Source organism: Cydia fagiglandana, chromosome 1 (assembly GCF_963556715.1).
Source record: "Cydia fagiglandana chromosome 1, ilCydFagi1.1, whole genome shotgun sequence".
Taxonomy (NCBI): Eukaryota; Metazoa; Arthropoda; class Insecta; order Lepidoptera; family Tortricidae; genus Cydia; species Cydia fagiglandana.
Window position 1 is genome coordinate 12,354,174 of NC_085932.1, and position 138,327 is coordinate 12,492,500.

General features: G+C 38.0%; 2 protein-coding genes and 1 long non-coding RNA gene across 4 annotated transcripts in view; all 3 read left to right on the top strand.

Moving 5' to 3' along the window:
* Positions 1-14,268: 14,268 nt before the first annotated feature.
* LOC134664598 (protein argonaute-2-like) lies at positions 14,269-40,182 on the top strand. Its single transcript, XM_063521332.1, has 23 exons — positions 14,269-14,431; positions 17,937-17,962; positions 22,726-23,374; positions 23,698-24,172; positions 25,053-25,229; positions 26,045-26,133; positions 26,742-26,841; positions 27,155-27,275; positions 28,222-28,361; positions 28,857-29,026; positions 30,323-30,416; positions 31,395-31,499; positions 31,959-32,086; positions 33,712-33,829; positions 34,162-34,329; positions 35,994-36,101; positions 36,615-36,734; positions 37,016-37,105; positions 37,190-37,318; positions 37,487-37,596; positions 38,156-38,249; positions 38,537-38,739; positions 39,441-40,182. Exons 2-23 carry the CDS (start codon positions 17,953-17,955, stop codon positions 39,535-39,537), a joined length of 3,495 nt encoding a protein of 1,164 aa, XP_063377402.1. The 5' UTR covers positions 14,269-14,431; positions 17,937-17,952; the 3' UTR covers positions 39,538-40,182.
* A 12,956-nt stretch (positions 40,183-53,138) lies between these two features.
* Positions 53,139-91,659, top strand: LOC134664419 (uncharacterized). Of its 2 annotated transcripts, XM_063521053.1 has the most exons (5): positions 53,139-53,264; positions 53,456-53,590; positions 73,135-73,291; positions 82,930-83,031; positions 91,503-91,659. In XM_063521053.1, exons 2-5 carry the CDS (start codon positions 53,570-53,572, stop codon positions 91,550-91,552), a joined length of 330 nt encoding a protein of 109 aa, XP_063377123.1. In that variant the 5' UTR covers positions 53,139-53,264; positions 53,456-53,569; the 3' UTR covers positions 91,553-91,659. The 2 variants fall into 2 exon arrangements, with proteins under 2 accessions (XP_063377123.1, XP_063377132.1); XM_063521062.1 differs by lacking the exon at positions 53,139-53,264 and having other exon boundaries at positions 53,283-53,590.
* A 30,585-nt stretch (positions 91,660-122,244) lies between these two features.
* Positions 122,245-138,327, top strand: part of LOC134664744 (uncharacterized) — a 384,916-nt gene continuing 368,833 nt past the window's right edge. The window contains exon 1 of the long non-coding RNA XR_010098278.1: positions 122,245-122,370. This is a non-coding gene — a long non-coding RNA (uncharacterized LOC134664744). The remainder of the gene's footprint in view (positions 122,371-138,327) is intronic.

The window sequence follows — 138,327 nt, forward strand, 5'->3', positions numbered from 1 at the left end:
AGGCACTCGTAAATTAAACGTTATGTTCCTGCTACAATATGGGACGCGTATCTGTTTACAGGCTTTGTATAATTTGTTTTGGAATAAATTTACCTGTTTTAATCTATGCTGTTGTAATGTAACATGGTTCATTAACAGGAAATATGGGCGGCGGTGTTATGTGCTTACCTATATTTATTTGTACTTTTTTTGTTTATATTTATATTTTATCCACATATGAGTGGCAAAGTAATCAAGTGCAATTTTTGAGTGATTTCCTTATGTTGGCTGGTAGAATAGACTTTGAAAATGATGATTTTGAACGATAAATATTTAATAACATTTTGGTGTAATTTTGTTTGAAATTTTAGTCAGTATTTTAATTTTGGTGTGATGAAAAATGTTGTGTGTCACTCGGTTGAAGTTGAAACCTTGCAACGCTCAAAATGGTTACGCTGGTTAAATTTTAAAATCTTTCGCTTGCTCGGGTATCAATATTAGCACGAGTAGTTAAACATCAACTTTGCTCCCTTGTAAAACAATAATTATATTAATTGTAGTCATAGTAATTAAGTTTTTTTTTTTAATTGAAAAGGAACTAGTCTATTAGAGTGCAGAGGAACTAGGCATGTAAAACGGTAAATCAATAATCATTTTATCTAATTTAATGCATTAAAAACTTATCTAATTTATTGGAATACACTGAGAGAAAAGTACAACAAAAACACACTTAGAATTACAAAAATAAACTTAATCCGGGGAGAGTTAACTAATAGGAACAAATTGTCTTTTGCAATTTCTATTATTTCTTGCAATTTCTATTATCTGTTTGTTGAAATTATATTTGGGATTACTGAGCTGTTTGTAGAAATAAATAAACTTTACAGAAATAGTGAAACGTCCATAATTATTACTAAAACTTCATTTTTTCTCCCAGTACAGAACTGTTTTTTAATTCCTGGTGATGATTTTTCTCTCAGTGTACATTACGAAATATAAACTACCTACGTAAAATTTACTAGCATTTATTAGTTTAGCAAGATCATCAACTGTTTCTTTCATGAGTAATGATTGGGTAGGGTTGGTATAAGTGTTACTCGTTTCAAGGCGTAGTTCTCTACATAGTCTAATAAAACATGGTCTTCTCTTCCCAGAGTGACACAAGCCTACGTCACAATGACATGGCCGCTATATATAGCGCTATCGCATATTATCATATAGCGCTGTCGCATGATGACGTAGGCTTGTGTCAGCCAGGTGACCTAGAAAAGACGGGAAGAGAGTACCAGGCGGAGTATATTATTATACCATGGTTTTCTATAAGTACTTATGATTTGTGAATTTTCTTTTATTATAGGTATTGTACAATTAGGTGACAGAATGTGACTGGTGTTACTGAAAAATGGAACGTAAATGATCTCAATCGGCATGTACAGTATAGTTTTGCTGACTATACATAAGAAAAATCAAATTTCGTATATATACCACTTTTGTAAAGTATTGGATAGATAATTAAATACATTTTCTTCGAGACAATGACTTTTGTGTAAGTTCTGCATCCTTAAATACCCAAATCTTAACGACTCCAACTCCATTCTAATTACCTACTTATGAAATCACCCTCTTTATAATTATCTATCAATACTTATGATTTATCCATCAATCTTTTATAACTAACTTATAGGAAACCGAACTAATCCCAATAATGCCTAGTAGTTCCCCTCTAGATGACCTTCTGTCAGATGGCAGTCGCTTTCGTAAAAACTAGTGCCTACGTCAATTATTGGGATTAGTTGTCAAGCGGACCCCAGGCTTCCATAGCCGTGGCAAAATGCCGGGATAACGCGAGGAAAAAGACATAGCTTATAACTTTACTGGGGCCTTCTCTCAGAGTGCAAGATTATTGCAACAAGAGGGTCCGAGTCTGTCTATACGACTACGTACCATTTTCCCGGTAGACATAACCAAATTTCAAAGCTTTAAAGACTATGCACATTAAAAATTCATTGACATGAGCCGGATTCATTTCAACTTTTTTTTTCCTTTCGCTAACTTAAAAAAAAGGTGTAGGTACCTAGAATATTGTACACGAGTAGGTATGTATTTCTAATAATGTTAGTTGAAAGTATAAGTTGTGCTAACACCTACCGATTTCATTAGAAAACGGATACAATAGGACTGAAAATGTTGAATTGAATAAGATCGATATCACGAGAAGGAAAGACGTCTGCAGCGAATTTTGTATGGGCTCAGAAAGTCATAAGGGCAACGCGTCTGGCAACCGGTGAATTTAGATGAGCCCGAGTCTGGAGTTCGAGCAATTTACATACATACCTATATACCCAGGTAGGTACGAAGTAGGTATATATATACATATATATATATATGTACTTCGTACTGAATTGGTAATGGGCATAGTCGACAGCGTCATATGACCTCCAATTTAATTCAAATTGAGCCACGTTTTCATAAACGACAACGAACAACTAATTTATGGAATTTGCGTTTTTAACTACTCATATTTACTCATTTAAAAACAAAAAGAGGGTTAGAAAAATATTAAACAACCTGTCTGTTGCAGGTAGAATGGGATTCCTGCTTGTGGGCTATCTCATCAATAAGTTACCTTTTAAATAAATAGGTATGGTAACAAAATTTAAATCAGTATTTTTCATCCATGATTCAATTGTAGAACAATAATGGTAATGTCAAGAAGAAATACATTGAATAAGTTGAGTTATTAACAGAACCTTAAGTAGTAGCGGTGTATTACAGTGAAACCTGGATAAGTGGGACCTCGAGGGGCAATCAAATTATCTCATTTAAAGAGGTCACAGAAAACCGTCTAGGGGTTGGTTTGTGAAAGAGGTATTCCACTTACCCCAGGGTCTCAGTTAGCTTCTTCTTCTTCCTCGCATTATCCCGGCATTTTACCACGGCTCATGGGAGTCTGGGGTCCGCTTGACAACTAATCCCATGATTTGACGTAGGCACTAGTTTTTACGAAAGCGATTGCCATCTGACCTTCCAACCCAGAGGGGAAACTAATAGGCCTTATTGGGATTAGTCCGGTTTCCTCACGATGTTTTCCTTCACCGAAAAGCGAGTGACAAATATCAAATGATATTTCGTACATAAATTCCGAAAAACTCATTGGTACGAGCCGAGGTTTGAACCCGCGACCTCCGGATTGAAAGTCGCACGTTCTTACCGCTAAGCCACCAGCGCTTCTAGCTTCCAGGGTCTCAGTTAGCAAGGTATAAATAAAAATCTGTCTCACAGAGGGTTCCATAAATTACTACTACTACTACTATTATTAGGTACTTATAATAACTAACGTTTTCATCTTTGGAGTAGGTAGTATATATTTGTCATAATCCAACTAAATATTCAAATGCAATACAAGTGTAGACAATGAATGTAAGAAGTAAGATTACTTATTTAATTTTATCCTCCATTAAACCAGAAAAAACAAAAGATATCAATCCAAAAATACTTACACTCAAGATGAGTAAAGTCGGGGTCACTCAAACACGCAATCCAAGCGCACAGATAAAATCTCCACCACTTACACGAACTACCGAACTTGCACGTAAAGCACAGATTTGTATACAAAAAACACTAATCACCCGAAACTTTGCACAAAAACACTTAGCTACTCGCCGAATCAACGACACCCACAGAAAGTATTTATTAACTAGAAGCACTAGAAATCTTAGCAGTTGCCAAGTGCGGAGACGATCCTAACATCCATACGCTGCTAATTACTCTACAGCACTGACTATTTCAGGCGCTCAACACGTGAATTGCCTACACACTCTAGTTCACATCTACCAGGTTGGCTCAATATGTTTTGTTCTTTCGACACCTTACGATTTATGAAGGTTACGCAGACTCCTGCATCGGAAAATAGCAGATTAAAAAATCCCTCAATTGAGAATGTTCAGCTTTTTCCCAAAATTTGGATTTAACATCCTAATTTATTCAGTTCCTTTAAGAGAATGAAGTAATATTATGCCAATAGATAAATAAAAAATCAATTGAATGCCAATCAATCTTCCCTATGTCTATTTATTTTAAAAATTGTGGTGAGTACAGGTCTACACTAAGCCTAGACTGGGGAGAGTAATGTGGTCTAACATCAAAGCCAGTAATTAATGCAATTAAGCTCCATATTTTATTGCATTTGGACCCGTATACAAAGCAACATTGCGTTCGCGCCTATTTTATTTAAAAATAACGTTGCGCCATAAGCCATATTCATCACGATCAAAAAGGTCGACCATGAATCACTCTGTGCATTAGGAAAGAGTATATTAACAATGGTACATATTATAAGCGCTAAAAGATATTTCCAAGCTGTTCTCATAAGTATTAACACCGCCCAGCTGTGTTGATTACGTTCCGTATCGGAAAATTTAAAGAAAAAGTGAAGACTAATGGTAACATTCCATTTCTAACCGCAGCTGCATTAAGCTGTCACTTTTACTATGGAAATTGACAATGACAGCGACGCGTTCAGTTCCGGTAGTGCAGCTGCGGTTAGAAATGGAATGTTACCATAATAGATACATGTATATCTACATGGCTTCTTTGACGTTCGAAGTAAAATTGCTTTAGCTGAATAAGGTGACGCCCTATTTAAGAGCATATCCCTTTTCTCCGCCAATTTCTTTTATGGCTTTGTTACTCAAACCGACCTAAATACAAGTATGTATATGTTAAGAGAAAATGTTTTATAGGGCTCTTCTCTTTTTAACTTCCTCGCAACCAGAGACACGTAATTATGACATTTTTCGGTTCGGTTCATTCGGTTCTTAAACAATTTCGACTATGCAAGCGCATAGAGATTGTCTTTAGGGCCGTTGCATAATAGTGCAAGTGGGTAAACGGCTAATTATCTAAATTAATGAAGGCCATTCTTCTACGCCCGCGTCCCACGTTCACATACATATCATCCGTTGACTTCGAAAACACTGAGCAGGTAGGCAGTCACAACCCACTTTCTGTATTGTTCTTCAGATTAAAAGCATTTGTTTCGTACAAATCCATGAGTGGGAGTTATTCAACTACGTTGGGTTATCGCCGACTCTAAAATATTTACGAGATAGTCGCAAATACAAGCGCACGTTTTAGAATATTTCTGTGGTAGGCGCCAGTTTTAATCATAATCACCCACCTAAGCGATTTTACCTACGACTATATTACTGGCCGAAAGCCAGAAAAGCCCTATTTATTACGGAATTATGAAGAGATAGGCAAAATGCGTTATCAACACGAGCGAGTAAACAAGGGCAAAAACATACTAATAAAAATTATGTAAAATAATGTCAAAAAAAACCGGCCAAGTGCGAGTAGGACTCGCGTTTCTAGGGTTCCGTACATAAGTCCGACTCACGCTTGACTGCACATTTCTAATAGGTTTTCCTATCATCTATAGGTAAAGAACTATTTTGAGTATTTTTTCAAAATTTTAGACCCAGTAGTTTCGGAGATAAAGGGGGGGGGGATGGTAATTTTTCGGCTATTTTCTTATATAACTTCGAACCGATGTATTTTAAAATTATAAAAAAAAATATGTCCATCTTTGGGTCACTAATTTACATATGTGCACCAAATTTCAACTTAATTGGTCCAGTAGTTTCCGAGAAAATAGGCCGTGACAGACGGACAGACAGACGCGCGAGTGATCCTATAAGGGTTCCGTTTTTTCCTCTTGAGCTACGGAACCCTAAAAATTAAGCAGATTCATCTGATGAAGACCAGAATGTAACTCCCCAAAGACAAGTATTCGTACTAATATAATTTATATTATTAATACTAGGTTACTATTAGGAGGTATTATTTTATTGTGTCCTGACCGGAATGTAAGATTTTCTACCGGTGTTAGTTTCGTGTATGACATATACGTATTTGTTTCAATAAGACATTAATATGTTCGTTCCTTGAACAAGGCCAAGTGGATAATTACTGTTGACAGTGATTCAACTCTTCAATTGAGGGATTCGTATTGTAACGAGTGAAGTAGAATATTTGTGTCAATAGGTTGATTGCACGCGGGAAACAGCTCGTTTGCGAGGCGCCAATCAATTAGGGTAATGTTCTTTATCCGCGCAGTATTAGTATGGCGTTTTTTTCTATATAGCTATTATCATATACATATACCTATCTATAAATAAGGGAAACTATTCCTGGCGTCCCGTATAGATATTCCTTTCGATATAAGTAAAGCCAGTATAGGTAGTTTATTGAACATGTATAGGCAATGTGTTTTTTTTATTGACACCTTATTTTTGGTTTGACATGTCGAATTATATTGCAAATATTTAATTTAAACTACCACTATTTTCAATACTTTTCAAGTCTATTTCCAATTACATAAGGACTGGCACCGTGTGAAATGGAACGGAAGTACGGAAATGGGAACCAGCGAGTGATCATTTCCTGCAAAGCGGAACCCTTGCCCAACGGTAGTTTGATCTCAAATAGGGCAGCTATTAATGACATAGCAAAAGCTGAGCTAGGTACAAATCTTCAAAATATGGGTTAAAAAGGTGTTTCATACCTTAGGAATTACGATAATGTTTTTGTTTATATCCATCGGCTCAGACTTGATTTGAAAGTAAGTATGTCAAGCTAAGGGAGACACCTACCTAATAATCAAATCTGGGGCAAACCATGGCGGCGGTGGCGCAATGTCATCGCCAAAGATTTAAACGCCTATGGGTGAAATGAAGACGGATAGCGATAGAGAGAAGTAGAAGGAGAAAAGTAGAAAAGCGGACCCCGTCCCAGTTACGGGACAAACGCTAGGCTAGGAGGATGATGATGTTGATGAACATCCTAAAACCTATAAATTTACTGGAAATTAGCAAATTTAAACGCGACGCTTTTGTGGACAGACTTCAGAATCATGAATACGTGACTAATAATTTTACCAACGCAGCCCTGACGCAGCCTTCGGCTCTCGTCTCGCCGAGTTGCCGCCTCCGATACGCTTCGCGTCCGTTACTTACAATCTTTTAACTTCTACAAGTTTCTCGGCTAAAGAATATAAACTCTTAATAAATTGGCTTAAGGTCTTAAATATAGGTTTCGTACATACGGCTTAGCAACAAACGCAGTCTACTGTTAATAGTGAAATGAATAAGACCTATCACGAGGTCGAGACGGAAAATTGCGTAATCGGTAGAATTTCGTATTTAAAATGTTGGTTAATTGTTTTTGTTGGCATGGTTAAGGTGTCTCACTACTCAGCAAACTGCCCTTTTTTCAGTATTCGGCCTGTCGATTGCACACCTAGGTACCTACCTACCTACTACATTCTCCCGCCATATTTGGTGTCTACTTTTGACTACCGTTCGGATGTATTTGGCAGACTTGACCAACCTTCATGAGCTCTTCCTCAAAATTAACTGTGTTAAGCATTAGCTCGTGATGGGTTGTGGTGTGGAAAAGTCAGGTTTGTAGCATTTATTGCTCACGACTTCCAAAAGCCGCCAACTTTTATAGATAAGGACTGTATCGTTTATTATAAATACAACTTTACTTAGCCGTTTTTTCTGGTATTATGTTTTTATTAAAAAAATACACATATAGTTTAATTAGTGCTTTAATAATAAGTAACATTTCGTCCTGGGAGATCACGTAAAGCATATGGTTTGGACAATATTTACCCAATCCTCCCGAGTAACTACAACGATTTCGGACAAATACTACAAGAAAATTTACGGTTTGCGAACAAGATAAGTATTACACAAAAAAAATCGTACTATGTAAACAGCAATTACATATGATTCGTAAAGCGAAACATCTGGGCATAGTCTAATCATTTCTTTTAGTTGGAAAAAAAGTTTTGGATCTGTGCTTGGTGGCCTTTTTGAAAATATGGCATGTTACTTACGACAACCCCGACTTTGGTATACAATATAACCATCATGGAGCGTTTCTATCGACCTGTTCTAGCCATGGTTCAACGCCATGAATGTCCGTTAGGCTTTGGATTTCGGTAGATTCTTTTAGCTGTTTCCGTCATTTCCCTTGCGTCAGAAATTGACGGGAATCCAAAATGTTGCATAAAAAGTCGTTTTCATGTAAAGATAAAATACACCACATTTATTCTGTGGATGTTCAATTGAGCAATCATGAAAAGGACACTTAGATGGCATATTTTGGCAGCATATTAACCTTTTGTTTCTTTAAATCGTACTAAGGAATCGGTGAAATAGTCTCAAATTAAGCTCGATAGGCTTGTCCGAATTACATTTGCTAGAAGGTATTAAAATCATCATAAAGTCCCTAAAATAAAATAAATGTAAAACATTCTTATATCAGATATGTCTTAAAAATACCCCCAGATTATACCTTAAGAACATAGTAATACAAAATAATACACACGTCAACAGTTAGACCAGGTTTTATCTGTATCTAGACACGCGGCAGCGTGTCAAGCCAAGTTCAAGCAAAGGAACTGGCTAGCCAGCGCCGAGTGTAATATTACACGAACCACTTGGTGCCACTTTTGACCCTTCTATAACTCAAAACATCTTTAACGTAAACACATAAAACTACGTGTGTTTAATTATATCCATAAGGATATCTAGAAGCCCAAATTTCATGAAGCTAGCTCAAACGGTTATAAAGGTATGAAGGTCAAAAAGTCGTAAATTTTAAGACTGACTTATGACTTATAGTACCTAAACCTAACCTACTTCCAGATGACCTAGAAGGATGAAATTTGGAATCCAGCTCGGTTATTGTGTGTAACCGTAGGAAAAAATCTAAAATTAAAATAAAGTTTAAAAATAGGGGGGGTCCCCATACAAAAAAAACATTTTTTATTGGGACTGACATATAAGTACCTAAACCTAACCTACTTCCAGATGACCTAGAAGTATGAACTTTGGAATCCAGCTCGGTTATTGTGTGTAAGCGTAGGAAAAAATCTAAAAATAAAAAAAAGTTAAAAAATAGGGGGGGTCCCCATACAAAAATATATTTTTTAATACAGTTGCTCAAAAAGTGCTACTTTACGTAGCTGTTTAGCGTGCGGAAAGTTGGTTATCTCGAACTAGTGCTATTTACTTTTCCAATTTTTTTAAATTTATACTTGTTCCAATTCACGACTACTTATTGATGAGTGTTAATATTAGTTTCCTTTAAACGTCGTAATCAGCATAAAAACCTACCGTTAATGTAAGAATACGAAAAATATTACATATTTCATATTTAATTACTTACCTCTTCATCATTATAACACGTTTATTTTTTAATATTCAATATTGAAAATTCCGTTCTTAATAAGTTGACTGAATGGAACGGAATAGCTGCCAAACGCCCATAGATATAATATACTTAAAGACGACGTCTAACCGAGCTGTCACTGTTACCACTTTTGTTTAGTGTACGATTAACAATGTTTTTCTTATTTTTTCGCAACTGTATTAAAAAACGTCGTTCGATACACGTGCGGAAATGTCATTCTTCACTCGTCCCGAGTCTTGCCTCGGTACTCGATACTTGATATCTCGGTACTCGTGAAGTAATGACATACCTTCCGCACTAGCATCGAAATGTACTATTTTTATTGTAGCGTTGGAACCGTTACAAGCAGATATTTGAAACTACCCCAATATATGTATTATTATATTTGCTATATTAAAATAAAGTTTAGTCAAAAAATAAGTGGTGTCCCCATACAAAAAACTTGTAATACGCTCTAAACAACCGGCCAACGGTGTGTCGTCGGCGGCGCGCGGCACCACATAATTATACAAAGAACAGAAGTAAAAACCATACAGCGGAAACACAAGAAAAAACATTAAATCTCAATACCTGCCTAGTTTTCTTTACAAAAAGTATTGATATCCCACCAAAAACATAAATGTAAAAAAGGAGAGCCAAGTTCAATACAAAAATTATGCTTGGCTGTGGGGCTCGCCGCAAAAAGAATGGAGATCTAAATGAGTGCCACTGCCAAGTTCTATGCAAAATCCAAATATGTATTTATAGGAACAAAATAACATTATAAACAAGTATTAAACTCTATTTCTTTGCTTTATTGGATACCTATAACAATTGCTGTTATTTAAAAAAATGAGAGATCTTAAAGTAGGTTAGATTTGGCTTGGCCAGGTTTTATCAGAATTACAATATATATAAAATGATTGATATAATGAAAACTGGCCAAGTCAAATCTAACCTACTTTAAGATCTCACATTTTTTTAAATAACAGCAATTGTTATAGGTATCCAATAAAGCAAAGAAATAGAGTTTAATACTTGTTTATAATGTTATTTTGTTCCTATAAATACATATTTGGATTTTGCATAGAACTTGGCAGTGGCACTCATTTAGATCTCCATTCTTTTTGCGGCGAGCCCCACAGCCAAGCATAATTTTTGTATTGAACTTGGCTCTCCTTTTTTACATTTATGTTTTTGGTGGGATTTATAATAAACGATACAGTCCTTATATTAACCACCTAAGGACTGTATCGTTTATTGTAAATACAAATAAAACCTGGTCTAACTGTTGACGTGTGTATTATTTTGTATTACTATGTTCTTAAGGTATACTCTGGGGGTATTTTTAAGCCATATCTGATATAAGAAGGTTTTACATTTATTTTATTTTAGGGACTTTATGATGATTTTAATACCGTCGAGCAATTGTAATTTGGACAAGCCTATCGAGCTTAATTTGAGACTATTTCACCGATTCCTTGGTACGATTTAAAGAAACAAAAGGTTAATATGCTGCCAAAATATGCCATCTAAGTGTCCTTTTCATGATTGCTCAATTGAACATCCACAGAATAAATGTGGTGAATTTTTATCTTTACATGAAAACGACTTTTTATGCAACATTTTGGATTCCCGTCAATTTCTGACGCCAGCGAAATGAGGGAAACAGCTAAAAGAATCTACCGAAATCCAAAGCCTAACGGACATTCATGGCGTTGAACCATGGCTAGAACAGGTCGATAGAAACGCTCCATGATGGTTATATTGTATACCAAAGTCGGGGTTGTCGTAAGTAACATGCCATATTCTCTAAAAGGCCACCAAGCACAGATCCAAAACTTTTTTTCCAACTAAAAGAAATGATTAGACTATGCCCAGATGTTTCGCTTTACGAATCATATGTAATTGCTGTTTACATAGTACGATTTTTTTTGTGTAATATCTCGTCTTGTTCGCAAACCGTAAATTTTCTTGTAGTATTTGTCCAAAATCGTTGTAGTTACTCGGGAGGATTGGGTAAATATTGTCCAAACCATATGCTTTACGTGATCTCCCAGGACGAAATGTTACTTATTATTAAAGCACTAATTAAACTATATGTGTAATTTTTTAATAAAAATATAATACCAGAAAAAACGGCTAAGTAAAGTTGTATTTATAATAAACGATACAGTCCTTACTACCCACACCCACAGTTTGTTATAAAACCCAGACACTTATGGTAAGTATCCTTACAAACAATCTTATTGATTGAAATTAAAATAATGTTATAAGGGTCTATTTTGGTCCTCAGAGGTTAACAACTACGTACTAATAAACCTGTCTATGCAGTCTATGATCATTATACCTACTAATAATAGAACTACAACTTAGTTTAGCTATTTATTGCCCATGATTAAAATGACTGAATAATTTTTATAATGGGCAGATTCATGACTCAATTATTTTACATACCTACGTAGAAGATTTAATATAATTTGTAAAGTTCTTAATCAAAGGATAACTATCATTGACATGTCGATAAGGGCGACTTCTAATCATTATGGCTGAACCTAGAAGAAGAACAGTTGGCAAGCACCTTACGAAAACAAACAAATTAAGTAAACAACTGTCAATGGTGCAGTGCAGAGGCTTAGACATTTAATATTTGAATACTCAGTTATCTAAATACCTTATCTTAAGTTATTATATAGGTAATCCCCCATATACGGTGTAAAATATGGTCCAAGTTAAAACAGTTGTGGTATCTGGTAGTGTTTGCAACTATTAGCACAGTTGTGCTACTTTGTTGTATTGCCAAATAAATGCATTTTACATGAAGCGCCAAAAACCTTACGTTTGTCCACTGTCATATCATCTCGTTTTGAGAGCACTTCCCTAATTGCCACAGCCATTGCCGGAATTACCGGAATCCTTGGCGTCGACATGAAGTCCAGTTCGGCAGCCATTCTGAGGGTAAGTTAAATTAGCCTCGAAAAGCCTCAGTGTGCTCAACAGATCGAGAGTATCGAGACAGCATTTCACACCGGCCCTCAGCCTACACCTTTACAAGGCGCAGGTTCGCTCACATAAGCACATATGGAATACTGTTTTGATCTCTGGGCAGGGGCACCCCGGTACCAGCATCTCTCTTTGGACTACCAGCATATTTCAGATCAGCTTGACTCCTTGGCGCCGCGAGAGAGCACCCCGCATTTGCTATCGCATGTATAACAGAGAGTGCTCCGAGGAATTGTTCGAAATAAATAAATAATCCTGCCGCTTCTTTCGGCGATCGCTCTACGCGATAACATTTCCATCTTCACCAATATACAGTGTGTAGGTATGTCGCCCTCGGTATTTCCGGACCGACACGACCTTGAAACCTTCAAGGTGTTGCAGATTTCCATGGGCGATGGTAAATGCTTACCTCCTTATTCATAAACGTTTACTAAAGTTGACAAGCCGATAATAATCGTTTGTCCCTTTCCGACGTATCGGTATAATGGAAAGGGACAAACGATTATTATTAACTTATATTATGTCAACTTTAGTAAACGTTTATGAATAAGAGGGTTAATATCTGGCGATTCGTCTGCTCATTTGCCGTTTATATGAAAAAGCGATACATGGGCAGTCGCGCCCAAAAGGTAAACGCACATGCGGGTGAAATGTTGAAAACATAACACCTTGGGCTACAGATGAACCTCTGAGGTTCAAATCCAAGCGCGTGCGAACTATTTCCATCTTTAAATTTTTTATCATTTAGATTTTTATAATCTTGTTGAGGGCATGGCAATAAAAAAAAATAGTGGCACTTGAACTGGTAACAGCCGATAAAGCAGTCACGTATTACACTGTCTCTGGTGATAAAGGAATTTAGAATGTAATGGAAAAAAAAAAAAAAAATAAATTTTTTTATGTTATATTGAAATCTGTTGTTATTACATGTTATTAAATTCTGGACATCAGTGGCATAAAAGTGTGAAATAAAAGTGCCAATATATCTCCGAAAGGGGTAAGTGCCATGTATAAGAATCTTAGTATAGAGTTTGTCAATCTCATTAATGGGTGGCTAAGTTTAATGATACCTATTTTATTTTAGCCTACTGAAACACCCTTGTAGTACGGGAAGCTACTATAAGTCATAATCGAACCTAGACTGCGCTAGCAAGTGTGGCAGGGATTAGAGCATTCCCCGTCGAACAACCAATGAAATTTCTCCTGGCGCCCACTATAATTTAAATTCTTTACTTTTGTTTAGGTTTTGTTATTTAATTTTAGTCAATAAAACAATCATTTTGTTTAGAGCTTTAGTGACAGTTGTTTTAATTATCTTATTGACACGTAAGAATGTGTGTGATGGTAATAATTTGTGGGAACTATGTATGGTTGGTGCCCCAACTTAAGTACCCACATCACCATACTAATTGTATAGAAAAGTGGATACTTATATTAGGGTACTGACTGTACACATGTTACATTAAAATATTTATACATACTTAAATTTAATAGGAAATGTCTCAAGATAATATGTTACTTCATTATTTGCCTCTGGGAGTGAACATAGACTTCATAGAGATAAATGATTAGTGTAATATTGTACTCAATATTTTTTTATTAATAACTAAGCAATATGCCCCAGCTTCGCACAGATTAACAAATTATACACAGACTTTCCTCAAGAATCTCTCTATAGATAGGTGAAAACCGCATGGAAATCCGTTCGGTAGTTTTTGAGTTTATCGCGAGACAGATGCGGTGGGGGGACTTTGTTTTATAAGGTGGAGTAATTTAAAATTTATTAATTCATCCTTTTTAATACATTAAAGTATCACATTACTTAAAATATCCTTTAGAACTGTAATATTATAAAGTGTAAAAGCTATAGTGATAAACTAAATAGATTCCAATAAGAAATAAAAACTTACAATAACAAACCTATTAATAATAAAACAGATGTTGTTGTCAATAAATCTGAAGAATCAAGGTTGTTAATGACTTACCTCCGGTTTGTAATAATAGTCTTGTTAAAGATACGCTTAGATAGTGTACTTACCTATCATAAAATATTGAAGAGCGTTGCTATGTATATTATAACTTGCACATTATGTAAGATTTCTCGTGTATTTCACTTTCCAGAACTTCTCAAACCCGAGTTTTATCCAGTTAGTTTAAATTAAAAGTTCTTATCTCTAAAAATCGACCCAGGTAAAACAGGAGAGAAGTAAGATCTAGGTTTCGGTAACACCCACGGTCGTCGCACAAGTTTTCTTCACCGCAAACTTGTTTTGGTTTCACCTTCGAAAATCGCGATACCGTTTGTAAGATAATAAGTATACGTTAGGTGTTTTGTACTAGTTTATATATTAACACAAATAAAATACAAGCCCCCCGATCTAAAATTAATTTTCAATCTCGGTAGCAGGGACTGAAAGAATGAAAAAACCTTCAAAAGAGTGAGGGAGAGGACGGAGCGATGTCAAAGCTGAAGCAAATGTCAAATTGACAGTGACAAACGTTAGGCTCGGTGTTGCTGCTATATTATAGGCCAGTAAGGCCCATAGATTTATAATATATAGAGATACCTTCTCAGCGAGCTGTCACTGTTGCCACTTTTGTTTAGTGTACGATTAACAATGTGGCCCACCTTGCTTTAGACATGTCGATAAAGTCATATCGATAAACTATCGACATTTCTTGCAATTTTAATTTTACTTCAAAGGTTTAACGATACCTAAAATGAACAAAAACGCTTTTATTCTTTATTATGGTTATAGATCACAATTTTATCGTCACGCCCCAGAAGGGAACCAAGGGAAAGTTCAGATATTTAATTAAAATACATAAATACCTACTAAAATATGTGTTCCGCAATAATTGAATTATTTTATTATATTCTAATATATTTATTATTCATTAGCATTTCATTTATGTTTATGTTTAACGAAGATATAGAAGCATCAATTAATAGCTATTTCGTTCCGCTGTGTAGCGTTTATCGATATATAACACGATTAAAATCGACTTTTCACATCTCTAAAAGAGCAAACATACACGTTTTTACGCACACATACACAGCCTGGGCGCATCAAAAAAAGGCAACACTTGATTTGAAGTTCACCTTGTCAACAGTATGGTTGTCCTTTTTTGACAAATGGCATTTTTAAAAGAGCGAGGAGAGGGAAGTGATACTAGTTGCTGCGCCGTCAAAGTGACCAGAAAACGTTTGGGCCTTGGTAAGGCCCCAACGCTGTGTTGTGCATGTGTGCGTTTAACGTATATTGTGTGCTCTTTTAGGGATGTGAAAAGTCGATTTTAATCATGTGTGCTCTTTTAGGGATGTGAAAAGTCGATTTTAATCATGTTATAAATCGATAAACGCTACACAGCGGAACGAAATAGCGATTAATTGAAGCTTCAATATCTTCGTTATACATAAACATAATTGAAATGCTAATGGATAATGAATATATTATACTATAATAAAATAATTCAATTATTGCGGAACACCTATTTTAGTAGGTATTTATGTATTTTAATTAAATATCTGAACTTTCCCTTGGTTCCTTGTTGGGGCGTGACCAGTGGCGGATTTGCAGTCTTTGCCGTCCTAGGCCCCAGGCCCTGTAGCCGCCCCTTTCAAGGCTGCACCCATAATATTGACTACATTTTGAGTTATTTCTTGTTACCATCAGCGAATTTTTTGTAACAATTTCATCATCATCATCATCTCAGCCATAAGACGTCCACTGTTGAACATAGGACCTCCATACGTACCGGATGGGGGGTGAATGCCATAATCGCCACGCTTGGCAGGCGGGTTGGCGATCGCAGTCGAGTACACCGAATTTGAAGGACGCTGCTGCCCGTCCACTGGTGGTCTTGGACGTAGTTTAAGGACATACCCGGGTCCTACAATTTGCCGCCCCTAAATATCTTGCCGCCCTAGGCCCGAGCCTACTGTGCCTTAGGGCAAATCCGCCACTGGGCGTGACGATAAAATTGTGATCTGATAACCACAATAAAGAATAAAAGGATTTTTGTTCATTTTAGGTATCGTTAATCCTTTGAAGTAAAATTATTAATATTGCAAGAAATGTTGATAGTTTATCGATATGATTTTATCGACATGGCTATAGCAAGGTGTTTCCACATTGTTAATCGTACTCTAAACAAAAGTGGGTCCCAGTGACAGCTCGTTTGGACGTCATCTCTGTATATTATATATCTATGGATTGTGGAGAGATGGTGGAGAGGTGGATTCCGTGGATTATTGTTGAACCATTGTTGAACCGATAATATTGTAATCGTCGCATAACTCATTAAAATCGTCATTATTGTTTTGGAATTTGTCTCTTGCATATCTTGTACACAGTGTAATAAATAACTATTGAACCAAGGTATGTATGTACAGCTGAGGATAAAACGCAGAAAGAATAGAAATTACAAAACTATTGCGTCAGTCAGTATTAAACAAGTATCGGTCAGAGTAAAACTTTCGTTCTGTTATTATTATGGTAAAGTTATGCCATACATTTATTTTTTATTTGTAGGCACGGCTTAAAATAATCCACATGAGCTTAAGCTATATTAGCTCTGTCTCAATTTTTACTTTAATTTCATTTGATTTCCGTGTGAATTGTCAAGTTATTTTTGACAAAATGTCTGCTGCAAATTATCTCCGTGGTATTTTATTCTACTATGATGCTATTTATTATGTAAATAATCCACACAATGGCTGGTCAACAAATATTTCTTATTGTTTGTAAACATTACATTTAATTTGGCAATGTAGGGCTCCTTAGCTCAATTATAAAAATTTAAATACCAAATTTAATAAGAATGGATATTTTTATAATTAGCTACAGGTCTTCTTACATGTATCACCAAAAATATTCAATATTTTACATGTTTTATTTATATATTTTGCTAATGGTGCCCTGATAATTATTATTTGGAATAGAAAATTGCTGTTAAGGGTAACATTCGTTTCCTGACTTTTCTACAAAGAGTCTTCGGAGACCAAATATATTTAATAAGCCTTTAGTACGTCGTGTCCTAGTTTGTGCTATACTTAGCAGTTGCGGCGCGTCCATAAAAGCCGATTCCCACCGGCTTGCCTGTTTTTGGACGTTTGAGTGGAGTTGTAAAGGAAATATGTAAGCCAAATTAGCCCCGGCTTGCCTATGGATATGTTTGACGCGCCGCCACTGATACTTAGCCCGTTTTTTGGCATAGAAGGCCAAGTTGTTGGAATAAATCCTTTTCAATTGAGAATACTGTAATATTTCCCAGCAAGTTTTATTGATTTCTCGTAAGTGCATCTTGTAGTGATGCAATCCTATGTTTATACAGTTGCATGATATGAGTATGAACATAAAACAGGCATTTTATTAGAACCAATTCTGCTATCAATGTTGCACTTTATTGTGTGCAGTGCAATTTTTTTAATTGTTTTTATACAGCTCTTTTTAAGGTGAATTCAATTAATCAGTATTTTTTGATAAAATTATTATTTATTTATTTTACTAGGCCAAAGTTTAGCCCGCGCGGCGAAACTAGGGTTCCTTACAGTAGATATTTTTTTTTATATACTTTTTCCAACACTTATATCAATGATTTGTAATATTGATAGTGCGGTTTGATTGGAACTTTATGTAGTACTTAATCCTTAGATAGTTTTATGTAAGAATATAATCATACTACTTATTACCTTTTCTCATTTTCAGAAATAAGGCCTAAACAATGGCTAAAGGTGAGTAGAAACTATCAATTTAAATTATTTCACTTTAAAATAAAAGTATTGGCAATCTTGGTGGTTATAATGGGGATTCCGGCTAAATCATATAGGTAGATTTATCTATTTTTAGGATTCTGTACCTCAAAAGGAAAAACCGGAATTCTTATAGGATCACTTTGTTGTCTGTGTGTTCTTTAGTTGACTTTGCAGTCATTTTATCTTTCTTTAAATGGCCAGCTTATCGCAATGTAGCCTAATATGGGTTCAATCTAATGTCAATTGTTTAAATAAATAGTTGGGTTGTTATTTAGTACAAAATCAGTGGAAACTCTAAAAGGGACTCGGAAACAGTGGTAGCACCCGGGAGACTTTTGTTCAGGACTCTGAAATCTATAACATATAAAAAATTTAAGATATTTAACTGTACCCACATTTTCCATACTTAAGGTCCGGGGTCCTTTGATAAGTAATATATTGTCTTACACTACAAGTACAGGGGCCCGATTTTTGAAATTCGACCACTCGATTTCGTGTATTTCGTTAAATGATATCTCCACTACTAGGCGTTTAAATGCTACTAATAGAATTGAAATCGAGTAGTCAATACCACTAGATTCCAATTTTCAATCGCTTGTATTTCAAAAATTAGCATTTCGCCGTTTTCCACCGATTTTCGAGTGACGAAATCGAGTGATCGAATTTCAAAAATCGGCCCCCTGGAACAAATATGCAATCTACCTATAAATTAAAAAAATTAAAATAAGTTAAATTTGTACGGAACCCTCGGTGGGCGAACCCTCTTATTGTTACAACGAAAATGTATAAATAGGGATATTCATATTTGAGTCTTTTTAGGGTTCCGTACCTCAAAAGGAAAAAACGGAACCCTTATAGGATCACTCGTGCGTCTGTCTGTCTGTCTGTCCGTCTGTCACAGCCGATTTTCTCCGGAACTACTGGACCAATCAAGTTGGAATTTGGTACACATATGTAAGTTTGTGACCCGAATACGGACATGTAACGTAAACAAATTAATTTTAAACATGGGGCCACTTTTGGGGGGTAAATGAAAAAAATAAAAATTAAATTTATCAAACTATATCATGTTACATATCAAATGAAAGAGCTTATTGTAAGGATCTCAAATATATTTTTATAATTTTCGAATAAACAGTTTAGAAGTTATTCAAGAAAATAGGCAAAAAATGACCATTCCCCCCCCCCCCCTTATCTCCGAAACTACTAGGTCTAACATTTTGAAAAAAATACATAAAAAAGGTCTATACCTATAGCTAGATGACAGGAAAACCTATTAGAAATGTACAGTCAAGTGTGAGTCGGACTTAATTACAGTTTTTGATCCGACCCCTACGGATTTTTTAAAGAGATTTCACTCACGTTTCACATAAAAAATACATTTAGGCCAGTCATCTTAAGCCTAAAAAGGGGGTCAACCTCGGAATGAGAGATAATAAGCTGGAAACTCGGATACACCTTCGTTATGACATTTTAAAGGTTCTCTTAAAAGTCGACGCATATATCGTGTGCGCGTCACAAGTTATTCAAGGTCAAAGGTCATGAAAATCGGTTTTTCGCCAATATCAAGATTTCTATAGCTCCACCGCTGTTTACATGTATGGAAGAATTGTGGAACATAAAATTTGTGACACGTTAAGTATCGAACATTTTTTCATGAGATTAGCCGTTTTCAAGATATACCACAGAAAGCGCAGTGATCAGACATACGTAGTATAAGTTGGTTTGATAGTGAATTACACCTTGCATTTTGGTGACTATGCGCTGAAACTTTGCACAGTTGATTTTTAGCTGGTCTTGAGTAGATTCTGACCGGGAGCTATCGAGAGCCACGGCACATTTAGTGGGGGGAGGGGGGGTTAAGTTCGACGCTGCCGCGCTTCAATTGAAGCATCATTTCTCTAAAGCTATACATATTAGATTAGGGCATGTCATATATCATTTCCGGATAAATTATGGATGGGGAATCTATTTATGGAACAAAAACAATGTACTTTCTAACAAAGAAAATGAATAAAAATGAACTGAAAACTACTTCAACTCGCTATTATAACTACAGATAGAGATTTCGGGAGTTGAATAAAAGCATGTGAAAACATGCATTTTCTTGTATTATTAGTACTTAAAATCTACCTCTTTCCTGTAGAACTACCTTAAGTTAAAGGCTATAAAGCTTAATTTTCTGATTAAACCTCAATAAAGGGGTACCCTTTTTTTGACCGAAGCGAAGCGAAGGTCTACGTTTTGACTGGGGCGTTTTGCTTTTGTATGTCCGGATGTTCTCCTCTACAGATCGCAATTCTTAACCGATTCTCGTGAAATTTTGTAACCGAATTCTATGAACCGATAAAATTTTATTGTCGAGCCATTTTTTGAAAATTTTTCAAAATGAAAAAGTTGTGATAGGTCGCGCTTATACAAATAGTCGTATCGGTATCATAAGAGTGTATTATTTTTGAGACATGTTTACAGATTAAATGGCCAAAAATTCAGAAATTTTACTTCGCTGGTTTTGGAGGTATTAAGATATTTAGTTTTGTATATCCGGATGTTCTCCTGTACAGGTCGCAATTCTTAACCGATTCTCGTGAAATTTTGTAACCGAATTCTATAAACCGATAAAAAAAATTTGTCGAGCCATTTTTTGAAAATTTTTCAAATTGGAAAAGTTGTGATAGCTCGCGCTTATACAAATAGTCGTATCGGTATCATAAGAGTGTATTCTTTTTTAAACATGTTTACAGATTAAATGGACAAAAATTCAGAAATTTTATTTCGCTGGTTTTGGAGGTATTAAGATATTTAGTTTTTACTTGAGAATGAGTAGCTAAATCGTCACCTCATGTAAGAACTATCATGGTGTATTTTGCAAACGTTCGCTATTTTTGTTTGCACGGAAGGTCTGGGTTCGATCCCCAGTAATTAAATATATGCTGGGATATAACTTTTTGTATTTTTTTACACTTAAATTTCATATCAATTGTTGTTTTTTATTTTATTTTTTTATTTAATTTACTTAGTTTTAAGCTCTGCTCGCGAGGTCTACAGCTCACAGAGCCACTAGTATTAAACTATGTCATAAAATCATTACATACATACACACAAGCTGTTAGCTATTGTCCACAGGAGGGGCCACTTTTGTTTTAAAATCTATATATGATCCATAAGTGTCATTTTAACGATTAAAAAACATTATAGAACGTATTATTCACACAGATTACCAGCTTGCCTTGCGTCATAGTGCGTTTCCCGTGCCGCTGCGCCTTCTATGCCGTATATCTTGAAAATGGCTAATGGCATGAAAAAACGTTTTATATTTAACTCGTCGCAAATTTTATGCCCTACAATTCTTACCTACATGTAAACAATATTGGAGCTATAGAAAACTTGATATCCGCGAATAACCAATTTTTATGACCTTTGACCTGGAATAACTTCCGACGCGCACACGATATATGCGTCGACTTTTAAGAGAACCTTTAAAATGTCATAACGAAGGTGTATACGAGTTTTCAGCTTATTATCTCTCATTCCGAGGTGAAACCGTTAATTTAACTGGGCCAATTGTTAACAGTGCCGGATTACTTAGAGTAGTAGTTTTCTTAGAGTAATTGGTGATAATTTTCTGATAAGATAATCATTTTAAATATTTAACGGTCTTACCTACTTACGAGTAATTGTAAGGTCAAATTAAAATAATGTTTAAAAAAAAATTACAAATTGAGAGCTAGCTTAAAGTTTAGCTGTCCAAAAGCTAATTTGCAAAAATAATGGCGCGTAATTCTTTGGGAAACAATCGGTAGCAGTAGAAGAGTCGATTTGGTTTCAACCCACTCTTTTGCGGTTCGGCGTTAGGTCTTATGCGAGGCCTTCTGCCCTTACGGCAAAGTTGATCTTCTGCCTTAATTACACTTGGGCGTGGATCCAAATCCAAGCTTTCCTCTTTCGCAGCTGGGCCTACTGCCTTTCTCACACTTCGCCAATTCAATTCCAAGCTCTGCTTTCTTGCATATTTTATGCATGAAAACAACCTCGCTGAGACCCTTAAATATCGAGCCCTATGCGAAGCTAGGCTGATAGAAAACTGTCCCATCCCTTCTCTGTATGAAATCCTGGATTCGCGCCTGGTTGGGACTAAAAGTAAAATTGCGTTTTTATATCGAAAAATTTTCGCGCTCGCTTTGCTCGCGTTTTCAATAATTTTATAAGGTATGATAAAGGTAACATTCGGGTGGCGACTGCAGCAACATTACTCTGTTGGAACGTTACTGCTGCAGTACTGTCAACTTCCGTGATAAAATGATGTGACTGATTTCCATACTAAAAGTAAATATGTACCTACAACTATCTATCATATTGCGTTTTTATATCGAAAAATTTCCGCGCTCGCTTCGCTCGCGTTTCTAAGCTATGATAAAGGTGACATTCGGGTGGCGACTGCAACAGCATTAGGTACTCTGTTGCAACATTACTGCTGCGGCACTGTCAATTTTCGTGATAACGTGTGACTGATTTCCATTCTCAGCTGTAATGCGGCAATGAACTTCTCTCAATTTACCAAAAAAATCAATGTAATCTTGATGACCCTAGGGAGAGGGGGCACCTAGAAATGCTTAGGGCATCAAAATATCTTAATCCGGCACTGATTGTTAAAAATTGTATAATATACGGAACCCTTGGAACGCGAGTCCGACTCGCACTTGGCCGGTTTTTTTTGATTTAGTGAGTTTTTATTTTTATAGGGAAAAAGAAAGGAGGCAAAGGTAAAGATGAAGAGCCAGAGGTGCCCTCTATGAGTTCTTTGTCTCTTAGTGATGCACCTTCTACATCACAGTCTGAGGCTCAGGTGGAAGAGGAGGCCACTGGTTTGACATCTGCTGCTGCCAAGAGAAAGGCAAAGAAGGCTGCTAAAGCAGCACCCCTGGAGGGGTCTAAACCTCGCTCTGTGCCTGTGACATCCCCTAAATCAGAGCCAGAACCTGAGGCGCCTAAGCCAGTACCAGAGCCAGTAAAGCCAGTTGAGGAAGAGAAAGCAAAGAGTGAGGAGAAGGAAGAGGAAGGTGGACTTGGATTGGGCATGGAAAGCAAGAGCAAGAAAAAACCTAGAAAGAAGAAGCCGTCATTAGCCTCACAGGAGGCAGCTGTACCAGCAGGAGCAGTTGCTGCTGGTACACCGGCGCCAGCTGCGCAAGCTGCTGCTGTAGCACCTGCATTGCCAAAACAAGCTGCTGCGTTTGGTCCTGCAGCAGTAGGGCAAGCTCCTGTGTTCGGGGCTGCACCACCAGGGCAAGCTGCGGCACTTGGACCTGCACCACCAAGGCAAGCTGCTGCTGGTGCACCAAGTCAGCCATGGCCCCCAGCACAAGCACAGGCACAAGCACCATGGGCTGGGTGAGAATTTAATTTTTGACAGTATTAGGCCCCCCCCCCCCACATCTGGCGTCTTTCGAGCGTCGGCGTCTACAATTCTATGGCCTACGTCGACGCAACGTCGACGCGGCGTCGACGCAACTGCGCAGCGACGTCATTTTCCATAGCGCTGGACCGATGCCGACATACGCCGACGCTCGAAAGACGCCAGATGTGGGGGGGCCCTTAGTCTATTTCAAATTCTCTTTGGTTTTGCTTAGGTTGTGTGGAGATTGTTTAGAAGTCCCCATACTTGATTGCTGTTTGTAGTAATTGTTTGTATTAAGTATGTTAAATGTTTATAGGCGCGGAGGAGGCCGCGGGATGCCTTCTGGTCCACCTAGAGGTTTACCACAAGCCGGCCCACCGGCTGGCTGGCCTGGCGCGCCGGGCGTCCCACCAGGCTACGCTCGCCAACCTGGGCCTCCGGGGCCGCCAGGGCTGGCGCAGCCTGGGCCACCCGGATATGTGCAACAACCGGGCCCGCCAGGATATGTACAACAACCGGGCCCACCAGGATATGTACAACAACCAGGCCCACCAGGCTTTGGTCAGGCCAGACCGCCGTCGCAACAGCAGGTGCCGCCTCAGCAACCGCAGGCGGCGCGTCAGACCTCGCCCCCTGCGGCGCCTGGCCCACAAGGAGATAGGCCCGGATCGGCCTCTAAAACCGTGTGCCGATACAAAATACCTTTGAGGATCGAAGGAAACTCCGTTCCCTGCAGGCCTGTTAGGGTGTTGACTAATTATTTGGAAATGAAGATATCGCCGCTTAAAATAGTAAGTTTTCGGTAATATGTTAAGAACAAACTTTTTTTTTGTATTTTCTCACGTTTATACTAAAGGTGGTATCCCACCTGTCTAATTTCTTTGTTCAATGTGTATTTGCGTCTCACATTTTGCTTAGTGACAGAGTGAGACGCGATGCACATTAGACCAAAAATTGGACAGGTGGAATATCAATACTAACCTAATGAAAACTTCAGGTAATTTTGCATAAACTAATTTTTCAACTAGTTAAATTACTTTCTTTTTTCGAATTGTCATATTGAGTGAACCACTATGAAATTTATATGAAAACTGCAAAGTGAGTTCGTAGTCAAGTCACTTTTTAGGGTTCCGTACCCAAAGGGTAAAACGGGACCCTATTACTAAGACTTCGCTGTCCGTCCGTCCGTCCGTCCGTACGTCCGTCCGTCTGTCTGTCACCAGGCTGTATCTCACGAACCGTGATAGCTAGCTAGTTGAAATTTTCACAGATGATGTATTTCTGTTGCCGCTATAACAACAAATACTAAAAACAGAATAAAATAAATATTTAAGTGGGGCTCCCATACAGTAAACGTGATTTTTGACCAAAGTTAAGCAACGTCGGGCGTGGTCAGTACTTGGATGGGTGACCGTTTTCTTTTTGCATTTTTTTCCGTTTTTTTTTGCTTTATGGTACGGAACCTTTCGTGCGCGAGTCCGACTCGCACTTGCCCGGTTTTTAGTTCTATCCGATTTATTACTTAGAAAATGTGTAAAAAAATAACTGCTGTCCACGTTTTTGAAATAATTATCTGGTGCTTTATTTCGTGCATGATGTGAAATAATTTATAATTATTAAATACAGGCAATATCCCTATTGTTTTTGGTGACATTTTATTTTATATTTCAGCATCGCTACGACGTTACTTACAAACCGGACAAACCCAAGAAAATGATTTCTCCCGTATTTGTAGCGATAAAGAAAAAATATTTCCCCAGGGAACTGATTGCATTTGATCAGATGAAAAATTGCTATTGCCTGAAGCCCTTGCCGAATGTATCCGACACAGACCGTTATGCTATAAACGTGAGTGAAACTAAACATTATGAGTTATTTTAAAAACAAGTGCTTCATTGATTAATAACAAACAATTCCGTTCAACATTCAACAATTTCATCATCATCTTCCTCGCTTGTCCCGGCTTTTGCCACGGCTCAAGGGAGCCTGGGGTCCGCTTGGTAACTAATCCCGATAATTGGCGTAGGCACTAGTTTTTACGAAAGCGACTGACCTTCCAACCCAGAGGGTAAACTAGACCTTATTGGGATTAGTCCGGTTTCCTCACGATGTTTTCCTTCACCGAAAAGCGGCTAGTAAATATCAAATGATATTTCGTACAATAAGTTCCGAAAAACTCATTGGTACGAGCCAGGGTTTCCAACCCGCGACCTCCGGAATGAAAGTCGCCCGCTCCTACCGCTATGCCACCAGCGCATTTCGCAACATTCAACAACATATTGTAGGTATTATTTTCAAGTCAACTACTCTATCTATTGAAAAAATGTGGCTTGTAACCCATTTGTTTTAAGGTAACAAGATGCAAAAAGATGTGTATTTGAACTTGTTGGACTTGGTCTATATTGAATATGATGAAACTTTTAATTTAACCGATTCTGGGCTCTGATGTCACGCCTGCCGTGTCATCAATGTTTTTTACGTGTGGTGTATGACACGGGAGGAGTGTCATCATTTTCAATGGCGCATGGCATGGCTGCCGTGTCATGAAGTTATTGTTCCGCGCCACAGTCAAAAGTTTTCGACAATGGAACACTCAACGAATCGGTTAACTAAGCTTAGCTGGATCTAATTTTAGTCAATGTAACATCACATTATGCTTTCAGGAGGAATATATCGATGGAAACGGAAAGAAGATGGCTGTTGAAGTATCTTTCAAATTTACTGGAATTGTGGATCTCAGTACTATAATAACGTAAGTCTTCGTCGAATAAGTACCACTTCAAAATTATTAATCTTTCATTGTTTTTTGTATCCAACAAGACTTATGTGGCCCATTTAAAAAAAATATTTTGTCTTTAACAACCATTAGATTATTCCAATAGCTTGATTTGATCTTAAATAGGTGCGTCGACAGATTATCTTAATGCCTAATCAGCAGGCCTAGCCAAGGTTACAGTCGCTATCGCCTCGACATCGAAAAGCATTATGTCTCTCTATCAATCTTCCATATTAGCGCGACAGTGACAGTTGCTTTTCGATCGCTACGGAGCGTAAGCGATTGGCATCTTGGCTACGGGGCCAGTTAACCTCCGAAGGCCCAAGGTCCTAAATATAGTACTTAATCATTTCGATGAAAATTAAACCATATTAAAATAGGAATAGAGTTGCAATTGTTTTGTTTCGTTCAATTTTCAAACAAAACAAAATCAACTCTATTCCCTGCGTTATACGTTTAAATTTCAGTGGCAAATTTTGGATTTTTCATTTGTAGGAGGTTTAGGTACTACCTACTAACACTTTGTTTAAAATGTGTTGTATAGGTATATGTGAAAAACACAGTTATATTTTATTTTCTATCAGGTACATGAAGAGCGGGGGCAGCTCATTGAACCCGCCCACTGAAGCTATTCAGTGTATCGACGTAATATTACGACAGGGCACATTGGAGTCTTACATAAAGGTAATTGTGAAACTAACATTCTAATTTTCGATGGGGTTGGCAACTGTTTAAGGTTTGCATAGATGGCGCCATTATAACTTGCCCCTTTTTCTATGAGATTTGGCTTAAACGGCTGGCATTCAGGGCATTAAAAAAACAAAATTTTGACACAATTCTAGGGAGTGAAGGAAGCTATATATTTGTGGCAGAGGGGGTAGCGCTACTATGCTCAGTCTGGAGCATGTCTTGTCTGTGCCATGCATATACCAAAGGTTAAAATGAATGTATTCTACATATATGAGAAATATTTTCTTTTACTTAGTGTTATGTTTAGGCGGGTCGGCAGTTCTTCAAGCGGCCGGCGCGTCCGATCGACCTCGGGGACGGCCTGGAGATGTGGACGGGAATGTTTCAGTCTGCAATCTTCACTACGCGCCCCTTCATCAATGTCGATGGTGCGTTATAACACATCTCTTCTACCATTTGTTATATTTCTGACCTGGTTCGCCGCACTCGCTGACAAGAGGCAAAAACAACGACAAGGTGTCTCAGTACCGGTTTGCGCATACAAACTTGTCAGACTTGTGGTAGACCATATCGGTCTCGTATCGGTCTATTCAGCCACAAAAATCGGCATTTCTCCGTTGTTACATCATAAATCCTCTGCAATAGACGAAAAGGCCTATGATGATGATGATGATGATTATACCTGAACATTTTTAATATTGGACGGACCAATACATTATCTAATTATCGGACTTTTCCATGGAACTACTCTATTAAATGCGGGACACTATCACAAATCAAGTTCTTATGGGTTTAACAGTGTTGCTTCCTTCGCCGCTTATAGCCGGATACTCATTAGCGAGCCGTAACCGTAACCGTTGCATGTACTGTAACCAAAAAACCGGGCAAGTGCGAGTCGGACTCGCGCACGAAGGGTTCCGTACCATAATGCAAAAAAAAAAAGCAAAAAAAAAACGGTCACCCATCCAAGTACTGACCACTCCCGACGTTGCTTAACTTTGGTCAAAAATCACGTTTGTTGTATGGGAGCCCCATTTAAATCTTTATTTTATTCTGTTTTTAGTATTTGTTGTTATAGCGGCAACAGAAATACATCATCTGTGAAAATTTCAACCGTCTAGCTATCACGGTTCGTGAGATACAGCCAGGTGACAGACGGACGGACGGACAGCGAAGTCTTAGTAATAGGGTCCCTCCCGGTTTTACCCTTTGGGTACGGAACCCTAAAAACATAGTGTGTACGTGGAGCAATGAGATCCTATTACCGGCCACACCCGATATAATATACAAAATACTTAAATATATAGAAAATTAATTATGGTTCGCAAACCTGCGAACGACGTTTCGGAGTTAAATCCCCATTTTTGTTGACAGTGGCTCACAAAGGCTTCCCTCGAGCGCAGCCCCTTGTGCAGGCGCTGACCAACGATTTCAGGCTGAGCACTAACGAAAAAGTGGAAAACCAGCGAAGCAGAAGCGTGGACTCCTTCCAGGCCTTTGTTAAAGGACTCAAGGTTAACATTCAAGGATTTTAAAGCTACTCCATCTTGTATATGCATATACATAGTAGGTATTAGTTTATTTATCTTTTGTATATTATATAAGTAGTAGTAGTATTGAACCATATATTTGTAGGTTTATTTTATTATGTTTACGTATAATATTATTAATATTTGACTTCACGATTAAATTTGTCCTTGTAAGTTATGAATTTTCCCTGCACCAATGATAGCTGGCAAAAAAACTGTCGGCAATGGTAATGCGGGTCGAATTTTTCTATAATATAATTACATTAATTACCTACCTTCATCGTACGTACCGTAGCGTACCTTCATCCAGTATTGTTACCCGTACTATGTATGTATAGTTTATTAAAGAACTGTCTCATTTCAATCATAGACAGAGAGAATTTTAATATCTTTGTCTTACACTAGTACTAGCACCCAAAAGAAAAGGATGAGTATAGTTTTCCTGGTTCTTACTGACTGATAAATTGACAATTGATGCAGGTGGTGGCGTACATCGGCGGGGACACGTCGGCCGGCGGGCAGAAGCGCGAGTTCATCGCCAACGGGCTGACGGACTCGCCCAACAAGCTGACCTTCCCCATGGACATCGGTGGCGGCAAGACCAAGAACGTCACCGTCGCCGAGTACTTCGCCAACGTGAAGGGATACAGGTCACTCGGTTAACCCTTCAATGCATAAAGCCTGACCTGATATATGATCACGCGCCATGTTGCGGAATTTCACTGGAACTCATTTTAAGGATTCCATACCTCAAAAGGAAAAAACGGAACCCTTCTAGCAGCGGTTCTCAAACTTTTTTGGTGACGAAACCCTTTCGGCAAGCGAAATATTTGACGGGACCCCAAATAATAAATTTCGTTCTTCACTGTGGACCAGATATACTCGTACCTATAGAAGAGCTGTTTTTTTTCTTATTATTACAAATATATTTTCGCGGAACCCCCAACAGAGGCTTTGTGGAACCCTAGGGTTCCGCGGAACACACTTTGAAAATGGCTGCCTTATAGGATCACTCGTGCGTCTGTCTGTCTGTCCGTCTGTCACACAGCCTATTTCCGCGGAAACTACGGGACCAATTAAGTTAAAATTTGGTACTTATATGTAAATTAGTGACCCAAAGATTTTTTTTTGTAATTTTAAAATACATAGGATCGAAGTTATTTAAGAAAATAGCCAAAAAATTACCATTCCCATTCTCTTTATCTCCGAAACTACTGGGTCTAAAATTAAAAAAAAAATACACAATATAGTTCTTTACCTATAGATGACAGGAAAACCTATTAGAAATGTGCAGTCAAGCGTGAGTCGGACTTATTTACGGAACCATAGAAACGCGAGTCCAACTCGCACTTGGCCGCTTTTTTCATACTATACTGAATTGTCACCCTATACAAGAGAATAACAGCGCCCTCGTGGCAACGATCATATATTACTGGTCAGGCTTTACCTTCTTTGGGAGGCAACAACAACAAAACGAACATAAAATTTTATAGGAAATAATTTAAACAAAACAAAAAAAAAAAGAAGAAAAAAAGTTTAAAGTAGTAGTAGTAAAGTTTATTACATATTTATTTTAAACGTAATTGCACAATATAACAAATAAAATACAAATGGCGGACTTCATGCCTAAAGGTCTTTGTTCAATTTTTAATAAATTTGTAGTTTTATATTTTAAAAAAAAACAAGGCCGAAGTGATCCCATAAGTGTTCCGTGAACAAAGTTTTGTACGGAGCACTAAAAACTACTTGTTTTTAGACGAAATGGCGGAAAATTTGGAAGAAGCCATACTATTAAATTGATGGTTGTAGTATGTTTTTTATAGGTGGTAATGTTAGGTAAGGTGTACCGTATTATGGTATTTAGACAAGTTTAGAAGGAAATGTTAAATGTGTGCTATAAGAACTCTTTTGATATTGAAGATTAACCTTTATGCGTATCCCTTCAGGTTGCGCTATCCCAATTTAAACTGCGTTTGGGTTGGCCCGAGGGATAAAAATATAAACTACCCCATGGAGCTCTTGGAAGTTGCGTATGGACAGGTAAGTAATGTTTATTTTTAGGAATAAAATTTTGGGTGACATGCGAAATAGCATCAGACATCCTAGAGTTGATCCCGTAGATGTCAACTACACGCATGAGTAAAACACTTACGTTCCTATGCGCCACTTGCACCATCACACTACGCCGGGGTTAACCGGTTAAACCTGGAGTTACCATGGTTACCAGTACAATATGTCACTTGGCAATGGTAATGGGTTAATGGTTTAACGGGTTAACCCCGGGTTAGTAGGTTGGTGCAAGTGGCCCTTAATGTTTGAACGCTACACTTCCGAAGCGCTTCTGATGTTTATTACTTCTTCTTCCAGTGGTCACAGTCACAGGTCAGCTATCGTGAGCTTGTACTGTGTTTATGTATATCATACATTAAGCCTTCAATTATGTTTTTCTGCCATGGGTCTGGTCTGTGTTTGGCATAATTTTAAATATACAGGGTGTTTGGTACATCGTTTGCCAAATTAAAACGGCAGATATGTTGAGTCATTTGCTATCTTTCAGGCCTACAATTTTTTTATTTGTTGCAAACAATTGTTTTCACTTCTATGACAGTTTTTCGTAAATTTCAAATTTTTACTTGCGTAGTAGTAAAAAAAAACCATGGCCAATTTTATTTTTCTAGGCATGAGAAGATAGCAAATGACTCAAGCTATCTGCCGTTTTAATTTGGCAAACGATGTACCAAACACTATAAAACTGAGAGTTATTAAAATTAGATATTATAAATACCGTACTGTTTTTACCTGTGTGGAATAATCCGTTCAATTTTAAGACCATTATGACCAGATCATTGCAAAGTTGACATAAAAATATACCCCCCTATTTATAAAACCTTACCGACCTGATTTAGTTAAATTATGTTTTATTCCTTTCTTACAATTACATAAGTCAAAATGAAAGATAAAGACAAACGATTATAAGTAAGTTGTCAGATGCGTGTGATATTAAACTTGTTGGTACAGGCCCGCAACAGGCAGCTGAACGAGATCCAGCTGTCGACGATGGTGCGCCAGGCCGCCACGCCCCCTGACGAGCGCAAGCGGAAGATCGAGGAGGTCATCAAAGATGTGAGTATTTAGACAATTAGGACCATTGATACTAGTGTAACCAACCAATACTATAAAAATAACTACATATTAGGATAAGAGCGGCGCGATAGTATTTCGTGCGAGAGATAGACTACCCGACCCTTTCTCATTAATACAGTTAGAAAAAGACGAGTAGTCTACGGGCGTGATATTGTGGCGGCGCTCTCGTGCTAAGTCTAAGGTTATGTTATAATCCTACTAATGATAGTATCGATGTGAAACTTTGGGTGTTTTTGCTCAATCACGATTTTTATTCTTAAACTGCTTAAAGGATTGGAATGAATACGATCTGACAATAGACATTTACTATTACTTATTTCATACAAATTATTGCAGTTGTAGGGCATGTGCGACATGTTATGTCTTCTGCGTTTATCGTTATTAAAATAATATCGAATACAAAAAGACCTATGTGCATGTAAAGTTTTTATTTTTCAGATGGACTATTCGCGCAACAAGGATTTCAAACAGTTTGGTTTGGAGATTTCCGATAAGTTTTTCCCGGTTGACGCGAAAGTCCTGGCTCCGCCGAGGCTGGAGATAGGCGGTGGCAGCGTCGAGCCTAGGTACTTATGCTTATTTATTACTAGAGATGCAACGGATAGTTGTCTGGCCGGATACCGGATACCGGATATTTGGCCTGACCATCGGCCGAATATCCGGTATCCGGCCGCCGAATATTCGGCCAGCGGAACTATACCTACATTTCGGTTTTTCAGGTGTGCATTCTGCAGGTTTGACCTGTTTCCTAATAAACGTTCGCGCGTTTCTAGGTTCGAAATGAGTGTGCGTGCAAGTCAGTGGAATGATTAAATTGTTTTAAATTAATAAACAAGTACGATTATGACCGTGTCTGTTTCTTAAATCCAATTTGTTTACTCCGAAATCAAGCAAAGTTACTATCCGGTATCCGGCCGGATAGTAGGTAGGTCACTATCCGGTATCCGGCCGGATAGTAAAATAATGGCCGGATAGGCCGGATACCGGTAAGTAACCGGATATCCGCTGCATCTCTATTTATTACTACAAGTTTAGTAAAGTACACTTTTAGTAGGCCTTCGTTGGTTTGTTAAGGCAGAAGGCTGGATTTTAATTTTAATTTAATTTAATTAAAAGACAGATTTTTTGCGAAATCATTGCAAAATATGTTGTTTAACACATTCAGTGCTGAAAACCCGACCATCGGATATTTTATGATTTCGTTCCCAGGCCGGACGACCCGATAGTCAGGATCGTGGTACTAGAGCTTTATGTGACGAAATTGTTGTGGCCTGGCGCGGATGTCTCGTTTGCCTGGTTGGAAATGAATGTGTTAATTAACAATATAACATATCAAAAAAAAAAAACTGGTCTTACGACGGAAAGGGTCACGACGACAATATAACGTTAATTGAGATAAGGGGATTTCAATCCGTTAAAATAATTAAATATACGTACGTCTTTTATAAAACTAATTTTACTCAATATATATTGTGTTGTGTTTATAAAGTGGGTCAAGCAAATCTTGTCAGTAGCAATGTAAAGCAAACTAAAGTAGGGCAACACTCAAAGAGTAGTATTGCGCTAAGAAAAGCAGCAATGTACAATGTACATCGAACCAAAACTTTTTTTTCCGCTGAGCGCGCCCTGTTACGTACGTCAATTCAAATTGTCACTCGTGGATTCTCTATTGAAAATGTTTGAAATTGTTATTAAATGGCATTTAAATGGTATGGACGGACAATTTAAAAGCGGTGTGTGGTGAATTTAAAGATCTCAAAATAAAATTAGAAGTGGAATATGCCGTTAAACAAGAATGTAATGAATAAAATCATTGCTTCAGCAGGTAGATGTCCTATTGGATTTTAATATTTTATTAGATTTATATCTTGGAACTGTAGGCATTGTAGGCACCTCATCGTTGATTAAGCACAATTTTATTTAATATATTGGTATTTAATGGCGACACAGCAGAAATATCTCTGGAAATAGAATCGATTCAGAATGTAAACAAAGATGATGGCTGTCATTCACGTTCCACATTCCACAGATAAAACACAGATGACACGCGATTTTCGAATTATTCGAACACAGTGTTGCTAACCCGCGATTTTTCAAATTTGCCGCCGTTTGCTACAGACAAGATTTGCTTGACGCAGTATACATATATCCGTCGTTTGAATACCAATTTTCACGGAATATTGTTTTCTAGGAATGGTTCGTGGCAAGCCAACCGGCTGCTGAAGCCTGAGGCTCTACAAAACTGGGGCTTCATAATGATAGAGCCTGACCAAAGGTCCCAGTTAGACCCCGCCAATATCATCTCCTTGGTATGTACATAATTATAAGTTTTTACATTCTTTGGTTGAAAGTTTTTGAGTAGTCAATTCGAACCGAAAAGTTATTAATAATAGACGTGTAAACCTAAGAAAAATTCGTAGAGTCAGACCATAAATCCTATACAGAGAGATTTTAATATGAATCCCCTTATCGTTGTTTTACTCGTTTTCTCATAACGCTTACATGGTGACCCTGTCAATAATTTAGATGATATTTAAATAAATAAATAAATTCCAAGATAAACTATATTGAACTAATCTATACGAAATTACATTAATTTAATTTAATGGAATGTGCATCATGTATGTTATACATATTTCAGATGATGAATTGCGGGCGTCAGATGGGCATGGCCGTGACGGAACCGTCGGTCAAGTGCTTCAATCTGAGAATGCAAGAGCTACGCAATACGTTATTCAAGTGCTTGGAAGAGCATGTCAAGTTCCTGTTCATTATTGTGCCCACCAGGGGACGCGACTACTACCATAGGGTATGTGGATTATGCTTAATACTTGACTCCTTGATTATCATAAAACATGATTTTATAAATAATACATAAAAGATTCCACAGTTTAGTAAAGGATATTCGTTATAATTTGTGGTTATTTTGTGGTAGTAAAGGCTCCCGCTTTATTTTTTGTTTTGTATTAACTTTTCTTTATGCCCCAATGTAGAAAAAAATGTGTCTTGTCTAGTGTCTGTCAGGCGAGCCTTTGTTTGCCTGTAATGAATTCTTGTAAAAAATCTTTTCTGGTATATGATTGATCTGAAAATTTAAATAAAAAAGTTTGATGTTAATGCTATGTGGAAACAAAAATGTGTAATAATAATAACGTTTTTGCTGTGGTATCAGCGGCTCAAACACATTATTGACATTCATAAAATTAAATAAATATAAAGCATTGATGGTACAAATCCATAAAGGCAATCTACAGTTTGCCGCTCCTCACACTTCGGATACACCTGTGCCCTATCCCACAAAACTTTACAAGTGTACAATTCGACAAAATTGTTGAATTGTAAACAAAAAAATGTACCACAATAATTACAAATATGTATTTATTACAAGTCTGCAGTATACAAATATGTAATTTTTGCTAAAGCGTATCACAAAGAATAAAGGTATGTCACGACAGCTACATAATTGTAGAATTGTTGATTTGTAAATATACGAGCGAAAAATTGTAATGTTACAACTACAAATAATTATGTAATAATTTATTTTGCTTCTTTAATGTTGAAGGTAGTTTCACTTTATACGCAATACGCAAGAATTACATCAATTATATTTATATAGTGATCTTGATATATCTACGAGCATTTACATACTAACTGACATTATAATGGATTTGCAAGCTAAACTGACCATTATATTATAAACCTCATAAATGAAAACAAAAACTTTAGTAAATTTAGTGATAAATTGACGCACACTATGTAAAACAAATGGAAGGAAAAAGCGCAAAATTTAAATGATTTAGGAATAATGGAGAAAGATTGGAAATACTTAAGGGACACTATGTGGCAAAATTGGAAAAGGCGTACGAAGATAAGCTCAATTTGAGTATATGCATTTTTTTGTCCAGTATATATGAGTATGTCGTAAATTAAATTTAAAGCTAAGTAAAATTGGGATTATATATGTATGTAGGTATATATGAAATTCATGACACCTAGGATCACTATCACTGCTACTTGAACTAAATATTTCGTGGTAGGTATATATAAAAAGGGTTGGAATAGCTAAAAATGATAAAGATACTACTGCAATTACTAGTATTCGTATAGTAGCAATTGTAGCAAGAGGGTGCGACACACGCTTAGAGAATTGTTAAATTGTAGGTACAATTCTACATATATGTATAATTATTACTACAATTTAATGTAGCACAAAACAATTGTCAGCTACAAATTTGTACATTTTCCGGAAAAGCTATGTAGCGTATGTAAAGTTTTGTGATACAACAAATTGTAGACTTGTGATACAATTTACATATTTGTAAGAATTTTCCACTACAAATTTGTTATTGTGGTACGCACATTTGTATTATTACAAACTTGTAACTTGACACTTGTAAAATTGTAATTGTAAGTTTTGTGGGATAGGCCACTGCTATTGGCGCCCAAAAGGTTATTTTGCTATGTACTCCATAGGTGAAGCAAATGGCGGAGCGCGACGTTGGCATCCTGACCCAGTGCATAAAGGAGCAGACGGCCTCCAAACGCATGAATCCACAGACCGCGCGCAATATCCTGCTAAAGGTAAGCTGTCTAATGAAAGCTTAAACTCAAACTTGGCTAAGAGCTAGACTAGCTAGAGGCCTCGTTAGTTGACATTATGCCAGTTAAGTGCGTCAGTCACAGTTACATTCTCCAAATAAAAATTAGATCAAAAGTTTATGTCAAGGCCCGCCGTCATCGCTTATTGTTCCCCTGTTTCCCGCAACATAATAATATCCGGTAGATTAATTAATCTATTGGAAGCAGATTTGCTTCCAAATCAGAAGCGTTATTTGTGTATTTTGCAGCTGTTATAAACTGATCAGATTGTCTATCGTGAATCGAACTTGAATGAACCTAGCCACGCGATGTAAGAAAATTTTCCGGTTCATACCTCAGATAATAATACCTAGTTAATAAATAAATATTTTGCTTAATGAGATAACATTCGGTTATTTACGGAGGAGGAGGAGGTTATTGTTGAAATCAAGGTTTTTATACAGATACTTTCCCACATATTTTAAGTTGGTTAATAATATATGCCTGTATGTTTAGGTTAATTCCAAGTTGATGGGTATAAACCAAGCCCTGGACAACAGAAGCCTGCCCAACTGCCTCAGAGACGGCAAGGTGATGGTGGTGGGCGCTGACGTTACACATCCATCTCCGGACCAGGTTTGTAGACTTTTCATTACTAGGGCGTCAACTTAGTTAAAATAAGCTCTATATCCATGTCGTAAGAGCGAAAAAATAATATTTGTCAGGGGCCCAGTAACGAAAAAAGTGCGTGAACTGTAAAATGTACCACTTTGGCGTTTGTCAATAATTACGGTACGGGGTGCCTCCAGACTGGGTTAGTAGCTGCGATTAATTAGAACAAGGCACTACCCACCACTTCAACTCAAAATTTTGCCGTAGCTTAAAAAAAGTACTAATAACGTTTTTTTAATTCTCAGACGTCGGTGCCAAGCATTGCTGCGGTTACAGCGTCCATCGATCCAAAGTGTTTCATGTATAATATCGGATTGAGTATTCAAACTCCTAAGGTAATTTAATTATATTTTATAACTTTTAAAGTATAATTAATAATTTGAATGTTTTACCATACCCCACATATTTTTCTTTTATAGAAAGAAATGATCATCGAGTTCGAGGATATGATGGTCGAACATCTGACTATTTACAAGCAGCGCAACGGATTCTTGCCGACAAAAATATATGTATTCCGTGACGGCGTGTCCGAGGGACAATTTGCTCAGGTAAACTTATGAAGACTTGCAAAACTTTCTAGTTGGGACATACATATAATCCAATACTTTCCTTAGACTGTGGAACAGGTCCTTAAACTAATTAAAAATAGCAATATAAAATATACTTGAATTGTTTGCTGTCGCAAAATGTTGAAACATGACTTTGTTGTGGTTCAGGTGATGAACAGCGAGCTGCTGGCTGTACACAAGGCGTACCAGCGTATGGCCGGCCCCGCGGCCAAGCCAGAGGTGTTGTTCCTGCTGGTGCAGAAGCGGCACCATACCAGGTCAGAAATGGAAGTTTCCATATCTGCCTAGCTATATTAGAGCGATAGAGAGGCAAACAGACGGACCAACGAAGTGTTTCGTTGTTAGGTATAGCCCAGGCATTGTCCACTGTTCAACGCAAATATTCTAGACGTGATGAGCTTTAATTCTCGTGCCGATGAATTGGCAACCTACAATTCGACTTAGCTACAGTTAAATGTGGATTGGCTTGGGGCGAAATCTAGTAAAAGCACTTAATTTTTAATTGCGCATAACACGAATCAATAGACAGTATACATACCATGGTCAACCATAAAAAAATCTTACCAACCGCGCACAGCGCTCCAAGTTACGCGATGGCGTATTGTTGAAACATGGACTTTGGGATTGGCCTCGAATCGACATTTGAAACTGACGGTCATGGCGGACTGTTTGGTTTTGGCATTAGGCTGTCTCTAATTCACAAACATATGCTTTTGTTTCATCATTATGAATCACACATACCTATTAGTAATCATAAATATTTACGCAGCTAAGTAATTAAATTGTTTCTTGGTTTCATAAAGATATATTTTTCAGATTGTTTACGGGTGAAAATAATCCGAAAAATGTGGAGCCTGGAACCGTGGTGGACAAACACATTGTCCACGCCACTGAACTGGACTTTTACTTGGTAAGTTATTTATTACTTCAAGGACATACTACTGTTTCTATATTTTGCACTACCAAACGGTATCGAGATATTTTTTTTATGTATATATACATTAGGCACATACAAAAATGTTAAATATCCTCGCTTTTATGTATTATTTACTAAGTCGGATACGAGATAGATTGTAAATTGAATTGTATTTAAGACCTTGTATTTAAGAAATTTCTAACCTAATATTTCTTGAATCAATGTCAACTTTTTCCATTTAACAGAAGATCAATGCTATAACTATTCGTGTCTTGCTTCAGGTATCACACCAAGCCATCAAGGGCACCGCGCGTCCCACGCGCTACCACGCCGTGTGCAACGACGGCAACTTGAAGCACGACGAGGTGGAACAGCTCACGTACTACCTGTGCCACCTCTACTCGCGCTGCATGCGCTCCGTGTCCTACCCCACGCCCACCTACTACGCGCACCTCGCCTGCCTGCGAGCCCGCTCGCTCACCTTGTGAGTACTCACAACTCTCACACCCTATCAGTATTTTTGACTTCGGAAAACGCGTAGATACAGAATCTGCGTTTGTTCTCTACCTATACAGTAAGTAAATACAGTGAATACTCGAAAACACAGTTGCGACACTTCTGATCATTGCAACTAGTACGCTTGTTACATTCACACGTCTATTGTAAAGCCTGATTACTACCACCAAATAGTGATTGTAAGGCCCCCCCCCCACATCTGGCTTCTTTCGAGCGTCGGCGTCTACAATTCTATGGCCGCTGCTCGACGCAACGTCGACGCAACTGCGCACCGACGTCATTTTCCATAGCGCTGACCAGACGCCGACAGACGCCGACGCTCGAAAGACGCTAGATGTGGGGGGGGGGGGGGGGCTAAGAATAGGGCATATATACAGCTCACAGAGGCACTAGGATATCACTAGTGCCTCTGTGAGCTGTATACCTCAAGAGCATATGCATAATGCATAATCATCGAACCTGCTCACAAAATTTCACAAGAATCGGTAGAGAATTAAGACCTGTACAGACATCCGGACATACTAAAGTATTTTTTCCCAAGCTGAAACGGAGACTTTCGCTGACGCTCGATCAAAAATCTAGGAAAAAATAGTGCTTCTTGTTTGATACCGATGCCAGAGCGCATGAATGTGGTAAACACGTTATTAATTGTTTTGTATTTAATTACAGCGACGAGAGGTTCGACAACGCCCGCCTGGAGCGCGAGCCGCGCCGGCTGCGTGTGCTGGACAAGATGCTCTCATACAGTCGCATGTTCTTTGTGTAGTCTAAACAAGAACATGTGACTGTAGGACTTAAGTTCGACCTTATTCGGTCTAAACTTTAGACCGAATAAGGTCGAACTTCTCAACACTGCGGCGCATGGTACGCACCAATTTGAGTCACGTTAGAATTCACCAACATTGTTATAATAAAGATCATATGTGGATTGGAGAGGAGAGAAGAACGTGTGTTGTGCAGCCGTGCGCCGCAGTGGATCCGCCTTTACAGGGAAAACTGAATATATAATAAAATTAAACTGGTTTGCCGAAATGTAATCAATATATTTAAGTGTCTTTTAAAGAGCCTTAGAAAATGCATACAATATTCTACAGTAATATTTTCATATTATAATACCGAGTAATTAACCCTTGCGATTTGGCATCTAATATCGAAAGTGTTAGGATCGAGTCAAGAATCTCGTCCTTAACGATTATTTTATGAAAGTGAATATATTTTATCAAGTAAGTTTTGTTTATTATAATAATACTGAGTAAAACACATTCTGGCATTACTGTTTTACTTTTATCATTTTTAACTGTTTCTAAAAGTAAAAGAAAAAATTGGGAAATTATAATGTCATTGATCTAATTAGGTCGAAAAACAATTGTGTTTTAAGCTAAAATTGAATATTAAATTATATTATGAAATACGTCAGTTTTTTTATTTATTATTTTATTGTCTATCTATAGATAGTATACTATATACTATATCAAGGATCGTAGTGGAAGCGACAATCATTGATCGAAATTTAAATGAATAAAAATAATTTTATTAATTATTAGAATGGTTTACTGAGTGGGAACCACTTAATACCATAGAATCTATGGCATAGATGGTGCAGGCCGAGGGGCAGGCAAACCGAAAAGAAAATGATCAGTTGAACCACGTCCCTTGGTACTTTTTGTTCACATCCGCACAGAATAAATAATAGTACTAGGTACAGAAGACTCACTCTCTAACAAAACGCGTCTGTCGCGATCAGCACAGATATGGCCGCTAGGTGGCGACAGCGCCACGCGCCGCTTATGGCAAACCCCAAAATTGGGGCCGAACGGATGCACTTTTAGCTACCTGTAGCAAACCGACGAAAACGCGGAGTGAGCCACGCCTGACATCCGTGACATCGACATCCGTTATTCCTATTCATTTTACAGTGGGATTAGCACGTACAGGAGCGCCGGGACAGTATCTCGCGCGCGAGATTAATCCCCGTCATGTTCTAACTGTATTATGAATGAAAGAGGGACGGGTAGTCTACTTATCTTACGGGCGAGATACGGGCGCGGCGCTCGGATGCTAAGCCTACAGGCGAAAATGACCCAGGTTGTCAGTCTTATATATTTACCAGCCTCTTGTATTATGTAAGTCTAGAGGAAGAGCCTCAGAAAAATCGTAAGATCTTAGTCATATTGCCTCCAGTAAAAACCCGCAATTTTAATGCACGATCGAGCTAGAAAATTATAAGCTTCCTAACACATTTAAGATTCCCCTTGACCGTACACTAAGCCGACTAATTAGGTGCTAATTTTCTCCCACAATATCTCTGATCACGAATAGCTTTGCATGTGTCGTGCGGGTAATCAGACGTCGCTTGCATGCAAACCGAGCAACCAAACCACCCATCTTGATTGAGTATTTATGAACAATTAGCCATTATTACCTTATATTACGTCCGTTTGACCTGGTTAGTTCGTAAGGTCTTACAGTGCATCGATGGAGATCCGATTTAGTTATTAATTATTATAATATGCATAGTTAGAAGAATGTCGGTCATTGTCAGCAACAGCATCCACGCGGTACCGATTGTCTAGTAGAATATAGATAGGAATTTTGAAAACTAGTGACATTTTAGTTCGGTATAACTAGGACAATAAAATATCTTAGTTTCTGATATTAGGGCTCTTAGGTACTTACTTAGTTACTTTTTTTGTTACTTATTGTCATTTCCCAAGAAATCTGTCACCATATTACCTTTTAAAATATGATTAAAAAAAACATAAATACCCCACCATAAGTCCCTATTTGCTGATTCGTGGTAAAAAATAAATGGTTTATATTCATATCACACAAACCGAAATGATTTCATTATTCTTAAGATCTCTTATCTCTTAAAGTTGCTGGGTAGGTACGAAACACTGAAAATAAGCAAAAATTAACTCTTTTTAATTTCTTGAAGTTATTTGAATACTCCTGCTGCAACTATGAAGCTTGTCCTGCGAAAACAACTTTCTGAGATGCCATTGAACGTGTTCGCGGTCACGTAAGCATTTTGGTCGAATGTACTATCATAATTAAGTAGGTACCTAGTTCTTTATAGTTCTTTATAGTACCTACTTTAAAACGGAATTCACAATAAATCCGTTACAGTTATGGCATATTATAGGCACTAGAAGCGCATCTTAATGATCCTAATCCAAAATTAGCCCTGTTCCGTTTGGTCACGGTAAATTGCGCGACTGCCTTTGCAACCGCGAACAAGAGCTAGGCAATTTTGGGATACAATATTTACAATTTGATCTAATCCATAACTAATTCATAACCTGTTATTAAAATTAGAATACGTCAGTAGGTACATACTTAATAGGTACCTATGTGAAGCTTTTAAGTCGACCCATCCGAAGGTCTAGCGTGTTGGCGTGGCCCTAATTGCTCTATAATGTCGTAGGTAGGCCGATATTCATTCATTACGTTTCCATAATATTTCGTGGGAGCCTGCAAGGGCTATCTTTCAGGAGGGAATAAAAGTACGAAATTATAACTCGTTCTAAAAAAATGATGTGAATTTTCGCTTACGATAATTCCATAGACGTTTTCGTAACTCAGGGGAAGATTTTTTGGATTTATGATGAAATTTCGCTTATATTGTACGAAATGGAATACGAAATTCGACGAAACAAATAAATAAATACTTAATGAGAAAATTACACATGTAATCTATAAAATAACTACTCACCGCAAAAAAATATCAGGAATAATATGTAAATGAAATAGCTTGACGTACCTATGTACATGTAAAGAGTAGGTATTAGGACTATAGGTACCTATGTGTCTTGTTGAAAAATGATCTTTAAAGGAGTGAGTGATTACGCGGAACAGGCGGCCTATACTTCGTTTTTTTTAGCATTAGAAAGAACTCCACAGAAGCAAGCGTACAGTTTTTATCAGGCTCTTTAATTGTTAATAATTATTGAATTATCTAATGTACCACGGTCAATACATATAATTTACTTCAAATTATTACCGCTAAAAGTGCCGGATTTGGAACCACAAGCTTACTTCTGCGAAGTTCTTTCTAATGCTAAAAAAAACGAACTATAGCCAAGGTCACAATCGCTATCGCTTCGACAACGAAAACCATTATGTCTCTCTATCACACTTCCATATTAGTGCGACAGTGACAGTTGCGTTTCGATCGCTACGGAGCGTAAGCGATCGGCATCTTGGCTACGCAGCCAGTAGTACAGTATCAATTAACTAAATCCTTACAGAGGTCCGCCGTTAGTCACGACGCGTAGAAACATACAGGTTAACATCAAGCTGCACCCATTAATAATGCAGGCAAAACGCAATCTTAAAACAATTAGTATACAGTTTAATTTGGAGATTGAAAAGCTTTCGAACTTAAAGTGTGAACGTTCATGTATGTACCTACATCAATCAATAATTAAAACGATTACCATACGCATTAGCTTATCACATAACTGCGATCTATCTTTTTATAAGCAGGTATATCATGTGTGGATGTATAATACGTTGACCTTTATGTGTAGGTTGCCTATATTATTGAATCAATGCAGATTTTGGTGTCAGGCTAACCGCCTAATTATTCGTAGGTAAGTGAAATAAATACATTGATCTCCAGTGTAGAATCTACTAAGTTCGTACCTACCTATTTTTAAGGTTCCGTACCTTAAAAGGAAAAAACGGAACCCTCATAAGATCACTCGTGCGTCTGTCTGTCTGTCTATCTGTCTGTCTGTCCAACCATTCCTGGCCCTGGGTCTATAGATGGCAGGAAAACCTATTAGAAATGCGCAGTCAAGCGTGAATCGGACTTAGTTTTTGATCCGACCTCTACGGGTTTTTTTAAAGAGTATATATATTATGTATTTCCAATCTTGTGCATCAAATTACATATGAAAGTATAGGTATGTTATTTTATGAGAAAAGTTAAAATACTTGTATGTTATGCCTTGTTATATTTGTTTATTATTCGATTTTTTAATTACACTCGTCTTCACATCTAGCAAAATCGATAAGTTGAGCTCATTAACCGCAGAAGGAGGTCAACGGGTCCCAACGCTGACCGCTACGGAAGTGACAGCAAGGTTCCTTCCTTCCTTCCGGTCCCACAATTGTCTCAAAATGTACGCCACTTTACTTTTACTTATCATAATTAACTTTTGGGCAATTAGGTTCGTGACAAGGTGCTCTATATTGGTTACGCCGAGGTCGGTTGATAACCCGACTTATCGATAAAAATTAATGTGGGAATGTTATTATTCACGGACAATTTTCTACCATGATATTTTAAGAAGTACCTAAGTTCCACATACAATCATGTAATTACATTACCTATACAATTAATTTGTTTACAAATAAATATTATTTTAATTTTACTATGAAAATTCATACAAATAGGTAATTCGATTTCTAATCGCGGCACAAATGTAGCTGGGGTGCCGACCTTTTCCCTCCGTCCCTTTTTTTGGGGGATAGTCATGACACGATCTCGCGGCTACCGGGCTAAATCAGCTTTTATTCACTGGTCATAAGAAACAACCGTGCCAACTGCCACTGCACTTATTTATCCCAGTATGGTTTTATTTACCTATAGTTGTAGGAATATGTCGATAACTCATTAGGTAGGTATTTTAATTAAATGTCAATACTATAAATAATTATGAAGGTAAGGCGAATTTAATAAGAGGTATAGGTAGTGCTCTCAAAACCTGTTTTCGTAATTTCCTTGAAAACAAATAAAAACTTAACTAATTCACTGTATAATCCTATATTCCTAGACTAGACGATAAGGTGGTAGTTAAGGAACTTTTCAAAAGAGATCCAAAAATTAAGGGTATCAATGCTGTCTAACAGCCAGGAATATTTTTTTTTCGTCAGAGCATTTAATGAACTTTCCGTTTCACCCGTTTTTGGATTCATTTTGGCTTATTATATGTATTAAAATATTTTTTGAAGCCAAAATGACCAAATCTTCTATTACCGTGGCAAGGGACAGGCTGTGATTCTATTATCGCGAATTGAGCTTTCATTACCGAGGGTACAATTGGCATGATTTTCCTGCACTCGTTAATAGAAACCAAACTCAAAATTCGAAACCTAATACCGAGGGTTAAATCAATAATAATGACGTGGGTTCTGTATATTATGTTTGTGCCATTAAGTTTAATAATGACACAAAAATAAAAAATAAAACTATAGGAGTATGTTTAAAAATACCAAAAATACAATACTAAATAGTCACTCGGTAATAGATAACTCTTTAAGAGCCTATTAGCGACCCATTCGATATTTCTCTGGGTCGGTAATAGATTTCTATACATTCTATCACCGAGGGTAATCTGATCATACCATCGGTAATAGGCTTAATTTGGAGTTTGATTAAACCTAATTCCGACCCATAAAAAGAATAAAACACAGATGGTTCTTCAAATAAAATCAAACACGTATATTACAAGCTTCTTGGAAAGACAAAATCACATAACCGGCAAGTAAATTTTAGGTTTTATCTCAAAATAAAAAAAAGTTGACAGATTAAGGGTTCCCATAGAAACAAGGAAATAAGTGCTGAAGTTTTTGTTAAAAATTAAGGGTTAGTTGAATACTTTCCATACCACGGAAATAGCTCTTTAATAGCGTGAATAGATCAAGATTGGAATAAATAAAAGAAATTATAAAACTGATAATTTGTACCAAAACTAAAGAGTAAATAACAAAACTACCACTTTTTCTATTACCGTGGCATACCACGGAATTACTTACCACAGAAGTAATTGGCGCCTATCACCGCTGTATTTTATTTTCCATTTTAAACGTATTTCCCGGTCAAAAACTAAGTTAAAAGTAATTCAAAATCGTGTAGAAAACAATACACAACCTCTTAAAAGGCATTGCACTAGTTTATTTGCCATAACTATTACGTAAAACACTAAGTAAGATTGGAGTGCACTTAACTGTGGCGTCACGCGTCTGTATGGAATAACCGGCTCTTGCGCCGCCGTCGCACAAACTGACGAATCGCGAGTTTTTTGTCACCCTCACACAAATGCACACTAATGGGCATGATAGACCAATGAATGAGCTTGTTTTGTGTATGCTTTATTTCTTAGGGAATAGATCTGTTTATTTGAAAAATGCGTATTTGTAAACACCGCGGTGTTAGACGTCGATTTTGATACCCGCGTTAATAGCCGCCGTTACCTTAGCATTTTATCAGCAAAAGCCTTGCTTACTATCTGCTTCCGTAATTAGGATACGTTAGCAGAGTAATACGTGTGCGTGAATGAATGTTTTATTTATGTACTTACCTATGTTTATCTTTCCGGCTTCCGATCAAACATTATTGCCGTACTTACCTATAAAGCGCGATATCTAGTACTTTTTAATTTACCTACGAACAGTGGCGTAGCTAGGGGGGGGGGGGGGGGGCGGAGGGGGCGGTCCGCCCCGGGTGTCAGCCATTTAGGGGTGACACCCGACCGTGGACATCAGTGCCACCTATAAAAATTCGTAAAATCATGTTAAATGAAAGCGATGGAGTAAATCCTGAGCTATTTAATATAAATTAGAATTACTCTTTTTAAATATATTTTACAATTTTGATTGAATTTTGGGGTGACACCCACAATTTCCGCACCGGGTGCCACCCATGCTAGCTACGCCACTGCCTACGAACCAATTCATTTCATTCGTACAAGAAGAGAGGGAAGCCTGGGAAGAATAATGCGACGCAATGTCTCGATGACGTCACCAAGTTATTAGGCATTACCTATGACATACATAAATAACCTGTCAATACAGTCTGAAAAACAATGTACCTACATAACACTTAAATTCTGCTCGTAAGTGATTACCAGACATAGTACATTTTATAGCATTTTCTTTGCAGCGGAGTGGTGTCAACGGAATTGGTATAAACAATTTCAACCCTAATGATTAATTAGCGTTAATTACATTAATATTAACTTTAATTTAGTTGGTATTATCTAGACCAATTCCGTTAACACCACACCGCTGCACCAAAAATGCTATTAAATTTACGATGTCTGGTGATTAAGTATCTATCAAATGTTTCGGCGTCGCAAAATAACGGGTAAGTGTTCGCGATTAAACACTTGTAAAGGCAAAACCCATAGTTTTATTGTCATTGTCTCTTTAAACAAAGAAACCCACGAACGAAGTTCATGCCTCATCGATGAACTCATTGAACTTGGCCCAAATACTCAAATTATGAAGTGATTTAGTAAATATCTTGAGTTTTTGTGCGTCTCGGTTGAGCGCGAGGCAAGGTGAAGGCTGCGTGGGTTAGTTTACCGTCTGACATAACTAGCGACAGATTATTTTTAACCGTTCTTTCTAGGAGTTATTTACTTGTGAATGTTTGGTACGTATTCAAGTAATTGTGTATTCAAGCAACAAGTAAGTATTTTATTTTTTCTAGCAGCTTAGATCACGTGTTGTCCATGCAACAACATGTCAAGGAACCAAGGATGTGCCAGGATAAGCTAAGCGAGTTTGCCCCCACCGAGTTTGGGCTTGTAATTTTTATGGGTGTGGTGGTTCTGAATTAGTAATTAAAACACAAAATTTCAGCTCCCTAAACTAATTAGTTTTTATGAAAAAAAAAAAACGAAATACGCATTTCGTCAATATTTTTTTCTAGCCAATCAATTTTAACGTGCGTCACATCTATTGTACATGTACTAAAGATAAGAGTAAAAAATGATAAACATGCATTTTTACACGACATTTTTTTTGATCTTCCACGTTAGAGACCGCTCTAATGGCATTTTTTTTATTTATAATGTTAATTCTAGTTTGTGTATGTAGTAGGTAGCAATATGTTTGTATTTTAAAGACGCAGGTACCTGTAGTTAGCGACGTTATAGCGTGGGTGTTCTACACAACCATCGAGAAGGTCGGCATTTTCTTAGTGGTTTTCCAATGCGTCACCTCAGTAAAAACGGCGCGAAACGCGTAGAAACTGTACAAAGCGAAGAGAAGGTTGGATAACAGCGGTTCATTGATTGATACAATTCAAAACTCAGGTCAATGTTGCATTGTCTCAAGTTCAAGATCAGTAGCAAATTCAAACTTTTCTGGGATTTTTTTGTTATTATATAACTACTGATACTGTCCTTGTCTGACTCTGCGAGCTTCCGGTAAGGTTGCAAGGAAACATTTTCAATCTCTTTGTCTATTTTTCTATTTTTCGAAGTAGATTTTTTTTTACCTAGAGCAAATGAGTGTTATGGTACTTCTAAGAAAAGGTGTCTAAAGCTGTAACTTAAATAGGTACAAATAGAAGCCTAATATCTAGTGAGCAAATTCAGCATAAACAATAAGTCTCGTACGTACGTCTCGTTCGCCTGTACTTATATTTATACATTCATTAAACCAATCCAAAACACTTATCCCTTATTCATAAAACTATACAATTAGTGATTTATGTATTAAGTATGCCTTTCTTACACATACATACAGTACCTATACTCGTATCTAAGCCAAAATGACAAATAAGACGAAATATAAATATGTGGCGTATGAATGACGCCATTAGTCTCTATGCATAAAACAACCTTAACATTGAAGATGTTTGTAATAAAATCCCAATAACAAATATTTAAATTATTAATATATCTAACCACTAATTGGTAATAAAAAATTGTATAAATATTCGGAAGCAATCTCGCTGTTAATCGGAAAAGCGATGTATGTCTAATCAGATGTAAGGTATTGTAGGTTACATCACAGTTAATTAATCTATATTCGTGGTCACTATATTTTGATTGTTTTATGTTATTTATGAGATTACTTAAGTACCTTAATGTTAAGAGTTACGATTCTGTCCGCCACGCATAACATCAACCATACCAGGCGTTACATAATCAATCACATTGAATTTGGAATTAATTGCGCGAGAATACGGTAAACTATTGATACGTTTCAATACTTTCAATAGTTACACTGTGATTGTGTGTAGATAAAAAGAGTATGGAACTGTGCATAATTAGGCATTACACACTCGTATGATCCTGTTATGAATCATATGAGCAGTCACATAAACTACTATTACTATTAAGTGTATGTATCGTGTAACAAGACTATTAAATAGAACATGATTAATTTAGAATACCATGTAAGTATACAATAATCCGGTAAGTTCGTTACAAAATATGACAGGTTGAACGCGCCGGTCGCGTGACCCTAGTACGTTCCAAAACGTACTATTAAATAACTATAAATACCTACTATATGATCAGTGCGTGTTAAGGATTTTCTTAAATGATTAGTTAAGGAGAAAACTGCGGCCAAGGTCGGGCAGGTAAACTTAATATCGTGTAATATAAGAAAGACCCTCGGCCGCTAGTAGGTATCGGTAATTCGGCCGATGGTAGTTCAGAATCAATAGCATCAATTCTGTTCTTAAAATCTTTGACGTACCTACAACCTACTGTGTGTGTGTGTGTCGTAATGATTGCTGACAACAGTAAGGGGTCATCCATTAATTACATCACACGTTTAGGGGGAGGGAGGGGGTCAAGAAAATGTGACATATTGTGACATGGGGGAGGGGGGAGACACAAACTTTGTGACGTCACTTTCACTTCATCAGTAACCGAAAATTAATTAAATTATTTAATTCGCTGTACATTTAAATAACTTGTTTTTAAAACGATAATCGTTTTTATTCGTTTAATTTTCTTTCCTAAGCAGTTTTGGGTTGTAAAATTACTAATATTTATATCGTCAAAAATATTTTAATAAAATATCAATAATACTTAGGTATTTACTGAATTCGATTTGGCGATTTCGTACAAAAAATGTGACGTCACACTAGGGGGGAGGGGTTTGACAAATGTGACCAAGTGTGACAAGGAGGGGGGGGGTCAAAAAACCTAAAAATTCGTGTGACGTAATTAATGGATGACCCCTAATAGATACAACAGCAAACGCATCAACAGCGCGGTTTTACATTTTTATGTAAAGTACCTACCTAAGTATCGAACCTTTAGAATTTATTATATCCTCCGCATCCAAAGGTCTACCGATTCGGTGTACTTGCAACCTCACAGCACGTTTTGACCACGTGTTTATGACACCTGCTGCAGTCACGACATTGTGCTATCCCAGCCGGGGGCAATGACCTTCACCACCCACGTCTAGGGTTTCTGCTCGAGAATTCTCGAGGCGAGAAATCTCGAGAAATATGTCCTAAGTCGAGACGGGAAAAATCACTCAATGCCTCGAGAACTCGAGAAATAAATCTCATGTGATAAGTAAAAAAAAAACACGCGTATAAAACGTGATATGTCTAAAGTGTTATTCTTTAGGTAGTGAAATAAATGATAAAAAAAATTTTTTTTACATCTTCAGGTACTTAAAACATTTATTTAACCAACCAAATAAAAAAATAACTACTATTTATGAAAGCAAAATACTTAATGTAAACTATCGTATATGATTTGTAATTGTTACATAATTTATTTGCGGTGATTTAATTTTCAAGTGTTTTTCGATAGAAAGGCTCGTCTAAATCGCTTATCTTCTTTCTAATGCTAAAAACGAATTATAGGGCCATGTAATAACAAATATAATAAATTACTATTGATAAATCAAATCATCCCGATATATTCCTATTAGCAAAATATCACTATTTTAGCAGCTTCATTGTTACGTTGACTATTTCGTAGTAAAATGTCTGTAAGTTTGTCACATCTAGTTAAATTTATTGACTTGAATATTCCTGCCTAATAAAATACCATAGGTATTGTGGTTTGATTTCATTCTGTTAAATACCTAAATAAATACATTATACCATATCACATCGCCGGCGCGCATGCCTGCACCTATAGTTTTTTTGTTTGTTGTTGAATTTTTGATTATTAAGTACAATTTATGGGAACTAAAAATTTACCCTATGTTTGATTATTGACCTCACCTACGATTCCTATGAGTCTGATTTGTAATAAAGCAAATAAATGAAAATAACATGGTGTTTTTTGAAACATTCAAAATTTCTCGAGATACTCTAAATCTTGGTCGAGAATTCCCGTGCATCGAGAAATTAAAAAGGTCGAGAAACCAGAAACCCTACCCACGTCTGTCGCTGCGACTGACCCTACCTGATTGCGGAAGTACCTATAGGTACATATCTGTTGTAGTTAGTCAGCTGGGTTATGAGCTTATGAGGAACACTGGGACAAGATAACACTTAAAAAAACATTTTCATACAGGGTGTTACTGACCATCGGGCTTTAAATCCAGGGCTCGATTCTACTCGCTAAACTGAGCTACTTTTATTATGGCACCAACCCTGAAATCCCGAATTTTTTTTTACTTTTTCATACATTTTGGCTGATCAGATGTCGACGTTTTCTATGGAAAAGCCAAAAAAAAAAATCCCCGATTTTAGGGTTGGTCCCATAGTAAAAGTAGCTCAGTTTAGCGAGTAAAATCAAGCCCTGGAATTAAAGCCCCATGGTCATACACATACTGTATAAGTACATACTGTATCTCTGACTAACGTAGTACCTTACCTAATCGTTTCACCGTATCTCTATAACCTCATCTTGTAACCTTGGGACGTCGATTTTAATGTCAAATCGTCAGAAACGAAAGTCCTAACTTCCTAAGTTAGCTGACAAATATCCATTGATGATAGTGATAGCCTTAAATAACGACAGGATTACCTACTCAATCTTAATTCTGTTGAAAAGTAGACTAATATTATAACTTGAACTTTTGGGAGGTATACTTAATGGATTATACTATAAACAATGTCATTCCGCTTCTTTGAACGCCATACGTTTTTGAAACTGTATGAAATCAAAATGCATAATGTATTGCATAAGTACATGCTCTAAAAGTTTATATGATGTTGTACATAGTTATAGATAAAATCATGAATTTGCGGTCTAAGGGGCTTTGAAAGAACTTGGTTTCCAGATAGATCTCACTTCTTGAAAATGGGATATGCTATGTCGCGCGATTTGCTTACTTGACAACTTAAAGTACCTGCTTAGTCATGCCAGCCGCAACATAAAGAAAACTTTTTTTACCAAGATAAGACACGATAGGAAAAATATGATCTATCTTACCGTTTGCACAATAAACGGTAAGATAGATATCGACTGTACTATTCTAAAATAGAATCCTGAGCGTAGTAAGGGATTCAAGTGTTAACGCCCAAGGTGGAAACAATTTTGCTACCATGTGACACATACTGCTTTTCACAAATTTCACATCACCTAAGTGGAAATTATGTCTAAAAATATTATTTAAGCTAGGAAAGAGTAAAAAGGTAAAAAAATAGTGTCATAGAACAAAAAAGTGCCACTTACTTGAATAAATTTATATTAATAAAAATTTAATTAAATAAGTTTTCTCAAAGAAGCCATATAGATTTCTAGAGTGCAGTTTAAAATTGAATTTAAAAGCTGAAAGGTCACGTACCTATGACTTTACTTCTCCAATAGTGAGCCCGGCTTCTCACGGTGTAATTACTTTAATGTACATCGATTTCGCGGCAGACCCATTAATATGAGCCGGCCCAGGTATTAAATCGTGTTACTGTAACGTTTACTTTACACAGCTGGATGGATGTGACTGTATACATAGGTTTAAGGAAAAAGAATATTGCTTTATTTTTATTTAAACTATATTGGACAGTAAAAAATATACAATGACAAAGGGCGAACTTAACGCCAGTCACCCTTTAGGCCACACTCTTTAGTTGGCGAGGAATTTGTATACACTAAAACTTGATTTACAGATTCAAGAAGATGATACAATGGTGGGAGGCTGCTGGAAAGTCATTTAATACTTAATCCCAATGTTTTTAGTGTCAAATATTGTAGGTTGGAATATTAAACGAAAAACGACAAAGAAACGGTTTCACTTCGCAATATATGATTTATTTCTTTCAAAAGAAATATTAAATAATAGCTAGAATTAAGTCACCAGTTACATAACAAATGTAAATGTGCACACAAATGGTATTAGTTAATGTAAAATGTAATCCTTATATTTACGCCATGTCACAATAAACTTGACTAATATAACAAGCGTTTCAAATTTTCTATCCAAACCTCGTAAGGGGTTTGTAAGGGCAGGCGTGTCTCATTCCGCGATTTCGTCGCTTTGCTACAGGTAGCTAAAAGTCCATCCGTTCGACCCCAATTTTGGGGTTTGCCATAAGCCGCGCGTGGCGCTGTCGCCACCTAGCGGCCATATCTGTGCTGATCGTGACAGACGCGTTTTGTTAGAGAGTGAGTCTTCTGTACCTAGTACTATTATTTATTCTGTGGTAAGGGTGCTTAGAATGTCCTCAATCGTGGGCGGGCGGACGCCGGCTGGCTGGGCGGGCGCGGTCCTAGCGGGCGCGCGACACTTCCCGTACGACGAGGCCGCGCTTAACCTATATAACGAGTTGTCGCCGCTGAAGCGCTTACTGCCGACCAGCGCCCTCCGCCAACCGTACGCAAAACAGTACGTACTTAAAATAAACTTTTGTAACGTTAGTTAAAATTCCGACCCAGCACTGCCAAGGTCGCGTGCGTGCACTGAAAAGTTACGACACTGCGTGATTCGCTTCTGTGCGCATAGATACGTGATCTATTAAGAAAATTGTTGTATGTTTGTGCGGCATTGGTACCTTCTACCACCACCGACCGTTGCAGGCCGCCGCGTGCGTCAGTCGCCGACGGTCCAGCTCAGTGCGCCCGCGTTGCCGCCACCGCCTCCCCACGCCTGCTCACGCGCTGATCTTTGTGACAGTGTGCCCCATTGACAACATGACCAATTACATCAGAATCGTAAGTTTACATCATTATTTAACACTTTGAACTCTCGCGTTTTGTACACATCATTAATGTCATTAACGGGTCTTCCGTGACCACAACTAGTGTAACCCGGCTGAAACCTCGAAAAAAAGGTAAAAATAATGAAATTTAATCGCGTTAGACCCGTTAATGACATTACTTATCATTATTTAAATTGACTAATTTGAATCATGAAAATCACATTTAGAAAATGTGTTATGCTACCTAATTGTGTAAAATCACCGTTTCCTAAAAATAATATTGAGAATACTTACAACGCCATCCTCATAAACAACGTTTTCGACAGCATTTGTGCAATATGTTCGCATTATAAATTCATGCGGTTGCAGATGCTATATATCGTTTAATATTACGAGACTCCAGTGAATTGTACCAATAAAAATAATAGTTTATATAATTTCGGTTAATGCGGTGTAATTACATTGTAATAACGTACGTGTGAAATCCCTCAAATTATCTTGAACGAGTGTGGGAATAGCAGTGATGAATTTTAAATTCTCAAGGATCTGGATTGCCCGATGATACTGCGATATCATTTTAATAAACGTATGGAAATCTCGAAAGTAGGTACCTTGCGAAATACGCGAGCTTACGTTACGCAAAGTTAAGATTAATATTTTGTCTTGTACTGAGCAACAAAAGTAATTGATTGTCAACGCGTCAAAATAAAGCATGAACCAGATTGCGATAAGGATAGTATATAAGCGATCTTTATTGCTCACCCACAGTAGCTACCAGTTTACAGGGCAAAGTTACGATATCATCTCCGGGCCGTCTGTGCATTATCGACTAATCTCACTAGATAGCATCCTCTCCACTAAAAAAAAAAGACAATCATATTTAACTTAAGCTAATTGATACCTGGATGCATAAAAGATTACGTTAGACCGAGCCGTGCCCGGACTGAAGCTTCCGGAGCTTCGTTTTCTATGGAAAGCACCACGTGATCACCGATCAGCCGTCATAGAAAATGACGTGTCGGACGCCTCGGCCCAGGCACAGCCCGGTCTAGCGTGAGTCATCCTTTACTTACAATGCTCCTTTGTAGGGTACAGTTTTTGTAAAGGAAATTCCGTATAAGTACCTAATTAAGTAGCGCATATCGGACGATCTAACTACAATGCATCGCTTACAAAATAGGACCTAAACTGGTTATATGGAACAAATTTCTTAATTCGCTTGTCGTGTAAAATGCCACCTTATCGCTGCATTAAATTCCCCATAAACGTACTGTTGAAGCAATTACATGACCCAAGTCAATTGTTTAGCAAATCTTAATGCGGACGTGACTAGCGAAGTCAGAAGGACTCATTCGCTTAACATATACCTAGATCTGTTTTTAAATTTGAACTTATATAATTATATGCCACATTAACAAAATAAACAGATGATTATGTATGTTATTTAAACAACTTCACATGTCTACCTAATCTACCTATATCAATCTTCGGACACTTAGAATAACTGGGATAAAGTCATTACCACTTAATGATCAACTGCATCCAAAAAAAACCTTTATTTTCATTCAGCCAATTAGCGCGCCGTTATCTGAAATTATCTGATAAAATTATATTGCATTTAACCGGTATTTGCAAGTATTTCACTTTATCAGGTAAACAGACATTAACTTTCATCTTCAACTTGGTAAGCTGCAATCTGTTGAAATCACAAACTTAATGTCTGCAATTTTATTGATTCGCTTTTGTAGATTAGGACGCGGCTACACTCAAGGATTAAGCAAGAACGTCTACTATTTACAAATAGATATTTGTTTCTAGTTCTATTCATCATTTTATATTCAGGCATTTCGTTTAACCAATTAAGACAGCGTTATCACAATCCACAAACAAAAAGTCTACAAATAAATTAATCGGAGCTTAGATCAAGATCATTACGTATAACAAAATAAGTACATATGTATGTACTTATGGAAGTGTGTTACTATACTAATAGTAGTTCACTAGTCACTATTGATAGTTTATTGGAAAAAGTATGGCATTAGTATTTATAATCGCGATGATGTTATGAATTGAAACCGATAAACGACCTATTTGCGGATAATTTGTAACATGATTAATAGCCTCAGTAAGAGAATTTAATGGTTCGAAATAACAGTTGGCGATTTCCAATAACCAATGTGTTAGAGTTTGTTACAGCGTCACTGGATGTTATATCACTTAATGCTTCCTTGTTGAGCAAGCCACGTCCATCTCACAATTAATTAAACTTGACTCGATTAGTACCTCGACCGTGTATCGAGACGTGTGAATTACTGTTTTTAGTGAAGTTGCCATTGTCATATTAACGGTATATGATTTTGTTTTTTTTATAGTACCTTATAATGTAGAGTTTAACGCGATCAAATAGGTACCTACCTATTATTTAAGTCCACGAAATCCGACATCTTATCTTTCGAGTGAGTTCTAAGATAGGTAATAAATAAAAATCAACCAAAGTGAAAACCTTCATAGGAGATGCGTTGTATTGTACATATTGAATTGTCATGAGATGGGTAACTTCCAGTGGCGGCGCGTCTAGATTGTTCGTAGGCAAGCCGCCGTAGCTAAGTTGCCCTTCCTTTTCTTTATAAGTTTAAAGAAAATGGCCCAAGAGCCTGAATAGCAGACAAGTCGATGGGAATCGAGTTCTATGGACGCTCCGCCACTGGTAACTTTTTACTGCTATGAGTGAGTCTTTAAACAAAATATTTGATTTATTACGGCCAAGGACGTAACGTTATCAAACAATCACGAAGGCATTTCTCACGTTAATTGCAAACAGTTTTGTGTTGTTTCGCACATTACCGAGATGATCAGCCGGCGGGCTCGTGACCGCGATACGCAAAAACCGACCTTCGGGACCGCACGCTGTACGGTGAATGACCCATTTTTGTAATGATAATCTTTACTAATTTTTTCCCGACTTTTTTACTTAGTTCCGGGCCTTTAATTAGCGAGCGATTAGTTTATGAACAATAAGTGGCAAAAAGTTGGCAAAAAGTAATAAGTTCATTTTTAACGATTTCGTTAATTGGATTTAAAAGTTTCCACAGATACACACGCACAGATACATGATTTCAGTTATTGCAAGGTTTTATATTAATAATGGTTATTTTGATTTTAGACTTCTACTTTTCTCTGACCAATCACCATTGGTACTCATCTGCAAAGTAAAGACTAAAGAGTTTACTATTGTGTAGTAGAACTTTGTCCTTAGTGGTTAACACTAGCCTAGACTGTAACGCTTATTCTCTATATGGGTTTCGGTGTGTCGAGTCTCAAAATGCTAGTCACAATGTGTAATTTAAATTTATTTTGTAAACAAAGTACAAACCATGTATATTTGTTATCCAGTGAGCCGCAATTTGATGAACAGAAAAGAGTGTATATCGGTAAAAAATGTGCGAAGTGTTGTGTCGCGTAAAGAATGCGGACAGTGCCACTGCGCAATGCAAACAAAGATCGATATGGTGTATGGGTAGATCACAATTAAAGTCGCGGCACGTTACGAACGTTACGAACTCCGTGAAGATGGCATGTTCAACTGCACAGACCTACCGAAATATCGAGAACTTACAAAAACATATGTACATATAAACATTTACATGGTAAATAGTAAAAACCCCGTATTCCATAGTAAGTTTTATAATTTAAAGCGTTCTTAGAGCCGTTATAGTGTCGCCATGAATGACGCCCATGACCGTCTGACTCTCTCTGTTCATACACATATGCGGCTTTTAGGACGGTGCAATTACTTCTGGGTTCAGGTACCTGTTCAGTTAATACTTATTTACGTATAAATTTCCGAATTCAGTTTGAAAAGTGTATTTCTTTGTGTTTGCGACTAGGTATGTATTACTACACTGAGCATTGTCCAACGTGCATAAAGAATAATAATATGCCTTTAAACGATATGGTTTTAGCCAAAGCCCTATACATAGTTGAAGTATGCTAGGTTTGTACTTAAATATTTCAAATTTCTGTTTTCCTATTTTCCTAATAGTAACAAACTAACAAGAGTTAAACACTGAAATATCGACACGTGGCACTTACTTCAAACGTCGTAGAACCAAAATGTTCTATGCGCTGTCGAAAGTTACCTACGTCCTTACAATCTATATTATTTTGAGCTAAATAATAGGACCTTAATGGCGCGGTTGTAGACAGACAGTTGCGTCAGCCAGCCTAAGTGCTCAAATATTTCGCATTACGCGGCGAAAAGCGACCATCTGAAGCTTCTGTATACATAATACCGACACAATACGTAATGATATAAATATGTATGCAAAATATAATTATTTCCGTGACACACACAGATAAATTGCATTTCTTTTGCAACAATAAAAAAGGTTTAGACAATAGGGTGAGGTGCACTGTTGAGTCGTTTCTGGTGCAATTAGCAATTTTTTTTACCAAAATTTGTATGTGCTTTATTTGTGTTTTAACAAGTTTTCTATATTGACATAAAAGTAAACAAAACTAGTCAAGAACTTACAACTTGAATAAACAAAAAGTTAATGTTCTTTTTATTTATCAATGGAGTCAAGAAGTTTGGGTGACGTTGTGTAACAGTTGATAGTTGTAGACTTGTATTGTATACCAAATCTTAATTTTCGATGTGTGATCAGCCTTAGTTATAATAATCCTTATTCGATCTGCAATCTTTTAAGAACTCTTTAAAGATTAGTAAGTAGTAACCAGGTTCACAGAACTTTGGCGGCGACATCAATGGCGACCTCACAGCTACGCCGCCATAATTGTGAATAGAAGCATTGTGATATATCCTCACTTCCTCTTTTTAACAAGCAGTATACGAGTCAAGGCGAATCTAAATGTGCACTTGTTATATCGCTTTAATGTCGATTCAGACCTTGTCATTGTGGATTTACATAATTGCCGGCCTTGTGTCTGATATTACATTTTCTATATAAAATCACGTAATATCGAGATTACGATGAAGCGCACGAAATAATTGTAGAGTCATTGCCACTGTGGTCGGCTCTTGTACATTACCTACACCCAATAGTAATGAGGAAGGGACACTAAAGTATTATAGAAATTCTAAAAAATAAAGTGATCTGTTTTATTGGTGTCACTTGAATTTTTTCGACAAGGTCTAAAAGAAAATCGACGTGTACGCTTTGAGTAATAACATTTCATTAATTTTAATTTCCGTACACTACAGTATCTTAGTAACATAGAGGACAGATGACTTTGTACTTGAGATTACTTTGTAACAGAGTTTCCTAAAATGGATAGGTATAATATAATATAATGCACTTACATCTACCTTTCTGTCGTTGCTTACAGCCTTGTAGTAGATGATAAAGTTTTACGCACGAACTTTAATTATTCCTTATTGTATTCAATTAAGAAACCAATGTTAAAATAAATTATATAATATTAGTTTATTAGTAGTTAATAATTTAAGGGCCTATAAATTGTACGGCCAAGTGTACTGTGCTAAAGCCAGTTCTACGTAGCAAATACGTGTCCTCTCGATTTACGATCGATAAGATAACTCCGATCTACCAATAAATATCCAGTAGGGAGAGAACTTTTAATAATTTGTACTTATTTTTAAATTGCTTTACCTGGGGGACTATACTATTGCTTATTTCTGGATCTTTATTCGTTATCTGGATCTGGATTTGTTAATTTACTTGATAAAATGAGTGACAGAATGAACGTGGCAGTATTGCGTCGATGAACGTCACTCATTTTCATATAGCCACGGCAACAACGACGCCGCAACAGTAATGCAGCTGCAGTTGACATCAGAGGGCCTACCGCGAATCACGTTTGACGTGTTGCCTCCCTGTCATACTTACGTACGAATTTACAAGTGCGACAGAGAGGCGATACCTACGTCGAACGTGGTTCGCGGGGGGCGCTCAGAACGTCACCTTTACTTTTCGATAGGCGTTTGTCGATAAACGATTGTCATTTTGGCTACGTACGACCCCTGACAAAAGCATTCATAATATTAGTTTAAAGCTTGAATAGATTATATCTATTACATAACAGATAACCGGGCGGGTGACATAAAAAGGCGTTGCGTCTGCATCTCCACCATGAATGGGCGCTGTCTAGGACGACGCTTACGCATATGCGCAGGGTTACTAAACAAGTCTCGATAATAAGGGAACTTTTTGGTGCTTCAATAATTTATATATATGTAAAGTGATTGTTATTTGAACGATAAGTCAATACCTAAATAACATTTTTGTAATCCTCAATCACGCCTCAATAGACGCACTTAACTTATCGATTTATTTTCGAGGAATTGGAATCCTTCATATGTGATTATCGAAGTCTATGTCAACATTAATTAATAGTATTGTTCATTGAAATAAATTTATCGAAGAGTATGGCTCATATTCAGCCGCCAGTCGAAGCTCGAAGGCGAGGCTGCGCACACACACACTCACACATCACTTGCGCCGGCGACGCGACGCGTGCCGGACCGGTCCGCTTCCGCCTTCCGACTGCTGTTACGAGACAATTTATGGTCTCCTGTGTGCTTACTGGCTTAACGGCGGCATATGGAGGCTGTGACGCTCTGTTCCTTATGGGCCCGATTCGGATTTTGAAATAGATATCTTTTAGACATCACCAAGATACGATAACGATATGTCTAAGATCTAACCTGTCAAATTTGACATTTGCGCGATTCTGGAGATATGACTTAGAGATCCAATTCACATCTAATAGATATCTTACTCTATCTAACGTAAAAGTGACATTAGTTGCCCGAATTGCGCTGCAAAAGAGAACTAGTTGATATCTAAACTATAACGTATCTAGAATGGATCTAGTACGTATCGTCTCTTGTGAATATCTTGAAGTTCGAATACGGCAGTATGTCGTCGACATATCAAAATAATCATGTGATATGTGAGGTCACGTCCGTCAGTTTATTTACAGTACCTATAGCCTTGTATAAGTAATTAAGTATATACGTATGAAGTAGGATGGATTGATTATAATTGAATAATTCCTTTTCCACCTACGTACGTACCACATACACACGTGAATTGGTTTCGAAAACTTAATTATTATTAATAATAAAGGTTAGACTAAAGCTTAAATTATTACCAAAATAAATGGCGAGAAGTATATAGGTATATAAACAAATTATTCAGACCTATTTATGTGAAATGTAACGAGGTCTGTGCGATTCAACCTCGTTTTATACGTTGGAATTTTCAATCACGTGATAGCAGTTTAAACAAAATTTATAATTACCGTGCCTTGTGTGCATGCTGCCAATACAATATACTGTCATTATGCAATTATTTCAGTTAGGTTAGCTTTAGTAAATACAAGGATCTTATCGACTCTATCTACTTAAATTCTTTTCTGCTTTAGTTACAATTCTTGTATACGTTTCTGTTATATCTAGAATTTAATACCTATTGTAAATATTAATGCTTAATTACATATTTCAATTTTACTCTAAAGTTACAAATTTAATGGTCCAGCAAATGTATTAATTAGCACAGAAGCTTTTAAATTATCCTATTTAAAGCGTGAGATTAAATTATACAGCCGTGAAGGTTAATGAAACCAATTATGGGACTTCGATTAAAATAATATTAAACATAAATTCGAATCCGGGTACACGAAATCCGCCACCTACAAGTTATAAGTATTGCCCGGAGCTGGCAGAATGCGGAACACTTCATGACGAAATTGCTTTTCCATTTACAAAACAACAACAAACCACAATATGTCTCGGGTTACGGTTTATTTATATTATAAGTGGGCGCTTAACTGCATAATTATAATTATAACCCGTTTCGATTTTAAGTCGATGTAATTTTATTGAAAATTACTTATAACCATTTTTTCACATGTCTTGGTAAATTTTAGGGGATATGTAATAGGGAACTCTACCTCTTTACCAAATTTTAACGAAATCCGACGAAAAAAGAACAAAAAAAGGGCCTTTAATATTTTTTTGCGCAGCAATAATATAAATATGTTGGATCATTAATTTCAATAAAACGTAGCTCTCTACTTATTACGATATTCAAATCTATCATTTTGTCATTGAGCACAATTATAACATAACAATGGTTGCATTGGCGTATGTTCGACCTTCTATCACTTTCTGCACCTACTTTAGAGCAATTTTATAATGGTCTATAACGAGATCGAAACTACTTCATAATCGTATAACAGTTCAAATGATTCTAAATATGTAGGAGTGGCCTAATGCAGACGTTAGTTGCATGGCAAAGGAACTGGGCGCAACCTACCACGAAAGCTGCTTTGTCTCCAAGGCAAAATGGAAGTGATTCAAATAACAGTTCCTACAATATCGTTAACCTTTATTTATATGCAAATAAAACATTTAACGCCTGATATAAGAGATTATAATTCTGTACTTATTTGTGAGAATTTATATCGTGGAGACCGTGTGACATTTGGTTTTATTCTGAGTTACTTGTAGTATCGCAAATTGATATTACTGTTTAGTTTTATTTAAATATTCACTTATAACTAACTAGGTCAGAATAAACACCTATAAGTCGCGTTTCAAACGTTTCGCTTGTATTTTCATTTAAAATGGGTATGTTAACGATAAAAGTTGTAAATATTATATAATAACTGGGGCTAACTTTAGACTCCGCCCTCAAATGGGACCAACACATAGACACCCTTTGTAAGAAGCTTTCCGGTGCATGCTTTGCTTTAGGTAAGCTTGCTCACGTACTGCCTTATAAAGAACTACGATCAACCTACTTCTCACTCTTCCATTCTGTAATGTGCTACGGCCTGGAACTATGGGGCACAGCGGCAGAGTGGCATCGAGTTTTTGTACTTCAGAAACGTGCCCTAAGAATCATAGCCAGAGCCTCACCAGGTACGTCAGCAAAACATCTATTTGCAGACATGAAGATACTCACATTACCCTCTCAATTCATATTCAACATAGCTAAACACGTACACACACACAAACACACTTTTGTTACCAACAAACTCACACGCACCCGTTTAGGTAGCAAGGAACGACTGCTACCACCACCCCACAGACTAAGCAAGTCTTCAAAGACCATGCATGTCTTAGGTCCAAAGATTTATAATGCACTGCCCAATGACATCAAAATGTTAGATAGTACTAATATGTTTATTAACAAACTTAAAAAATGGCTTATTGATAGAACCTTTTATACTGTAATGCAATTATTTGAAATTGAAAAATGCAATAACTAATTAATTATTACCTAACTATAACTAATATGTACCTATCTACTAACATGACATGTTACCTATTTTAATCTTGTCATACTATTTCAATTGTATTTTTAATCTAATGAACATAATAATTATTGTAATTTTAATTCTAGACATACATTTTTTATTATTCTCAATAATGTGATAATAATGTGTATTTTATTTTCTGATGTTGACATGTAATATTTTAAGAATATTATGAATAAATGAGTATGAGTATGAGTATGAGTATTACTATCAACTTAACGAAGTTTACTTCTGAGCCTAGAGCCCGCCTTAGAGCTACGTGGTCTTGTCACTTGATTAAGGCGTCTTATCAAATTCCGAGCGAACCATCTTTACATTTGCCAACACACTGTTTTTACTTTTTAACACTCAATTCGAGTATAGCAATATAGATCGCCGGGCTTCATTGCCCGTGCGTACTTACTTGCCTTAGCCTTCAGTGACCATTCCACTTAGCGTATTTAGGTTGTAGGTATGTCACTTCTTACCGCATACTACTATTTTATTTACATTGCTTTTATGCAATAATGTCAATGGTGTTTACCTATTTAAAACGCTAAACATAAAATAAATATTTATAGATTTTGCATTTGAATGACTGCTTTTAAGTTTTTCAATCAGTCTGTAACTATTATGATCTCATTACCAATAAGAATCTTTGATTAAATTTAAAGAAAGTAAAATGTGCATGTGTAATCAGCAAAGTAGACTGATTTAGAAACCTATCAAATTTAAACAGGTACACTGAGAAAATGAAATGGCTAGAAATAAATAAGTTTTTGCTGTTTACAACCGAGTGACTTGGCTCGGAGGGAGCCTGCAAAGTTCGTTGTTAAAATCAAAGAAGTCAACTAGGTTAACGTAAGTTGGTAAAATTACGCAAATAAATGTATTAAGAGTAAATAACACGCGTTTATATTGACTAAGGCATTATTTGAAAACAGATTAGTACTTGGTTAAAACAACCAAGAACGTTTAGCAATAATTGCTTGTTTGTCAATTACAAAGCTTTATTCCGCATTCTAAATAAGTATTTGTTGTATCCAACTGAATAAATTTTAACGAAGCCAAATTGGTACTTTGCTAGAGCTTATTTTTTTCCGTGTATATTTTGAGAAATACCTGTGTAGTAGGTAGGTAAAGTTTTTGAATGTAATTCTTCAGTTACCAACCTTTGCAAAGCTAAAATAGTCGCAGACCAGGTCAGTAAACACATTCCGTCAATGCTGCTCAATTATTTACATAATATCTGACATTAGCGCGGAAGGTCTTTAACAACTCTGCCTTGCTAGTAAACTAGATGTCTGTGTAATTTAAATTCGTAAGAAGTTACGTTCTTTTAGTCCGGCAAGACACTGCAATCGCGTGTCGGTCACATGACCTACAGCATCATGTAATTTTGTCATTGATCCACATTGACGCAGATTAATCCATTTTCAATATATTAAAGAATGTTCATAATCACGGAATGCATGTTTGTAAAATATTATTACTGATCATTTACTCTTTAGTGCGCAAGGGAAACTTAAATACAATATTTTAACATTTATAAGTAGGTTTGTGTTATAATGATTTTAATAACAGCACATTTTAGTGGAAGTTGTCTATCAATATTAATATACTGGGTCAAGCAAATCTTGTCAGTAGCAAACGGCGGCAAATTTGAAAAATCGCGGGTTAGCAACACTGTGTTCTAATAATTCGAAAATCGCGTGTCATCTGTGCTTTATCTGTGGAATGTGGACCGCGAATGACAGCCATCATCTTGTTTGTTTACAAATGGTTTACAATGTTTACATTCTGAATCGATTCTATTTCAAGAGATATTTCTGCTGTGTCACCATTAAATACCAATATATTAAATAAATTAAATAAGACTGTGCTTAATTAAAGCTAAGGTGCCTACAATGCCTACAGTGCCAACTGAGAAATCTAATAAAATATGAAAATCCAGTATGACATCTACCTGCTGAAGCAATGATTTTATTCATACATTCTTGTTTAACGGCATAGTCCACTTACAATTTTATTTTGAGATCTTCAAATTAGTTAATCATTTTTATCAACATCACACACTGCTTTTAAATCGTCCGTCCATACGTATTAATAACAATTTCAAACATTTTCAATAGAGAATCCGCGAGTGACAATTTGAATTGACGTACGTGACAAGGCGCGCTCATAGCGCGCTCAGCGAAAAAAAAAGTTTTGTTTTGATGTACATTGTACATTGCTGCTTTTCTTAGCGCAATACTACTCTTTGAGTGTTGCCCTACTTTAGTTTGCTTTACATTGCTACTGACAAGATTTGCTTGACGCACTATATAATACCAGTGCAATGAAGTATCTAAGATTTTTTTATCTTTATTAATACTTATTCACTCCGTGAGTTCGATTAATAAAAGAATAACTTGCAATATCTGCATGCATATCTGATGAATATGTACGAATAATTATGAAACACGCCTCGTCTTTCCTTCATACATGTATTACTTTATAATTACCTACCGACTCTTATTATACTTTAAGTAGGTCACATACTTCAAATAGTTTATGTATAGGTGGAGCATTTTCACGTTGAAATCTTCATAATGTAGCTAAAACTCTCATCTCTCAAACCAATCAATCACGCGATTTGGTGAGCCATGAAACTGCGTCATTATGGTAACGCTCAGTTCAGCAACTTGAGGAAATCGATCATGAATCATTAAAAAAGATTCGTTACACAATTTGATGATATCGCTCATTGTTTTCTAAAGATAATTCACATTGTTAGTTTTTGAACTGAACTTACGAATCTGCAAAATAATTAATTATTTAATTATTAAAGTAAAACATAAGTGATTTCTAATTTCGAATTCGCGCTTGCCTGATGCTAAAATTATCTTAAATAATCTTTTTTTATTTCAACATATATATACTTGACTTTAGTTCCGCTATAGACACGGCCATACATTCCTATTGGTTGAAGTAACGATAATTATGTATCTAAAGTTATACTTTTACTTACATATACTTCCCGTCTAATAGGTTTTTGTTATATTTAGAGTTACACTAAGACAAGTCTGCAACGATTTTGCTGACACACGCAGTGGAAGTGTTATTTTAAATGTAAAACTTCTACAAAATTATGACGTATAAATAACACTAGCAATCGCACTCAAAATCGTTGTAGACTTATCTTGGTCTAACTCTACCTATTATTCGGTGTATTATGGCAACAAAAAATCGGTGTTTCCTACTCTAATTATTAAGGTTGGTATTGTTTTATGCTCTTTTAAAGCATTTTTTTGAAATCATCGTCATCTGTAGGTAAACGTCTGAACTTTCAGTCTACCACCATATTAAAAGAGTCATATTTATTATTTTGTCCACTCCGATATATCTGTTGTGCGAATAGACAGTGTTCTTATTTATTCTAAAGGATACATAAATTTGTTAAATGTATTCAGGCCTTCTGATGTCTCGGCTGCCAATAGCAATATTTTATGTCGCAATCCAGGACAAGCATTGGGCGCTCACACGTGATACGTAGAGATCCTTTCATTGGTGGCTGTTGTAACGTCCGAGGCATTTGTTAGGTAAATGTCGTAATTATTCGACTGTCTGGTTAACGTAAGATGCTGTGGAATTGTTTCTGTAATGAACAATCTACAAAGTAACTTTCCGTTAGTTTACCTCAGTATACATACATTTTATATGTATATTTAAAACCATATCTCGGTATGGAGAGGACTGCCTACATTTTATAATTGGCCTAATATATAGGGATATGGTATTGGATCGATGAATCTTTAGGGATGTTACTATAAACGATCGCAGGTGAGAATTTGGAACAACATCAGCATGCTGGCTAATGTTATGTTGAATGTTTAATTGCGAATTTCAACGTCTGCCACCCTCGAATACTCTTTTATATAGATATATATCACTATAGTTTGCGTTCAAAAGTATCTGCCTTAGTCTAATCGTTCTATCCACATATAGAGAATATAGAGATTATATCTCTCTTCGTTAAGGTATTAGAGAATGGTAGTACATATTTTTATGACGCCTAGCCTAATATGCTACTTATGATGCTGACTATACATCGAGTTGTTGTACAATTGTACATTTATATGAATATTACATACATAGTATTAATTTTTTTAGTACTTAGTACGAAATAATACATAAATCAAATTCTTTCATTGTACATAAATAGTGAGTAGGTATTGACTAAAATCAATTTGATAAATGCTACAGATGTAATAAATCTGGTCTCTACACATTTCTAAGAGCCTCAGGCTCAAATCACTGTACTCAGTTCACTATAGCCGGTAGAGTTAATTGTCCTTGACTTTGAATATAGCCACAACCTCCAAACAATATAGGTAGGTAAGTACTCAATAAAGGAGGTATCTTATTATTTATTTTTGCTAATTTAATGTCTTTATATCAGCCCCATATGTATATGGTCCAAATTAATTTGAAGGTTGCGGTATGTCGTTTGTTAAGTCTCTGCTCTAGTTTGAGTGCTGATGAATAATTGGTCAAGCTAATTTGCGAATTTAATTACATGTGATTACACAGAAACATGTCGAGAGTGATGCAATAATCTATGAGCCTCATTGTTTAGTTAATGTACTACATGTAATATTATTATTATCTTGCTAGTGGACCTACTTAAAAACTGTTATGTAAATTTATATGTAAGAAATATTATACATATTGTTATTTGTTAATCATATATTTAGACCGTTGGTTAGATAGAAGTACGTATGATACAGCTCCAGCTGAGAATTATGCTGAATTAGGTTCAACAAATTATGAACAAAAAACTTCTTAAATATATGGGAGTTGTTTTCAATCAAGTTTTCTTTGTGTAACTAAGTACCATCCAAAAAAAGTAGCAAACGTAATACTTATATTAGGCGTCTCTAATGGCACACTCAGATCGAATCTCAAATCCTTTTTGTTTTATGTCATTAGCGCCATCCAAATGACTAGGTATGTTGGTCCAAGATGTTAACTAGTACAATATCCAGCGAGTTGTGTCACTCTGTCGCAACGTTAGTTCACACTTGATTTGGTTTCAGTGCACGCGCGCGCGTGATTCGCAGCTTGTTGTTTCCATGTACTTTGCATTCTGAGACGCGATACCAATCTTATCTTTGTCCCCGTATCGCACTAGATAGTAAAATGTATTCAAATTTGGATGGCATACCCATATCCAAAAAGGTATCTGAATTCAATAGGTTCTGTTTTAAGATCTAGAGGTGCAGAGGGCGGTTGTAGCAATTAATAATATAAGTACAAGATAAAGTTCGAAGATGTATGAATATTAATTCGAAATAATTATTTCCGATCTATTATGACAAGTATAAGTATGCCAGCTATCAGTTTATCAGAAGTTGGGTTTATAAGTTTTTAGAGTCAATAAATCCTGTAAAACTTTTCTGTTCAGTTCAGAGTTAATTACTAGATTAGGTACAAGGTTGTACAACTTTTGTTATACTCCTCATACACATTGGGTTTGTGCTAATGTTGGTCAGTTATTTAACATCGATACAATCTAAGCGTGATTACGATCAAGCTTTGATCAATGCAAGAATATAGTTTATATTGTTTTAAATATGTATGAGGTGTGTTGCGTTAGCGGAAAGCGGTAGCCAGGAGTAATGTCTGAGATGTAGCGGTCTGGCTAGAACCAAATGGAATTTCGCAACTAGGTTTAACATTGCTTGCTTAATGTCTTTTGTGCTTCGAGATGTAGGCATCAAACAATACTGGACACGTAATGTAAATTGAATGCAGGTTTGCTTTTAAGTCTGACCTATCGTAACGGGTATGCAGTCCATGGAGTCTGCGTGCGCTGCGTTAACTACTAACTATTGATGGCACAGTGTTATTACTAATAGCAGTGGTTCGATCGTTTTAATTAACGTCAGTTAGCCAATTAAGGAGGGGCGTACCTAATAAAATTATATAAACGACGTCGTGAATTATGCAATCAGCGAAAAGGAAATTATCAGATATTCCTCCATATACAATACCATGTACAGTGAGCTGCGAAATTGCATGGAAAAAATATGAATGAATTCATTGATAACGTCGCCATGCACTTTAACGGCTGATGGTAGCTTACTTACGTTTATTTAAGAAAATATTTTACCGATAAATAAAGAATAAATATTAGGGTACAATCTTACACCAATACACAGGCACTCAAGGCTTGTGTTGTGTTGTTATCTATATATTTATACAGTGTCGAAAGATAAGTCGGGCCCTGGAGGGAAACTACCTTAAATTCTTAAGCTGGCTCATTTTACTTAAAGGACACATTCCTTTATTTTTAGAAGAAACAATACTGCATTAAAAGTTTTTTTCTTTTTTTCTTCAATTTGGCTTGTCTAAAAAATCTTGAGTACTAAATATTAGATTTTATGGATATTTTGTACGACAGACGAGTGTAAGACCTAATGTTTCTTGGAGAAATGTTATCATTAACATTAACTGTATCGACTAGTAGAATAAAATTACGATATTTTATTTTTTGTAATTTTTAGTCGGTTCGAGTATCGGGCGAGGCAAGCGAGTTTTAGAAAATGCAGAATGCAGTTTTGTTTCTTTTTAAAAATAAAGGAATGTCTCCTATAAGTAAAATGATCCAGCTAAAGGATTTAAGGTAGTTTCCCTCCAGGGCCCGACTTATCTTTCCACACTGTATAATAAATATGTATTCTTAATAACATGACGTTTTAAGTTAATGCTCTTTTGACCTTACACCGCTTGATGTGCGTTCAATGGAATAGGAATACATCTTGTAGAAACCTAAAGCATCCTACTGGTCTCAAATTTCCCCTGTGAATGTAGTTGTTGTTACAGTTCGGTTTTATCGCCCCCGCAGTTTCATCAATACCTTGCTAAACTTCCTAGACGGTTTAAACTTGACGCTGCACTTACCTTGCTACCCGTTTGTCGTGTTGCATATTTAAAGGGTTTCTTAATGTTTCTGGCGCAAATTAAACGCGAACCATAAATACAGAGAAACAGTAATTATGAAATAATTTTCCAGCACTATCAGATCACAGGCGTTGGCTAATAACCCCTACCCTGTTTTAAATATAGTGTATTAAAGTTAATAGAATTTACGAAGTGATAAATTAACATATAAATTTTTGGGTACGGGCTGGTCACAAGTTAATAATGGCACGGCACATTTTTTTTGGTCTCGTAAATTCATTTCATATTTTAACAATATGTAAGTTAATAATGAGCCTTTTTATCACACTTGCTCACGCAGGTTTAGTGAGAGAAATAGCAAAAAAAACCGTGGGTAGTATTTTTATTAATTACCTACTTATGTCACGAAGTTAGATGTACCAAGAATAATATATTATGTATAATTCTAGACATTCGTCTGGATATTCTAAAATTATCTACGAGTACAAGAGAACTATTTTTAATGGGTCAAAGAGTAAACAACCATTATTCTTGATTTTAAGTAATTTACAATTCCACGCATTGGTCATAACTACTTTATTTATCAGTTGGCAAGATATTTATAAGTGTGAAAATGAAAACTGCAATCAGATTTGCATAACTAAATCAATTGCGTATGCACAGACGGGCGTTCGGTCCTTGTACTTATATCTACCTACCGAGCCTTTATGTAGGGCTTATTACGAAACCTCTAGGACAAATTGCTAGTCACGTGAACTTACCATTATCGTTTTGTAAACGCCTTAATTGAAAGCTAGTCTATTATGGGATTATATCTCAAAAAGTTAAAAACATATTTGTTAGATGTAACAAGTTATTTTGTGTTTATTTTAATATAACTAAATAGTAAGTACCTAAGTATTTTTTTAAATAATACCGTCGTATAATTAAGTACCGAATTTCGATTTATACTTATAGGTACAGATATACAATTTTCAACCTATTTTATTAAAAAAATGGTCAAAATTTATGTATTTATACAAAATGTTAATGGTACCATATAAAAAATCATACAAAAATAACTTAAATATGTATATCTAAATATTAGAAAATTTTAATCTAAAAGACCTCCGCGAGTTGTACCGGGTGCAAAGGTGCCCATGACACTTGCCGCATTATTAAATAATTTTGTCACTATTAAATTATCAGTAAAATCAATTAGGTTAGGTTCTGTTTCTGGGTCATGGGGTTGGGTGTGGGTTTAAGGGTCACCGAACATAGACTACGATTTCAAATAATTTGCAATATATACGTATAAAAAGAGTTCCATTCATCGTTCCTCATAAAGTAAATCGCCCGTGTGCAATGTGCATTCATTGCACACACGTGCTCGTATTAGTCGAGCTAGGGTTCATACATATGCCGTGCAGACCTCAGCCGAGGTCAGCTCAAGTTCAGACACTTGTTTTGGTCCAAACCAGTCCGACATGTGAACAGGTTCGTTACGTAACGTTTCCGCGGTTTCACTCGTGTGTGAAACTTATTGGCGGGATGTGTGGCTACCGTCACTGCTGAAAAAGGGAAAGGATATGGGAACTACTATTTGAGTTTCTGAAGGAAAAAAGATGGACAAGAGGCAACATAGCATTGTTAACAAAAAATATACACGTTGGTAATATTTTTTGCCCACAAACCCGATTCGCAAAAACAATTGCACGAGTTGTCCCAAAAAAACTTAAGTAACTATAATATGTATGAAAAAACTGAAATAACGAGCGATGAAGATAAGTTTTATAACTTTAATTAATTACGAAAATATGTTGAAAGACCTCCCAGTAAGCTGAGAGATAATTAATCAGCTGAATGTTCATTATTCTACTTTGTTTATTTTAGTTGCCTAACAAGAGATTTAGATTGGTCAAGAAAAGGCATGCAGCCCACATTCATACTGGATTCCTCGCCCGAATCAACAGATCAGCAAACACAGGACTGCAACTGGATCAGTGTCTCGAGCTACTGCGTTAAGATAAAAACGTATTTAACTGATTTGCAAGACCGAAGTGATCCCATAAGTGTTCCGTAAACAAAGTTTTGTACGGAACACTAAAAATTGTATAATCAAATGATCCATTGTAAAATATTGTTATTAAAGCAAAATTAGGTACTCGTAGGCCGCTGATAGAAAACGGAAATCTCACTATCAACAACTCTATTACAAAACGAATCGCGTTCGCTATTGCTTGTATGAATATTAATATACTAAAGGTTTTGTTGCCTTATCGGCCATTACCGCTGTATTTGAAAGTATGTAGGTATGTGGAGTAAGGCCGCGGAAGACCACCAGCCGTGATTACTATACCAATCGATTCAGACATATAATTGAAATAAGCGATTGTCGAATAATCGTAATGATACGCTATAAAGCAATGACGGGCATACTATGCATGGGTACATGATCACAGAATAAATAATAGTACTAGGTACAGAAGACTCACTCTCTAACAAAACGCGTCTGTTACGATCAGCAGATATGGCCGCTGGGTGGCGATAGCGCCACGCGCGGCTTATGGCTTTCCCCAAAATTGGGGTGGAACGGATATATTTTTAGCTAACTGTAGCAAAGCGACGAAATCGCGGAGTGAGCCACGCCTGACATGAGTAAGTTATTAAGCATCGATGCCGTAACATAACAACTTGGTATTCAGATGCACCCATAGATAATTTGGCGGATTTGATACGCATGTAATTATAACGAGGCGTTCAGTTAACGCCTAGTTAACTGCACGCTTCATTCGGTAACGGCCTGAACTTTTAATTTGATTACGCTCTTTTACCATCTCAACCTTCATAACCAGGTTATCTGAAATCGTCCTCGTGTTAATCCGATTTAGTTATAACTAGCTGGATAGTAAAATAGAACATATTATCCATTATTAACGGTAGTGACTTTGTGTGTCGGTATAGTAGGTACCTAGAATCAAACGTTTTATTTACTTAGTTATGAGAAATTATTAAATTAAGTACCTAAGGTTAACATCGTATTGTTTAACAGCCTAATTCAATTTTAGTTACGAAGAATGGTGCAACTATTAGGATAGTGTCAAGAATAGGACAATTTACGTTTATGACCACGCTCAACGAATAATGTATGTTGCCGAATCGAGAGCAGGAGGCTAATTCAGTTTGCATTTATTTAAAGATTTGATTTTAGTGTAGTGTGTCGCGCACTCAAATACGAGTCAGTGTAAATACATATACGAACTAATGCTAATTAAGGTCAAAGTTATACATAATATTTTAAATTCAAAATTTAGCATAACTAATGTGATTAAGTTGTTTTCGCAGGCGTTAGTGGTGTGCGCGTGCGTCGCGCTGACGGCGGCCCAGTACAACCTGGACTACGGGCTGGACTACAGCGATAGCTTCGCCCCCACTAACTTCGGCGGACCCCTCCTGAACACGTTGTCGGCCGCCGGCGCCAGAGACCCTAGAGCTAACACCGGTAAGTTAGAATACGATACAAAACATTTTAGGGCCGAGAAAATTGACGGCGCGATTCGTGAAATGGATTAGAGATTCACTAGATATGAAATAGTAAAGAAATGTGACGTTCCCAGGCAAAAGGTACCATTGCCCCGGCTGAATATTGGAGCGGCGTTAATAATAGAGTAAGCGCCAGCCGCCATAAGTTACCTTTAGCCGTGGAACGTCACATATGTTTACTATTTCATATTTAGTGAATCTCTAATTCATATCCCGAATCGCGCCGTGATACTGAGATTATCCATTGGATTAAATTATACATGAGCCGAAAGGTGAGCTTTGTTATCAAGCCTATTTAAGATGATTTACAAATTCACATTCATAAGTTTTATTGATATGATTGTTAAAAACTTACAACTGGAATACAATTAAAAACATTTACCAATCAAAATGGTCACGTGTATTTTCGCGCCGAGGCAATACTAGCCGAGCCCAAATCTAGTCACCGATCAGTTTCAAATGTCAAAATGTATCTATGGAAATCCGTATCTAACGAATGTCAACGTAATATCATTTTGAGTGACAAGTTTGACCAAGTAATTACAATCAAATATAATCAACACACAAGTTTATGAATATAGCCTTAGTGCAAAATAAATAATGAAATATAAGTAAATAAGATACAGAATCTGATGGTGGTGGGCTTAACTGGTTTCAATGCAAACCAACCAAGTACTCTACTCGTAATCGCGATGTCTACATTTTGTAGCACTTAAGAGTCAGTCGAAGCTAACTAGAGTTAGAACCAGTATAAGTTTTTACACAATTTTATTTAGCTTTACTGTGTGTATTTGTATAAATAAATCTATACGGGCTTTAATATTGTAATAAATATGAACCACTCGTAACTGATTCAGTTGAGTAGGTACCTACTAAAATAATTTCGATACTAGTTAATTCAATAATATCGTGCTAATGTATGTAATGATGCAGTCGGAAGGACACTTCTTGATGGGAAAACACAAACATATCGAGGATAGGTTTATTGAAAAGCTTGAACAGTACCTGATATATGTACAATAGTACATGCAAATGAGAAGCTATAATAAAATCAGAAAAAGAGAAATACGGTAACTTGTTAACTTCGCATATCCGTAGGTAAGTGGTTACACTCGTGACTTTACTTCCTTAATGGCGTTTCTTAATAGGAATAAAACCAAAGTGTTAGCCACTTCGGTGGCCGCTTGACCTGTAAGTAGTAAACAATTTTACTACTACTTTTATTACTGTTGTTGACGAAATTTTACTATTCACTAGTTACTTTTTAATAGTTCGGTATTATAAAATGATTAGTAATAGAACCATTTTCTATCTAACCAGTTCAAAAGCTACATTGTACTATAGTCGGTATTTTTTGGTATTTAAAAAAGAGTAAACGAAATCTATCCTCAAATGTTTTCTTAAGCTAGTTGAGGGTAGATGAAACATTACATGATCAAATAATGTAGGTTAAAGTCAGGCCGTTCAGTGACAGATCTAGGTGGTTATAACGAAAATGTACAAATTATTTGTTTACTTGCCCGAAATTAATAAATTGAGAAGCTAAGATGGTAGCTAAGCTAAAAGAAACATTGAAGCTTAGACAAAGTTACTTGGTCAAGTTGCACAATGTTAAAGGGCTTAGTAATGAGGAGAGTAAATGTGGCTTAGTGGAGTGGACGTGACATTTCCTTATCATCACGGTTTGTCTTAAGCTGCTGTTGACTTGAAGCAATTATTCTAAGCACGAGATAAGTGCCCTCGCGTCGTAAATATGTTAATAATCGGAACATTATTGTAATTGTTGAATATACAAATTTAAGAATATTCCCATGAATTAATGTGATGTATGCATGGGATTTGCACTTATAAAGATGACTTCTACTGTGACGAGTCTAGCTTGGAAACAGCCCGCGTAGCCAGGATGCCAATCGCTTACGCTCCGTAGCGATCGAAACGCAACTGTCACTGTCGCACTAATATGGAAGAGTGATAGAGAGACATAATGTTTTTCGTTGTCGAAGCGATGGCGATCGTAACCTTGGCTAGGCCGGCTGTTCCGATTCCCTGTCGTCAGTGAGGTTAATGATCCATTTCAATATAGGTAGGTAGTACTAAACTTATCGAACTACTCTGTTAGTAGTATGTAAGCACTTTATCTGAATAGTTAAGTAATTTGATAAAAATACTTAAGTCGTTTCATCAACTAGGTTATTTACAGCTAACGATTAAATCGGTGGTAATTAGTAAGCTAGGTACTTACCTAGAAATAAGAGAAAAAGATTACTTAATCTTTTTCTCTTATTTAAACGGTTTACTAAAATCAGCCACATAAAAGTAGACACAGCACACCATATTAGTTTGTCAATATTTAATTAGATAATAGCTTAATTTTATACGACAGTTGCGTTGGTGTTGTAAGTAGGGTGTTTTAATCAAGACATAGAGCACTGCATCGCCCCTGGCTGTTATGAAAACAATTGCACTTCGATGGTTATCATACTGGCAGTTACTAAATATAATTTACCTTAGTCCAAGTTGATTGCCATTTTACACTGGCCAAATTACTATATTTAAACTCCGATTAAGGGCGACTTCGTAGCTGAGTAACTGAAGTATAATCGTCAACTTACAATTATATTGTCAAGTGTGGGACTGACAAAATAATCATTATTTCTTGCAACAAATATAAAAGTAGTCAGTACTTGATTGACAAACTACTAAGATAATTGCAACAAAATCTAGCTAGTATTGCTGTTCGACATATAGTGATAGAATTCTCATAGCAAATGTTTAATTATTATTATTTGACGGCCAAATCTCCACAAAATTCCTGAGAAGACCTCCTGAAGAAAGAGGGAGATGAAAGCGCAGAATATGACCCCTATGACATTGACAACACAGGATTGAGCGTACGGGCCTGGCCCCGCCGTACAAGGAGGCCCGACCAGATAGAAATGGGACTAAGGGAGGGAGAAAGTAGATTTTACTGACCAAACCGATCTGTTCCCTGCTAAACTTGAAACTGTTAACAGCAACGACTATGGCTCAAAATACATAATGTACTTATACGTGTGTTAAAATTCATATTATGTAGCTAGATATAGTTACATAATTCTCTATAGTAGGTATAATTGTATACTCGTGCGTAATATACGAAAGTATAATAGTTAAAGTTTCAATGTCAATGTCTATCCATTATCCATGCAGCACTATTGACAATCACGAACATTACTCCATCAGGTTCTATTTTTACCAAATTGCTTTGTCAGCTAAACTCACTCATGTTTCGCAATTCAAATTAAAAAGTATTAAAGAATTTAATAAATTAAATGTTACACAATTAGAATACATATAGTAAAGTGATTTTTAGAATACAAATCGCATAGGGTGCATTGGCTTAAACGATGACAAAAGTATCTAATGACCAGCTATTAGGAGTAAACCTGATTGCAACCTATTTGTATTTACCACTTCTCTATGTAATAAATGTTTATTACGAAAAGTCGTGATCGTGTCCAAATTTCGCTTGTCAAATATCAAACACACAATGATTATCGGCGCTTGAAAGTAGCTTTTAATCGCAGCTCGGCTAATGCAAGTGAACAATTGCGAATATACTGTGACGTTGTCGGTCTAATCTAAAAGAACGGTCACAACTCGTCAGCAACTATAGTTGTGTGTCATTACGTATTTTACGCCGAGTGACGATCTGATTTGCAGGTTTCGATGTGAACTAGAATTATTTGTTTTATATGGGAGCAAAGTTGTTGTTTAACTGCTCGTGCCAATATTGATATCCGAGCAAGCGAAAGACTCAGAAACTAAACCACGAGAGTAGCAAGTGTTTCGAAAACTAAATTAATCTCAGGCGAAATGCAATCTAAAAAGACTCAAAATTTGAATTTTATTACTTTGCCACTCTTGTGGATAAAATGCTAATATCTCATCAGTTTTTGAAGAATAAAGACTGCCCTTACAAGCTGGTGTGGTGAAAAAGTACCTACTCAAAAGCTTGTAACAAAAGAGAACTAGGTTTTTGTACGAGTGGGATTATTTCTGCATCCATTAATATGTGGTCAATATAATGGCCTAATGTTACACTTGCCATTAATTCTTGGAGCAAGTTTCGTAAGTATAATTTGGATATGTATTTATGGCGGTGCGACAAAGCAGTGGGAGGAAGTCATGCGCATTATACTTGGAGTTAATGACAGCTAACTAGCAGGCCCGTGTGTACAATAACCCATAAAAGATTGTTGGGTAATATTTTTATTGCCCGCCCAAGGGACTGAAGGGCAGACCCTTTTACTAGCTTTAGTAGGTAAGTAATTGTTAAAGATCAAGGCCAGACTTTTAAAGTACGTAAATATGGTTCGAAAAATGGAAGCTTAGTGTTGCGAGAGCTTCTGAAAGGCACGACGGTTAAACAAATTTTGCTACTGAGTAAAACACAACGTTTTTCACCATATCAGCGTGAGGAAAATACTTCAATCCCTTGGGCGGGCAATAATAGTACATTACTACAGAGGCCGGGACGAAAGGGGTTGCCGGCCGAAGACATATAGACGGCCGAGCGAAGCGAGGCCGGATAGGTCTGAGCGCGGGCAACCCCATTTCCCGCCGAGGTATGTATAGTGCTTTTCTCAAACATGCAATGAAATAAATAAAATAAAAAATCCACGAAACCCAAGTTTTATTTATAGAAAAAAGTAAACTACACCCAAAATATAACCAACACGTACCTATATCATTATCACGCGTATGTTTTACACGAGTCGTGTAGTTTTACTACCCGTATATTTTCATGTATCTTTGATTTTTTCGCCTTGTATCCGTCTGACTGTCGTTTTCGTCACATAAGTTTACATAGGTAGTCTTTCATGTTGACATCATGTTTCACATACATCGTTGCTTTATGTATGGAGTAAATAAGTATAATTTCCACACTGTTGACGAATTTGTATGTAGTTACATTCATTTAAAATATGCCACAAAACTGTTTCTAATAAACTGTAAGCCATTTTTCTTAGTTTCTCAAATAATAAAATTGCCATAAGCAACCATATACATACTTCGTCTTTGACTTGGCGGCAGAGGCAGCAAGTTATTTAAAATCAATTCTGCTTACGCTGCCAATTCCAGCACCTACGATTACAATTAATATTAATTTCATTATTTCGTCGGAACTCATATTAAAGTCAAAAAATCAACAACGCACCATAAATCCAATAAAACAGAATGAATATTTTTCAACTTTACCTCCATAACAATTTAAAAAATATAACTACGCGTGTTTGAGTAGACCTTTTTACCGCTAACGTTTAGATGAAATATTTTAAATGTTTTTATTTGTGTAGTTAAATTTATAATTTAAAATTATAGAATGTATTATTTATTAAGTTCATGTTGATTTTATACAAATAAAACTGCAAATTATAGCAAACATTGTTTTTTGTTTTTTTTTTATAGGCGTAGTGCCAGAGTGTCATTACGAACCATAAAGCAAATACTGCCTCTAGTTTTTTTTAATGGATGAATGCCACGATGCTGTGTCACAAATATCTGTGAAATGAAAATTAAAAAAGAGGACTTTGCCGGCCTAGGCCTGCAAGATGTGTATGAAATTCCATTAACGACCTTTTGTCCTAGCCGCACCTGAAACGTCATACTTCGCAGCTTATTATAAGGAACATAACATCAATATTTAATTGCATGTTTGAGAAAAAATATTTCCCAACAATGTTTTATGGGTTATTGTACACACGGGCCTGCTAGTTAGCTTTTTACTTATTGAATAATATATAGGCAACAACATAAAAATATAATCCAAATTAATGTTAGTAAATATTTATCATTCAAATTCATCATAAATTAAAAGGAAACAACTCAAAATTTGCATCAAATTACTTTGCGACACTTGTGGATAAAATGCAATTTTCTCATCAGTTTTAGAACAATCAAGAGAGCCCTACGAGCTGATGTAGTGAAAAAGCTATTAATTAGATAAAACAATACACGGATTTAACAAGATGTAAAATAACCTTAACTACATCGTCTATTGAGTAATATTAGAAATCTTCTAACAGGATACTTATACCTACTTACTTAGGTATGTACTTAATTAAATTAACGATAAGCGTGATCAATATTCAATGAGTAAGTATTGAATGAAGCTGTGGTGCAGATATGTTTACATAGGGAAGGTTAGCTTGTGTAACAATGTAAATTGGTTTTGTGTCATCATTTACCTTTGGATCGATCCTGGATATTCATGAATAAATTAAGTTGAACTAAGTGTCTTAAAATATCTTATATTGTTATGGTCTGTCGGTTTTTCTTAGAAATTGGACAGGCTATAGGCGCAATTCGGGAAATGAATTAGAGATTCACTAGATATGAAATAGTAAAGATATGTGACGTTCCACGGCAAAAAGTACTTTATAGCGGCTGGCGCTTACGCTGTTATTAACGCCGCTCCAATATTCAGCCGGGGCAATGGTACCTTTTGCCGTGGAACGTCACATATCTTTACTATTTCATATCTAGTGAATCTCTTCATTTCCCGAATCGCGTCGTATAACATGTAGTGACTAAATAGTCCAACCCTTTTTAAATTTCAATGTATTTCCTTGATTTTACCACCCAAATAGCAATCTTCCAAAGCACATGTGTCACATTTTCTGCTCAAGTAGCTGTGTCGCTGCAACAGCATGTCACTCGCCACACTCGCCCGGTTAGAAGGGTCCGATTGACGGGCCGCGCTCGGCGAAGCGCAAAACGCGCAAGTGTGCAGTGCTCCCTAAGTAAATTCAATCTCAATTCATTACGAATACCCAATGTAAATATTAATATTATATTTTAAATGTGTAGTCGCCGCTGCTTGCTGAGATTTTGTTTTTGTTATGTTGTAGGCAAATTTGTAGTAGATACCTAGAGTTTGCTCCTATTTTGCCTAATTGCAAAATATCATAACTGTAGATGTCATGATATGAATTATGAAAGTCATTAAACCCAATTATCCAATTCTGAATTTTTATGTGGTATGATATCCTGTTCAAGTAACGTTAAACTCAATGAATCATTTTACCTCCTAAATATAAGTAGAATATAAAGGTTATATATTTGACTGAATATCAAAGGTAGGCAACTAACTGCCGGATTCGAACTTTAAGATACGTCAATTAATAGATCTGGAAACGATATGGATTAGATGTGTCAGTGTCAAAACTGACGTATTTGTTTGAAGAAACGTCACATTTGACACTGACATATCTAATCCATATCGTTTCTAGATCTATTAGTTGACGTATCTTAAAGTTAGAATCGGGCCGTAATTCTAACTATTTTTTGTTACTAACTAAATAATATAGGCAATAACATAAAAAAATCACAGAAAGTAATTACTATAATTTTACAAATAAGTAGGTACGTATTTTTAATGCAATTTAAAAACAGCATCGGTTTATGATCGCGTAATACTAGCACAATAGACGGGATTTGATTAGCCTCAGATATGATAAGGACTAATTTCTAAAGACGCGGTATCAGATCCCGACTGTAGTTGATTTAATTGCTCTTGTGGAAGTGGTAATGCGTGTGCGCAGCCGCGCTCTGTTTACGACCGGCCAATGTCAGGTTTGGCAACAGTCATTCAAGGATGGTGCTTCCTTAAACATGTTTATTGACTATTTTTCGTCATGATTAGTTTTTGTCATACAATTAATACAAAGCAGGTATATTACACTCACTACCCACCCACTTGTGGAGTTGGTGGAGGAAATTTTTTATTTCGAGTTAAATTAGTAATCACTTACTATATAATATATATACTGTGCATTCCGTAAGTTCGTCTATCTAATTGGAATTCTCCCCTCATCTACTCGAAGGTTAGCTGGAAGAGATCCCTCACAGGGATAAGTTCGCCTTTGTACCTTTATTTCTGTAAATATTATGTAAACCTGTGTTGTGTGCAATAAAGCGATTACTACTACTACTATATATATGCAAGCAAGAGGCAAGCACCTTGCTAGCATTGTGCCGGCTTTTTGCCACGGCTTATGGATGACACGTTAAAACGAGCCGTGCAGTGGCGTAGCTAGAGGATATGGCGCCCGGGGCAGGCACCAAATTTGCCGGAGGGCCAGATTACCATCCGCATTTCACACTTCACAGTGGTGGTAAATACGACTGACGAAAGTATCCCTGCTGTGCCTTTGGCAAGGCGGAGAGGTAGTCTTTTGCCCATTTTGGCGCCCCCCCTTGGACGGCGCCCGGGGCACGTGCCCCCTCCAACCCCCCCCCTAGTTACGCCACTGGAGCCGTGTCCGAGCCGAGGTCTTTCGGATACTTCGTTTTCTATAGAAAGCATCATGTGCTCTGTGCTCAACTATCGGCTCAATTCAAACAATGCTTCTAAGAAATCACTGCGGTACGATACCGATCTGTCAGTATCGTAAGTGACGTTTTTGATCTCTTAGAAGCATTGCTCCAATACGGCCGTAAGTTTTCATATCGGTATTAAATAGATTGAAACCGCACAAAGAGGTAGGTAAGTTACAGACTTTAGAATTATAAATACCTAGCCGCAATTCGTAATTTCAAGCTTCTTACCGAATTTACCGATCCATTATAATGTAACTGTAATTATTCTCTTAAGATAATTAAAACCTAGTTTCAAGTAGGTAAGTACTTACGACATACCTACCTAATCAGTCATTGGGAATTAAAACTTATAAAACATTCAGTTTCAATCCAAAGCCAATTATCGTTCGAATTCTTATATTTTTCGGTTATTACGTAATTAAGCTGTTACATTTATGACAAATTCTATTCTATTAATAAATATAATGTTTTGTTATTCCGCTGATTAACATGGATTAAGACATAGAGTATCGACGACACGACCTTAATATGCAAAGAATTTGCATCGGCAATATTCAATATTTAACTTCGTGATCGTAAATATTTTTGCGACGTTTCAACCCAAATTTTGTTTATGTAATAAAGAAAGTGTTCTCTGCATTTTACATCAGTTCTGTGTAATTAAGTCTTAAAAGAGGATATTTATTTGATATGAGAATTGCTCAATATATTTTGCTAACATATTATGTAAAGGAGCTGCCCGCGTAGCCAAGATGCCAATCGCTTACGCTCCGTAGCGATCGAAACGCAACTGTCACTGGACACACTACGGAAGAGTGATAGCGAGACATAATGCTTTTCGTTGTCGAAGCGATAGCGATTGTAACCTTGGCTAGGCCGGTTGAACCGTGATAATAAATTAATAAAGCGGGTTCCTCGTATGGTGATTATTTTACGTTTAAAGTACATTTGATATTGTTAATTTTATCATTAAGTACCTATATATATCCAACATAATGCATCGACGATAATTGATGTTGATATAACATGGAATAGCCGGGGTATTTAGGTACTCTTAGAAACAAACAAATTTTAATGGATAAACCAGTCTGCAACAAAGTTTTTATCCAGTGTAAATTACAAAACGATACCATAATTTGACCAACTCAATGTCTGATTCTCAGAAACGAGTCAATAATTTCCTTGCTTCTTCATAATGGTTTGTGTATTTATTTTTTGTGTAATCAATTTCAGGACCAGTAGTGTTCCCCCCCTCGCCGCCCGGTGACCCGTCCCAGACCAGCGGCGTGGTGGTCGGTGCCTCTGGCTACGGCTTCGTGCCCCCGGGCTCGCAAGGTAAAATCTACCCCTCCGGCCGGTGATTCACTAGTCAACGTAGTTAGTACTAATAAACATGGGAACAATAATTAATACCACTTTACAACAATACTACTACTTTTGGCTATTTAAATAAATGCCAGCATAGTTAATTTTTACTTTCTGAAGAATTTAGACCGTTCTCCCAATCATTATTTATTGTTCTCATGTAATGCCACACCGCACTCTGATTTCCCTGAACTTACCTCAGAATTGAGCAGCTTTAAAATGGTGGTATAAATAAGTTTTAATTCTTGCGCAGTCGCTGATATTAAGTGATATGTGAGAGAAGTTTAATACATATCCATCTCTTTTATTATAAATTCTAGATTTATAAGCTCATTTGACTGTTTGAACTACTGTATAATACTAATACTTGTTAGGTATCTTTTAATTTTGTCTTTTCTAGTTAACAGTGGAAAACTAAGTTGGCTATAGAACTATTAAGTTGATTTCTCACCATTTTAAAGATTGCTTGGATTTTATTGTGATAGTGTGCGGGGTTAGTTTAGAAAATAGTAAATTATTTTATAATTGTAGAGGTAGTAACTAGTATAAATGCATGGGTATTTTGTGCATGTATCCCAGTTTGGCGGTTTAGCTTATATCTTAGTTCCTTATTTTTTGTTTGCATTATGTACATAACTGTCTGAAATTTGTAATAATAATTTTGTGTTTCAAATATTTTGTTTTTGTTATGACTGTTATGAGTGGACATGTATAAAATAGAGAATGTGTACCTTGTATTTATTAAGTAAATAAGTATTGTAATAATAAACAATAATTATTGCTAACTGTTTTATTATGGATTCCTTTAGGATTAAGTTGCACTTATAAAATATGCATGATTGCACTGCACGAAGGGTTGGTATTCGTACAGATTATCAGTAGTAAATAACAGGTGAGGAATAAACGGTAAAATATAAATCACCTATTTAATAACGGCCTTACAACTTTTTTTCAATGATTATTTTATTTTGTTAGTATTTGTGTTTTGGCAGAGATAAAATATTCTCTTGGCACTGCACTGAGCAAGTGATTTAAAATAAAATAGTCGTAATTTATATTTAATTAAATTTTCATTAATGCTAAATCTTTCCACTATTTACGAGTATGCCTACTCTTGAATTGTTATTTAATTTTCATAGTTAGAAAAAAACAACAGCTCTTAATCATTAAGCCCATCCCTATATAACTAACTACCTACATTTGATAAAAAATATACGAGTATAACACGTAAATATACAGGGTGGAAAAATAAGTCGGGCCCTGGAGGGAAACTACCTTAAATCCTTAAGCTAGCTCATTTTACTTAAAGGAGACATTCCTTTATTTTTAAAAAGAAACAATACTGCATTCAAAGATTTTCTAAAACTCGCTTGCCTCGCCCGGGACTCGAACCGACTAAAAATTCCAAAAAATAAAAACTCGCAATTTTATTCTACTAGTCGATACAGTTAATGTTAATGATAACATTTCTCTAAGAAACATTAGGTCTTACACTCGTCTGTCGTACAAAATATCCATAAAATCTAATATTTAGTACTTAAGGTTTTTTTAGACAAGCCAAATTGAAGAAAAAATGAAACATACTTTGAATGCAGTTTTGTTTCTTTTTAAAAATAAAGGAATGTCTTATTTAAGTAAAATGAGCCAGTTTAAGGATTTAAGGTAGTTTCCCTCCAGGGCCCGACTTATCTTTCCACCCTGTATATATTATTACGATGATTAGTTGTCTTACAATAAAGGAAAGAACGTAACTAAACTAAGCCACAAACCATACTTGGGCAGCGGGGCAGCAAAGGTAATGCCGAACTCGTTCCGGCTACACGCTTAACCTTCACCGTGCCGGATCATTACTTTTCCTCTTTAACTTTATTTATATTTATTAGTATCTTTTGTCAGCGGCTCGGTTAATCACGACTTTGGTTAGTAAGCGAGTGTTGCTCAAGCGGAAGCGAGGTAAAGAATTCAATTGATAAAATCAAGTCAGCTGTTAGGCGGAGGTTCAAGGGTAAACGATGTAGTTTATATATTTAATCTTAGGACGTGTACGACCGCAATAGTGGTAACATACAATTTAGGTACTTAGGTACTGTATTTAAATACAGTTTACACTATCTCTCGCATATTTGAGACAGTATAATCATTAAATTTATGGATACGATACCTATACTCATTTTACATTACAAATGTAGTTAGGTTACTTACTCACATACATACATTACATCTATTATGGTAGGGGAGATGATAAATTTGGAGTTACTCAAGCGTCGTAGAGACCTACGAGTATTTGATTCGTAAGATCAGGGCTATCACCGCGAAAAGCGAAGTTCGCAAATTGCGGGGATTTTTCTCTGTCACTCTAATTACGCCTTCATTGGAGTAAAAGCGAAAGATCCCCGCAATTTGCGAATTTCGGTTTTCGCGGTAGCCGCTCAGGTGATAGGAAGAATAAAAGATTTTTCTTTTCCAGTGGTCAAGGAAGCGAAACAGATTTTTAGAAATTGGTGGGGGTTGGTAAGCAGTTAAAAATTCTTACAAAGTAGATTGTGGATTTGGTCATGTTGGTCCAAGTTAGGCCCACTCCACACTAGCGTCTCTCGAGCGTCGGCGTCTAGTCAACTCTACGGCTGCTGTTCGACACAACGTTGCTGCAACTGCGCAGCGACGCCATTTTCTATTGTATTACGCTGACTAGACGCCGACGCTCAAAGGACGCTAGTGTGGGCATAAAATAATTCAAAATATTGGCCTATTTCGGAGTTAAAAAAAATACCGGTTCCGAGCCCTGCTGGACCAAAATTACCAAATCCATAATTTACTTAACGATGTTTTTACTGCCCAACCAACCCTCACTAACCCCCCCCCCCCCTCCCCACCAACACAGTTAAAAGTGGATAAAGTAGATCTTAGTAAGATGTCACTCATAACTTAATCTGACGTGCTCAAGTAACTTCATAAAATAGAGGAAAAAGCCGACCAGACAGACAGTTTTTAACCATATGATAGAAATGTATTTTCTCAAATACAACTTTTAAAGTTGGTTTTATAAATGGCCTAACAGTGAATTCATAATAGGTTTAAATAGGCCCCTAATATCACTTGAGGTAGACCAAGACAAGTCTGCGGCGATTTTGATAGCATACGCAGTGCAAGTGTTATTTATGTCCTAATTTCATAAAAGTTTGACGTTTACAATAACACTGCACATTACGTGTGCTATCTTAATCGTTGCAGACTTTTCTTGGTCTAACTCTAGACAATTAATCGAGTTGTTACAAAACGTTGTAATATAGAATAGTCAATTTAATAGCAATTACCAGTGGAGACACGTATTAAATAAGATTTAAATCAGCTTTTTGTGAACTAACCTTGGTAAATAAAAGTTTGCTGAAAGTTGTTACTGATATGATTTAAAAAAAAACTACCGACAGACAGTGACCTTTTTACACGAACTATCAAGTTTTATGTGTAAATGAAACCTGTTCATTTGTTCAATTGTAATGAAAATAATAAATATTGAAATTATAATACATATATGTATTTAGTCTTCCTGCTTGTTATTTTAATAAAGACTCATGGGTCATCCGGCCGGGCTACCGGGTGATATGTGAAATTATAATATATGTATTTAATCTTCCTGCTTGATTTTTTAATTAAGGCTCATGGGTCATCCGGCCGGGTGATATGTGACGTTCCACGAGTAAAGGTACCTTAAGGCGGTTGGCTCTTACGTAGCATAGTACCGCATTAGTATTGGAGCCGTGCCGCCATAAGGTACTTTTACCCGTCGAACGTCTCATATATTGATTCGGTTAAACTATGTTCTAATGTATGGGCAAGAAAAACTAATTATAGCCAGCATTCTATGAATGTAGTATGATACCTTTGGGTATGGTGCTTTACGCACACTAGCGTCCCTCCCCCTCCCCCTGACGCAACCCCCCCTTTTAGCATGAAATACGTCCCGGTTTACGGTTTTTTTTTATTTTTGAGAAAAGTATTAGAGTTAGGAAATAAGTGTCAAGGTAATAAATAATCCTTAATAAATTTTAAACAAAAAAGGTTATATACAACTTTTTAGTAAGACTCACCATATTCATGTATTAACTTGTTGAAGTTCCTTATAAGTTAGTACGTGATAGTACTGAAAAAAATCTTATACAGAAAATAAGCTTGCAAGGTTATTGTCCTGTATGATTTCTTTTAGTACTATCACGTACTATGTTATATTGATCTTCTGCAAGTTTTTCAACGGTTAAATTTTGTCGAAGTTCATCTAGCCATAACATGAATATGGTGTGTCGTATCAAAAAAATGAATATAACCTTTTTTGTTTAGAATTTAATAGGGAACATTTCATTCATTGACCCTTTTTTCCTATATTGTATACTTTCCCCAAAAAACAAAAAAAACTCACAACCGGGACATATTTATGCTAAAAGGGGGGGGGGGGGTTGCGTCAGGGGGAGGGGACGGGACGCTAGCCTGCGTAAAGCACCATACCCAAAGGTATCATACTACATTCATAGAATGCTGGCTATAATTAGTTTTTCAAAAAACACAATTTGTCCGAATCATATTGTGCGCCATAACATAGAACAAAACTAGTAGGAAGGTTACAGTCTGTGAGCTCTATGTAATAATGATATTTATTCTGGTTCTCAAGTAGAATTGGACGTAATCGGAGAAAATTACATTGTTAGTTTGATTTAGTTGAAACAAGAACAGTAAAGAGAGACATTTTGTAAAATACTTAAAGTAAGAAATATATTTAAAAAAATATACATAATAATACATAATAAAAAATATATCAACGTATTTTTTGCCAACCTGTACTATACTTTTAACACCTAATTACATTACACATATTAACACAATTATTATTGTAATATAAATTTATACAGCTCTATAATTTTCTGACAGAAGCATAAATCACCAAGGCTTAAAGATGTGACACTCTCCGTTTAAATTATCTCTAGGGATTTAATTATGACTTTTCAAATCATCAATCAAATATGAAACATTTACGTTAGCGTTAATTATAATAATTATACATTGATGGTTATTTTTTAATTGACTTTGTACGATAAGTTAAAAAGGTGTGAGTTAAGAGTATTTAGAAAGCAGAACAGTAGTATTTACTGCGATATTTGATTGATCCGGATGCCCCATTAAGAAAAGTTCATGAAATTCGGAAATATTGGTAATAAACGCAGCCTAGTTTCGTCAGGTTGGCTTTACATAGTTGCGTATCAACAATGCCCAAAAACCCTGTCGATAGCGACGTACTTACATGCTTTATTTTAATAGTAGCTTATTAGGTGTGTAATTTACTATAGGATATTGCACCGTAAGTGGACCCAAATTGAAGTTCGTCACTGTACATTTTCTGATTTCCAATCCAAACTGGTGTTTTAGAATACCTTAATTGCCTAACAGAAGTTATGTTACGTCTTACTTTGTTATGTAATTTTTTCCCGGCAGTTCTGACTGACTGATCTATGAGGTATAATAACATACAAGTATTAAATGGAGGTAAGCATTTTCAGTTAGGTTTTATTTCAACATTTTTCGAAATTTAATATTAGTGTGCATATCTAAGTAATTACTGCATGAACCCAAAATATGCAGGGTGAACCGTTACCCCTATTATAAGGGGCCAGGGTAAAACAAAGAATAAGTTTAGCGATGAATTAATATAACAAATACACACACGTCTCGACGCCCTACGTTTAAAAATGAGCAAACACATAAATATGCATTAGTTAAATATCATAACAGCAGCGGTCCAGCTAGGAATGGTCGGGATGCTTCAATTAATTTAATAAGTACGAACTCTTTTATTAAATCAAAATGGCGGCCCCGCGCTGGCGTGATATGTCAATTTCATAATTAAAGTGCGTTTGACCGTGAGCTAGGGCCAGCGGGATTAGAAAAGCGCAATTTGAATGTGTGGGTGGACCAAAAATACAAATAAAGTCATCGAGAGTTTTAACCAAACCCAATTACAAAGGGTTGAAATACATTGGCGCAAAAGGTTAGTGATTATAGGTGTATCGGGTTCTTATCGTTAAGCATATTATATGGAAGGAATCATAAAAAAATTAACTCAAGAAACTGTTAACTTCTATTCTAAAAGTTGTCACATTTAAGAAGCTAGGAGGATTTAAATATGTGAACTCTGTAGTTACAAGTCACCTTGTAGTAAAAATAATCAGTAATTTTAAATAAGTAGTTCTATTTTAACACTAATACCTATGACACTAATGTACGAAGTAAGTGGCGTGACGCATTCATGTCATTCATGTTATTAGATATCATACCTATGGTAGAAAAGTATGTAAACAAACAATTCAACCAAGACGCAGAAAAACAAATACGTTCCGGAAACTTGAGAAGTTTCTAACTCTGGTAGTTTCAGAAGCTTTTTGCCCAGACTGCAAGTTTGAGTATGTACTTTTTTATCAGATCGATACCAACACTTTGTTTATCTGTGTTGACAATATAAGAAACAATGTGAATAATAGAGTAATTGAATTATCTAATACAGTATGCATATCTGCGAAAACCATTTATTAAAACTGGTTGATGGGTAATTAACTAGGGGCAATTGATCAACATTTACTTTGGTATTGTAACGCGTTTGCGTTTTGTGTATTGTTTATGAGACAATTCAAACTTTAACATGAAGTTTAACGTCTTGTTTGACGATGTTTGTCTTCCAAGTGCGATTTAGATTCACGAGATTGTAAACAAATAATAGAAGGGGGTTTTAAAATAATATAAAAATATTAAACTAATTTATTTTAGATCTGCCGTAAAAAGTGTCCGAATTTAAATAAAACAGGTAGGTACCATTCTCATTTTTCTGACCTAATCATTAACGGAATTGAGTACCTACTTATATGGTTTGACTTATTACTCATATTGTATACTTGATAATAATAATTCTTATTGTATTCCAGTATAATATCCAGTACCTATCCAGCCTTTTGATGAAGTTTAAAGTATCTTGTTTAAGAAATAATTTAGGCCCCATTATATAACTAAACTTAAGGGATGAATCGTCAGAGACTACTACTAATATGAAATATCTTTTCTTGTTTTCTAATATTGCCGTTTTCTAAGAAGTTTAGTCTCTCAAAAAAAAAAAAACTATTACCCGAATCCGATACAAACCCTATTAGTACAAAAAGCTAATAGGCTAGTGATTAGTGCTATCTACAATCAAACGGACTTTATGAGCTTACCATTTAATAGGTAGGTACCTACTAATTTTAGTTTAATTAGTATCCACATTTTTTGTGATGGAAACACCTTCGTAAGTTATGGAGGCTGGTGTCGTGACGTCGCGGGGCGGAATCGGCGTCGCGTCGCGTCGGCGCCGCGCCGGAACCCGCTGAAGGGTTGCCCCGTCACAAATCAAGTTATGAGCAACGCCACAAAAGGAAACTTTGTGCATTTCCGAACCGGCGGGCGTGAAATCCGTACAAGTGCCATTATCGACCGTAACCTCCATTGTTTAAGGGTGTATAAGGGTGGCAGTGTGTGTGTAATTTTTGAGTGCCCTCTTCAACTGATGTAACCATACTAGAGTAATTAACTAGAATTTTTTGTTGTTGGTGTGCTAACCGAAAAGTGCAACTATATTGGGTGGAGACCTTTTATTAATTAAGAGCCTTTTATTGTAAACAAAAATTAAATAATTTTGTTGTAAATATATTTATTCACTGCCCGCGACTTCATGTGCGTTCCATAAGTATCCCACTTCCATCGTAAATTTTACCCCCATCTAAATGTGTTTAGCGTTTTAACCGTGAAAATGTAACAAACACAGTTAACAAAATTTGTTAAGAATTTATTAGTCACAACTGTCACAAGATAACGGCAGCGGCAAACTGTTGTAAGCCACCCGTCGCTCAAAGCAGCAGTATTTTTTTTAGTGTAATTACCAAATTTTGATTCACGATCCACGTCAATCCACTCAAAAGCAAGAAATAAATAAAGCGGTTCACTCTATATGCTGTATATTCCTACCCGAATTGTTTTACACTATCGCCGTTATGCCGACTTTACACTTGCTCATGCGAGTAGTACGGAGGATGAATTAATTAATTTTTCTCTGAATTTTTAGTAAGGACCATCCAGGAGTCTGAAAAATCATAATATTTCACAATTTGAAGTTGAATTTTCCCAGAAATTAACACGATGTTAACGTATAACTAGAATTTAGGACGACTCACGCCTCACGCTAGTCCGGGCCGAGACCGGGCCGAGCCGGCCGACATGTCAATCTTTATGACGGCTGATCGATGATCACGCGGTGCTTTCCATAGAAAACGAAGCGCCGGAAGCTCCGGCCCGGTCACGGCCCAGTCCAGCGTGAGTCAACCTTTATAAGTACAAAATTTACAATATTTATATTTGTACGTTATTTTTTGCAGGTCCTGCAAATCCGAGATATTTCTACCCAGGGTTTTTCCTAAGAAGATAGGAAAAACATCTAGCAAAAAAGACCATTATAATACGAATTTGTACAAATGTTATTTAAGAAATGAAATTATACATTTGTAATATACATATAAGCCTCATTCCACATTTATATGTTCATGTGTAATGACTGTATAGGTATAACTTAGAAGTAAGGTCAGGTGGGATAAGAGAAACTATGAGGGAAAGTGGACACTCGTAACGACAATAAACAGTTAGAGATACTTAAAGATATTAAAAACTTAATTAAATTATAATACTAAAAATAAAGCTAATCCATAAATAAAATAAACTTAAAAATATTTACGTAGAACGACTTTTCTAATACGGTTTCTCTTACCCCAAGAAAAATATATATAAGTAGTTATTTGTTTTACAAGGGGGCAAAGTTGTTGTTTAACCGCTCGTGCTAATATTGATACCCGAGCAAGCGAAAGATTCCAAAATTGAACCACGAGCGTAGCGAGTGGTTCGAAAAATGGAATCTTGAGCGTTGCGAGGGTTTCAAAGCACGAGGGTTAAACAAAATTTGCTCCCGAGTGAAACACAAAATTTTTCACCACACCAGCCCAAAGCAAATATTAAATGTAAAATATCAAACAAAATCATACCAAATCAAATCCAAATGAATGTTATTAAATATTTATCATCCAAAATCATCATTTAAAAGTCAATTCTAAAACATAAGAAAACAACTCAAAATTTGCATTTGATTACTTTGTCTCACATGTGAATAAAATGCACCTTTGCTATCCGTTTTTGAAGTGCAAAGTAAGCCTTTCCGAGCTGGTGTGGTGAAAAAGTATGTTTCCCTTACCCTACCTGACCTAACGCAATTTACGCAATGTAGGTAATTTAAACAATTATTTGTACCTTTGAAACTGTGATAAGAAATAGTAACCTAAATTCATCATTTTAATTATTTTTAAAGGAGAGTTATTACTTTAGCTAATTAAGAACATTTGATGAGTCTAAGGCAATAATTTATGTAAAGGTTAAATGTCAGAAAAACTTTATACAGTGTGTAAATAAATATAGGGGTAAAGAATACAAATGTGTTTTTATTTTTTTACGCTTATTATTGCAAATTGCGAGGTACCTAATTAGACAAATAGTAACAAGGAGTGACCAATTGTATTTACGATAAAAGAACTAAGGACAATAACAAAATATAAGTTACCTGTTGGCGACTGGCTGGCACGCGGCCTCCTTCGAACATGTATTGTTTGTGAAACCTTTTAATTTGTGATTGACAGTCAGTCTGCCTGTCACCGTGTTACAAATAACATCCTTGTACCAAATATTGATTATTAAAATATTTAATTATACGAGTATAACGCGTTTCCATCATCCCATTAGATTAGTCATAATATTTACAGTCCACTTCATTAGCTACATTACCTTTGTTACTATACTTTTTAAACCTTTTTTTTTATTTTTATTATTATTTTGTGTCTCCTTTTGGATACCACGGGCCTATAAATCCCGGTCTTTTGATAGGCTTGCGTGGGGATATAGATCCAACACGTAGAGGCCCCTTGGAGAGCTTTAATGTCATGTAGAACGCCTGTTGGAACCCGTTCACAGGCGCAACAATAGACACCCATGAACCGGTCGCAGCAGGCATTGGGACTATTGTAGAAAAAGTGAACAGTATTCCGGTCTATGGATTGATGTTTGGGTGGACAATGAGACTGGGCTATTGTAAAAGAGGTCCGGACACCTGCCATAACAATGTTAACACCGTCATCGAGGCAGGCGGTGACTCGCCGCTGACTAGATGGGCCCCTGAAACTGCCGTCGCGAAGACGACCAGGAGCAACATCGGTGTGAGCGGCTCAGGGGTGTCGAGAGGTGTGCGCCGCTTTCTACCCAGTGACTGTTAACAGCCACTGTGCCAACTCGCGTCTTATGCATCTTTCACTTCCACCCCTGGAGCATATAGCTCTAGCGACTCCTCTCTGGACGGCCAATGAAGGCAAGCCAGAGCTGAGAGTCCTGCGGGTCCCCTTGGGGTCCACTCCGACCGACGAAGACACGCCGGAGACGGAGACCCTGACCGACTCTCGGGAGCACTCGGGTCCGTGGGGTCGTTACTCCCCAACAGCTCGCCACAAGCTGCCCTGCGGGCTTATTATTATCTTTATTTATTTTCCATCTTAGATTAGGTATTTTTATAATATGAATATAAAAGTAAAATACAAAAACACTTACAAAACAATAAAAATACATATAAACACATTATAAAAAACCTAACCTAGGGTGCCGCCAGCAGCGGGGCAAGGCCCAAGCTACCGGTGGTCAGGGCTGCAGAGAGAGGAACCGACGTACTATCCGCGCCGTGTCCAAGATCACCGCCTTCTGCATCTGTCCCTTGATCCAACCACCTAGCGAGAGTCTCTCGAGATGTTGGTCGAGACTCTTCGCTATTAAACCGTTCACTGAAACGACTATCGGGACAATGATCGTCGAATCAACATCCCACATGGCGGTTATCTCGTGAGCCAAGTCTAGGTACTTACTGGACTTGTCCTTCTCGGCCTTCACGAGATTCTCATCATTCTCTAGTTTTATTATTATTATTTGTATGTCTTTTCCATATCTCGGGACCATGGGGTCCCGGACCTTTGGGAGGCGTACGTGGGGCCGAAGCCAACAGCGCAGAGGCCCTTTAAGACATTTTAATTTAAGAGCAAGGGATACACATGGCGGATACCATCCCCGAACGCACAATGTGATACATCCGGAGATGGTCCCCGCCAGGTGCAAAGACTATTGCAGTGCAGCACTTTTGTACTGCGATGGGAACGAAGGTCATGGGCTATAGATTTGAAAGTTGGATGGACTGGATAATGGGCTATGGGAGAGACTAGCGGACACCTGCCGTGACAATCAGTCTCAAAATTGTATAAGACAGGTGGTGACTCGCCAACTCATTGAGTGGGCCCCGCAATGGCCGCACGCACAGTGCGACAACAGGGCAACACTTTGGAGCGGCTGTGAGGTTGTCGAGAGGTGAGTCTGCGGTAGCCAGATCCCGGTAATCCGTTCAAGGGCCGCCGGCGTTATGACATTTTACACTTCCAACCTGGAGCATAGGTCCCGCTCTTGCGACTCCACTCTGGCCGGCCAATCAAGGCAAGCACAGAGGCAAGGGCCAGATGAAAGTGCCCTCTGGAATAGGGGTCCGCGGTGTCGCCACTCACCGTCAGCTCGCCACAAGCTGCCCCCGCGGGGTTATTATTATTATTATTATGTTCTTTTTTATTTAATTTAATTTACATTACTTTTTTTTACAATAAGTATGCTTAAGCTACATTTTTTAGGGTTCCGTACCCAAAGGGTAAAAAAGGGACGCTATTTCTAAGACGTGGACGTCCGTCTGTTTGTCACCAGGCTGTATCTCAGGTCATGAACCGTGATAGCTAGACAGTTGAAATTTTCACAAATGATGTATTTCTGTTGCCATTATAACAACAAATACTAAAAAATACGGAACCCTCGGTGGGCGAGTCCGACTCGCACTTGTCCGTCCGGTTTTTTTTTAGTTTGTCCCGAGAAAAAGTATACCTACATATGAAACAAAATTAGATTTGCGTTCACAGATGCGACGGTAGCCTCTTTCATCGTGTCACATGATCCATTTCACCTTCTGAACGAAATCCTTGAAGATGGGTTACTTTTTGCGTCGAAATGTATGGACGTGTCGTGTCTTTGATTTGCAGATACCATCGTGACGAAAAATTTGAGATTTTTAGTTCTCGACTCGACATGTGACGTACCAAAAATTTTTATGGTATCGTCTTGGGTCGTCCCATTCGTTTTTCGTCAAGTTCTTAAATTAGTCCTATTCTGCTTTCGTCACCCATTCTACATTCGTCACAATCGTCGGTGGCTTTCAATGTAGAATGAGTGACGAAAGCAGAATAGGACTAATTTAAGAACTTGACGAAAAACGAATGGGACGACCCAAGACGATACCATTTTTATTTGGTCAATATTTACAGAAGTAAGAACTGTGTTTATGAAATAAGTATGTTGTAAGTATATGAGTAGGTACATACCTTATTATTATTCTAAGGCAATCACAGTGCGAATGTCAACTCCGAGGATTTAGGGGCCGAGGAAGCGGGGAATGTACCCATGCCCATGTGATAGTCGCAGATTTTTTCCATACCGTACCTCAGATCTGGTGTGCGTAATGTACGTAAGTAGGCACAATTAGTACACAATACTATATACCTGCATTTTACATAATGTACCTACACCTAGTTGACGTAATATACTTATTTACACCGATTCGACATTGTTGTTCGTGTAGTAGAGGAAAATTGTTAAACTATATTTTGTCAACCATACAAATATAGTAAATACATCGAAGTGAGTAACACGCGTATTCGGGAAACGAGATAATCACAAGATCTAGAGACGATATATGTAGAGATCAACTAGATTTACATTAGATATAGACTAGATGTGACTTGGATATCTAAGTCATAACTTGTCGAAATCGTTCAAGAGGACCTCCAGAATCGCGGAAACGTCAAATTTGACATATCTATCTTACAAATATCTTTAAATTATCCATATCGTAACTTGTTGAGGTCTAGTAGAGATCTAATTCATTTCCCGAATCGAGCCGTAATTGAGTAGGTAAACTTAAATTTAAAATAATAAAAACTTTCAGTCCATATTATGCTCACCCTTGTTATAATATATTTTCAAATTAGATTTGTTTTCGGGTACAGCCCATCTCCATCTCTTTGTACCTATCTGTGTAGAGTGTGTAGTGTGTTTATATGGAGCACGCCATCGCCATCTGCTTTGTATTCGCAATACGCTTATCTTCCCAAGTTTGTCACCGGCTCAATCCTCTCGGCTTGGATGCACAATTTTCACGGTACCTTTTGATATTCAAATCACGGTCTGTCTTTGGCCAAAATTGGTGTTTTATCTATAATTTCATGCACTTTTGTGAGCTTCAAACAAAGAACCTTGTGTGGCATTATGACCCGATCTCAAAATAAAAATAATAAGTATTAACTTGTTAACATTTTTATCAAACACTTAATACTTACCTACTTATTATTATAGTTATCTACATACATATAAGCAGAAGCATAGCAGAAGGTTTTTATGTTTGTTACTCCATATCTCCGTCATTTGTGGACCGATTTTGAAATTATTTATAAGAATATACATACAGATTGGTCCCGTTTTTGTCAAAACTCAGTTCTGATGATGGCATCCATGAGGGACCGAAGGAACTCCTCAAATGTTAAAGGCATACATATGGTAATTATAATATTTTCATCAACAAATCAAGCATTTAGATTGTAAAAAGTAACATTTGATGAAGTGAAACTGCTAATGATGATTGGAATGGAACTCTTCAACGACGCCTAGTACACTTTTGGCGATTTCAATTTCGACTTTGACTGGGACCCGGATTCGAACCCGGGCCCGGTTAGTTCCTTCCACCCGACCCTTCCAGAATCGAATGCTACTAGAGAAGTGAGTTAGGTTAGGTTAGAACTGCGACCCTTTCAGAAACGAAATGCTAGTAGAAAACGGTGACGAAATGGATTAATTGTACTATATCTGGTGATCAATTAAATACCAGCCAATAATTTGTATGGCATTTCAAACTGTTTTAAGAAGGTTTTTTTCTATTATGCATTATTTATATTAATAAAAATATAACGAAACTGTTTAGGTACTATTCTACACATGCAAGTAAATTTAATTATAATACTTAAAAGGAACAATTATAAATAAATGTCATATATAAAGGAAAATAACATATTAAAATATCATCACCATCATCATCATCACGACACTTTATTTAAAACTATATTAGAAGGCAAGATCGAAGAAGAAGAAAGAGGAAAACCACGAGCAAGCTATACACAACAACTAAAAGCAAAAGCCAATGTCGTGTCTTACAGGGACCTAAAGAACCTGGCCGAGAACCGCGAAAACTGGCCCATATTCCACCGACAAGAGCCATGCTCTTAAATTATGATGATGATATTAAAATATAAAAAAAATTAATTAATTTGTTTGATAAAAGAGAGGAAAAAGTGTTCTAAACAGCACAAATATTTTTTTTTACATGTTTTCGTTTTGCTCAATAAAGTTTTTTTTAATCACTTTTGGATGAATCGGGTCCATCGGTTTTTGTTGTACTGGCGTTGATACGTTGTTGTGCTTCATCTTCAGTTCAAGTAATACGGTGACTGAAAGTGAAAGCAAACACTTATTTAATATAAATCTAATAGATGTTAAAAAGTTATTTAGTAGGTGGCCATACCCACTGTTTGTCAGTACCTACAAAGATTTATTAATTACTTAAATTCCGAAGGTTTATCATTTTGGCGAGCACTGAAGATCGATTCGCAGTTACAAATAGTTGTCGATTTGATATAATTCTTACAACACTCGCACGTATGTAGGTACTTACATATTAGTGCGAGGGAGATATACATATACTAAAGTGTTACAGGCCTATTCGGATTTCGAGATATTCACAAGATCTAGAGACGATTTAGAGATCAACTAGATCTACATTAGATATCGACTAGATGTGACTTGGATGTCTAAGTCATAACTTGTCGAAATCGTCCAAGAGGACCTCCAGAATCGCGGAAACGTCAAATTTGACATATCTATCTTACAAATATCTTTAAATTATCCATATCGTAACTTGTTGAAGTCTAGTAGAAATCTAATTCATTTTCCGAATCGAGCCGTTATTCTATGGAACTTGCTAACTATGTAAACAAACCGCTGTATTGAAATTGTCTCTGACCGATGAATTTACTAGTGACTTTTGTTTACATAGTTAGCAGGTTCCGTATAATGACACTTTAATAACAGATATTTAAATTTCGAATACTGGTATAATGTATAATAGATAGATTTGTACAATTGATGCTTAATATAATTTCAAATAATGTTTTCCTGGCCTTATTGTAGGTACTATATGTGCTTTTTGTATGTGCATTTACACGCACTTGGATTAAACTACCTAAATTTATTATTACTTTGACATTAGTAGTACCCAAGTACCTACTTAAGTACACTATCAAAAGTCAAAATGTTTAATACATTATACAACCGAATTTAACAAAAATATATTTTTAATTCTTCTGTTGTTTATTTAAGAGAAGGTGTCTAGAGTCGGATCAGGCATTTATGGCAAGGTGTGGGAATGGCCACTCTTCGCTGTATGTACAAAGTCGGTGCAGGTGTGGTGAGTTAGCTTAAACGGACTCTATTTAAAATATAGTCGGTACATTTCAATCCTTAAGCCCTATTTAGACAATGCGACAACTCGCATGCGAGTTTCATTACATTGCGGTTTTTGATCGGTCGGTTGAATTGGACGTAACCACCAGTCCGCAATGTAACTAAAATCGCATGCGAGTCCGCGCGCCGTCTAAATCAGCCCACACACTTGTATCACAATCACAATGTAAAGTGTAATTCTATAGAACTTGCTAACTATGTAACAAGGCCTATTGACTTCCTTGAAACGATGTGACCCTTCAAAATTTTACATGTGTTGTCCGTTCCCAGACGAGATTGCCAGTAATTAATATAAAAATATATTTTACTACAGCAACATCGCTAGAACTGGCTTTGTCTATAGTTACGATTTCTAGGAACAAATCAAATTATTTTATAAAATATATTTTGATTTTTATTTTATGAAGTAGTCTTATGTAAATTATTTATTTTTTGATATATGTAAATAATTATCTATTATATTTCAGCTTGTCTTTGTCTATGTTCATAAAATCTACGAAGGGTAGACGTGCCTCTACTCTCCTTAATAAAAAAAAAATCTTTGTCAATAGGCCTCTTTGATAGGCCTTGATTTGAGTCTGGCCGGTAAGAACATAGGTCATTACAAAAGTCTGTAATGTCAATGCTGTCAGTAAAGTCATTTAACGCAAAAATATCAGTTTTCATATAAAACGATTTATTCACTTGAAATATATTTATTTACCTATTAACTTTAAAAATAAAAACTATTCATATGCAACATATCTAAATGCGTCTTCGCACAGAGTTAAATTTAAACCGTAGTCTCTCTTCCTTCCTTGCTGTATGTATGCGGCAATGGCGACTTCATCAACAGTTCTTATCCGGATTATGAAAAGCCCTAACGTGTGTGTGGAAACCGTTGTAGTAAACCAGAAACAGTGATAATTTCAAGGTAAGAAATATATTAATCTTTAAATAAAAATGAGCGTGCTAATTACCAAATTCAAATATAATAATTTAATCTTACTATCCCCGTAAGTCCCGCGGACTCTATATCGCGTCCGAAATTATAATAAAATTCATCATAGATGTAAAACCCCAGATTGTTTAAGCTGGTAAATTTGGACCCTAGGAATTAGCGACGTTAGTAATTAGGAAGTTAGATTATATTGTATAATTTGTGCCTATTTTGTTTTAGAAAGTGAATCAGCAGATGGCTTGAGCGTGAGATAATATAATATAATCCTCAAAGGAGGAAAGGAAAAAGCTCAAAGGGCACGTATTAGTGGAGTGTGCTCAAGCCATAAAAAGGTCAAATACGGCGTTCACTGAATAAGAGATTTCCTTTGGTAGAATCAATCTTTGTGTTCCTAAAATGTATTTAAGAAGTGGAGCCACCCAGATTTTTGATGCAGGTGGGGGGGTGAGGGGTTTTAAGGGTCGGTGACGTCTGAGGTTAATATTTTTTAAAGTATAGGCTCTATGTCAAGTTTAGTATCATTTCCAACTAAATCAAAGATGTAGACATAGATTTCATCTAAGTCGGTTCAGCCGTTATTGATTTTCCATACAATCTTACACCTTCCTTTTCACTTTTGAGAGATTTTTTTTAACAAAAAGTATCCTATGTTGTCCGGGACTAAAACTATCTCTATACCAAATTTTATCTAAATCGGTTCAGCGGTTATTGGATCCCCATACAAATTTCCACCTCCCTTTTCACACCCTTAAGGGATGATTTTTGAGATTAAAAATATGCTATGTTATTCCCTGAGACTGAAACTATCTCTGCGCCAAATTTTAACTAAATTGGTTTAGCGGTTTAGGCGTGAAGAGGAATTTAAAAAAAAAGTATTTTTTTCATATTTTATGTGTTTTTATTTGGGAATGGTGTCATTATGATATCATAAATGAATTCGGCATCCCCGATTTATACGAATACGATACCAAACTTGGCCTAGTAGCTTAAATGACATAGATATCAAGATCAAATTGAGAGCCCCCCCCCCTAAAAAATTACATCAAAAATCTCGGTGGCTCCACTTCTTAAACCCAACCTTGGGTCCTAAGGACCAATCCTGCGAAAGGAAATCTCTTGTTCACGCAACGCCGTATCCTACCTCCAGCACCTTCTGCTATATCTGCCGCATATCCAAACTAGTTTCCCGGTGACCAAGAACGCTGCGCGGAGCTGTGAAGCAGAAAATGTCCGATAACCGGATAGATGTAATAACAACTATTGCTCCTAACATATATACAGTAATCCTGACAGGAATAAAAATATTTATATCTTAATAATACGTAACTTTTTGTTACCTTTTATATTTGACGAATTTCTAAATATAGTACCTAATCATTATCTTTTAACGTATTTTTATATTTATTTGTGATATGCTAATTTAAGAGCCCAACAACGTGCACACTAGGCACTGCTAAATAATCGTGATTATTTAAATTTAACGACAGGTATTTAAAAAAGGGGCCGCTACGGACTGTATTGTGTATTTAGGTACCTTTTGAATACATCAAACTAGTTTTTATGTTGCTGGATTCGTCGATCTATGAGCTCAAAACAAAAATGGCCGTTTTAACTTTGGACGGGTAGTTTGATGAATCCAGTAACATAAAAACTAGTTTAATGTATTCAGCAGTGGCGCTAATGTGCACGTTGATGGGCTCTTAAAAACCTGGCCCCAACAAAAAAGAAAAAAAAATACAAAAAGAAATTCCCTCTCCGGGATTCGAACCCAGGACCATTAGCTTCCTGAACTGGATTACTGCCAATACCCTCTAGGCTAAATGGGTTGTCAATTCTAATTACAATGGTATCCTACCAGAGCGCTAGTAGTATAAACGAACTTTTGAAAGGGACATTTTTTGTATGGAGTTATCCAAATTGAGTTGAGTAAACCAAATTGAAAATGTCACTGAATGATGATTTCAGTATGGCGGTTTGTTTACATAGCAAGTTCCCTCGAATGACACTTTACTATTGAGATGCATGCCAGGAAATACTTAATTTATAAAGTCTCGAATGTTCTTGGCATATTTACCTTTTTACGTATGCAATTGCAGTCCTTTCGAGCAGTGACTGGTATGACATAGCGTTTATAAACTGGATAGCCTGTGAATTAAAATAAAAAAAAACATACTTCCAACGTCTCTGTAGGCCTAGCACATAATTGGCGCGACAGTATCTCGCGGCGAGATAGACTACCCGACATTTTCTAACAATGTTAATTGATGAGGGACGGGCAGTCTATCTCGCCGCGAGATACTGTCGCGCCAATCATGCGCTAGGCCTGTTGGGTAAAGAGCCTGTTACACCTTACTGCATTTAGTACAAGAGAGACGCTGCAATGCGTCGAGATTATATCCTATTGTTTCTTACATATTGCGGCGTCTCTCTTGTCAGTTACTAAGGAAGGTGTAACAAGCTCTTTCATAATTCATAACTACCTATTCCAACTCACATTTATAGATGTGTCTATCGCGAATTTATTTTATTACCTTTATTTACCGACGTTTCGACACAGGTTTCACTGGTCCTGGTCGCGGCTAACTGATGTTCCAGCAAAATTGCACAACAGAAATTTTTGCAATTACCCGACGAAAAGAGTATGAAAAGTTTCGGGTAGACATCACATTTTCAAACCACCCACTACACATAATGTTAATTATTGTCAATAGTTCATATTGTACCCACGTAGTTCTTGAGTATTTAGCAATGTGAGAGAAAGACGGACGGACGAGGCCACACTATATGGTTCCTTTTTACCTTTATTGGTAGAAAGGAACCCTAATAGTGTGGCCTTGTCCGTCCGTCTTTCTCTCACATTGCTAAATATGTCAAGAACTACGTAGGTACAATATGAATTTGAAATTTGGAATAAGCTAGGTATACTATTTAAAACTTTCGCAAAAAGAAATTTAAATATTTGGTTGTAGGTAAGTATATGTCAAATTCTAACAGCCTGTCATATTTCGTCGTGTGACGAGTAAAAGTCACTAAGTACTAACACAAGTTCATAGCCATAGTGAACCATATTAGTAAGTACGAAAAGAAGGTAGAATTTTGTTTAATTTTTTTTAGTAATTAGTGACTATTGCTTGTCACCGGACGATTTCGTAATCGGTCACTAATTTCTATTATTTAAAATTCACTGTACAGTCGCCATCATATATAATATTGGAGTAGCCAAGGTACTCACAAATATCAGAACGCGCCTCTATAGTCAAGGCGTTACGTTACGTGTTCAATGTTCATATATTTTTGAGCACCTCGACCGCTCCGATATATCTGATGGCGACTGTATGTGTTTAAAATAAACACGAGTTAAAAAACAGCTAATATGTATGACATGCTAAACGAAACGTACCAACTGATGCACCAGATTTTTTTCCATTTGTCATAATGGCAACGGTGGTAACAGCTGCACTGCCACTTGATCCTTGTCTCTTGTCGTCTCCGCCTGAACGAGAGGCCACACTGGCAGCGGCTGCACTTCCACCTGAGCCCTTGTCATTTTTGCCCTTGTCGTCTCCGCCTGAACTAGAGGCCACACCGGCAGCGGCTGCACTTCCACCTGAGCCCTTGTCATTTTTGCCGTTGTCGTCTCCGCCTGAACGAGAGGCCACACCGGTAGCGGCTGCACTTCCACCTGAGCCCTTGTCATCTCCGCCTGAACTAGAGGCCACACTGGCAGCGGCTGCACTTCCACCTGAGCCCTTGTCATTTTTGCCCTTGTCATCTCCGCCTGAACTAGAGGCCACACCGGCAGCGGCTGCACTTCCACCTGAGCTCTTGTCATTTTTGCCCTTGTCATCTCCGCCTGAACTAGAGGCCACACCGGCAGCGACTGCACTTCCACTTGAGCCCTTGTCATTTTTGCCCTTGCCATCTTCGCCTGAACTAGAGGCCACACTGGCAGCGGCTGCACTTCCACCTGAGCCCTTGTCATTTTTGCCCTTGTCGTCTCCGCCTGAACGAGAGGCCACACCGGCAGCGGCTGCACTTCCACCTGAGCCCTTGTCATTTTTGCCCTTGTCGTCTCCGCCTGTACGAGAGGCCACACCGGCAGCGGCTGCACTTCCACCTGAGCCCTTATCGTCTCCGCCTGAACTAGAGGCCACACTGGCAGCGGCTGCACTTCCACCTGAGCTCTTGTCGTCTCCGCCTGAACTAGAGGCCACACCGGCAGCGGCTGCACTTCCACCTGAGCCCTTGTCATTTTTGCCCTTGTCATCTCCGCCTGAACTAGAGGCCACACCGGCAGCGGCTGCACTTCCACCTGAGCTCTTGTCATTTTTGCCCTTGTCATCTCCGCCTGAACTAGAGGCCACACCGGCAGCGACTGCACTTCCACCTGAGCCCTTGTCATTTTTGCCCTTGCCATCTTCGCCTGAACTAGAGGCTACACCGGCAGCGGCTGCATTTCCACCTGAGCCCTTGTCATTTTTGCCCTTGTCGTCTCCGCCTGAACGAGAGGCTACACCGGCAGCGGCTGCACTTCCACCTGAGCCCTTGTCATTTTTGCCCTTGTCGTCTCCGCCTGTACGAGAGGCCACACCGGCAGCGGCTGCACTTCCACCTGAGCCCTTGTCGTCTCCGCCTGAACTAGAGGCCACACTGGCAGCGGCTGCACTTCCACCTGAGCTCTTGTCGTCTCCGCCTGAACTAGAGGCCACACCGGCAGCGGCTGCACTTCCACCTGAGCCCTTGTCATTTTTACCCTTGTCGTCTCCGCCTGAACTAGAGGCCACACCGGCAGCGGCTGCACTTCCACCTGAGCCCTTGTCATTTTTGCCGTTGTCGTCTCCGCCTGAACGAGAGGCGACACCGGCAGCGGCTGCACTTCCACCTGAGCCCTTGTCGTCTCCGCCTGAACTAGAGGCCACACCGGCAGCGACTGCACTTCCACCTGAGCCCTTGTCATTTTTGCCCTTGCCATCTTCGCCTGAACTAGAGGCCACACCGGCAGCGGCTGCACTTCCACCTGAGCCCTTGTCATTTTTGCCCTTGTCGTCTCCGCCTGAACGAGAGGCCATACCGGCAGCGGCTGCACTTCCACCTGAGCCCTTGTCATTTTTGCCCTTGTCGTCTCCGCCTGAACGAGAGGCCATACCGGCAGCGGCTGCACTTCCACCTGAGCCCTTGTCATTTTTGCCCTTGTCGTCTCCGCCTGTACGAGAGGCCACACCGGCAGCGGCTGCACTTCCACCTGAGCCCTTGTCGTCTCCGCCTGAACTAGAGGCCACACTGGCAGCGGCTGCACTTCCACCTGAGCCCTTGTCGTCTCCGCCTGAACTAGAGGCCACACCGGCAGCGGCTGCACTTCCACCTGAGCCCTTGTCATTTTTGCCCTTGTCATCTCCGCCTGAACTAGAGGCCACACCGGCAGCGGCTGCACTTCCACCTGAGCTCTTGTCATTTTTGCCCTTGTCATCTCCGCCTGAACTAGAGGCCACACCGGCAGCGGCTGCACTTCCACCTGAGCCCTTGTCGTCTCCGCCTGAACTAGAGGCCACACCGGCAGCGACTGCACTTCCACCTGAGCCCTTGTCATTTTTGCCCTTGCCATCTTCGCCTGAACTAGAGGCCACACCGGCAGCGGCTGCACTTCCACCTGAGCCCTTGTCATTTTTGCCCTTGTCGTCTCCGCCTGAACGAGAGGCCATACCGGCAGCGGCTGCACTTCCACCTGAGCCCTTGTCATTTTTGCCCTTGTCGTCTCCGCCTGTACGAGAGGCCACACCGGCAGCGGCTGCACTTCCACCTGAGCCCTTGTCGTCTCCGCCTGAACTAGAGGCCACACTGGCAGCGGCTGCACTTCCACCTGAGCCCTTGTCGTCTCCGCCTGAACTAGAGGCCACACCGGCAGCGGCTGCACTTCCACCTGAGCCCTTGTCATTTTTACCCTTGTCGTCTCCGCCTGAACTAGAGGCCACACCGGCAGCGGCTGCACTTCCACCCGAGCCCTTGTTATTTTTGCCCTTGTCATCTCCGCCTGAACTAGAGGCCACACCGGCAGCGGCTGCACTTCCACCTGAGCCCTTGTCGTCTCCGCCTGTACGAGAGGCCACACCGGCAGCGGCTGCACTTCCACCTGAGCCCTTGTCGTCTCCGCCTGAACTAGAGGCCACACTGGCAGCGGCTGCACTTCCACCTGAGCCCTTGTCGTCTCCGCCTGAACTAGAGGCCACACCGGCAGCGGCTGCACTTCCACCTGAGCCCTTGTCATTTTTGCCCTTGTCATCTCCGCCTGAACTAGAGGCCACACCGGCAGCGGCTGCACTTCCACCTGAGCTCTTGTCATTTTTGCCCTTGTCATCTCCGCCTGAACTAGAGGCCACACCGGCAGCGGCTGCACTTCCACCTGAGCCCTTGTCATTTTTGCCCTTGCCATCTTCGCCTGAACTAGAGGCCACACCGGCAGCGGCTGCACTTCCACCTGAGCCCTTGTCATTTTTGCCCTTGTCGTCTCCGCCTGAACGAGAGGCCATACCGGCAGCGGCTGCACTTCCACCTGAGCCCTTGTCATTTTTGCCCTTGTCGTCTCCGCCTGTACGAGAGGCCACACCGGCAGCGGCTGCACTTCCACCTGAGCCCTTGTCGTCTCCGCCTGAACTAGAGGCCACACTGGCAGCGGCTGCACTTCCACCTGAGCCCTTGTCGTCTCCGCCTGAACTAGAGGCCACACCGGCAGCGGCTGCACTTCCACCTGAGCCCTTGTCATTTTTACCCTTGTCGTCTCCGCCTGAACTAGAGGCCACACCGGCAGCGGCTGCACTTCCACCCGAGCCCTTGTTATTTCCGCCTGTACTAGAGACCGCACTATCTACAGCAACAGCACTATCATCGGATACTTTTTTCTTATTGTCTCGGCTGGAACTACTAGTAGAGGTCGCAGTGGTAACGGTGGTAACGGCTGCACTGCCACTTGATCCTTGTCCCTTATCGTCTCCTCCTGAACTAGAGGCCACACCGGCAGCGGCTGCACTTCCACCTGAGCCCTTGTCATTTTTGCCCTTGCCATCGCCGCCTGAACTAGAGGCCACACTGGCAGCGGCTGCACTTCCACCTGAGCCCTTGTCATTTTGGCCCTTGTCGTCTCCGCCTGAACTAGAGGCCACACCGGCAGCGGCTGCGCTTCCACCTGAGCCCTTGTCATTTCCGCCTGTACTAGAGGCCGCACTAGTTACAGCAACAGCACTATCATCGGATACTTTTTTCTTATTGTCTCGGCTGGACCTACTAGTAGAGGTCGCAGTGGTAACGGTGGTAACGGCTGCACTGCCACTTGATCCTTGTCCCTTATCGTCTCCGCCTGAACGAGAGCCCACACCGGCAGCGGCTGCACTTCCACCTGAGCCCTTGTCATTTCCGCCTGTACTAGAGGCCGCACTAGCTACAGCAACAGCACTATCATCGGATACTTTTTTCTTATTGTCTCGGCTGGACCTACTAGTAGAGGTCGCAGTGGTAACGGTGGTAACGGCTGCACTGCCACTTGATCCTTGTCCCTTATCGTCTCCACCTGAACGAGAGCCCACACCGGCAGCGGCTGCACTTCCACCTGAGCCCTTGTCATTTCCGCCTGTACTAGAGGCCGCACTAGCTACAGCAACAGCACTATCATCGGATACTTTTTTCTTATTGTCTCGGCTGGAGCTACTAGTAGAGGTCGCAGTGGTAACGGTGGTAACTGCTGCCCTGCCACTTGATCCTTGTCCCTTATCGTCTCCTCCTGAACTAGAGGCCACACTGGCAGCGGCTGCACTTCCACCTGAGCCCTTGTCATTTTTGCCCTTGTCGTCTCCGCCTGAACTAGAGGCCACACCGGCAGCGGCTGCACTTCCACCTGAGCCCTTGTCGTCTCCGCCTGAACTAGAGGCCGCACTAGCTACAGCAACAGCACTATCATCGGATACTTTTTTCTTATTGTCTCGGCTGGAGCTACTAGTAGAGGTCGCAGTGGTAACGGTGGTAACGGCTGCACTGCCACTTGATCCTTGTCCCTTATCGTCTCCTCCTGAACTAGAGGCCACACTGGCAGCGGCTGCACTTCCACCTGAGCCCTTGTCATTTTTGCCCTTGTCGTCTCCGCCTGAACTAGAGGCCACACTAGCTACAGCAACAGCACTATCATCGGATACTTTTTTCTTATTGTCTCGGCTGGAACTACTAGTAGAGGTCGCAGTGGTAACGGTGGTAACGGCTGCACTGCCACTTGATCCTTGTCCCTTATCGTCTCCGCCTGAACTAGAGGCCACACCGGCAGCGGCTGCACTTTCACCTGAGCCCTTGTCATTTTCGCCTGTACTAGAGGCCGCACTAGCTACACCAATAGCACTATCATCGGATACTTTTTTCTTATTGTCTCGGCTGGAGCTACTAGTAGAGGTCGCAGTGGTAACGGTGGTAACGGCTGCACTGCCACTTGATCCTTGTCCCTTATCGTCTCCGCCTGAACGAGAGGCCACACCGGCAGCGGCTGCACTTCCACCTGAGCCCTTGTCATTTTCGCCTGTACTAGAGGCCGCACTAGCTACAGCAACAGCACTATCATCGGATACTTTTTTCTTATTGTCTCGGCTGGAGCTACTAGTAGAGGTCGCAGTGGTAACGGTGGTAACGGCTGCACTGCCACTTGATCCTTGTTCCTTATCGTCTCCGCCTGAACTAGAGGCCACACCGGCAGCGGCTGCACTTTCACCTGAGCCCTTGTCATTTCCGCCTGTACTAGAGGCCGCACTAGCTACAGCAACAGCACTATCATCGGATACTTTTTTCTTATTGTCTCGGCTGGAACTACTAGTAGAGGTCGCAGTGGTAACGGTGGTAACGGCTGCACTGCCACTTGATCCTTGTCCCTTATCGTCTCCGCCTGAACTAGAGGCCACACCGGCAGCGGCTGCACTTCCACCTGAGCCCTTGTCATTTCCGCCTGTACTAGAGGCCGCACTAGCTACAGCAACAGCACTATCATCGGATACTTTTTTCTTATTGTCTCGGCTGGAGCTACTAGTAGAGGTCGCAGTGGTAACGGTGGTAACGGCTGCACTGCCACTTGATCCTTGTCCCTTATCGTCTCCGCCTGAACTAGAGGCCACACCGGCAGCGGCTGCACTTTCACCTGAGCCCTTGTCATTTCCGCTTGTACTAGAGGCCGCACTAGTTACAGCAACAGCACTATCATCGGATACTTTTTTCTTATTGTCTCGGCTGGAGCTACTAGTAGAGGTCGCAGTGGTAACGGTGGTAACGGCTGCACTGCCACTTGATCCTTGTCCCTTATCGTCTCCGCCTGAACTAGAGGCCACACCGGCAGCGGCTGCACTTCCACTTGAGCCCTTGTCGTCTCCGCCTGAACTAGACGCCGCACTAGCTACAGCTGCAGTACTATCATCGGATACTTTTTTCTTATTGTCTCCGCTGGAACTACTAGTAGAGGTCACAGTGGTAACGGTGGTAACGGCTGCGCTGCCATCTGACCCTTGTCCCTTGTCGTCTCCTCCTGAACTAGAGGCCACACCGGCAGCGGCTGCACTTCCACCTGAGCCCTTGTCGTCTCCGCCTGTACTAGAGGCCGCACTTGCTACAGCAGCAGCACTATCATCGGATACTTTATTCTTATTGTCTTCGCTGGAACTACTAGTAGAGGTCACAGTGGTAACGGCTGCGCTGCCATCTGACCCTTGTCCCTTGTCGTCTCCTCCTGAACTAGAGGCCACACCGGCAGCGGCTGCACTTCCACCTGAGCCCTTGTCGTCTCCGCCTGAACTAGAGGCCGCACTAGCTACAGCAACAGCACTATCATCGGATACTTTATTCTTATTGTCTTCGCTGGAACTACTAGTAGAGGTCACAGTGGTAACGGTGGTAACGGCTGCGCTGCCATCTGACCCTTTTCCTGATCCCTTCCCCTTATCGTCACCGCTAGTACTTGAAGAGGCCACAGCAGTACTCCCAGGCGAGCCCGATTCAGAGCTTAACGAGCTGCTTGCAGCGGATGAGGTGGTTACGTCTTTTGAACTTCTTGTTGTCATTATTCGTTCAAGTTCTTGTTTTATTTGATCTAGATCTGTTTCTAGTTTATTTATGTTATGTAGTGTCGGCACCACTGAAAAAAAATTATTGACTACATTTTTATATAATATTAATTATATACATTTGAAACCATCAATTACAGGAAATCACTTTATGATAATATGTAGAAGCAGTATCAAACAATTATATGTATGTAACGTCTTAGAGTCAGACCAAGCTAATTTTTGCATACGACCGACAAAGTGTATAAGGGATTGTGCACAAATCACGCGAGGTGTTTTCGACTACCTACTTTTCGACTCCCCCTTCCCCTTTGGTGGATTTTGGTGATATGTGGTGAGGTTTTTGGCTAGCACCCCCTCCTCCACATAACCTCACGTGTATTTTATTTTTTTTCACTCGACCTAATTTTAAGATAAATGGTATTGTATTTTAGACAGTCCCGCGGCTCCACCGAGATTTCTGATGTAAATTTTTAGGGCGAGGGGTGTCAACTTGATCTTAAAATCTGTATCATTTAAGCTACTAGGCCAAGATTGGTATCGTTTTCGCATAAATCGGGGGTGTCGAATTCATTTCTGATATCATAATGACACAATTCCGAAGTAAAACCGCATAAAATATGAAAAAAATACTGTTTATTAATTCCACTTCACGTTTAAACTGCTGAACCAATTTAGTTAAAATTAGGTACAGAGCATATTTTTAATCTCAAAAATCATCCTTTAAGGGTGGAAAAGGGAGGAGGAATTTTGTATGAGGATTCAATAACCTCTGAACCGATTTAGATAAAACTTGGTATAGAGATAGTTTGAGTCCCGGGGGAGAACATAGGATAGTTTTTATTCCAAAAAAAAACCTTAAAAATGAAAGGTAAGGTGTAGGATTGTATGGGAAATCAATAAACGCTGAACCGATTACGATGAAATATATGTCTACATCTTTGATTTAGTTGAAAATGATACTAAACTTGACTTAGAACCTAAACTTAAAGAATTATTAACCTCAGACGTAGCAGATGCTTAAACCACCCCCCCCCACCCCCTGCATTAAAAATCTGGGTGGCTCCACTTCTTAAATCCATCCTTGAGTCCTAAGGACCAATCCTGCCAAAGGAAATCTCTTGTTCATGCAACGCCGTGGTTGACCTTTTTACTTATGCTCTGAGCACACTCAACTATTTGTTGATATTAACATTATAGCAGAAATTGTCGTTTGTCAATATTATGTACAAATTAGCCAGGGAGGCTCGTGGGCCGCTTGTTGCCGATCGCTGGTATAGAGCAATGGAGAAGACAAGGGTGCGGACCAGATGTCTTTTAGTCCGGTGGCTAATATTACGGTCTCTCCAAATTTTGCTCAGTTGGGTCATTGCAGATTTTGTCATGCCAATCCGTCTCCGTATCTCAGGTTCGCTACTTCCTTTGTTGGTAATCACTAATCAGTGAGCCAAGGTATTGGAACTGGGTTACGGTTTCGTAGTCATGTAGGAGATTGGTGCGTTGGATAGCTGTGAAACGATCAATGATCATGAGCTTGGTCTTAGATTTATCAATAGAAAGTCCCATTTCCATACTGATGATGGTTTCCAGTTTGCGATGCTTCACATTTCATTTTCCGATGATGCGAAAAGGGTGGTATCATCCGCGTACCTGAGGTTAGATATCTTTATTCCGCCTACCTTTATGCCACCTTCCCAGCCATCTAGAGTTTGTCGCATAATGTGTTCTCCATAAATATTAAAAAGGATGGGAGATATCACGCATCCTTGGCGAACACCCTTATGGAATTTGAAGCGGCCTGATGTTAAATCTCCACAGTCACAGTTCCGTATCCTGACTCATACAGCTTGCGGACTAGCATTACGAGGTGGTCTGGTACACCTGTCTCAGAAAGAACTTTCCACAGTTTCTCCCACTTAACGCAGTCGAAAGCCTTTTGGTAATCCACAAAACACATGAAGGGTGGGGTGTTATATTCATAACACTTTTCTATTCTAAGCCAAAGGTTTAGGATTTACTCTCTAGTGGCCCTCTTTTCACAAAACCGGCTTATTTTTGGGGTATTTGCCAGTCTAGGTAAGATCTTAGTCTCGCGTTGATGATGTAAAGCAGAATTTTACTGGCGTGGTATATTAGCGCAATGGTTCTCATATTTAGATCTATAATAGTTTGGAACAGTTTTTTTTCTTATCATACGTGCGTCATATTCGAAAAACGAGTCAAAAACTTTTTAGAAATTTGTAGGCGCCATCTCGCTTCTTCCCTCGTTTTTTATCCCGTCTGGATTTTCAATTTTATATATATGAAAATATGATGACATAGTAAATCTTGTTTATTTATCTATTTTCGTTATGAATGTGACGATTGATGACTCGCTATTTTGAAGTGCGGAGTGAAGATGTATGTGTAACGAAACCGAGAAAAAGTATTTACGCACGTGGTAAGTATTTTTTCTTAGTCTCGTTCACTGTAGAAAAATACCCGTGAGGTCTGCTTATACTCCCCCTTCGTGATTTTCCGTGAACCTCTCCCCCCCTATCGAACCTCGCGTGATTTGTGCACAAGCCGTGAGTACTAACGTTAACGTAATTATTTTAGTAACATTTTCACAATTTGGAGTTGCAAAGTCTGTTCACGGTTAGCTTATACAGACTTAAGTTATTGTCGTAAATAGCTCATTCATGCATGTTTTAGGTTAATCTTTACGTATAAGTTTGCTATTTTTACTTTTGTGTATATCATGTTTTACTTTGTGTGCGTATATTATGTTAATGAATTGCGTGGAATGTTATGTATCTAGTTATAAGTCTAGGATCCATGTTCCTTTCATACGTGCTAATAATTAATGAGATTGGCAGAAATAAATAAAACTGACTCTGCATGTAATACTCACTAGTTCGAAGGTACACACGGCCGGCAATTTCCCTATATAAACCCGAGCCGTTTGTAGCTTATTCAGAGACTTCAGAGAGCTTAACTCAATCACTTGCCTGAACACTCTCCAGTAAATAAACTCAAATATATATATGTGTTTTTATTTCACACAACACATATACCGGTACATGGAGGTATAGCGGACTTCGAGACAGCACAGCGGCCGGCGCGTTCCAGATTGCCGAGTTCTACGCTTCACCCAACGAACCCCTCATCACTAAAGTTACAGTCTACGCTCCACAGTTATGTTACCTATACACATATCATAAACCCTCTATGAGTGTTCAAAAACCGCAAATTACGTCCAGTATAAAAGTTAACTGTTTTGTTACAACGCGCGCGCGGTGCACCATATCTTTTGTTAATGTTGTTCTGATTGAACTGAATGGACTGCGAATTGAATAGGCACTGAGTGAAGGAAATACTGACCATTAAGGTGACATTTGGATTCAGATTGCACTAGAGTTGCAGTGGTAATATTGCAAAGCAACGCTACATGGTGCAGCTTGAATCCGAATGGCACTTTTATCTAATATAGCTGGTTAAACCACTTTGTCAGTAGAAAAGGCGCAAAATTAAAATTTTCTATGGGACGATTACCCTTCGCGCCTACATTTTTTATTTGCCGCTTTTTTCCTACTGACGGAAATGGCTTTACGGACTATATTTATATTTTGTTATAATCACGGAACAGATGGGTTTCCACTAGGTACTTAAGGCCTGTGCACACCGGCTGCGTGCGGCGTTGTAGTATCCTCTAGCGGCCCACCATACAAGGAAAATTGGCAATCTAATTTGAATCGACCGTATTAGAAAATAGAGTTGAATTTGTTTTGTTTTAAAATCTAACTAAACAAAATAAAAACAACTCTATTCCATTTCATTAAGATTTAAATTTCATTGGAGGTAATTTGTACTAGTATTAGGACATTGAACCCCAAGAGGTTAAACATATCCTTCTGAGAGACGGCACACCGCTTGCGTGACGTGTGCGTGTACGGCTGCAACATTTTAGTGCACGTCACGCACACGTAAGCCGGTGGGCACTGGCCTTTAGTTACCACAAAGTTGTCACCAGTCGGTTTTTCGTATATATTCAATATACGTCTCATATATCAGAATCCAGAAACATTCAGTATGGCCTTACCTATACTTTTTTATATGTAACCTTTAAACTTAAAATTTACCTACTATGCTGAAGCAATCGACATCAAAGTAAAAGTGATTTAGTTAGTGATTGAAAATTTAGTTAGTGGAAAACGTTTTCTCTCGAAATGGGAATTTCATCAAGAAAGTGTAGACGTACTATAATTATTGTCAGTAGATTCTGCCCTCTTAACATCGTGCAACGTGTAAGGTTTCTTAAAAAAATAGACAGCGACGTCTTTTATTTCTGCCATGGTGCAGTAGTAACGCTACATCAGCAATGCTGCTGCTGTCAGAACCAGAATATGACATTAATGAAAAAAAATCTTTATTCAAATCGTACTCAATCGTAAATAAATACACATTGCTGCGTCACTGTCTGAATCGCCTGAAAATAACTAGAATGTAAAGATTGTTAAATACTTACGATGTGCGGATTTAGCTAGTAATGGTGTCACCAGCAAGGTGAGTATAGCCAAAATTTTCACTTTGAGCGCCATCTTTCTTTATTACCCTCCTTAATGGACGAATAAGCAATATGTGATGGATGTGACTTATTTAAAGAAGAAAAATCCATAACATTTCATTATAACATTAAATCAATCGTGAGACATTCTATTGTTCATAAAATTTTAGTCGTGCGCCAATAAATTTGTTATCAGCACGATTTGAAGAAATAATTAGTTGACCAAGCGAGCACGAAGCGTCTTAGTTTGAGCGGGTCAAATTCCTATCATATCGAAGCAGTTATGCATCGCTCCCATACATGACCCAAAAATTATGAGCTTCATCACATATGATCTTTGAGTAATTCTAAGATTGTCTGCTGCTGTCTGTCATTCTAAGCTGTCTGGGAGGCAATAAGAAGCGTGCGTCTAGTCGGGGAGGGCGGGGTACAAAGATGGCCGCCACCCGTCATCTTTAAAAAAAAAAACTATTCTGGTCCTGGTGGCTACTAGGGCAAGTTTGGTATCATTTTCGTATACCCCGCCCTCCCCGACTAGACGCACGCTTCTTATTGGCTCCCAGACTAGAAAAGCTTAGAATTACTCAAAGATCATATGTGATGAAGCTCATAGCTAGATAATTTTTTTTGGATCAACTTCATAACTGCTTGCACTATACTATATACAGGGTGAAATTTAAATCACTGGCCATATTCATTCCCGGCACTAGGTTACACTTAAGGAATCTATTTAGCGAAAAAAAAAGAGTACACTTTTTTTAATTTTCATTTTTCAATTTTTAAATATTTTCCACGAGTCGTGGTCACCCTATTACCACAAATGTAAACAAACCTAATAGTAGGTTTTAACAACAACATCAGCAAAACCCTTATCTGACCTTCACTAAACCTTATAGACGTTGCAATAGGGTCCACACAGTTAATGTTGGCGATGGTAGGCAGGTTTATCAATTTCGAGGGTAGTCTAAACTAAACCATTCCGCGCTAGCGGTAAACATAACGGTAAGCATAAATGATTAGTCACTCGCCAACCTTAAAATAATAATCGCGCGCGTACTAATGTTTTCGAACCGGGAATATTACGAAGTGGTACGGTGTTATTTATTAAGTGGTGAGTGTTTACGTGGTGCACAAAGATTATACGAAATGGAATCCGTTCCACGCCTTCGCAGACAAGGATTGAATCCAAGAGTACCATCTCGTGGGACTTTCGTTAATTGCGTCGATTTTTAATCAAATGTACGTAAGTTGATTCATTTTTTTAAATACGCCTGAATGCAAAGATTCCTGACCTAGTTTTTACTCATTGTTTTTAAGCCACGGACGTTTTGTTAATAATCATTAGTCAGAAATAACATTTTAGATTAAAAATGGGTTGCCTTTGCATTTTGACGGTTCTAAGCTCGTTAATATGAAAGGAAAAATTAGCAACTTATGTAGGTAATCTCGCTGCAATAGGGTTCATAATTGGTGACGCGATTGCAAACAGCGGGAGGGGCGGGGTGTCAATGACCTTAACTGATAAGAGAGAAGCGGGTGTAGTGGGTAGTTGTCGGTTCACCATAACGTACGAGGTTTTTAGGACAACTTGATGATGAGTTATTTCGAAAAAAATGTACTGAGCGGTATTAAAAGAAAAAACACGTGTTTAATATTTTTTCGAGTTCTTTCGGTTGTTTCAATTTGGCCAGTGAATTAAATTTCACCCTGTATAGGTCGCATTTCCCCACCGATTCTCGTGAAACTTTGTGCGCAAGCTCGATAGTTATGTTTTTATGTCGATTGTTTTTTTCCAAAATGGCAGAGGGGATGGGGGTTCGCGAGGACTACAGGTCGCAGAGTCACGAGTAGTATTCGTATTAAATGCGATTTCTTCCTGTTATATCTACACGGTTAAACTACTAAACCGATTTAGATGAAATCTAATACCTTTAAACAAGCAATTCTTTAAAGGTATTAGATTTCATCTGCTTTACTTATTTATATGTTTATTCATTATAGACGGTCTGCGGTATATATATATTGGGGATCTCGAAAACGGCTCTAACGATTTCGATGAAATTTGCTATATGGGGGTTTTTGGGGACGATAAATTGATCTAGCTAGGTCTTAAGTCTTTCTCTGGAAAAACGTGCATTTTCGAGTTTTTATATGTTTTCCAAGCAAAGCTCGGTCTCCCAGATATTTATACTTAAATTAGGCATCAGATTACGAATTAATCAGTTAACATTCGTGAGAGACAGACGTTCATGAGACAACTGATCGATCGGAATTTTAATAACATATGTGCGAAGTAAATCACTGTAATTCAGATTATGAATTTGTACAGTCAGCAATACTATTCACTCACCACCATTGTATACAAACTTCTATGCAAGGGGATTCACTTTTCTCTGCAGCTAGCTGTACTATGAATGAAATGAATTCAGAATCAGACAAGGACTATGTGAGGCCAGCCTTATGGATAAACAAAAATCAGTCTTACCAATTTATTCCCTTGTACTTTCACTATGCATTATAGTTTTTAACCAACTTCAGAAGGAGATTATCAATTTGACAGTATTTTTTTGTATGTTTATTACCTCAGAACCGATTTGGATAAGTAGGTCCCATACAAGGCCTGTTCACTACCTAAGAAAGTTATGTCCCCAAATAATTGCACATGTGTGCGCCTGAAGCTTCTATGTGTGCGTTGGCCTCCGAGAAAAAGTTGCGAGTAATAAAAATAAAAACATTTTTCTACAGCAACATTGCTCCCAACTCTGATTTAAATTATCACGAATTTTATACATAATTATTAATTAATCATAAAACGGGACTTAAAACGCTTAAAACTTAATTACACGCGATTAAGTTTTATAATGAATATTTGCTTCCAACTGTCTTTATCAATGTTCATAAAATATATGGAGGGTAGGTACGTCTACCCACCATAATAAAAAAATATATTTGTCAATGACTCTGTCCAACTGCTGTGGTTAAAGTTCATAACGAAAATTTTATTTATTAAATCTTTAAATAATAAATACAACGTAGCGGTACAACCACTTAAGACTGTAAGTCTGTACCTACATAGATTACAGCAATGCACATAGAAAATGTGCTAAATGCGGAGCAACGGCTGTTGAAGCAGCCAGAGTGAAATTTATACAGCTTTAGTGGGTTCAGAAGGAACCGAGTCATAACGCATCTGGAAAGCGTATTAATTAACCGTGAAGAAATGTATGAATACAAGTTAGAAATCTGTGTAAAATGCCGTGTGTAAAGTGTAGTGTATCTGTGTGTAAAGTGTAATAGGTAGGCATGCCTAATGTTATTTGTATAATACTGAAAACTTTGTGAATGCGCTTTATTAATGTCTATTTTTTATTAAGTTGCCAGTTGCCAGTTTTCAGTGTATATTTCTACCAGTAAAACATTTTTTTAATAAATAATACAATATTATAAATATAAACATGCCTTTTATTTAAATCAATTGATAATACCACAAACAAGGGTTTATTTGCATCTTTCATATATTTCGTGATATGAAGATAACAATAAATATGTTTATTAACAGAATTACTATATTTACTATATACAGTCGACTCTCGTTAATTCAAACCCGCGATAATTCGAACCTCTCTATAATTCGAAGTTATCACGAGTTCCCTAGAAAATATCTTTATATTTCGAAATTATTCAATACATTTTTAAGCACTTGGTAATTCGAACAAAAAAATCATCGCTACGTAACAAAACGACGCGTTAATTCGAACTCATAGGCGTCAAACATTCGACAATTCAAAGTTATCGGATTGCAGAGGTAAGTGTAAGTACCCTACATTTTTAGACAAGTTCAAGTTCATCGTTGCACTAGCATTTGTTATTGTAAAATCATTTCCGGCACTAGGTATTTCTGATTAAAAAAAAAGTTTTTGATTAGTCTCGGCAATGTGCTTTGAAGCAAACTAATATTAGAGACTTCTTCCCAAAGACTAATAATTAATTCACATTATGTATGTGCATGTAAATATGTAGGTACCTATCTCTAACCTTTCGATATTGTAAAAAAATTGCAGTTAATAAATCTTAATTGATTATTACTCAATAATTCGAACTTTCATACTTTTTCTCTCAAAAATTTCGAACTATTTTATATTTCAAACTCTCGATAATCTATACATATAATAAAGCTGTAGAGGGTAGAAAACATACATGGGTGTACATGGAAGATATTTGAAAAAAAGTTGGCTGGGGATACTTAGAATCGATAACAGAACACGTTCCAACTGTTTTTAGAATTTTTGTCTGTTTGTCTGTTTATCTGTTTGTCTGTTTATTTGAACGCGCATCACGTGAAAACGGCTGAACGGATTTTGATGCAAACTTTACTAATCTGTCGAGAAAATCTTCGGCCAGGTTATAGGCTATAAAAATTCAACCCTTACAAGGGGGGGTAGCCACAACACTCGCTTGATTTAAGTTTGCCCCTGAATCTTATAGCGCTACTTAGGAAGGAGGGGCAAACTTTTTTCAAATATGTGCTACCACTATTGAGTACCCTGGTAAACTAACAGATGGCGCTGAATTTAATACGTAGTGACATGAATAGCCACCGAGGAAGGTTTTGCCAAATTAACTCTAAGTTTAGATGACCCCTCATCTAAACGTACGGACATCAACAAATTTAATTGAATAATTATATCGATTTAATAATGGGTATACAACAAAATTAAACGACAGTAAATTAATTACCCCTCATTGCACAGTGACATCTTTTTCACGACTACCCAAAAAAAGTGAGAGAGAGTGTATTGTGTTTTCAGCGTTCGTGTTTGTATGTAGGTATATATTTATTTTTCTGGGTTTGACTCTCTCTCACTCTTTTGCGGTTCGGCGTTAGGTCTTACGCGAGGCCTTCTGCCTTACGGCAAAGTTGATCTTCTGCCTTAATTACACTTTGGGCGTGGATCCAAGCTTTCCTCTTTCGCGGCTGGGCCTACTGCCTTGCTCACACTTCGCCAATTCAATTCTCTTGGTCAATTCCAAGCTCTGCTTTCTTGCATCTTTTATGCATGAAAAGAACTTCGCTGAAATCCTTAAATATCGAGCCCTAAGCTAGGCTGATAGAAAACTGTCCCATCCCTTCTTTGTATGAAATCCTGGATTCGCGCCTGGTTGGGACTAAAAGTAAAATTGCGTTTTTTATATCGAAAATTGTCGCGCTCGCTTCGCTCGCGATTTTAATATCTTTCTAAGGCATGATAAAGTCGGGTGGCGACTGCAGCAGCATTACTCTGTTGCAACGTTACTGTTAATTTTCGTCATAAAATGATGTGACCGATTTCCATACTAAAATTAAAAATGTACAACTGTCTATCATACTGCGTTTTTATATCGAAAAATTTTCGCGCTCGCTTCGCTCGCGTTTTCAATTACATTCTACCCTAAGATATGATGAAAGTGACATTCGGGTGGCGACTGCAGCAGCATTAGGTACTCTGTTGCAACATTACTGCTGCGGCACTGTCAATTTTCGATATAAAATAATGTGACTGATTTCCATTCTCAGCTGTAATGCGGCAATGAACACTCAATTTACCAAAAAAAAAATGTAATCTTAATGACCCTAGGGAGAGGGGGCACCATGGTCTAGAAATGCTTAGGGCATTAAAATATCTTAATCCGGCACTGCTTCGGACTTAACCCGACGTACGTGTCGCGCTGTACGCGTTCCAAAGCCGGGAGCCTTCGGCGCCCTCATACTAAAAGAATCTGGCGTAGCCCGACAACGTGGCGCGCTGCACGCGGTCCAAAGCCAGGCGACTTCGACTTTCTCATACTAAAAGAGACGTACGTGACACGCTGTATGGTTACCAAAGCCGGGCGCCTTCGGCGCCCTCATACTCAAAGAGTCGGGCATAGACCGACGTACGTGACACACTGTGCGTGTTCTAAAGCCGGGCGCCTTACTCAAAGCGTCGGGAGTAGACCGACGTACGTGACACGCTGTACGCGTTCCAAATCAGGGCGCCTTCGGCGCCCTCATACTAAAAGTCAGGCGTAGACCGACGTACGTGACACGCTGTACGCATTCCAAAGCCGGGCGCCTCCGGCGCCCTCATACTCAGAGCGTCGGGCGTAACGTACGCGTTTCAAAGCTGGGCGTCTTCGGCGCCCTCATACTAAAAGAGTCGGGCGTAACCCGACGTACGTGACACGCTGTACGCTTGCCAAAGTTGGGAGCCGAAGGCACCCTCATACTCAAAGCATCGGGCTAAGCCCGACGCACGTGGCGCGCTGAATGCGGTCCAAAGCTAGGCGACTTCGACTTTCTCATACTAAAAGAGTCGGGCGTAGTCGGACTACTACAAATCGCGCTCTAAAAAGTATGAAACAATAACATAGAATTATTTTAAGAAATTATCATGCAGGAAATTATAAATGTTATAATTTTTGAATAAAAAAATACAGCGTTATGTAATTTACTATTTTTTATATATTTAGCAGCTTACTGACATAAACCGAATTCCACGCGGGCGGAGCCGCGGGCACAGCTAGTTCGTAATACTTTGAAAGTCCCCTGAGTTTCGAATTAACGTGAGTCGACTGTACCTATAATACCAATACCCGCCAGGCTAAACCGGTTGTCAACTTTAGTGTTTGGTACACAAAGAAGGCGCTACTAGTATAAACGTATAAACGTTTGGGGACATTTTTTTGTATGGAGTTATCGTTCTTCTCCTAGTGAGTATTATATTCTTTGGTCCCATATTTTATCTTCATCGTTAAGTTTGTTAAGCAAAAACATTTTTGTAGTTCTGATGATGGATTCCATGAGGAATTGAGGGTGCTCTTGAAATCTTGATGGATTCAGATCCTTTAATTTGTATTCGGCATTTACCCGTCTACATCTAGGTTTCTCCAAAACTGGGAAGGTAATGTCAGAAGTGATGATGATGCAACACCTAACATTACCCAGCCAGTGCTGGGTACACTTAGAAGTGAAAGTAGGTACGGGTAAATGCCGAATACAGATTAATGTTGTTTAAATTTTCGGACTTTACCTTAAAGGCTCGGGTATTGACGGGTAATAAAATAGAAAGAATAGAATAGTATTTATTCGAATTATTCGTAAGCACAAACAATCGAGACAATACATAATAAAAAAGAAATCTCAAAACATGATCAAAGCTGACCTTACAGCTCTGCTGCTAGAGATATGATGCTTGATAGCATAGATACTAATGTCAAATCTGATGATGCTGATGATCTAACATCAGATGTTGAAGATGACAGTGGATTCTTGGGTGAAGAAGGATGGGACGCATCTTCTGAATAATGAGAGCAACTGATTCTGTTAAAAGTTGATATGTAAATTCTATTCAAAATTAATTATATGATCTTAATCGAGCTACCAAGATGGTAAAATCAGTCCAAAATAAATTAGTTTAGTATATTAGGCATATTTAAGTATAAAAAATGTAAAAAATATAAAAAATAATTTTGGCCAGCTTTTTGGGTCAAATACCCCTATGTGCGCGCGTGAACACATAACAGCAGCAGAAAATATGCCTAATTGCGCGGTTTTTTGTAGTAAAAGAGGTCTGGGGCAACAAATTTACAAAAAGAAGTTGTTACTTTACATATGTAATATTTATTTTACATATCATACGTTTAATTACATTTAAACACAATTATTATATTTTAGTCTCATGTAATTGTTGGATTTATTGATTTTGCTCGCCCAGTACAAATTGCGGATCGGTCGAGCGACAAATCCGACTTCTTATCTCTCAGAGTACATCGACGAAAATGTGTTACCTAGTGTGCGTGTTGTGACACTTGTCACTCGCCCGTACACAAAAAGATATCGAGGTTTGCAAGATTTGTCTTTGACGTGTGTCATTTTCTATGTATTTGTGTCGTCATTACAGATTGGATTTTGTATGTGTGTGAGAAGTGCGACTGTGTGCACCTTTCCCCCCGCAAAAAATGGCAGAATGATTTGTACGGTAAGATATCGTTTGGGCCCCTCCCTTCCGATGTGTCGGAAGCCGGTGTTGCTCGAAGATCCATAGTAGGTCATTGACATAATAGTCATTTCGTATAATATATGCACATTTACATATTTATTTATTATTACTGATTCGTTATTTTTAAAACTTTAAACGCACCAAAGCACTTATGTGGTAGGTATTATATTAAAATTAACACGTTCGCAACGGCAAAGAATTTTTAAGACTTTCCCTGGGCACGGCACAGGGTCTGTTAGATCCGATGCATGACTTTATTCTATGGCGTTAACGGGTCGATAATAACCGTTGGGTATTCTCTTAATTAATTGTTATTATCTACGTTTTTACGATGATTTATGCATATATTTTTTAAATAACATATTCTTTGATAGTCAACCTAGTCACTATTCAATTCGTAGGTAGATTCATTTTAAAATGAAAATGCTGGACAAAAAACAATTTGTCGGATCTCTTACACCCGATATCCGCACTGGCTGTTCAGATTGTCGATATTTTTGTAGTGTTGGGGGTAGAAATAAAACATCGATATCGAAAAATATTAATTTTAATATGGTGATAGACTTATGTGATACCTACTAAAGACAATATTGCAATTAGTGAACAATTTGATGGTAGGTAGATGGTAGGTTGATGGGCTTGTGTAAATATTATTGGCAGATATGTAACGCTTACCAATAATTATCCTCCTGGCAGTTACATCTTCTTTGTTCTTTTTAACCGTTTCATGTTCGTTTTCTTGTTTTTCACTAAAAAAACAATGTTTTTCTCGATCGCTTCATGATCGATAATTCACTAATTGTCACACCCACACACTTGGACTGCACTGGCTCAACTAGACTTTCATCTAGTACGGCTATCGGGTCATCGGGCATCGGATCTTGACGACCCGATGGCCGTACCAGATGAAAAAAATTTTCGCCCTGGTCGGCATGGGGTCGAAAGTAACCGATACGTATTTTATTACCTATATTGCTTATATTCCAGTAGACATTGTCAAAACACTACCTATCCTTTTTTTACTCTTGCTACATCCAGAGATATCTATCCCGCACCAGCGTACGGAACAGCAAATTATCTCTCGCACCGAAGGAAAGTTCTACAACGGTTACATTCGACCCGATGCCGTAGTGAACGTGTATGAGATAACAGATATCATATCACATCTATGCACTTTAAGAGTTTCCTGTAAAATACACCAGCACCTCTGCAAATGCCAACATCATGTCATCATGAAGGTTGTCTGGAAGAGATCGCTGTTTAGCGATAAGTCCGCCTGTTGTTACCTACATATTTGTACCTGTTCATACTTTTGTACCATTTCTTTTGTAGTGTGCAATAAAGCATTTTATTATTATTTGTATGTCTTTTCCATATCTCGGGACCATGGGGTCCCGGACCTTTGGGAGGCGTACGTGGGGCCGAAGCCAACAGCGCAGAGGCCCTTTAAGACACTTTAATCTAAAAGCAAGGGATACACGTGGCGGATACTATCCCCGAACGCACAATATGATACATCAAGAGATGGTCCCCGCCAGGTGCAAAGACTATTGCAGTGCAGCACTTTTGTGCTGCGATGGGAACTAAGGTCATGGGCTATAGATTTGAAAGTTGGATGGACTGGATAATGGGCTATGGGAGAGACTAGCGGACACCTGCCGTGACAATCAGTCTCAAAATTGTATAAGACAGGTGGTGACTCGCCAACTCATTGAGTGGGCCCCGCAATGGCCGCACGCACAGTGCGACAACAGGGCAACACTTTGGAGCGGCTGTGAGGTTGTCGAGAGGTGAGTCTGCGGTAGCCAGATCCCGGTAATCCGTTCAAGGGCCGCCGGCGTTATGACATTTTACACTTCCAACCTGGAGCATAGGTCCCGCTCTTGCGACTCCACTCTGGCCGGCCGGTGAAGGCAAGCACAGAGGCGAGGGCCAGATGACAGGGCCCTCTGGAATAGGGGTCCGCGGTGTCGCCACTCACCGTCAGCTCGCCACAAGCTGCCCCCGCGGGGTTATTATTATTATTATTATCATTTGACTCCAATATGATGCGATTAAGTTAAGAGCAGCTCTGGTGGGAGCACTGGCGCCGCGCGCGTGCGTGCACCGGTGCCCGCGAACGGGCGCCGCCGCCGCCGCGCAGGCGCCACGCCGCCCGTGCAGGCGCCACGCCGCCCGCGCCGCAAGCGCCGCCCGGCCCGGCACGCTCGCCGCGACATTCGCCCTTGGCACTTGCAGTTCCATTCGGCGCGATTCGGGAAACGAATTAGTGCAGCACTAGATATGAAATAGGAAAGATATGTGACGTTCCACGGCAAAAGGTACCTTATGGCGGCTGGCTCTTACTCTATTATTAACGCGGTTCCAATATTCAGCAGGGGGAATGGTACCTTTTTCCGTGGAACGTCACATATCTTTACTAATTTCATATCTAGTGAATCTCTAATTCATTTCTCGAATCGTGCCGATTCTCTCAAGTACGGTTGCGCCATCTACTTTATTGTGAAGTACCTACATATTATTATTTGACGGTAATGTAGCAGCTTTGGTCTAGTCTAGTCGTAGTAGAAGTGGTGTAGTGTTTGAAATATTTGGCAGAATTTTCTAAGCGACACTTGCTCCATACTACTAACCCAGGTTTAAACGGTTAACCCTGGGCTAGTGAATGGTGTAAGTGGCCCTAAGTGTTAGGGTTGTCTGACAAATAATATTATGCGAAAAGCAGTACGTTAAAAGTAACCTGTACAGACGACAACGGTTTCACTCACTTGATTTTTTTTAAATGTGTCAGTTTAAAATATGTCTCACGAACGTTAATATCGACGTTAAAAGTACTTCTACCAAATGATGTTTCTATCAAGTAATATTATGCAATACAAAATTAGAATTTTCTACTACTTTAGGCTACTTTAGTCAACCTCAGTACTTTAAACAACTTTCTGCAACACATTAGTTAATCATTTCTTCAACCAAAAACGTCACTCTTGACACTGACAAATCCGATCCATATCGAATGCAGATTGAATTGTATTGCAGTCACCGTTTGAGGAGTACAATCTATGTTTTAATTATTTGCTCGTGTTACAGGCCACACCCGGTATACAGTATGTATCAGAACGAAAGGCCAAGAAAGATACCTATTAATGTTTAGGTCATACTGAGCAACTTTTACTATGGGACCAACCCCGAAAATGCGGAAATAAATGACTCTCCCTTAGGAAATTTCAACATCAGACTAGCAAAATGTCTGAAACATCCAATTTTTTTCCGCGTTTTCGGGGTTGATCCCATAGTAAAAGTTGCTCAGTATGACCTAAACATTAATGGGTCTTTCTTTGCCTTTCGTTCTGATACATAAAGTGCACTTATCTAAGAAATAAATGCAAAACTTCCAGTGCGAACCGAAATCTGTTGTTTTCGTGGCGCCATATTGATTATTACTAATTAATTTACAATGACACTTATGTCCATTTTTTTTTCTACAAGAAAGGAGGGTAGGTCGACAATAGATGGCAGAATTATTTTGTTGGGTAATAAAGTGAACCTGCTAGATTTTTTAAAGTTCCATGAATCACGGGTGTTAGTACCCCCTCCTTACTAGCACCCCCTAGTAGGGATTGCAAATCCGAATCTATTTTACAAAATCCGGATTTTCGGATAATTTTCACGCCGAAATCCGAACTTCGGATAAAATCCGGATTTAGGGAATGTTTTCTTGGTACCAGGAATAAATTAAAAAAAACGACTTTCTAATAAGAAATTAGTCTTTTTATTTACTGTAATAGTCTTATGCAATGGCGTAGCTAGGTGGGGGCAGCGGGGGCGGCCCGCCCCGGGTGTCACCCATTTAGGGGTGACACCGGACCGTGAACCTGATGTTCATCTATAAAAATTCGTAAAACTGTGGCAGATTGCACAATCGCCATTAAGGAAATAATATACAACATGCCCACGAGGAACCCGAGAGATTTTGACAGTGTAATATTTAAAGACTAAAATGTCCTATAAACTGTTTTGGAATTCGCCTAGTTTCAGAGCCCATGTACCACCAGCCAGCTAAAAAAAACATCTTTTTAATTTTAATTAGTGTAAAATGTTTTTTTGATGGCGATGTTGTTACTATGGGACCTAGTCCAAATATCCTTATTGATAGTGTAAAAAAAAACCGGGCAAGTGCGAGTCGGACTCGCGCACGAAGGGTTCCGTACCATAAAGCAAAAAAAAAACGGAAAAAAATGCAAAAAGAAAACGGTCACCCATCCAAGACAGTACTGACCACGCCCGACGTTGCTTAACTTTGGTCAAAAATCACGTTTGCTGTATGGGAGCCCCACTTAAATCTTTATTTTATTCTGTTTTTAGTATTTGTTGTTATAGCGGCAACAGAAATACATCATCTGTGAAAATTTCAACTGTCTAGCTATCACGGTTCGTGAGATACAGCCTGGTGACAGACAGACGGACGGACGGACGGACAGCGAAGTCTTAGTAATAGGGTCCCGTTTTACCCTTTGGGTGCGGAACCCTAAAAGTGACAAGTACACTTTGCAAAAACTAGGTTTTACAAAAAAAAATTAAATTCTTTTTGAGTGATACTTTTACAAATAAATAGCATTTATATTTTATCTACAAATACGTACAAATAAATCGAAAAAATATATTTTATTCGCGAAATTGACGTAATCTCTTTTAATATATTTTCCTTCTTTTGGCCTTGGAAATGCGTGGTTAAAATCTCCCGGGTTCCTCGTGGGCACCTGGTATGGAGCAATAATATGTTGGCGCCTCGTAGGGTATTTTATTCAGAAAGGTTTTTTATTATTATGTGATTATTTCTGTAATTGAGAAACCATGTCACTGTTTCTAATTAATTTCTTCCACATCTTACAATTGGCAATAAAAGTTTTTGAATTTTTTTATAAATTAATATAAATTATTTGTATATCTTTCACGGGCCAATGACTCGGACCTTTGGGAGGCGTGCGCGGAGCACAAGCCAACACGTAGATGCCCTTTTAGCCGGGTACTGACTGAGCGAGTAGCCTCGCCAGGCAGCCTCGTGAGGCAAATCCTCGGTCAGTCAGGACGTGCCTCGCCCGAGGCAAACGCATGTTCGGCCTCGGCCGAGCACGCCTCGGCCTGAGCCGAGCGTTGTCGATTTTTTGTCCATGCTCAAAGGCACCTCAGTAAGTTTGCCGCGCTCACTCAAGACGGTTGTGTTTTGCCTCGCTTGTTCGCCGCATGTTAGCGCCATGGATAAAGAACAGTGCCTTAAATTGATACATCTATATGGTGAATATAGACGTTTATAGGATGCAAAATGTCCCGATTATACTAATAGAGGACTAGAGGGCTTTTCCGCGCGCGGCAGCCTCGTGCAAAAAATCCTACTGACCGAGGCTGCCTCGCGCGGCATTAGTCCGACCGTCCGAGGCTGCCTCGCGGGGCTGCTCGCTCAGTCAGTTACCCGGCTTTTGTTGCACGAGCCTGCCGCGCGCGGAAAAGCCAAGCCACGGTGACGCCTGAGCCCAAACATCGAACACTCAGTTTAACGTGAAGTCACACAGACACCGCGCTTGTCATGAGGCTGTTCAAGGCCCAAGGTCAGTGAGTGAGCCAGGCAACCCCCCCCTCTACTCGCTTGACGCGTATTTGCAGTAATCAGAACATTTTAACGGTGCAAAAGGCAATTGTATAATAGTTTAACAAAAAATCCGAAAATTCGGATTTGGGTTTAAAAATCCGGATTTAGAAACGGATTGAAAAATTGGCGGATAATCCGGATTTTCGAAGTTCGAATAATCCGGATTGCAATCCCTACCCCCTAGCATCCCCTCGAAAACGTAAAACTGGAGTATAAGAGCGCCTTAACCCTTATCATGGCTATATAAATCATTGCAGACTTGGTCTAATTCTAGCAATCAATTTCGGGCAAGTAGGTAGAGAAAATAAGGAAGAATTAGCAAACCTAACTGTATCAAAAATGGCTATAAACCATATTTTGGAACAAAGTTCCATATCGCACGGTATGGACTTGGCAGATGGAGGCTAGGCGAAAAAAAGTATAAGAGTTTTCTGTCACGACTCTTCCTTCACTTCGTTTCAACCGAGAACCCAACATAGACCACTGATGTGCCGGATCCAAGCTGTTGTACAACCCGTCAAAGTCCCTTTTCGTCGTCGCTTTAATTTTCAAAAAGCTGACTGGAGCGAGTTTACTAACCAAGTAGATAAAAACGTGGACGGACTGCTACCAAGGGCGTCGGAGTACGACAAATTTTTAAAACTCCGAACCGTGTCGTGTCAATGCATACCAAGGGGATGCCGTGTACATAATATTCCGGGACTTAATCCTACCTCTGAGGCTCTGAAGGCCTACGAAGCACTATACTGTCAGGACCCTTACTCTGAAGAGACTATCTCGACGGGCGAAGATTTGATGCGCGAAATATCGGCTAACAGAAGGGAAAAATGGTGCGAAGCTGTGAGCAATATCGATACGACCCATAATAGCAAGAAAGCATGGTCAAGCTTGCGCAAACTCACCGGTGAATCGCCTCCACCAACGAACCCAGGCCAAGTCTCCGCTAACCTGGTAGCTACACAACTTCTGCTTAACGGCAAACCCACTGGCCGCGTGCCCAAATCGACACCGGTACCCGTTAACCATCAGACTTGCACCAATCTCAACAAGCCCAACCCACCACGAACTCGAGACTGCCATGAAGTCACAAAAATGGTAAAGCTGCTGGCATTGACGACCTGACCGTGGAGCAGATCAAACATCTTGAGCCGAAAGCCAGGAACTGGCTCCTGGAACTGTTTAATAGGGGTCTATATTGTTTCCCAAATAGTTTTAAGTCATAATGTATTGTTAGTCCGAATTTTCGTTAGTCATAATTGATTTTTCTCAAAAACGCGTAACTTTTCAGGATTGCCATAAAACAAACCTAACCTAACCTAACCCATCTATAGAATAACCTTCCAAAAATCCTGAACAGTTAACGGTTTCAGTTTTATGACTAGCGATAATATGACAAACAATACATTAATTTATGACTTAAAACTTTATGGGAAACAAAGGGACCCCGTTTAATAGCTATCTGTCGTCACTCAAAATCCGAAAAGCATGGCGCAAATCGAAAGTGATCGCACTCCTCAAGCCAGTCTTACCTTACCATATCTTTGCTATGCCACACTTATAAGCTGCTAGAGCGATTACTCCTAAACCGCCTTGTCCCTATTATTGAACCGCAACTAATACAAAAACAAGCGGGATTCCGCCCGGGAAAGTCATGCTCGAGTCAAACGCTAAAGCTAGTACAACACATAGAGGACGGGTTCGAGCTTGGCTTGGTTACAGGAGTGGTCTTTGTGGATCTAACAGCCCCATACGACACTGTGAATAAACAAAGGCTGCTCTTAAATGTTAAGGATATGACGGGTGATGCTGGATTCACGAACGTTCTTCGCGAACTGCTCCACAATCGCCGATTTCAAGTACACCTACAATCTGAAAAAAGCCGCTGACGCTCGCAAAAAAATGGTCTCCCGCAGGGTAGTGTGCTAGCCCCGATGCTGTTTAACATGCACTGTGTGTTCTGTAACAGGAGCAATAAATTAAACTGTAGGCTGTACTCCTCAAACTGACCAACATAGTGCCATGCCTTATGGGAAACGGTCGCAGAGATAGTTCAGAGCCGGAAACCGCTACCAACTTTTAGTATGTTGTTGGGCATGGCATTGGGTCTCCAAAACTGCCGGGAGACGGCGGCGCCGGCCATCTACTTCAGCGGAATGACGTCATCAAAATGACTCCCGCTTCGTTGCGAATATTGCATACTGCACCCAAACTATGCATAGCACATACACGTGTGGGATATTAAATGAAAGCCAATTAAATAAACTTTATTTTATTTATACAAAGTGTACCAAAATATGCAACAGTTTAAGAGAAATTTACAAATAAATAAAAATTACGTAAAAAAATATTCGATTATTTGGGTTTTACAACCAAACCAAAAGTCGGACGATAAAACAAAGTACTACAACATTAAAGATGACGTCTCAAGCCATACACTGATATCAATAAAATCTAAATTGGACCAAATATGTGGAAATTATGCATCAAAATGTAGATATTTGCCCATACAAATGCATAAAAGTTAAAAAAATTCAAATTGGTCATTTTCAGGATAATCCGCATAAGCTCCTAGTATGTTATTAGCAATATGACGTGGATCCTAAAACTGCCGGGAGACCATCTCTGTTGTTCCTCAGTTACAATTAATGACGTCATATAAATAATCACTGCCGAATTTCGCAAAATGTAAATTATAGCTATACCACGAGTCTCACATACACATGTGTTACATGTAATGAAAGGTTATTAAATGAATTATGATTCACCTAAACATTATTTGTAAAAAAAATGTACGGTTTCAGAGCTAGAAACAACGAAATAACACTTTTTATGGAAAAAGTAGATATGTATCAATTTTATACCTAAACTAAAATCGTCATAAAAAATTTGCGTATAATATTTGAAAAAACAGTTATTCAACTATATATCACAATTTAAATTTTACATTTCCGACAAAAACTGTGGAAGTTCTGGAAAAAAAACTAAAGCGCCCCAACAATTCTACCTTAATGCGCTCATATTATGCAAAGAATAGTTCTAATTATCGAGTATTAAATGGATGAACATTACATAAAATACATGAAAACGACATTTTCGTATGGAACCATAATTAAAAAAAAAAAATTACTAGATGTAAGCAAAATACTGTTTCTTTAAGTACCTAATCCCCTCCTTTCAAAGTCGGTTAAAATATAGCTTTTGTGACCTGGGCTACAAAGACAAATAAATTGACACCTAATTTATCAAAATCAGTTCAGTACTTTCATGCAAACGGTACCTACACATGCACGCATAGATAGCAAATTCTGCCGTAGTCGGACAAAAAATTAAAATTCAATAATTAGACCTTTACTATTATGGCCTGGCGTGGCTTGGCATCGAACGTTGAAACCCTCAGGCCGTTGATGTTAGCAGACCAGAGGGGTGACCTGTATTTCGGAGGATCAGAGTGAAAATTCTGCCAGCCTTCTCAGCTCAGCCTTGACCCTTGCACCACTCAAGATTCCACTTTTATAAGAATACCCAACTGGCGCGAAGTGGCGCAGAATAGGGCAGAGTGACGCTCTTTTGTGTCAGAGGTCAAGATCCTCTTTGGGTCACTGAGCCAGTGATGTATGTATGTATGTATAAGGCTAATCGAGGCTTAAATATATAATTATGTATCGCATTAAGTGAACTGATACGGCATTACCAAGATAAGGCATTTTGTATTAGGCATATACCTACTTACTGGCATGTAACTTTACATTTCTTTAACCGACTTTGAAAGGAGGAGATTAGGTACTTAAAGAAACAGTATTTTGCTTACTTATCAAGTAAATTATTATTTTTTTAATTATGGTTCCATTCGAAAATGTCGTTTTCATGTATTTTATGTAATGTTCATTCATTTAATACTCGATGATTAGGGGTGTGTAATGTTTAATATAATTATAAAAAAACTATCATACATTTGTTATAACGCCATTTGATATATTATTGTATGTTATAATGTAATTTTTATCATACGTTTCCTTTAATATATTGTGATTTCATCTAAATTGTCATGATATAATGCCTAATGTGATATAATTTTCAAATATTATAAAGACATGTTTTATAATAACATTTGTTATATTATATTTTTGTATAACATAATACTTCATAAAATTTTATCAAGTATAAATACATATACTGTATAACCTTTTGTGTCATATTTCATTTACTGATAACGTAAAGTTTTACATACTTTTTATAACTAGTACGCAAGCCTACTGCTTTTGCTAGCTATTTTAACCTAGGGAGGTCACAGTTCTAACCTAACCTAACCAATTTTTTCACTATTTTCGTTCTGCGGGGGCCGCAGTTCAAACCTAACCTAAACCACTTTTTTGTTAGAGTATTTTATTCTACGGAGGGTCAAAGTTCTAACCTAACCTAACCCTCCTTTTGTTAGGTAGTTATTCGTTTATACATAAATAGTCGCAGTTCCAACCTAACCTAACCCATTTATGTCATGCAACTATTATGCCATACAAATAATTATGTGATGTCACTTGTTATAACAAATAATACACTTTAGAGTATTTAATCATTATGACAATGTATATTAGGGGAAGTGTAAATATACCTTATGATCATTATATCAATAATAACATTATGTATACCGTTAATTAGGTATTACGGTAGTATGCCATTTATTACGTTATTCCAAATAACGATATATCAAACTATATTATATGAAAAGTAATTATAACAAATGTAATGCACCCGATGATTAGAACTATTCTTTGCACAATATGAGCGCATTAAGGTAGAATTGTTGGGGCGCTTTAGTTTTTTTTCCAGAACTTCCACAGTTTTTGTCAGAAATATAAAATTTAAATTGTGATATATAGTTGAATAACTGGTTTTTTAAATATTATACGCAACATTTTATTGACGATTTTAGTTTAGCTATAAAATTGATTTACATCTACTTTTTCCATAAAAAGTGGTATTTCTTTGTTTCTAGCTCTTAAACCGTACATTTTTTTTACAAACAATGTTTAGGTGAATCATAATACATTTAATAACCTTTCATTACATGTAACACATGTGTATGTGAGACTCATAGGGGTCAGTTTCTGAACACGATTTTTTTTCTGTCCGTGATGAAAATCGCGGGTTAGCATCAAATAATACTTACCATTTTTTTTTTACATAAAGAAGCCACACTTTCACACCGGGTTCCATATGAATTCACTGATTAATTGGTTTTTAGAGTACACTTAAAAATACCTAAAGGCTCAAATTACTACTCCCGTGCCCTGTCCGGAATCTACTTTTGAGCATAATGAAAAATCCTACGAAAAATTCTACATTAGTATCACTAATTTAGTGTCAAATACTTAAATTAGGTGATATTTACTATCACTGAGCACATACACTATTAACTTCATTGTGGTAAATAACTCGTGATCGAAGTTTAAATTTTGTCCGAGCGCGCGAGTAAAATTTCGTCGGCAAAACTCAAAGGGCTCTCACAGCCGACGTCTGTATCTGAACTGCCTCGTGTCCCGCCTCACCTGTACTGGCAATATTCGGCTGATTCTCAAAGCAAGCGGATGTACGTCAAGCCGCGGCGTGTTCGAGCAAATCGCATAAGTATTTCGGAATCCGGGTGGGCGACAATTTTTTTCTAATTTCGATGCCCCTTATAAATTTTATTTCCCACATAGCTTTTTAAAAACAATTGTCATATTTAGGAGCCCTTTATGTATCTTTATGTAAGCCATAACATAACAGTTTGGTTAAACACGATTTAAATTTTTGGCGAATTTTTTTATTACGAATTCTAATTTCCGTGCCCTAATTCCCATAGAATATTTACCTAAAACAGCTGATTAAGTGGCACGGGAATTAGAAAGTACTACATTTATTGTCAACAAATTTTTAATTGGGGGCACTGTAAGTTAATTGGCAATGTTTACGTCATATTATTATTACATATATATATATTGGCATTGAATATATATTATATGTAATAATAATATGACGTATATCTTTCTATTTTACATTTAAGGAAATCTCAGAGAATGCACAAAAATCTATGAACGGTTTTTTAGTATAAGTACTATAGTACATACTTGACCCATACCCCGACCCGACCCGAATAACCCGGGCAATTTTAATTCGTAAGGTAAGGTGGGGTAAGACGACACTGGGGTAAGACTATCACTTGTATGGAATCCTCGTACTGTTAGTCTTGCGCCACCTTACCTTATTCATTTATCATATTATAATATTAAAATATTATATAAACATAAAACTATTTTTGGAATTATTACATATTATAATACCCGTACCTAAGGTTACATGAAACAAAATGAATCAAATTTACAATGGTTTTATTTTGTAAATTTGACAGCTGACAGCGTAAGCCGTATAAAGTTTAAATATCTGGGAGACCGAGTTTTGCTCGGAAAACATATACCTACCTAAAAACTCAAAAATGCGCGTTTTCCCAGAGACCTAGATCGATTTTTCATCCCAGAAAACGCCCATACATGATCAAATTTCATCGAAATCGTTAGAGCTGTTTCCGAGATCCCCGAAATATGTACAAGAATTGCTCGTTTAATAGATTAGTTGTTATAAATTAGCTTTTCTAATAGGTACAAGAAAAATTAAATATATCCTATTCTTACTATATTATAAATGCGAAAGTATCTCTGTCTGTCTGTCTGTTATCTCGTCACGCTTAAGCCGCTGAAACAATATCATCTTGATAATACATATTTGGTATGGAGATAGTTTGAGGCCTGAAGAAGGACAAAGGATCTGGGAGCACGGCAGTGCCGCCGCCAAGTCGAGCAAAACAAAGTGGCACGGCCGTACCATCAAATCTCAATAACATTCTATCTAAATAACATTTAATTTAAGCATGTAGTCTAAGAATTAATACACTTTAAAATCCCTTAGTTTTGTCACTGGCACAATCACTCTCAATCAATATTATTTTAAGGTACTTCTAGCATACCCACAAGTTCCAAATTTGAAACGTAATTAGGTTTTAGCTTTTTAAGCCAACAAAAATCTAATAATACTGCAATATTAGTCACGTTCTAAAGATAACTGCATAATTAAGTTTGTAATCTTATAGAAATATATGTGATAACGTTACCTTTTAGTTCTTACAATTAGTAGGGAAAGTAAAGGTACACTACGATGGACGATGTGAGTATGAATAAAGATGTATTATGATATGTATATACACAGTATCAGTATGGTATAGGTATGTTTACCCGAAAAGAAGGACAGCCTACAAAAAGAGATGGGATAATTTCAATTCATGTAAAAAGATGCAAATCTCGCAACGCAGTTCTTCTACTCTACTACAAAAAAGTCTTGGGATGTAATGTGAAACCAAGTCGGTTATTTTAGTCAGTGCCAGGGGGTATTTTGTTAGCAAGTTTTTTTAGGAAGATTATGATATTTTTGAGAAATTACTTAACCAACCTACACTTTGAAGATTTTCCCGCAGGGCAGGGACACCCCGTATACCTATGTGTAAAGTAAGGTGGGGTAAGACTAACTTAGTTTATTTTGATCGGGGCAAGACTAACAGTATGAGGATTCCATACAAGTGATAGTCTTACCCCGGTGATAGTCTTACCCCACCTTACCTCATATGTGTTCAAACAATTTTTTGGGTTATTAATTTATGAAGGCAGCATATTCGATTTCTTCAGATTAACTTACACAATAACTTCTTCTCACTGTGCCCCTATTTATTTCTTAGTATCATTTCCTATAAGACCATATACCAGATCATACACCTTGTACCTATCTACATGCAGATACATAATGACACTTTTTAATGAATAGTTTTGTATGTAAAGGCGGACAAGTTTACGAAACTACTCAAAGTATTGTTTTGAAATATGTACATTTTACTAAGAAAGAGAGATTAGTTGCCATTAAAATAAAGGAAAGGATTAGTCAAATACGTAGTTTTTAGTGTAACATACTTTCGTAGATTTGTCGTTCGAAACTAAAATTAAAGAAGGTAAATATGTCCGATGCCACTTCAGTATGGTTGCAGTATATTATTGTAGATTAAAATATACATAAATAATAGTTTTAAGTACCAAAATAAGTTAAGAAAACAATTCCCGTGCCGTGTTCTAATTTCCGTCCTAGTAAAATCTAATTTTCATGGACACACTAATTCCCGTGCCCTGACCAAAACTTTAAATTTAAATAACTTTTATAGTTTTATGAATATTTTTATCCCATAAGAAAATTAATATTTATTTTATTTTTTATCAAATTCTCAGCATATTTTTTTTGTGTAATGTTGGTATTTCAAAATTCCATGGAAATTAGACAAAAATGTTCGTTTGGTGAAATTGACCCATAGTATAGCTATAATTTACATTTTACGAAATTAGGCAGTGATTATTTGTATGACGTCATTATTCGTGACTGGGGGACAATAAAGATGGTCTCCCGGCAGTTTTAGGACCCAGGTCATATTGCTAATAACATACTAGAAGCTTACGCGTTATATCCTGAAAATGACCAATTTGGTTTTTTTTAACTTTAATGCATTTGTATGGGCAAATATCTACATTTTGATGCATAATTTCCACATATTTGGCCCAATTTTGACTTGATTGGTATCAACGTATGGCGTCAGACGTCGTCTTTAATTTTGTAGTACATTGCTTTAACGTCCGACTTTTGGTTTGGTTGTAAAACCCAAGTAATTGAATATTTTTTTACATCATTTTGATTCTTTTGCAAATGGCTCTTAAACGGCTGAATATTTTGATACTCACTGTATAAATGAAATATAGAATATTTAACTGGCTTTCATTCAATACCCCACACAATTATATGCCATGCATAGTTTGGGTACAATATGCAATATTCGCAACGAAACGGGAGTCATTTTGATGACGTCATTCCGCTGAAGTAGATGGCCGGCGCCGCCGTCTCCCGGCAGTTTTGGAGACCCAATGCCATGCCCAACAACATACTAAAAGTTGGTAGCGGTTTCCGGCTCTGAACTATATTCCCATAAGGCATATGACTAACATTTGTTCAGCAACTTTTGAAAATAACTCATTGTTTGATTTTTATTACACTTTAAAGTTTATTCTAAGACGCATTGTATTGCAAATTTTGTTATGTTAAAAGCGTGACAAGTAACGTCAAACACACTGATGTCAGCGTACATTGAAGGCAATATTTATTTTGCATGAAAAAGAGAAAGTCTAAAGGATTCATAATTTTTTTAAAGTTGCTGAACAAATGTTGGTCAGTTTGAGGAGTACAGCCTTTAGTTTAATTTATTGCTCCTGTTACAGGAAGCACCCTGTATACACCAATGATCAGCCAAACTAGCAGAAAACGCAGCGATTCGCATACGCAGATGACCTAGCACTAGCGGCTCAAAGCGACAGCTTCGAGGGTACAGAAAAATCACTGTCCGCGGCCTTAAAGGGTTTAACGACGTACTATGAGATGAACTGCTTGAAAGCAAACCCCCTAAAAATTCAGTCGTGCGTATTCCACCTTCGAAACCGGGAAGCAAATAGGTAGCTCAATGTTGCCTGGAATGGAGTCGCTATTGAGCACTGCCCCTGCCCAAAGTACCTCGGAATAACCCTAGACAGAACGTTGTTTTTTAAGACCCACTGCGTAAAAACACGTCAAAAGCTTAGTTCTCGAAACTGTCTGCTGCGAAAACTCACTTCAACCCACTGGGGCGCGTCTGCGCACACCCTTCGCACTACTGGTCTGGCACTGTGCTATTCAGCTGGCGAATACGCGTGCCCGGTGTGGCACCGCTCTACTCACGCAGGACAAGTTACCTCGGCACTTAATGACACCTGCCGCATAATTACCGGATGCCTTAAACCAACTCCGCTTCATAAACTATACCCTCTGGCAGGAATTGCGCCCCGGAAATTCGCAGAGAAGTAGCGTGCAGCGTCGAGAAATTGAAGCAGGAACAAGACCAAAGGCATCCCCTCCACGGCCACAAGCTACCACCATCCCGTCTGAAGAGCCGCAGGAGCTTTATGCGGTGTACTGCAGCCATCCGGATTCCGCCGCCCCAAAACAGACTAGTCCAATGGGAAAGTACCCGCGCCCCTCCAGACGATTACGTTCGCCCCGCTGAAACGCTTCCCGCCGGGCATAACCAACCGTGGCCGATCTGGAAAGACTTGAACAGATTGCGCTCCCGGGTCGGCCGCAGCAAGGAGAACATGCTG

Excerpts from the sequence above, each read along its gene's own strand:
- LOC134664598 (XM_063521332.1), top strand. Across the intron at positions 25,230-26,044 it reads CAGACCGTTATGCTATAAAC|GAGGAATATATCGATGGAAA; the intron begins GTGAGTGAAACT and ends TTATGCTTTCAG. Across the intron at positions 37,106-37,189 it reads TGAGTATTCAAACTCCTAAG|AAAGAAATGATCATCGAGTT; the intron begins GTAATTTAATTA and ends TTTCTTTTATAG.
- LOC134664419 (XM_063521053.1), top strand. The coding sequence starts at position 53,570 with ATGACCAATTACATCAGAATC. Across the intron at positions 73,292-82,929 it reads AGACCCTAGAGCTAACACCG|GACCAGTAGTGTTCCCCCCC; the intron begins GTAAGTTAGAAT and ends AATCAATTTCAG. Across the intron at positions 83,032-91,502 it reads CGTGCCCCCGGGCTCGCAAG|GTCCTGCAAATCCGAGATAT; the intron begins GTAAAATCTACC and ends TATTTTTTGCAG.